At 45.9% G+C, this 140,026-nt stretch overlaps 1 protein-coding gene across 6 annotated transcripts; it reads left to right on the plus strand.

The window, feature by feature from the left end:
- The first annotated feature begins 66,366 nt into the window (after nucleotides 1-66,366).
- On the plus strand, nucleotides 66,367-121,615 carry FGFR3 (fibroblast growth factor receptor 3). Of its 6 annotated transcripts, none has more exons than XM_054824491.1 (18): nucleotides 66,367-66,488; nucleotides 66,687-66,909; nucleotides 88,298-88,561; nucleotides 92,916-92,969; nucleotides 99,058-99,227; nucleotides 103,906-104,029; nucleotides 104,457-104,647; nucleotides 108,334-108,484; nucleotides 112,354-112,547; nucleotides 113,436-113,581; nucleotides 113,672-113,793; nucleotides 115,036-115,146; nucleotides 115,326-115,516; nucleotides 116,704-116,826; nucleotides 118,416-118,486; nucleotides 119,930-120,067; nucleotides 120,535-120,640; nucleotides 120,727-121,615. In XM_054824491.1, exons 2-18 carry the CDS (start codon nucleotides 66,735-66,737, stop codon nucleotides 120,889-120,891), a joined length of 2,496 nt encoding a protein of 831 aa, XP_054680466.1. In that variant the 5' UTR covers nucleotides 66,367-66,488; nucleotides 66,687-66,734; the 3' UTR covers nucleotides 120,892-121,615. The 6 variants fall into 6 exon arrangements, with proteins under 6 accessions (XP_054680466.1, XP_054680467.1, XP_054680468.1 ...); XM_054824492.1 differs by having other exon boundaries at nucleotides 112,354-112,541; nucleotides 113,433-113,581; XM_054824493.1 differs by having other exon boundaries at nucleotides 112,354-112,541.
- Nucleotides 121,616-140,026: the final 18,411 nt, after the last annotated feature.

The following is a 140,026-nucleotide window of genomic DNA, read 5'->3' on the forward strand; positions in this document are numbered from 1 at the left end:
TCTGCAAAGCAAGCAGCTATCTCAGCACCCAAGCTGCTGGTTGTGAGTCTTAAGGAAGGGGTGTCGAGGTCTGTCTCGGCTCCACTTCAGTGCTTTTGCTGGCCTTCCTTAGCCCCTTGGTGTTGCTTTAATGTTTTTTTGTATGCCCAGAGCTCTGCCCATTGCCTAAGCTTCCTCCTTTTCATTACAGGGCTCTCAGGTTTTCAGCCTTCCATGGGGAAAGGACTATTCGTCTTACACCAAGTGAGACTTTGGGGAAAGTGAATGAACAGAAGAGAGCACTTAGAGCCCAGACGTTGAAAGGCTCCTTACACAAAACACAAAAGAGCTTTTCTTCTCATCAGTGTTTTTAGGAGACAAAAGAAAACACATTTTCTGAAGTGTTCCTTGGAGATATTTTGTTTTGAAGTGGTTAAAGAATTTCAAATGTGAGATAAGGGGGAGACACTGGCATGGAGTGAGGATAACAGCTTGTTCCTCTGAGGGCTCGGATTAAATTGCAGGGAATGCTGGCACTCAGCCCAAGCTCAGCTTCCCCGGCCCCAACACTTGCTTAAAAAGGTAGAACTTGAAACATGTGCTTCGCACTCTCTTCTTATCATCGCCCTCCCAGTTTCAACCATTGTTCATGTGCTCTGGCATTCACAAAGCCTGCATCTAGCTTTTGCTCAAGACAGCGTTGATAAGCCAGATGATGAATGTGGAAAACTCCTCCCTGAGAGGGTTTGATCGGGGCTGCATTTGAAATCGCTGGCAAAGGACTCCTCTGTTGTTTTTTGTTCGTCTTTGCCCAGCATAGGGGCAGTCCCATCTTGCAGAAGGCTGCACGGTGAGAAGCAGAGATGCTCCGCTTGCAGGTGACTCATTAGCAGGTTGACAGTGCTTATTGCTGGATTATGTCACCTCTTGTTTTGATGTGACACAACCCAAGATCTGTTCCATGTGCAGTTCCCACTCCCTCTCCTTACCTGCTGTTGCTCTTTTTTACAGCAGCAAAGACTTGATTGCAGACGTTTGCAGCTTAACATTATTTGAGGCAGAAACTGTGCAAATCACTGACAAAGTCCTCCCCTCTCACTTTGCAGGCGCTGCTGACAGATAAGAGATATTTCACCTGTCTAACCCTCAACACACATGTTCTCACAGCAGATGGGTGAGTGGGGATTTACGTGTACTCTAAGTCAGCGTGGAGCTGCAGATTAGCCAGGTCTGTGAGTCAGAAAACACTGTGAGGCTCTTTTTGTGCGCTGACAGAGAGTGTCAAGACCTGTGTTTTCCTACATCCATTTATCATGGCTTGGTATGTTCAAAAATGTTGTTGTTCTTCATTAACTCTTTCATCTGTAAAAGGCCAGGATCTTCATGCTGTCTTTGCTGACACATTCCTGGGTCTCCCAGGTTAATTGATTAATGAAGTGGTGCTGCTGGTATCTGTGGAAGAGAGGGCATCTTGATTTAATGTAGATACCGCAATGATGGTCACCGGAGGCCTGAGGTAAACACAGGAGCCTGGTATGCAAAAAGAAAGACACAATGCTCTGAAAACTTTTTGTGCTAAATAGCAAGGCAGAGTAGCGTTTTACCTTTTAAAGTAAGGGAGGAGGTGGTGGAAATGAGGGCAGGAAATACACAGTGACTTGTCTAAGATCATGCAAGGCGGCGGTGGAACATCTAAGAACCCAAGTATCAGCCATGTGTCTGAGACACAAAGAAATCAACTTGCAACTTTAAGTGGACTTGTCTTGTTAGCTACGTGAGCTATGTGTAGACTGCTGGCTTACTTGTTCTCTCCTGGTAAGAAATGATGAGCAGTCCCGTCTCTAATCAGGCAGAACGCAGGGATGCACACTGAGCCATAAAGTTTCCTGGCTGGCTGCTAAACCCAGCTGCTGTAAGCGGGTAAACGTTGTGCTGATCCCTATCTCATTCTCCTAGAGCAATTTTGGCATGCCCTGGCCTGCCTGGGTTACAGGTGATTCTACATCCATAACTCTGCTTTGTCCCGTCAAAAGGACAGGTCCCAAATCCAGCACATGTAAGCGCAATCAGTAATACTGCATGGCTTAGATTTTCCCTGGGGATGAAAAGGAGTTGTAAAGCCCGCTTTCCAGTTACGGTGCCAGAATGTACTGGGACTGAACTGGGGAAAGAGAAGCCCTATAAAAACCAGAAGGGTCAGTTTGAACCTTGATCTTCCTATGGTTTGGAAAGAGGCTGCTGTGTGTTTTGGGTTGGGTCAGTTTTGTTTGGATTAGGATTTTTGGATAAAAAATATGGATTCTAGCCTAAGTATTTTAAATAGTTGTGTCATAGAGTTCGGCCTGTGTTGTCTCTGACATATTGTATACATGCAGCTTTATTTAAGTAACAGCTGGGATATATGCACATATGTCATGCATCCAAGATTGGAGAGGGAAACACGTGAGCTGCTACATTTTTGTATACTTGCTGTCATCACATTTATGTAAAAAGAATTAAGGCTCATAAAAAAAATCCTTGTTGTTCCATCTGACCCTATGGAAATCTTCTTCCTTTAACCTTATGCCCTGCATGGTTGAGCAACTATACGGAAAAGTTTAAGTGGATAGTAGAGAGATCAAAAGAACTCCATCCATTATAAATTATTTGAGTCTCTTGCACTTCAAAAAAAACCCCCAGGGTCAGGTTCTGTTTGTGTTCTTGTGGGTTGTTGTTGTTTTAACCTGCTAGTATTTGTTTCTTTAATGTCTTAGTTTGATGCTGATTGTGCCCCTCATCCAAAGCCTAAGAAAATCATTAAAACAGGGACTGTAAGCTCTATGGGGCTAGGACCTATCGTTTGTCTCTCTTGGACTGGTGGGTAGCTGCTCAAGGATATAAATAAAAGTTAGTGATTTGGGCCCCTTTCATGGATGGACAAACTTTAAGGGACCAAAGTCCCAAGGGAAAACAGTGTGTCTCTGTTAGGGCTTTGTAGAAGGTATCAGAATCCCACTTCCCCAGGTAACACGGGTGATATGGGTGTGCTACGGATAATGGGAGGGCCTGGGGAGGTCGGAGCACACCTTTGTGGGATGGATGAAATTCCACTTGAAGCGAGACAGTGTCTGGCTTTGAAATGCGTCGTTTTGGTAAATCCCCTCTCAACAGAAGCACAAGGTCCAAATACTGGTTATGGCTTTTTTTAGCCCCTCTCAGACAGCAGAGGCAGCTGGACTTTGAAACACTGAATTTAGGTTTAGATACCCTTTGTTCTTCATGCCACATTAGAGAAGTCAGTGAGGCATAAGGGAAAGACATGAAAATTGTATTTATCTTCTGTATATCTCATCTATAGATCTACAGATTGTCTTTCCCCATCCTCAGAATACAGAAGCTGACATTTTAGAAAAGACCCAAAGCTGATCTAATCCAGTACCTTGATTCTGACAGTAGCCAGTGGCAAATACTTGAGATAACTGCATTAAATCATGACTGCAGGCAAATTTGAAACAATCTCTCTCAGAATACCCATCCTGCACTGAAATAGTTAAGGAATTACTTCAGCTCTGAACCAGGAAGTGTACTATCCCTTCAAATGTGCATGCGGTTAACGATGTATAACTTACACCTGGGTACCCTTGTTATTGCTAGGAGTATACCTTTTGGAATATGGCTAAGCAACTCCCTGCAGCAGTGAGTGCCGCGTGCCTTCATGTGTGGTACTAGGAGATGGTGTTTCTGTTTAGTCTTATGCCAGTTCCTCTGAAAGCCAGAGTTGTGTTGTGAATTTGGAGAAACACCTTAGGATGTCTCCCAGCAACTTATTTCTATCACATTTTCTGCTATTTACCTCCTTTCTCATTTGATACAATGACCACTTACGTGGGCCTCTCCAGCTTGAGGAGCTTTGCCCTTAGGAACGTTCCTCCCAGCAGCAAAGGCTCATGTGCATCTCAGCTAACTTAAGCAGCTCAGCAAACTGACCAAAGGAGATACCACCCAGAGGCCAATTGAGATGTCATGGGCATGACCCTGGAAGTGCCACGCTTTCTTTGTGGCTGGAGGGAAAGTTGATGTTCCCAGTGCCAAATGCCTTGAGTCAGGGTGATCAAGGCAAGTCCTTCATGAGTTTGCTTACAACTGCCCCTACCTGCAGTCCATCTGCATGTCCTCTTCTGTCTTGACTTAGTGGAAACACCATGTCTAACCACAGTCTGAGAGCAGGGACCTTTCAAAAGGGCTTACAAACAGTAAACCAGCTACAGATTGCATTCAGAATTGGTTTTAAAATGTTACAAAGCTCAGCAAGTAATAGCAGCTGAGTTTTGCATTCACAACCTTCTCATGTCCTGAAATACAGCAAGTGCCAGATCATGTCTGTCCCTTTCTGAGCTGCTGGGTGGAAGGAGAGCTCTCATGCTGTTCCCCATTAACACCACCACCAGGCTGCTCCTCACACACAGACTTTCTCATAGAAATCCAATGCCTTGCATGAGCTGTAGGTGGATTTCTAAGACCTGGAAGCATTTTCTTTACTCATAAACAACATTTTCCAAAGGCCTGTCTGTAACTCACTCTCTGAAAAGACTTGACATGGATGCCACGTATCTCCACAGGCTTGCTCCTGTCCCAAGCTTGTTTCCGGTAATCTGCTACAAATAACATCATTTCACTTGCATGCAAGATGCTTTAGCCAAAACCTTCATCTGAACTCTGTGTACTGGTTCTGAAGAGTTCTCCCCTCCCTTTCAGCATGTTGATTTTAATCTCCTGCATGGAAATTGCTGTTAAACCCATATGGATTGATTTTGCCATCACCAGCACTGTTTCAGCCTTTATCCTGCTGTGAAATGCTGCCAGGTCAGGAGAGTGGTGTTTTACTGTCACCTTACCTGCAGCAACTGACAACACTGGACAGGCAACAGTCCCGTGGTTCATGTTTAATTTAATCTCTGGCTGTCAGGATTACTGGATACTATCAAAAGACAGGAAGAAAAGAAAGGAAAACCTTACTTCCACAGAGCTGTGGTCAACTGAGTGTTGAAACTGGAGTAGTTGAAATGAGAAAGAGTCAGGGTGAGGCAGCATATAAGTAGGACTTAAGAAAAGAGAGGATGAGCTGTGAGGATAACTCAGGTCTGCTGTGTGTCCCGCAGTCCAGGCTGCAAGGCAAAGCTCCTCACATTAGGAGAACGTCAGATGACCCCAGGCCTGGGGCTCAGGGAACTGGCGCAGGCTGAGCTCTGCTCTGCTCTCCTCTCCCAATGGAAATGATGCTATAGGCAGGGATGTGATCTATATTTCTGGCTCTGCCTCTCTTTGTGGCTAACGTGAGACTTACGGTAGATGAACGCATTTTGAGGAATGCATTGAGGAACTCTGATTTCTAGCTGAGGTCACCTCTTGCATGTCTTAACTTTGCTGGAGAAAGCGAGGTCCATAGGGTGAAACGCTTTGAGACAAGGGCCATATAAAGCCATATATGTATGGCTATATATCATCTTCCACACCACACTCAGATCTCAGCAAGTTGTGAGCAGTTTCATACCTGTACCCGCCCTTCAAAAGGTGCTTCCTCATGGCTTTTTATGTTTAGCAAAACGTCTGGGCAAATAGTGAGCAATGATTTCCTTCAATTGTTGCCGCCATCCTCCACCACCCCTCAAAATTATTCATTCTAAAGGAAATTTAAAAAAGCTTTTGTTTGAGAATTCCCTCCCTCTAATTGAGTGCATTGTACAGAGATCAAAGCACTGTTTTTAGTGGGTCTTGGTAGGCAGGAGTTTTTCTGAACAGACTCCAAGCTTTTGGTGTAGAATGGGTCAAAATGACCTTTGCTTCCCCCTCCTCCCACATTCATACACCAGTGACTGCTAATTCCCATTAGCTGGCATGGACTAGACTTAGTTTCTAGATCAATTATTCTCACAGCCTTATAGTTTTCACACAGAGTGGAAGAGTAAACAGTGCTCTTAAATTGCACGCATTTGAATCTTAGAGTGTTGCTCTACAAGGGAGAATATGCCTCTCAAAGGCTTTTTTGATGGATACATTTCACCTCTACCAGCTTACCAGAGTGGAGGGAAGTGGAGGGAAGACTGAATCCACAGCAAGCTGCCATCAAAGAGGTCCAGATTTCATGTGTGGGTGATTTTCCTGATGCAGTACTCTCATAGGTGGGCAAAGCAAATAAAAGCTCATTTTACACCCCTGAACGCAGAACTCAAATGTCGACCTTCGGCAGAAACATTCGTCACAATGAGGAACGTGGACTGTTAAAGACCTAAAAAAAAAAAAAAAAAAAAACCCCCAAGTAAATTTTATGCATCATCCTGGGGAAAACCTCGTCCAACATGCAAGTGTCAGGTGCTAGTCTTGGCTTGACTGTTGCCTGAAATGCTAAATCGCTAAAAAGAAAAAAAGAGATGGCCACCTTAGCATGACTGGTTTCAAAGCTTTGTGTAGTTAATGACCTTTGGAAGGAGCCATTCCTCACCTGCAGGAAGTCCTGCATTTAGAATGGCCAATGGGTTATCAGAGGAAAGCAAAGGTGGGACGGCTCCAGAGAGAAGCACTTGATGGAAAAGGGCAAAAAAGAAGAGCAGAGGAAGATAATATGAGGATTTACTCATAAGCAGACGCATTTCACTGCTGCCAAATCGGCAACCTTACTAATGAGGATTTAGAGAGTCTCTTGCCAAATAACTAGTATTACAGTGTGTGAAAAAGCTCAGGTTTTCTAAATGCATGCCTCTAAATCTCCAGCCAAAACCAGCTGAATGCTTCCTCATTTAATACTCAGTAAAATGTTTTATTTAAATGCACCATAATGCATTCAGTGTTTCTATTACACTGAAATGCAATTTGTATCATTTAAATCCTGAAAATACCACCACTTTGCAGGTTTGTTCAAGCTATCAAATACATCATATTGCCCACTGCTGCTGTATTAGAGAGTATTTTGAAGAGAGACAGTAATCCAAAACAGTATTCATGTTACACTATTTTCCCAGTCTCAGACAATTTTTTTTTCCCTAATTTTCAAAGTCTGCAACAATCCATCTGGAATTTTACATCCATGATCTTCTAGAAGAACGGACCTTTCTTTCTGGAAAGTTTGAAGTAAAAATGGACAAAGCGCCTTTGAGACCTGGAGGTTCAACAAATGAGGTGTTTTCATTCTTGGAACAGTTGCCCAGTTTGTGTTTATTTTGGCTCATCTGATCGTATATGGCTAGAACTACGGACAACTGGGGAGGATCAATTCTTTTTCACCAGCTCTTAGTAAGGTTGTTTAGAGACAAGGACTGGAGGCCTGGCCCAACAGACGCAATTAAAAAAAAGTGGGCCAACATGCTTGAGTTTAAAGCTGAAAATCTGAACACAGAAGATCAGAGTCCAAGAAACAACTAAATTACATTTGCCTAAATGGACAATGTTCCTTATATGGTATTCTGTGGTAATTTGAAAAAGAGGAGGACGGTCAAACTCAAATTAAACGCAACACAATTTTTCCACTGGTTCACTTAGACCTTACTCCCTTGCAGACCTGTCTCCCAAGGCTGCAGGAAATGTCCTGCTGGGCTGCAGCTCCTCCTTTAGAGCCATCTCCCCTTCCCAGCAGTGCAGTTATTGCTCTGCCTCCGCTGCAGATCCCCAGCTACACCCACAACCCACCTTGGTTTTCCTTGACTTTATACCTATTTTCTTCACTTCATGACTCATTGCGATCAAATAATTTTTTACTTTTTTAGCAATTGGATGTCCATTTTTCCCCCACCCCCCATTCATTTGTGACTATTCTAGCATTACATATTTACAAAGATGCAGCTGTGCTAAGGAAGTCTCTGAACCACGAATTGTTGAATCTTGTATGTTTAACATTTCTTAGGCATCTGCTACTGGCCAAGGCTCGGAAACAGGACAGTGGGCTACCAGAGTCTTTATACAATCATCTTACATTCTTGTGTTCTTACAATGCATCATTTCTATTATGCTATAATAACTGTAAATCTGTGTGAGTGACGAGGCTGTAGTATTTTCAGGAAAAAGGATGTTCCTTCTTTTGGGTGGAGCACTGATCCATGTGTGTGTATAAGCTATTCTTTCTGCCTTATCCACAAAGGAAGAGAATTTGGGGCTGTCTATTCAGCAAAAGGTGTGACTGCAGTCATGATAGTTCAATCTAGGCTGTTAATGACAGCACTGACACTGGCCTTAGCAATGGCACTGTGAGTAAATAGCACGGCCCCAGGAGAGCTCATATGCTGTCACCAAAGCTCTTGCTGTGGGGTCTTTGCTGCTACTGCAATTTACTCAAAACATGTACCATCTGATTCCATTTTCTGCTAGAAAGCTAAGCCTGGCTTTAAAAATTCCTGCTTTCCAAAGCATGATACCCAGCGTGAGCCCGAACTAAGGGCATCCCAATGGCCAAAGCTGTTCTACACTTCTATATACAGCTTGGTTCCTGGAGTGTAACCTTAACTCAACCTACAGACATTGGAAAGACAAAAGCCCTGCTGAAACCACATGGCTTCACTTCCACAGGAGTGTAAGAGTCAGCCCTGAATTTTGAAAAGCCCTCTGTCCTTTGTGATGCCGAGATGTTTTGGAGAAGTCACAGGAGACCGAACCAACCCTTCACCCTTCCTTGCCCCGATCTGCCAGTAGAGGGTTAGACAAAAGTTCGCTGTGCCATATTGGCCAAAGTATTAAAGACTAGCAAGAAGTGACACATGGCAAATGCCCCCTCCAGCTAAAGGATTACCAACATGTAATCATGCGAGATTTATATAATGATAGGAAAAGAAAGCAGATATTTTTCTTTTCTAATGAAAAATATGCATATGCAGCTACACTAATAATGTTTGCCTGACCTTGGCTAATCTGCTTCAGTAAATACCATTCAAGTGCCCCCTAGGAAGAGTTCAGGACACTGAAGAGTTTGGAAATTGCCTAGGATAAATCATAAATAAAACAACCTGGCCTCCAAATTAAAAGCCAAGCTGATGGAGGAGTACAGTTCCTGAACACGATACTCCACAATCACAAGGTTGCCTGTGTTCAGTTGTACGCACATGAGTACCGGTGAAACAGCAAACCATTTACCAGGAGGAAAAAAATAATTTCAGGCCCTGGATAGGAGGGTAGATGGGAGAGCAGCTGCATAGTCAAGGCTTGTGTCACTTGATCTGCAGCCTTCTAGGCAATGTAACTATTCTTTTCAATTTACCGTGTAGGCTGCCTGTATAAAGAAGCTGTTTCTCTGCAGTGCGAGGGTACTCTCTGCCTCTGGAAAGTCTCAGTCACTTGGAAACAGAAGTGGCAAATGCTGGCAGTGTTAGCATAGTCATTTTTCCATCACCCATGCTGAAAGTTGTTTTCTGTCTCCAATCTCTTTGACATGAATGGTCTGATTTTGAAAAAAAAAATGTGTGTATGCAAAGGAAACCACTGAATGCAATAGCAAGAAAACTTATTTAAAGTGCTCATTTGGGTGCTGTCATAACCTGAGTATTTTCAGGGTTCACAAGTTGCCCACTTCATAGTTGAAAAATCATAGATAAAGCTTTTCAAAATTCTGAGATCATCTTAAAAAATCATGAGATGGTTGAAAAATTAGCAACAGATTTTTACTAATTTGAATTCTAAGGATTAAAGCATCACGGCTCATATTCTCAGCCTCTTTTTTGCAACAGCTGCTTGTATTTTTGTTTTCAATAAAAGGTGAATTCTTGTGTAGTTGCCCATAGGAAAATAGTCATAAAAAATTCATAGAGGCTAGTGATATTGGTTTAGTCAGACGCTTACCCAGATATGTGCAGACAAAAATGTCATGATCTTACTACAGGTTTCAGAGTTTTCTGTGTTTTTGCTACAGGTCCACTAGCTAGAATAGAGATGTGTATGAACATTCAATTTTCAGTTAAAAAAAATCATAAGGAACTTCTAGGCATTAACATTACAGAGAAATATTCATATGTGTGAAGCTGAGAATCAGATGTTGATTCAGATCTTAAAGGCATGACTCGCACAGTGAGATGTCACAATTTCCAAGCGAGTCCCTTGGATCTGAAGGCCCAGCTCAAGGGTTAGACCATGGGGTTGGGATGTTAGCAGTATTCCAAAACACTCAGATGATCTGGGGAAAATCTGGTCTGGAATTAGGTACACAGGCAAGACACCGGTTTATACATGTGCCTCGGTTACAGGAGAGTGTATAAACACAGATCTGTCTGTGTATATTAAACAAAAAACAAAAAACCCAAAAAACACACACAAAAAAACCCCAGACCCCACCCTGTGTGTTAATTCAATGCAAATTCTGGGAGCATTAAGAAGTCAATCCATACCCAATTGCTTACATCACTGTAATGGTGTCATGCAATGGTGCTCCTGGCTTGCAAACCTGGGACACAATGGCTGCAACCAAGAAATGCACAACCTGGATTCTTCTCAAGCAGTGGTGAAGTCCGAATCCTAAAGCTGCGATGTAAACTGCAGGACTGGGGCTACAGCAAACTCCAGTTCCTACAAAGGGAAGGGTCCTCAAGCTCCAGCAGATGAGAGTCAATCCCGAATAAAGCATTCCATAGAATTCAAATTAGTAAAAATCTGTTGCTAATTTTTCAGCCATCTCATGATTTTTTAAGATCATCTCAGAATTCTGAAAAGCTTTATCTATGATTTTGCAACTATGGAGTGGGCAACTCGTGAACCCTGAAAATACCCAGGTTATGACAGCACCCAAATGAGCAGTCAAACTGGTCCTCCCAAGTAAAAAGTTTGGCTGTTCATTGTGTTGCCCTCAGAGCCATCCTGCTCTTGGAGAAGGATCAATGTTTTATACCTTTGAGCCCTGCTGTTTGGAAGGTGACTGTAGGAAGCCAACTTCTGGTGCTTTCAGAGCATCCAGAAGCACCCAGACAAAATCACCTCTCACACATGCCCTGCAGCTGAGTCCCAAGTCCAGGTCTTAAAGGAAGAGCTTACACTAAAGTGGCAATGACAAACCAAGGCTAGCACAACATCTTTGCACGTGAAAGATGAGGTTTTGTGATGTATATAGAACACCCAAGATTTCATGATCACAGAAATCTGCTTCCTTTTACCACTCGTATGAGTCACTAACCAGGTTTAAACCTGCAGCCTTTCACTTTCTCCACCATAAGTACCTGCTCCTTGAGTTATGGTGCAGGTAGCATCTGTCCCCAGTGCCCACACCAGCACAGGACGACACAGGCATATACGCTTATACAGGTACTTGCAGGATGCAATATGGTACCAAGCACTGTGATTCAGGGTATGCTTCCCTGTATCAGTGAGCAACCTGCGGACAGCTGGAGTCATTCCTTTGCTTGGCACCTCTGCACAGAGGAAACAGGCATCAACCCATCTACAAACACAAGCTGAAGAATTAGGTCTTCTGCAGCAATCACAGAGAGAGATTCATCAGTCTGTATGATGCAAGGACCTCAGCAAACTATCATTAACTTCAGTGTGAAATGGGTGAACGATGGGCAGCTCCTCCACAGGGCAGAGGCATGAGGCCACGGCTCTTAATCCAGCTATGAACAACACGTCGATATTCACTCCAGGCTGCAGAAGTGCTGGGACTCGTACTGTCTTTGAGCTGGTACATGAGCACATTCCTCCCACCTATAGCATGGCTGCGAAGCCTCTTCAAACGCAGACTGGAGCTCCCTGCATGGCCACAGGCCCGTCAGCAGCAAGGCCAGATCCTGCTGCTGAGGAGGAATGCAATCAACAGCCCTGGGATGGAGCAGACTGAATCCATTTTCCCAGATTTTTATTCGGGGGATGTTTTTGTTTATCCAGCTCACCCATTTGCATTTGCTGCTTTGCTATTTCACCTCATAAGAGCTTGCTAAGCAATTCTTCATGGCTGTGAGCATTGGCAGGGTGCAGCCTTCCACCAGACGGTTACTGGGACTTTTCTCCAGCTCTGCAGAGTGAGTCACTCCAGCACTCTCTCCTCCCCTCCTTTCGTTCTCCCTGTGCACAGAGACATTTGTGAGACACAAAAGGACAAAAGTCCTCCTGTGAACTGCTGGGTGAGTGCTGACACTTCTTGCCATGCAACTGATAGGACTGAGTTTATAAAAATAAAACTTCACAATAAATTTCTCAGGAGATTGCTAAACTAGAGAAGAGCCATTTGCTCAGCTGGGGAAGTCTTCTGGAAATCACCCCCCAAGAGATTTCACCCTGATTTCCTTCTGCTGAGCCAAATCACTTTTATTTTGATCAAAGCATGACTTTCAGTAAGGCGTTTAGTATTGATTTGAAAATGTCTTGCTTCCCCTCCATAATCTGTGCTAAGGGTTAATAAGCCTTGCTGTTTTAATTATTTTTTACATGCTTTATTTCCCCTGTGAATTTGACTGCCCTTAACTTCCAGGCTGAGCTTCTTCTTACTGGTTCTTGTTGTGCTGCTTTCTGGCTGAATTTGAAAAGCCCTTGTAGTACCCGGTATCTCTGGAATGTACTTGGACACTTCATCAAGTCAACTCATCATTCAATCTTCCTTTTATTGTCCTATTTATCTGGGGAACAGGAGGGAAATCAGGCATACGGTGACCACCCCAAGGAAATCACAGGTAGCTGGGCCTGTGTCCAGCTCTGGAGGGATTATCTCAGTACATCACAACCATTCTCTCATGGTTTTCTCTCTGGAAGTCAGGATAAACTGGGGACCATCCTAATGAGGGCTCCTTTCTTCAGTGACTCCCTCAGGAACCCATCCCTGCCCCGGAGAGCATGTAGGTGGTGTTATGGGGAAATGAAGTGACATGATGGCATAGTCACTCAGTGATAGAAGGAGGACGGTGAGCCCAGTCCGGTGACCAGAGCACTCTACGAGGATGATGTTTGTCTGTTTTCATGACACCATTCCCCTTTACACAGCCCATCACTCATCTTCCTTTGCACTGGCACCTTTAGCCTCAAGGTCTGTTGCCTTCAGTTTCTTGACCTTTCTCTCTGATTCATAGACTACAGACTCCTGGGAGAAGGATCACAGTCTCACTATGTCTAGACAGCACCAGAGGAATGTGATGTGCAACGTGGTGAAGTTGCGTTCGCAGCATGAGATGTGATACTTGTCGGTGGACGTGGGCCTCGAGCCCTTCTCCAGTGCATAGTTCTTCATGTGAGTTTGCTTCCTGGCTTGTCCAGCAATTTTCTGTGTGAGCTGAAGCAAGGGTCCCTGCCTCAGTTTCCCCAACCAGTGAGAGCATTTCAGTGCGGTTATCAGTGTTATTCATGGGGGCACATGCTCTCCTGATGGGAGTGGGACCAGAGGTCTGGTGAAGATGTGCTCAAGGTGGTAGTGCTGAGATATGAAATTGCTGTGGTTGCCAGCAATCCCTCTGTTTATTTTCTTGCCCATGAACCAGCTGGTTCCTTAGATTTCACAGGGAAAAGAACAGCCCTGACAGTGGGGAGAAAAGGCACTTTTAGCAGCAAATGCAGAAAGCTCCCATTTTGCAGCCTATCAGCAACTGAACTTCACACCCTTTCACTCTGAAATGGACCTACAATTCCTCCCCTCAATTTTTTTCTGCCTCAAAATCCAGGTTGGTTTGTTGAAATAAGAAGTAAACATAGTGACTTTAATGGGATGAGCTTGCGGGGCTGTTGGCTGACTGAGGCCACCCAGCTAGAGTTCAGCATGAGACGGTCTGCACCTTATAAGGCCAAGAGATGAAGGCATTTAAAACAAAAAAATAAAGGATCTGAACATGTTATTTAAATCATGGTGCAGGCAATTTTTTTAAAAATTTTTTTTCCCCTTCTGGTTCATGACAAAACCTGAAATATGCAAGTGAATATAACATCTAACATTTGTTAAACCCAGACTGAAGGCCAGCCAGATAGCACTGAAAACAAACTGTGAATATTTTAAATGGAGTGAGATATACATGACGGAGTAAATAAAGGGCACATGCCACATAAGAAAAATTGGACAAAGTTCAAATGCTATTCATCTTGGAGAATGGCTTTTGAGCAGAGCAGTCCAGCTTGGAAACACTTGTATGTACATTAGGGTGCATTATGGTTAGCCAGCTTTTGGGGGCAAGGGGAGTCAAATCATTAAAAAGAAAAAGGGGGGAAAAAAATTGACATCCCAGGTATTGCATGCTATTAGGTAATCGTGACTCTGAAGAGCTAGGAAAAGAGAATAGGGGTTGTATTAGGCAATAGATGGAAGTGATCCAACATGTCAAGAGTTCAATGCTACTTCTAGGTCTTAAGTGCTAATAAAATAAGCTCCTAAACTGCTGAAGGCACATGTCCAGCCCCGAATGCTTTCCAGTTCCTTAGTAGCTATTATTTTTTCTGTCTGATATAGCATTTCTAACTCTACTTCCCCAAGCCCACAGATAGTCCCAAATTTTGCTTGTTTTGTCAGTCTTTGCGTGCTTTTTTAGTGGATACAACTTTGGAAACTATTGAACTGATATTCCTGCTGTGCATAATGCCACTTTTCCAATATTTAAAAACATCTCTCACTCTGCTTGTGGATTTAGTGGGAATCCCGGCTATGAAAAAAGGCAACATACACAGCACATACAAGATGGAAAAAATTGGATTTAATTTACCCATAAATCAGAAGTTTGCTCTGTGCAAGCAATAGGCCCAACTCTATGACTGGAGAGAAGTTGCTTACAAGTTAAAAAACGATCCTTCACACATGTGGAGAGGGATCTGAGAAAAAAATTAGTATTTTTGGAAACGTTAGGACTGGGATTTGGAGCTGTTAAATAGAAGTGGTAGCTCAACACCCCGGTACCACTGACAGAAATTTTGAAGCTCTCAGTAGAGTTGAAACAAGCTGTCTCAGGAAGTTTGCAAAGAAGTTTATTCCTGCGAGAGCTGGAGACATACTCGCAGGTCATCAGGAGAGTTAACAAAACTCTACCCATGAACTCCTGCTCCTCAGCCATCCTGACAGCCCCTTCCCCAAAATGTGGTGCTTCAGCCTTCTCCCTCAGCCAAAAACTGACAGCTCTTGGCAGCCTGGCTCAGTGTGGCTGTTAGTTTTAATCACATTGCTTAATTTCTGTTTTCACTTCATGCCCATGTGTCTGTTGCCCGTGAACTCCGCATTTTAATAGCAGCATGTCAAAAGAGCTGTTTAGATGCACTTTGGTGTATGAGCAGGGAACGCTCATTTGTCATCTTCCACAATATCGGGCATCTCTGGCCTGTTTGGCTATCTCCACGGGACCTGTTTGCAAGGGTGGAAGGCGACAATATTTTTCCAAAGACTCTTCTCTCAATCAAATGACAGGGGTCTTTGTGCTACCTCATGGGAGTCCCTCTCACCCCACACTGCCCTTGGAATAAAAAAGCAGAGAAGCACACTGTTTAAATATGCATATAAAGCTCTGCTGCACAATAGATTAACTGCCATCAGCTTTCTATTTAGTGCGAGGAAAAAACAGTGGAGATTTTTAATTGATAATTCAGAAAGACACCCCATTGAATGGTGTTAATAATTACATCTGCCTATTCTGAGCTCTTCATCTACGCAGGGGTAATAGAGCCTTGTCCCTCAGGGACTGGAGCCCAGCTGAGAAGGCGGGACACCAAGCAAAGGAGTTGTAATTTGTATTTTGTCAACAAAAGCTGCTTAATCCTCCAGAAAGGCATCCTTCAGAGAGGCAAGCCTTTGTCCCAGGGTTTTCAGAGTGGAGGGGGAGGATGGGGAGGGAGGGAGAGAGGGAGAAAAGGGAATTACTGGCCACATGTAATTTATGGTTGAAAAGGTTCATTTATAGCTATCCCACTGTTGTATGCTTAGCCTGAGACCCTACTAGCTTCTCATTCTCTCATCAAGTTTGCCTTTTGTGGCTATACGAATGGTAATGATTTGAGGAGAGGTTGGTCATGGTTGTTAAGAGTCATCTAGCATGATCAGAACTGAAGTCTCAAATTTATATTCATGTTTAAAGACATTTCACCAGCATGAAATTTGGGGTCCCTGCAATAATCATCTAGGAGCAGGCAGTCATGATGCAGTACTATGCATATATGTATTTATTAGCCACGTTTCAGTTTGTTTTCAGTAAGTTTCAGATGACACAAAGGGTCTTTAACATCTGGTAGAAATGATTAAGCGTATATGAGGAATAAATAAATAATAAAAAGATCAAAACTGGAGTCTCAGCTGAAGCTCTCTGAGCTCTGGTGATCTGAACACACCGTCTGGTTTTGCTTTCAGGTCAGATCCAAATCAGAAACCTATTTCTCACACTGCGGTTTAGGTACATGAAGCGTTAAGCACTGTAACTGCAGCAGCTATGTGACATTTATGCTGTGTAAGGCTGGCACCTCATGGGAATGGACCCCAAAGCACCAACACCCTGTCCCCCCATCTGACTTCCAACTTGGACAGCCTACACAGGTTCCCAGCCCAGAAATAAGACACAGCGGTCATATACCTTCATGGTAGGTATATCAGCGGGCTGGCCATAGGCTAACACAGAGCTGGATGTAGCCATAGCCCTGTTTGATGTGCTCACCCTGAACCTTTGCAAGGTGTGATTCTCCATGTGCAGAGCCAGGCTCATGTCCAGACCAATGCAGTGAGGACCCTCTGCCCCAGGAGGCTTGCTCTGAAAGGTGGAAAAATAGCCTGCAACTAATTACCAGGGAGTGATCTGCAAAGAGGCTGGGCTGAACCCAACAAAACCTCTGCCATCCTCAACTTAAAGTCAAGAGCCTGACTTCTTTCTTGCAGCATCACTTCAAAAGAGCTATGTAGATGCACTTTGGTGTGTGTGTATCATCATCTGATGGGTGCTTAGCCAGGCTGGTGTTAGCAACATGTCCTTTTTTGTGATGGGCTTCTCCTGGCTTCAAGCACAAGTCAGAGAAATGGCTATGGGATAAAGGCTGAAAGAGGAAGATCCTCCTTCAGTACAGGACAAAAAAGGTGTTGGTAGAAAGGGAGATCCATATAGGCATGGGGCAGTAGTGAAAATAACATTGAACAGGATTTGATTTCAAAGCACAGCCTGGCCAGCAAAGTGTTTGCTTTCCTGCATTCACAGGAGGCAAGCAACTTGTTCTCCAGGAGTTCAGAACAGGGTGTGTGGAAATGTGGCTTAATGATTGTTCAGGCATGTATCATTATTGGAAGCATGATGCCAAACTGCACATCTAAATAGACCCAGATCTGAGAACACTTGAAATCCAAACTTGCAGCTTGATCTGCATTTTGTCACTGGGCTCTGGCTCTATGACTGACCCAAAAGCCACATCTCAATGTAGATCCACTTCATGCAAATCAGTCATTCTGAACTGGGCTGGCACTTTGGTCAGCCAGGCTCCAGAACTGGATCAGAACTTGACGCTTATGATCCATCCTTACATGTTTTCCTTCCCTCCAGCCTTCTCCTTTCTTCCTTCTTCTTCCCTCCCATCCTGCCCGTCTTCTCTCCATCTTTCTAAATGAAATTGCACACCCTGTCACATTTCTAGACAATGGCCTTTTTTATTAACATCAGAAGCTAATTGTTACAGAAACTCTAAGTAATATGAAGTCACCAGCCTAAGTTCAAGAGTTTGAGGGTTTCCATTCTCTAAAAGAATTCCATTTTAAAGGATGAACAAAAGCAGCAAGGGCATATCTGGGACAAAAAGAAAAGGCACTTTACAAACCAAATCAGTAAGTGTTCCTGCAACAGACTAAACGTTAATTGATTCATATGGCATTTTATCAGTGCACTCGTTCAACGGGAAACTCACTAATCAGGCAGTTATTCTCCTCTGTATAGTACATTCCATGGATGATTTTTTCACTCAAAGGCATTGTTCAGGAGATCTATGGGACTAGGCAACTGTCATGCCACTCCTATTGCACCACCTTCATTGAACCTCTCACTCTCAAAACCTCAGTGAGGTTTGACCTACCTTGCAGATCAGTACCACCAGTGCTTCTTTACATCCTGGTAGCTACCAAGTCTGTAAGCATGTTAGAGTGCTTTTTCTTCTCACTTTTTAGCAAATAGAGAGTTTAAGGCCATTACCACATTTCTATATTCTGTCTAGCTTTTTCTCAAGTTTCACTGCGGATCTGAGTTTCATAAATGCAAAGAGGGACAAATAATAGTATGTGCATATGGACAGGGCACAAATCATTTCTGGAGTGAATCCACTGAAGGCAAAAACTAATGTAAAATCATTACCCAGGTAATGAATTTGTCCCTTCTGCATTATCCCTGCTAATATGTGCAGTAAATGTCTCTGAGTAAATGTCTCTTAGCCATGGGTTGTTGCGCACCTGCAACTGTGTTTTAATACAGCAGCTTCCTTGCCCATGCCTTTCTAACCGCCTTTGATCTTGCACTTGAACCATTAGGGCTAGGCAATCACCTGGTTACTAACCTTGGGCCTGAGTAATTTCTCCATGGCATTACCTGAGTTAACAACTGAATCGTAGCAGGGGAGAAAGAGAGCGTGGTGCGTCATGTAACCGAGGTGGATGCCTGGGACGCTTTGGGGTGATTGAAGTGCATACGATATTGGTTATGGTACAGTATTGACTGATATTGATGTATGTTTGCGTTGATATGCTGCAGTCACAGTACCAGGGGTTACTTGTCTATTTAGAGGCATCACGCTTTGTTTAGTCCCTTTGGTTGTTTGGTAACTATTTGCATTATCTTTCTTTGCCTTTATTATTACTGAAGGGGGACCAGTATGTTCTTAATTGTAAAAAAGAGTTGGACAGGTACCTGAGAAACCAGAAAAACAGGATAGGAACAATGGGAAACCTTCTGCTCTTACAGAGCCAACAGTGACTGGGTAGCGGAGCTGCTGAGAACAGGACCAAGACCTCCTCCCAGTTATTTCCCTCTGCATTGCCATGTCTCCATGAAGTATGAGAGGTTTTCCTGGTCTATAAGTAAAACCAGAACCAGAGACCTTTTTTTTTCCCCTCTCATCATTCACAAGATGACGACTGAACATCAGATCACTTAAAAACTCATTAACCAAAAGCCTTTTGGTCAGGTGGGAACAGAATCAGCTTGAACAAAACATCCTGCTCTGTGCCTGCGTTTGTGAGAGGATGACTCCAAATAACAACTTGGGGTTTACTCACAAAACAAAACCAGCTAGTGTTTCTGTTGAGCCAAAGCCTGTTTAAGGATTTCACATGCAGCAGACCAGCTTCAGCCAAAAAGACTGTGCCAGGCTGATGAATTCACTTAAACTTTTCAGTTTGTCTAAATCAAAAGGGAGGGAAAAAAAAAAAAAAAAAAGGCACTTCCACCAAGGGAATTAAATAGCTGTGCTAATTTACCCCTACCCTCTGTTCCTTGGGCAGTGTGTTGAAGGGAAGTCTTTGCCCATGTTTACAATTTTGGTCAGGGGGAAGGTAGGAGGAAGAGAAAGCTAAATTCAGTTTATCCTTTCATAACTTACCAAACACTGCTTATTGCTAACAACTGAGGTCGTCCCTTTCCAGACTTCCAGGGTCTTGTCTTATATAGCTTTTCTGGTTTTTGCTACATTTCAGGGAAGAAAATTCATATTGTCATCAAGAAATAAGGTTAGGGCCATTCCCAGTTCTGCTATCTGCTTCTTATATTAACCAGAAAAATAATTTCACTGCTACCAGACATTTCATTATCTGTTCTTATCTTGCTGGCTGAAATTTTCTCACTGGTTATTTCTGTTCCCCAAGAAATTATTTTCCTCAGAAGCAGCATTTTCCCAACAAACTACCAGCATTGTTACAATTTTCCATCTTTTTTCCTTCCACCCTCACTTGTTACAAAATATTTGCCTTGACAGATGAAGGTGGAACTAGCAGGGATCTCCCGGGGCTCTGAATTGGGTCCCCTGCTCTCGGGACATGCCATCCCTGCCAGAAACTGCCCAAACACCGTCCGAGCAAAGTCCAGCCCTCGCTGCCTCCGCTGCTGCTGTTTCAGAGCTGCGCTGCTCAGGTGGCTGGAAAACATCTTCTAATTTCCTGACTATGTTTATTAGTGACCAGTTTATATCCATTTGTTCTTGTGCCAACCCTGCCTTTTGCTTAATAGCTCTTTTCCCTCCTTCGTATTTACTTCCCTGATGTATTTATAGACAGCAATCATGTTCCCTTCATTTCGCTAGGCTTAACAAGCCAATCTCTTTTAGTCCTCTCTCATAAAACAGGCTTTACAGGGCCTTATTAGGCTCCATCCTAGTTGCTTTTCTCTGCACCTGTTCCTGTTTGAATTCATCTTTTCTGATAAAGTCAGAACCTTTTAAAATCACTGAAATATCCTACTGACTGAAGGACTGGGTTTGATTATTTTTTCTAGCCAGAAGCATTATAATAGACCTCAATATTATTTTGTAAGAGCTATGAACAAAGGCTACCCATTTTTTAAGATTCAGGTATAATCTAATTAGTACTTGAAGGACCACAATAGTTAATAAAGCGGCTGTTCTGACTACCCAGGAGACATGTGGCCATGATTGGCATGAAGCAGATGCTTGTGCTGCCTGCGACATCGCTCCGTTCAGTGCTGGGGGAGAATCTATTTATTTAACTCTACCAGTTAACCTTTATTTTTTAAGGTTTGCCATATCATCCATCAAATTGGGAGGATTGCCTTTCACAGGTGCAAATGAGTCATCACATGTTTGCCAGCTTGGAAAACATTTAGAAAATTAGGGGCTAGAATTTTAAAAAAAAAAAAAAAAAAAAAGAGGGAGAAGAAATTACAGTCACACAGCCCTTGCTGGGATGTGGCTGTCCTGCAAGAAGTAGAGGTGGGTTTTCCTCCACCACAGGTTTTGTGCTGGTTTCTGAGACCCTTGTCAGCAAACGTCAGTGGCTCTAAAGCTGAGCCTGTCCCGCAATGAAACAGTTATCCCAGCCTTAAAGGCAGGATTAGCTACCCGAAGTGGAGCAGAGAGCCCCTCTGCACTTTTTAACACCTCATGAAGAGATCTGGCTGCCAACAAAAGGAAAATCCTAATGTGTAAAAAATGCATAATAATAAGGACTTTGGCTGAGTGGAATTCCATCACGGATCAGATGAAATTGCCTTGTGCAACTTGCTGAGGGCTTCATGCTATGCTAAATGACCTTTGTACCATGTAAAATGGGCACTGCTGCAGGATGCGGGGAGAACCAGGGGCTGGGCTGCTCTTTTCTTTCCCCCCCCCCATGGAGTTCAAGCTTGTCAAGAATACAACAAAAAGGAGAGGGAGAAAGAGGGGGAAGAAATGTCCCATTGAATTTTTCATGAATGATTTTTGTCAGAGGAGAAGGAACATCTGTGTTTATGAAGGGTCCAGAGAGGGAACACAGCAAAAGCAGGATGCCACCGTCTGGTCCTGGGTACCCAAGGACACATGCAATGCCCCACACAAGTGATAAAATCCCACCTGTGATGCAATTTTTAAGGCTACAGCTGAAAACACCCTGCCTTTGCCCTGTGTGTTGCCTGCCTGAGGCTACCCGCTTTGCACTTGTGAAGGGGCAGTGATTCCTGGGGGGGAGGGGGGGGGGAGGTTTACGTGAGTGCTGCCCCAAAATGATTAAAAATCCGTGGGTGCCCCATTTGTTGGTGTGTCCAGGAAGGGCTGTTGGTGACCAGGTAGGGTCGTGTTCCTGTCCACATGGGACTGATCATCACCCAAGACTGTTCATGAGTGCCTGCAAAACCTGGGAAGAGTTTTTCTCTCTCATTTTTCTTTGGGGTTTCCTCACCTTCCTCAGATGCACCTGAGACTGACAAGAGCTGGAAAGGGGAAGCAGGGAAGCACGTAGGGGCTGGTCCTCCTGAAAGTGTTAAACACTCCCAGGATGACGATCGTCTTTGATCACACACTCAGGGCTACACTTGGCACCAGATTTGGGACCAGGAATCAATCTCCCCCAGCTCGGACTGGCAGGAGTTATGGGACTCTTTCCAGTAAGAGCTGTGACCCTTTTTGTAGAGTCAAGGGGGAATTTTACTTAACGATTTCTCTCCTGTGTCATGACTGAAGAGATGTCCTTGAGCTGTCCTGCATCTTACAATGCAACTTTGAGTCTTTGTAAGTCTGAAGTTTGTTATAGGGAGCAGGGCAACAGTTTTTGGTTGAAGGTGAGGACGTGGAATAGCTATTCAGTGGCGGCTTTGGGGCTGAACACATGTTGCAGAGCTGCCTGTGGTGGAGGAGGACTGAGCTCAGCATCAAAATGCTTATTGTCCCTTCTGCCTCCATCCTGTTTACTTCACTAAGGACCGGGACTGATGTGCTAGGAGCTGTACAAACACAGTGCAAAAGCTTATGCCTGCCTACCCAGAAATACTGAGCAGAGAAAGCATCACTAACAAGTAAACAGCTCAGGATGCTCCCTTAATAAAAGAAAAAAATAAATTAGAAGCCAAAGATATCTCAACAGCCACGTTATATATGTCTACAGAAGTGGATACAGACATATGTTGTCATACACCCAGTGGCTTTTTATTTGATCTGGCTATGCAGAGTTTCAAACTTCCCAGGAGCTCACCACTCAAACCGTGGTCAGATTTCAAAAGAAATGTTTTTCACCAGAGCTCACCAGGTCAGCAGTCCCTGAAAGTTTACCCAGGAGGATGATGAAGGGCTCTGGAAGAAGCAAGCCAACCGTAGGTACAGAGCACCTGAAAATCAGCCCTTGAGTTGTTGTCAAGACTTGCATTTCTGATGTTGCCTTCTGTTCCCAAATAACTCCATACTGCCCCACACATACACATATCCTGAAGGGTGAACAAGCCTGAACAGGCAGAGATGAGTATCTGCTCAATGGCTTTAGATACCTAAATTGCTTCAGTCTCCTGTCGGCTCTCCATGTTGCTTTGCAGCTCTTTGAATAAAGATGCCCCAAGTTGAGATACAAAACTCGCAGTACAGCTGGTGTTCCTGAAGGTCAAATGGCACAGGGAAAACACAGCTGGAGAGGAGAGACAGAGCTGGGCCCCTGGGTTCTTTCTTTACCCACTCCAGTGCCATTTTGCATGACTTGAAGCTGTTTATTCACTCCATCTCCAAATCTCTTTTCACCTATCTGTGGAATTCATACTGAGCTGCCAGGAATTTTTCATGAGTTAATTCGGTCTGGGAACGTTGGAAGAGCTGCTACTGAAATGCAAAGGGGATTTTTTTTTAATATTATTATTGTTTTTATTAAAACTTGTTCCTTCCCCTACCTGTGTCTCCACCCACTGCCCATGGCCAGAAGGTAACTCTGCACCTTCTGAGAGCATTACAGAGCAAGTGCTTCCACAAATCTCCTTGAACTCTCCTCCTGAAGGGCTGGTATCAGATCCTGTCAGAGACCTGATCCATCTGGAGATGAAAGAAGTAATTTGTCCTTTGCAGCAGTGCATGTTCTTGCCCAGACATCCTCAGCACTGAAGCAGGGTGGAGTCTTTCTCTTGGAGGACAAGCAGAAGAAGTTGCTCCTAATGCCTCTTTTTCTGGTGGTAGCAGCAACATTTGACACTGGTGATGTCTGAAGCCCCTTCCCTCGCTGAGACGGCCACTGAACAGACACAGGGAGCACATGCGTTGTCCTTGCAGTTCTTCCTCCCATGCTACAATCCCCTTGGAGAGGTTTTGCTCTTGATGCAGAGTTGGATCTCTGGGCAAAGAGTAAGGGTGATGGAGGTCCCCTGTGCTCCATCAATGTTGCTTATGGTTGCACACCCACCATACTCAACGTGGTAGCACCAGGGTGGCTGAGCCAGGTCTCTCCGGCACCCCGATCCCAAACAGAGGGTCTCATAGGAAGGACCATTCCCCAGAGCCATTACTGGACATGCAGCCCCGTTATGCATTTTTTTGCCAGCACGGTGCACAGTGGGAGCTAATGGTGTTCTTCCAGACCCCTCGACTCCACGGACATGGCACGTTTACCCACACGCACTGCACAGGGCAATTCTGCACTGCTCCTTCCCCCATAACAACCAGTCCCCGCGCAGCAAACCCTTTCTTCTTCAGTTCAAAGTGCTCTGGCACTTCATCTGGAAAATCCTTTAAATCTACATTACCTCTGCCTTATTTAATCTTTTCGGGAGCGCTGACATCCAGTGCATGAAAAAGAGATTTTAGGCTGAAAGGAAAGCTGCCCCTGATCACTTCTTGGGGCTAAGTTACGAACTGAATTGGAAACTGGAAGGTGAAAAGAATATGTTACCTTTTAAGTGTCACATTTTCCTCTGCAAAAATGCCTTTTAACTGAGCTGTTGCAGAAGGAGTAGGAATAGCATCAAGCCGCTGCCTTAGATTTTGCACTGCACTTTGAATGCTCCTAAACAGGTGCCTTTGGTATCTGGCTTTGGTTTTGCAGAAATGGGGGCCACCAGACACATACTCGGAATTTGGAAATCCCTCAGACTGGGTAAGGTTTATATCTCTGCGCTGAAGCACTGAGCTGCAAGTGCCCATTGCTTGCAACACTTCATAGCACAAACCGGATTCATCCTCAGCATCAGCAGCACAGGAACAGCCCTGGGCACACTGCAAATATCAGAAAGAAAAGCAGAGGAATTTGTAGGCAGCACCAACATAGCTGAACATCATAAATCTCTATTTATTATACCTGAAAACCGCAAACCACAATGCCACTTGGAGCTTACCTGGTTTTAACTTGAGGTGTTGCAAACTTTGTGTATCTATCTGAGTTGAAGGATGTGCAGCAACTCATGGTACAAACATTCCCTCCATGCTGCAGGACCCAGGGCAGACAAAGCGCTCACATGATCCTGGCTGGATCCCCATCAGCAGAACTATTTTAGGACACAATCAGTGAGCACGCATCCTGGAGCACATCACCTCTCCGGCAGGCACAGCTGCCTCCAAAACCTACTCATGGTCACTATACCCCCAAAGGACCTTGCTGCATCAAAACATCTATTTACACAGGGTGGGAAAAGCAGGACTGTCCAGCCACTTGTCCTGGCAGATGTAAGGTTAGTAGGTGCCAGTGACAGAGAGGAGGTGGGCAAAGGTGCTGGCAACAACTGGGGAGATGCACAGACTCACTGTGCAGGTTGAAAGCAAATGGAGGGAGAAGAAAGGCTCACTGAAAGCAGCTCTCCAGGGCTGTTTCTTCCCTGCATGTCTCACAAATACCATCATCTTCAACCTCTTTGCTGCAGCCAGCTCTTCAGCCTGCACTGGGGTTGCCTGACCAGGCTCACACCCTGGGGGTCACCAGCCTGTGGGGAAGCTCCTACATGGTGGCTGTCTCCTGAGCCCCCTACACAGGCCACCCTGTCCTCACATTTCTGAATGTAGCTTCTGCCAAACTTCTGTGTCTGCCTCCTTTTCTTTTTTCCCCCCAGGACACTCACCTGGGCTGGGACCCATCAATTTTGACAGAACTTAACTTTAGTAGGAATTTTGCCCAATTATGAAAAAGAAAGCCACAGTTTCCCTATAGAAAAGATAATCACTGTTGTTTGTGAGCGAACAGACTGTAGGACACTGATAAGAGCAGTGTAAGAGAATAAAATACTATTTATATATCAGACAGGCTGACAAATGCTGATTAAAATGTCTCCTTTCACAATCAAACGGCAAATATAAAGACATATTTTCTTATCTGTTAAGGAGCTTTCATAGCAGCCTAGGCCAGAAACCCTTTGATATTGTACAGTACCCAGTAATGTGGGCACTCTTTACAGAAACAAGCACGAGTCTTTGTTGCAGGAGATCTTGGCTGGGTCTTTCCCTCTGACATGACTTGATTTAAGAGGTCATATTATGCTTCAATTCAGTTGTCTATACATGAGCATCTAGTGCTGCTGGACATGGCCTTCATGTCCCTCCAGCCTCCAGAAGGACACAGATGGCCCAAACCCTTCTGTTTGATGTGTTGGTTCCCTTCAGGTATTTGCAATACTCCCAGTCTTGTCCAGAGGCAAAAGATAACCAGACCAAGGTGGTCAGATTGAACCCCATGCATCAGATTGCAGCGTACAAAACTTAAAATACCTTTTCCTCCTTATTTTGTAAAACAGCCTGCAAGATCTAGAGATGGGATCTACAGCAGGGCTCTCTCCTGAACAGGTACCATTATGTCCTTCTGTAATACACATGCCAAAAGCAACTTCCAGGAGAGCTCTTTCCCAGTGCATTGATTAAAGGTTTATTGGTCTTCTTTGGGAGGCTGGTGAACTCCCCATGTGTATACCTCCTCCGCATGCTGTGAGCCCACTGAGTATCAAAACAAAATACAAACAATCAGGAGCAAATTGGGGTTTATTTATGCAACAAAGCTAATAGGCATGCAGGGCAGAGGCAAAGGAAGCTCCATCTCCAGCTGCTGAAGACCTCCCTGTGGGCATCAGGCAGAGCCTGCCCTGCCCTTGGCTAGGTGGGGCTTCATCCCCATCCAGCAGTTCCAGGTAAAGCGCTGGGGTCCCGTTAGTGAAGGAAAGAGAGCGAAGCACAAGTTGTGTTTGCACCAGAGTGCTTCAGCTTGCACCCTACTAGCTTGCACGTTAGAACAAGTGGCGGATGCATGAACGAAAACCCAGGAGCAAATACCCCTCCTGAACAGATGCAGGCAGCCAGGAGCTGGGAATGTGCGTCTGCTACCAAACCAGCGGGGCTTGGCTGCAGCTGGAGGCAGGGCCGCAAGGCAGGGCTGCGTGCGAGCAGCTCCATCAGAGCAGCCCCAGGACAAGCTCTGGTGCAGACAGCTCTGACTCACTGGTCCTCCCAGCTTCATCCTGGAGAAGGAGTGGAAAGCAAGTCCGTACCAGCCCCAAAACAATGGCATGTGTTCCCCCACGGCAGTTGTGCGGGGATGTGAGCAAGAAGAGCTGGAACCACTGCTCGCTGCTCACCCTCCTTTCCATCCCACCTCTTGTGCAGAAAGGACAAGCATGGGAAGTGCTGCTTGCTTCTGGACCTACAGCCCAGGATACTGAACGGGGTGCTGGGTGGCAGCAGACCAAGACCAAGAGACTGATGGCACAAAAGGATGGAGGCAAGGTGGGGAGCTGAACATAGATCCCTTGGGGCAATTTGCCCCCCTGGCAGGAGACCGTCTTTCTCTATAAGCAAAAGCGCTCCAGTTGAACACTTATTTTTCCAGTGTTCATGCACGCCTGAGTTTGCTGTCACCTCCCATCACCATCAGTGCCTACCTCTCCCAGGGCACCCCAAATGTGCAATTCATACCTGGAGCTGCCCGAGGGGGGACGGGCTTGGCTCTGATGCCAGGCAGACAGGTGAGCACTGCTGGTACCGCAGCTCCTCCAGGGGAATGACTACCTGATTTATCTCCAGCCAAATCCTCCCTGATGTAAATTGTAGAAGCTCTCTTGGCAGGGAGCCCCATCCCCTTACATAAGCTGAAATATTGCCCTTTGAGATTTTTCCACTACTGCCAGACTGCTGAGCCGTCTGTCTTCAGCAAGTGCCCCAGAAGAGGAGAGGATGCTTGTGTTTGTACCGGTTTTGTCTGTGCAAGGTAAATATTATTGTGTATTCTCCCCTGCAGCAGAGAGGCCAGCGCCGCTTGGACAGAGATGCCTCCGCTTTGTTGTGCTGATACACTGGCTCAAATACTAGGAATTTAATTTGATCCTGTAAATATCTTTCACAGTTAAATGTTTGATCTTGGGCGGGGAGGAAGGCTCTTTTGGAGGACTGAAATTTATATATACACACACAGAGAAAAAGATTTCTTAAGAAAAATTGAAAGCAGCAAATCACTGTGCATATGGGAAATGGGTTTTCAGTAAACTGTAATCACTGCTCTCCTTCTGTCCTTCCTCCCCTCCTTCTTACCCACAGAGATACACACACACACGCGCGCGCGCACACACACACACGCACACACACGCACCCCACCACCTCTGGTCCCCACTAGAGCCGAGCAGACGCCCGATCCTTGCTCTCCCCCCATAACTAGCATGTCTCCAGGCAATTGTGCCCCTGTTTGCCAGAGGGATCTGCTCCGCATCCCCACGTTCCCACAGCGATTAGATTGTGCTGTTGAACCAGTTGTGTTTGGAGAGCTACATGTTTGAACTGTCGGAGAGATGACAAGCCCGGAGGAGGAAGGCAGCTATTCCCTCTGCAGAGCTCTGATAAGGCCAAGGGTCTGGTTAATAGACCCGGAGTTTTGAAGTGCTCATTACATAGCTGCAGATTGCAGAAGAGAGCAAAACTGGTGCCCAAGCAGCGCAAACCCAGGGATGGCGACAGGTAGCCTGGAGTTACACCGGCTGAGGCATCGCTTCCCTCATTTAATTTCACTTAAGCTGCCACCTGAACTTACAGCCATTTCCTTGCACTGAAGTTTAGTAAGTGCTCTGTGGCTGTTATCACTCCCAAACCCACTGTTGGGCACCGGCACAAGGGGATCTGGTGCAGAGAGGCTCTCGTGTGGGATCTTGCAGCAGAGCTGGGTCAGGTCTTTCTGACTCAGTGACAATTCACAGCCCCGAGCAGCAGCATCCACCAAGAACTAGTGTTCTGGAGAGGACACCTCTTCCCTCGCTATCCTTGACCTCCCTATCTGTTTCAGAAAGATCCATTTCAGCTTGTCCTGTCCAACCCAATGCTTCAAGCTCGGCTCCGCTCTGCCATTCCTGCAGCGCCGAGGCAAGCCGCTGCCTCTCCGAGGGGAAGCCGGCTCGGACGCGCTTTTCTCTGGCTGCAAGGGCAGCGGGGAAGCAAATCGCTGGCTGTCACGGCACGAATCGCTGTGCCCCTTCCCGGTGTTTCCTCAATGATGCCTCTCGTTCGAGACCCCTTTGCCACTGAGCTGCAAAGGGCCTCACCTGAACCCCCAAAAAAAGCAAAACTGGGATTTCAAGCATGAGATCCTGGACTAGGTAAACCCCAGCTTTACAGTAAGTCAGCCCCCCGTCCCCTTCAGCATACTGTCTGTTTCTCAAGGGCCAAAGACCATTGTTAGAGAACAATGCAGCATTTTTATAAAAGAGGAGAGCACAGTTAATAAGTTCACTAACTGAGAAAAACACAGCCTTTTAATATCTCTCTTTGTGACTCATAGTGTGAGAGCCAGCTGTTACTACTGGAGTGAAATTCCTTGCTGATTAGTCTTTTAAAGGGCTTCCCAGATAATTAAATAATGATTTCTCTCCCCATTCATTCTAAGTGACAGGAGAGCCTGGCAAACCCACTAAGCATGGAGGGGCAGCATGTTTTCCCAAGCCTTATAGGAGCTTAGCTATTCTGTGGCTAATCCGGTGCTTAAACCCAGCCGCAGATCCCCGCACCAAGGGACAGGCTGTCCCACCTTCCTGGTGCTCCAGGGGTGACTTGGGTTTTGATGTCCGAAATGCTGAAACAAGGCTTTAGGCCAGGGCCATGTTATCAAATATGAAAATATGATTCAGGATGTCTTCACCTGGGCAGACAACTGAATTTTTTTTTTCCTGAGCTTCCAAAGAAACCAAGTTTGTCCTGGGGTTTGCATGAGTTTGACAACACTGAAGATTGATTAATCCCTCTCTGTCCTCCCCAAGGTGTGTTCAGGGCCACAACTAGAATGAACCAGCAACCGATATGGAGGCCATTTGGGGGTATTTCTGGAATAATCTGGTCTTCAACACATTTGATGTTTCCACCACAGGTCCAAGTTTTGGCACAATTCACAGTGATTTGCTCAGGCAAACATTTCAACTGTACAATCATGTGGCCTCTCTGGGTACAGCTCCTTTGGTCTGGTGGAGTTATTCTGGGTTTCCACCAAAGCAAAAAAGGTGAAGGACAACCTGTGTATTCCCCAGGTGTAACACTGTGGTGTAGCCCATCAACACAGCCGATTCAGAAGCAGGCGAGCCTACGCCTGAGTAACTGCATCCTCACTTAGTTTCACTTGTTTGGCTTTTAGAGAGGCTTCTTATCTCATACCTTGCTAAATCAGCAGGAAATTTTCAGGTCTCAATACTGCTGGAAAAATTAAGGTCAGAAATTTGTTATTTTCACCAGCAACAGAAAATAGACTTTTCCTTAATGTATATTTCACCAAAGAACAAGACCGGTTTGTAGCTTCAGTTATGCTAAAACATTTTTCCAGTGAGCAGATGCTTTTATTTAATTGAAAACCAATCAGAAATATCAGCTGAGACTGAAAAACATTGACCAACCATATAAATATGTGAAAATGAGCTTGTGAGATTTGCCCATTCCTAATTGAGAATCTGTTCCCATGGTTAATTGAGAATCTGTTTAGGGGCAAGACAGGGGTGGGATAGTTAGAAGGGAGAAAATATTTAAGAAGCAAGTGCTCTATCAGCAACATACTGTAATGAGAGTCTAGAAAAAAAATAAAAGTATGAATTTTATTTTTTTAACTAAGAGCCATCTGGCCATCTTGGCAGGAAGAAAACATGCACCATTAGCAAAAGAGTCTTTCTGAAGAAGTTGTTCCACCCTAAATGTAATCCAGGAGGTGTGTTCAGGCGCTTGGAAATGTTATGGATTTGTAATGTCCCCACAATACCAGCACTGTTTAACCATTGAGTTGACAGGTAAACTGAGGTAGAAGGTGGTTGAGTGGCACTACTGTAGGACAAAATCAGTCAGTGGAAGAGGCAGAAGTGCTTCTCTCTTTGCTTCGAAACTGAAGGACACATCACCCGACTATATTGCAACCTGGAGATGGAGTGAACTCTGATGGCAGGAGATTTCGGATGAACTGTCCCCAAACCTGCAGCCATGAAAGCAATGGGCACTGCAAAACTCTCCATGAAAGCCTGGCTGGGGGGGGGGGGGAATTCTCCTATAGAAAACTTGCATCTAAATAGCATTGAGCACTTAGCCTGACAAAAGGCAGGAAATTCAAAGCAAAGGGTGACACTCTGTCTTTAACTTACATTTTTATGCCTTTTATTCCTTTCTTCCCCACAGTGCAAATCAAGGACAGGGGGTCAAATTGATCCCTTCGGGAACTCCCTGCATTCAGTGGTGTTCCACCAGAAATGTTTGGTGGCCCAAATCATCAGATTAAACAACTTTTCCTGGGAACAGGAAGCTTAGGCATGATTTTCTGATTCACAGTGCAGCAGATCTCTGTAGCCACCCTTGTCCCGGGGAACGCAGTGCTGCCTGGCAGCGTGGGTCCCGATCCCTTGCCCTGCAAAAAAGGTTAGTGAGACAGAGGTGCTGGGAGACAGGCAGAAATGAGGGATGCTTTGTCAACCGATAATATTCCCTTTGATCTGAGTGAAGGAAGGCAGAACCTTTTTCAGATAACCCATGGAAAGAGAGCAGTCCAGAGCATGAAGGCTGAGCTTCGGCAGAGGCTGGAAGAAAGAGACCTCTTGCTAAAAGTTAAATGCTTCAAAACCCCAAAGCTGAGCTTCCTGGGCAGGAAACAAGTTCTCTACTGTCATCTTTAATTCAACAAGATATGTTTCTTACATCTGTTGAAACCATTAAAAAAAAAATGCTAAAAAACCTTAGCAAAACTAGCCTGAACTCAGGGAATTATAGAGCTCTGCCTGGAGTCCCAAGCATTGGGAAGAAGTTCAAACTTAAGGTCAAAATGCTACCACCCCTAATTCCTTTTTATTAGCTGTGTCCTTAGAAAAAAATTACCTTTTAAGCATCCCAGCAGTGGATGCAGTAACCAACATCTGGGAATTAACGCTGGCTTTTAAGCTCTCTGCTGTTTGCAGATGTTCCCCAGACTTAAAAACCAGTTTGAGCTGAGCCGTTTCTTTACTCACGTAGGACTGAAATGGGACAACTGGTTCCCCCCCATGGCCTTAAACATATGCAAGAGCCTCCTTCTTCAGGGAGCTGTGCCAGGAATCACAGGGCAGGTGTTGTGGTGTGAAAGTGGGGCAAAAGCAGGTGTCATAAGTATAAATACGTCCAGGACATTAGGGGCAAATTTAGGGACTTTGAGAGAGAGGCTGGGGTTGCAACACCTTTTCATTCCCCACACTCATGAGCAAAACTGAGATAACTGCAGCCCAGCCTGTGATCAGCCAGCACGCTGGACAACACATCAGAAACCCCCCCCTATGCTGTGAAATGTGCACTGTGATGAAGTCTGGCCAGCCTCAGCCACTGGACCAAATTCTTGCTGCAGGTACCTGGGACAACCCCATGGCTCTGAGCACACAGTGCCATCAGGTGATGCTGCAAGGTCTCCCAATTGTGCTGTTCTTGTGCCCTGAAAAGTAGATTTTACCAGCAGAAATCAGCTCACTGGACAAGAATGGTTTTAGCAACAGTAGTTGTGCTGCCGTAAGTGCAACGCACACCGATGGTGTAGCACAGCCTTCCCAGCACAGGCTTGGCTCCTGCACTGAAAGAACAACCATCAGTTAACCAAAGGGGCTTTCACACCAGCAGGAGAAACCCTCAAAAGGAATTGCATTGCTTTTTTGAAGAGAGCATCTGAGTGACTAGTTATCCCAGGTTGAATCTTGGCCTTCCCAATCTTGACGGTCCCTTTTTAACTGCACCGGGAAGGGAGCAGCAGTGCTACAATGAAGCTGTTCAAGTTTTCAGGGGGAGCTGCACGTCCAGACAACTCCCCTTCTAGTCACCCACCAAGCACAGCCCTGGCATTGTGGCTGGCACTAAAAGACTGATTTTTGGTGCCTTTGCTCGTAGCAAGTCCCCTGCAATCTCAGCTGGTAATGTATTGATAAAGTAATTGAAACCGCAGATGCGAGGAATGGTATTTTCTTCAGCTTGGGGATCTGGGGTGGGTTAGGGTTTGATTTTGTCTTTTTTTAACTAATAGGAAAAAAAAAAGATAATCAAATCTCTCTGCCACTCTTAATTAGCAAAGGGAAAAAGCGGTACAAGAAATAATTAGCAGAGGCAACTTTCTTTTAATATGAGACCGCAGTCGGCCACCCCAGGCGATCCAAATACATCTGATCGTGCGGGGGCATTCAAAGTCAGCTAGAAAAGCAGAGGAACTCCTCCAAATCCAAATGTTACTGCCCTCCTTATATTGCACTATAAAACCGGGGTGTCAAAAAGCCTAGAGATTTTACACTTAGTGTCAGTGTTTTATAGTCATTAGACTAATTATGTTGGTGTTTTTACCACCTTTATTCTACTAATTGGCCTAAAAGCCAAACAGGGACATCATTACTTTACACAAACAAGCAATTATTGGGCTATAAACACACCCTGGTTTGTGTTCCCTGGGTGAGGAGGGAGCCCCTAATGCTCTCTCTGTGGTGTCTGCCACAATAACAGGCATTACAGATGCACTTGACTTTCGCTCTGCTTACAAAGAGGCCTCAAAGCTGCTGATACACGAGAGAAACTGGATATTTGTTACCTCCCTACAAACAGATTACGGAAAATGGCATAACTCCAGGTTCAGCCCATGCATCACTCTTTCAGTGCCAGGGTAGCTTGGCTTCATTTTTGGTTGGGATTTGTCGTGTATTTGCTTTCCTAGAAAGGGACAGCTCAGTGAATGTGGCCAGAATAATTTGTTTATGAGACATCCATGAGAAATGTTTTATTTCCAAGAAATTTGGTCTGCTTGCAGGCTACTGGGTGAAACATTAGCTACGACTTTCCAAGACTTGTCATTGCCTAGAGCCCTGCAAAATACATCTGCTTTGTCCGAAAGGGCAGCGTCTTCCCAGGTTACACTCCCTGGCAGTTCCTCACCAGCTATTGCTCTCCCAGCTGGGCTGTTTCAGTAAATGATTCCAAAAAACAGCCACTGCACGTCATTCCTCCTCACATTCCTGGGAAGGCCGTATCTGCTGGCTACAGTATTTTGCTCTAAGGCTTGATGCACTTCATGCATGGAAGCGCTGCCTGAGTTTGAAATTAGACTTACTGGAGAGCAAACACTTGCATGGGGTTAGAACAGCTGGATTATGTGTCACCTGGCAGCAGGACTGTCAGATCCATCAGAGACCTCGGCACTTCGTCACTCACAGAAAAGCTTTTTGGTACTCACAGAAACCCTATAACACCTATTTCCAGTGACCGTGTGTGCAAGGGGTGCTTCAGAGAGGTATGAAAAAAAAAAAAAAAGTTGAAACCCTCCTCATTATTACCACACTGGCAATATCAATGGTCTAATATCAATATGATGGTCTAATGCATTATTTTACCACCATGGAGATAGCTCCTCTTCAGCTGAGGTTATAAACTTGAATTTATCTTCAAATAGACCACATGTTTACCGTTCATTGTCTTAAGGAGGCCATAGTGACTTTCTGTAAGCACTGGCATATCAGGGAAAGATCAGGACAGTTTGGAAGGGGGACATTTATCTCAGGCAAAGCAGGGAATGACCTTGTACCTCCCAAAATTCCCTCCCCAGTTTCCCCGGGGTGTGATAGTCTTCAACACTGATCGTAAATTGCAATGCAGCCTTGTGATGAAACATTAAATAATAGATGTGCCTCCTACGAGGGAGATTTACTTTCAAATGTTGGTTGAAACAATCTGTGCAATTAGTCTGAGTTCTGATGCTGAAAATGTCTGTGTTTTGCCTAAATAAAGTGCTCGGGACTGAGGCCTTTTTAGGTTGCTGAAGGGCTTTGAAATCCTTGTGTCCTTATCGTGTCATTGCTTTTTAAGCCTTTTCCCTGAAGACTTCATCAAGGACTCTGCTTCAAAACTGACGACACAATATGGTCCATTAAAGTTAAGTTACACGTGAAGTAAGTCAAATGCTCAGTATTTCACAAATGTTTTCTGCAGCACGACTCTGGCTGCTGTATTTACTGAACACATCAGATCTTTGACTACAGTTTCTTGAACAAGCCAAGTTTTTGTTTTGTTTATGTTCCATAAATCCATTTAAACTGAGCTATAATGGTTATTTTTAAGCTATCTCTCAAATGTTACTAAGGGACTTCTGTAATATCCAACAGAGCTGGCTCCTCTCCTTTGGAAATAAGAAACTGCAGCTTCAGTGACAAACACTATCTGAACAATGTCTTCTTTAAACAGCCCCCAGAAGCGCTGCATTTCCAACTCTAAAGGGAATTTGCATGTGTTTCAGCATCAAAGGTTGATACGACCCAATCACCTAGGGACTGTCATGTTATCTAAGTGCCCGCATATCAGGAGCAGGATAACATTGTGTGGTTCACAGCTGCTGCAGAAACTACATGTTTTCTGAATTAACCTAGGCTCAGATTTATATAAACTATCCCTGATAACATCTGCCCAGGACCCTCCTTTGAAAATATGCAGAGATCCTACCCAGGCGGGCTTGCTTCTGCAGCTGGGAGCCTGCAGAATAAAAACCAAATCAAAACACCTCCTCTCTCCCTGGAAAAACCACGCTTGGTTTTGCGATGCCCATCCCAAGAAACGGTGCAAAAAATGTTTAGCGGCGAAGGTAGAACAATGAAGATGTCAAGCGGCTTCTTGGGAGCGAGCCGCTGTGTCTTGTCATGCTTGGACATGAACGGAGAAAAAAATGTCTTTATTACCCAGAATAGTAACCTTGAAGTGCACTGGCTGCTTGATCCTATAACTTTCCCATTAGAAGAGGGCGCCCGCAATCCTAATGAGGCACAATAAGTAGATTATGAGACTCCTTTTGTTTTGCTAAACAGCAGCTTTTTCTGCAGGGAGTATCACAAAGGTGTGCGGGGCCCTGGTGCATGGGGCCGCTGTGACTGATACGCCGATTTGTTCGGTAAGGCCGAGGAGAAGAATTGAAGAAGACAGCACTAATGTGCAGTAGAGCCATGGGGGGCGGGTGCCAGAGCTGCCTAAATTAGACTCATCAGTATAGAGGCTCTGCCCATTGTATCTGGGCTATAAAGCTGTCAGAGAGGAGCCCGTTTGAATGTTCCCTCATTCCTACCCTGGCGCTTCCTCCGCTCTCAGCAGAGAGCTAAGCCCCGGGATCTTTTGTTTGCATGAGAAACCACTGGCATCTTACATTTATAAGGACTTTTAAGGCTCTGCTATGAAAAATAACTTTGTCTCGAAAATACAGGGGATTTTGTTGTTGTTGTTGGGTTTCTTTTAATTGCATGCAAACCAGCCAGTTGAATTTGTGTGCTCCTCTGAGAAGTTATTTGTAAAAAGAGATCAGTGGTCATTTAAGTTGCAAAAGCGAGCACAGCTTTTTACCAGGCTGCAATCTTTCCACCTTGCATATTCATTTTGATGCCTAGAGGAGAAGACTGCTCCAGGGAAAAAAAAGCAGGGATGGATTCCTGTTTCTGTGAAGGGGCTGGATCTGGTGAAAAGATAAGAGGGAATGGCATGTGGGCTCACCACCACCAAAACAGGCTTCTCAGCAATGTTCCTGTAACCATTCCTGTGCTGGATGGATGTGGAGAAGGTATTAGGAGTGGTCAAACCAACTTGCAGGCTGAGATGCAGAGTGCAAAATTCCATTCTTGTTTTCTGTTGGTTTTAATTAGGCCGCCCAACCTTTGAGGATTGAGGGTGTGGAGTTGCAGGTCAAATGAGGACCCTGTAGCATGGTTGTTGATGTGAGAGGAGAAAGGCTGCACAGCCAAGCAGGAAGTTTCATCACAGCCCGCTCACATATTAGTTGGCTGCTTGTCATCGCTCGGGCTGAACTGGAGATATATGGAGAAGAGCCTCTCCTATTCTACTTTGGCCTCTCCATGTGAATCTGGCAACAGACAGAGAGAAAATATAAATCTTGGGAAAACAAGTAGAAGTAGCTGGGGTTTTGGATCTCTGGGAAACTCCGCTCTGTGTTACAAAGGCACTCCTGGTGCACTTTCAAGGGGGCAAGGTTGCCCTGGTCTCTGGACCTGCCTGCCCACAAGGACAGGCTGTGCACATCTGTGCAAATCCTCATTTCTCCAGCAAAGTCCCTGAGTGTCTGGACACAAGGCATATGCAAGGATTTTCTCAAACTAGAAGGATATTTTGATGCATTCAGTTCTTTTGATGGATCTGGAATTATTTGCTGGGGAGTTTGCCCGCCAGTCCTTGGTCTGGAATTGCATCTGAAATACTATTTTCCTGCCCATTTAATAGGTTCTGAGTTTTGTAATACTCTAGAGCTAGTGCAAGTGTTTCTATTGAACCAAGGCAGCGAGAGGGGGAGGAGGCTATGCAGTTCGTCACTGAGCGCTCCTTCTTGAGTATGATTGCTACTTACTATTTTAATGCTGGTATTAACCCATCATGGATTGAGATCCCACTATGTGAATCACTGTGATTCACGTATCAGAGCAGATGGACATTGGAAAGTTAGCTCCTTTCCCAGAAAGGCTGACCCAAGCCACCAATAGCCAAACATGAAGCCAAGTAACCAACTGTGCCACCCTCCAAGAGCAAACATTTTCCTATCTAGCCATTTCTCACAACTCAGGAAAGAAGACTCAGTTACCTGGTCACATCAGTCAACACTTGAATAAATGGCTGGGATCATCTCAGTCAGCTGAAATAAAGTACAGCATAAATGTGACAGAACTGATTAAAGTTATACCAAAAATTATGCACACAGAGAAGGATTTTAGATGTCAGGTATTATGAATCTTCTCTGTATTTGCAAAAAACACAAAGCAATCCTTTCATACCCGATCCAAGCAGCTAGTAGTGTTTTTTACCAACACTGAGACATGTTACAGGTGTGGTGTTGGCACCTAACAGTCCTACATTCATTTGCTGCACTCTTAGTTTGGACCCAAGCTGTAACAATTGACTGAAAAAGCCCTTCTGGATGCATCTTTTTCCTTAGACTGTATCAATGAAACTTGGAGGATTTTTCCAAAAGATTTTCTCTTTGATCTCCCAAATCCCCGTCTGGTTTTACATTTTTCCTCCCCAAGGCTGCATCCTCCTTGCTCCATGCTGCCAAAGGGCTCCAGGAGCTGCCTCCTTCCAGTGCTTGGATGAGGACTCTGCTCACAGTCAAGTTGCATCTTGGCAAACACACTGCAGAGCATCACAGTACAGGCAACAGTATTTTTAAAACTTCTCTTTCCATGGGATCCAAAAAAAACCAAAAACCATTGCAGACTGATTTCTGAGAAACCAGGGAAGATCTCTGCAATGCTGGGCTGCAGGACAGTTCGGAGACGGATGCTTGTACCATCGGCATGAGCAAAGGCACCTGCGCTACCCCGCTCTCAGGGCTGTACGTCCTTCGTGAACCACTCCTGAGAGCCCAGCCTGGACCTCTCAGAGACCGCAACAGTTGTCGGGAAGCATCTGGGGATGTTGCAGCACTAGCACCTTCCAACATACAAAATGCAGCCTCAGGCTGCCAAGTTGCACCCTGGATTTCTCCACAGAGCATCTAGGGAAGTGTTTAGATAAAAGATATTGCTGAAAATAAATCTTACTTTACAACCATTTTTATTCTTGGCAACAGGTGGGCCATTGGAAAAGAGACTGTTAGAAAACAAATCTGAATGTGTATTGTTGGCCAAGGCATAAAACGATTGTCCAAAATAAAGCATAAAACTTGTTAACAAGTAAAGCACACTATCAGATTCAATGGCAACAGACCAGGCAAAAAAATATGAAAACCTGCTCCAGGCACTCTGAATGCAGCCCTTGTGAACTGGACCCTTTTCAGAGATGTCATTTTATTTTTTCCCCCCCTTTTTTTTTTTAAGGGCTTTGTTTTATTTTTAGCAGCAATCCTGTTTTTTTTTCCTTTTTCTGATATTTTTCTGTAAATAATAATTGGTTCCTTTGTGGCAGCATTTCCACATTGGCAATGGTGTGTAGTGCTTTCTTGGAGGTGGCAAGAAAAAAGGGAGTGATTTGTTTCAATGGGTTATTGTTGAGTGAATGCAAATATCTGCAGCCGCTGGAGCAAATAGGAGCAGGGGATTAGGCGCAGGAAGCTGGCTGAGTGGCATAGGCCATCTGTCCCGGTCCTGAGAAAAGAGGAATCTCGTTTGCAGTGTATGTTAATTAGTTAGCTGATTGGCTCAGCTGTCACCTTTGCAGAGTGAAAGCGCACGGGCACAATTAAATGCATGTCCATATATGTTTATCAAAGCACATGGTTTTAGTCTGCATTGGTTTTTTGGTGTAATTTTGTCTTCTCAGGGACCGAGAGGATTCTTTGCTATTGTGCCCACAAATGGAGGGGAGGAAAAAAGGAAGAAAGAAAAAAGAAAGAAGAAGAAAGAAAATACCTTAATTAAGACATGATCTGGATTGTTTGCTGAAGCGTCTTTGGCCGCATTCTTTAATGCACTTGAAATTACCCATTTGCATCAATAGGCGTTAGCTGAATTTATTTCCATTCAAATGTATTCCCTTGATGTTTCTACAGAAGGTGGTAGGTTTGGAAATACATGTATGGCAAGTTTGGGCTCCTGCGGTGCCCCCATTCAAACACAATGTCAATATCCTACACTTAAAAGGGACCCGTTAGTTAAAGTAAAACACTCCCTGGTTTGGGGTGGGTTTTGTTTTTGTTTTCATTACATTGACATCTCCAAGGCAGCATCCCCAGTAACTTTCCTTGGGAAGAAGTTGTCGGCTTGCAAGCCCCAGGGAGTTATTTCCCATGGTGTCATTTCAATTATTTTTGATTTATTTGTTTACTGTCTTCCAGTCCTTGTCAATGCACAATGGGCCGCGTCTCCCCCTCCACGGGCACACAGGACCCCGCAGGGTTTCGGGATGCTGCAGAGCACCATAGGAGCCACGAACATCTGCCTGGATGCTCACGCACTTTAGGGGCTTACGCAGAGAGGGCAGGCGAGGCGAGAGGGCAGGTCAGGGGCGAGGGATCCTCCCCGGTCGGGGACACGGGCATTGACCTTCACACAGAGGCATGAAAGAGCTGCAGAGGCTGCTGGTCCCGGGCTGGAGGAGCAGCTGGGGAGCTGCTCTCCTCAGGCTGCTTTGCAGCAATGGAAGATTTTTTTCCTTCCTGGCCTCTGAGGAGAAACCTGTTGCCCAGCCTGCCTGGCCAGGCAAGTCCTGGGGAGAGGAGCTGCCTCAAAACGCTCCAGCCCAGCGCCATCAGGCTGCCTTCACAGCCCCAGCTCCACAGGGAAAAACCCGTCCTGTCCTTCCCATCCTCTGGCGGGGTCTGGCCACGGCTCCCCAGGCCATAAAACCAGCCAAGGGCCACGACTTCACACCCTGGGGAGATGACGCCCTGTGTCTGCCTGCAGGGACTCCCCAGAAGCCAGCAAGCTGATTCACATGGTGGGGAGGGAATAAAATGCCAGGAACTCCCTTTATTGCAAAAAACCAAGAGCAAATGCATTCAAAGCTCCAACGGCCAGAAGCAGAAGATGAGATGTTTATATCCAAAAATTGCAGCTCCTAGTTGTGAGGCATGTAACAGGAATACACAATTCTGTGCTAAGGGCTCCCATCCTGCCCAGGGATAATGCACTCTGCTGGGAGCCTGGGCTTCGGAGAAGCAGGGTACGGGCATATCTGCATGGTTACAGGGCTGTTGGTAGCATGTCCGAATGCTCATGTCTGCAGAGATGAGACATCTCCCATGTGTGCATAGATTGATAAAACATAGCAACCTCCAGGAAAACATATGTAATAGCTTATTGCCCTGTTTCATGGGGCTCACACCCTTTACCTGCTGGGGGTTTCCTTCCTTCCTTCCTTCCTTCCTTCCTTCCTTCCTTCCTTCCTTCCTTCCTTCCTTCCTTCCTTCCTTCCCTCCCTCCCTCCCTCCCTCTCTTCCTTGCTTTTCCTCCTTTCTTCTTTTTTTTTTTTTGACCTGAGGCACAGACCTCCAACCACACGGAGCCTCTCTGTCCCACTGGAAAGGTAAAAGCTGGGTTGGGTGAAACCACTCTCAAAGATGCTGAATCCCACCAGGAGAGACACCTAAGCAATGTCACCACTATGGTCTTTGATGGGTGAGATGGGCTGTCTTGGAAGTATGTTCAGCCCCTGGCAGAGTAAATTAAACACACACACATATATCTAGCCATATTACTCTTCTATATGATTCATGGGTCCTGGCCATCTATAATATTGCCTAATACCTTACATTGGCATCACCCCCTTATGGGTTGTGTGTGTAAGTGTGTGTCTTATTCCTTTTTAAGACAAAGCACTAAATCAGCTATATTTATAGAGGTTCAGCAGATGGCCAGCAAGCTGTGAAAAAAAATTATATTTGTCAGGCTTATAAATCTGAAAGGGGAGTTTAAGCAAAACTCCACAGCACTTGATGTGATTAATTTCTGGAATGGTATTTTATCTCTGCAAAGTTATCCCGGGCCTTCAGTGCACAGAGGGTGCAAGGAGTTACCTGGGTGCCATAACAGCAGCATCGAAGTGCTCCTCGGGCATCCTTGCCACCCCCAAGGGAGGCACAGCACTGCTGTCCTCATGAAACAGAGGGAGAAGGACTGGGCTGCCCAAGGCTGTGCTGAGGAACCTGCAGCAAAGAGGGGAACCAAAGATGGGCCAAAATTTGTGTTCGGCGTGAGATGGGAGACATGGGATGGGCACAGCACTTTCCATGCACCCTATACCAGGTGCTCATGGCTGGAGCAGTGCATCCATGCTGACTCTACAGAATTTCACTCACTGGCTCTTCTGGAGATTCATGAATGTCCAGGCCCTTGCAGGAGCTTCAGGGAAGCCTGGAAGAAGCCCCAACATGAGCATAAAGAGAAAAGCTGGTGAGGGTCAGGAGGGCAGAGACAACCTAGGACCACGATCCATCAGTGGGAGCCCTGGAGGAGTGAGCAGATGCGCTGCCAGCACGGTCCCAGAATGGCACAACTAATGCAAGATTGGAGTTACCCCTTTTTTCTTTAACCACTTTGCACAATGTATCCTCACAAAGAGAATCATGTCACAGCACTGCGGTGTTTTCTCTCATGTCCTAGCTGACCTATAACCAGTTTTACTCCCTTCCACTACTGGAGACACAGGGTCTGACTAAACAAAGCTTAAAATTGCATATAATGTATTAGCAAAGATTGCCAAAAGTCCTAATTAAGACAGGTAAAGGCTGTGTATTAACATCAGCTGATCAGAGCAGCCCCTGGGAATTTCCTCTCAGTAACACAGCAGGTGTGAAAATATAACTTGTCCCCTCTACGGGAGGCTTTAGGATGCATTAGCTGAAATGTTTTTAAAATACACTTTTCCTTCTAATTTAAACCAGCTTGCTGCATCAAGTTCCTTTGGAGTCATAGTTTTTACAGGCAGAGAGTCCAAGAGACTGTTTTACAAAGGGATGTAATTCACAGCAGAGCATGGGATGACGAATCTGTTTGGCTGTCGGAGGTGGGAGAGCACCGCTGTGCCGGCGAGATGCGCAGTGCTGGCAAGCGCTGAGCACCTTCCTCGCAATAACTCCCTTTCCAATGAGGAGGAAGAGTATGTGCAAGTACAAAAAAAAAAAAAAGCTAGTCCTCCATGGTCATTATTCTTAATTACATTATTACTTGATTCAGGAGTACCACAAAATTATCCAGATTTGCCACTGCCTTACGTAGATGTTTATACCAGCACAAATTGAGTGCTAAGTGGGTGTAAATCAATACCAACCCCTGAGCAGAGACTCCTGGCGTGGCAGCATTTTACATTCATTTTCTGTAGCAGTAAAGAATACCATAAACCAGTGGAAAATCACCTCCTCCCTCTCTCATTTTACCTGCAAGACCTCTAAGATGGGGAGCAGCCCTCGCTTGCCAGACCATTCCCAGCAGTGAACCTTATATACCCACACACGATTTTCCTTGCAAATCCTTGCTACTTTGCTTTTTAAATCCTCAGCCCTCACGTTTTCAAACAGTAAGTGATAGCTCTGCTTCTCCCAGGTTGTTTGTCTCCACCAAGGACCAGCACAGTGCTCTGTGTTTCATTTAATAGCCCTCTCGCAACAGCCAGAATTTTCCTCTGAAAAAATAAATAAAGCTCCTCTCCCCACCCCTCGGAGAAAAACCCTCCCCAAAACCCAGCAAGAATCAGAGCTGAACCACCCGGGAAAGCTCATTTCTTAAAAAGGACCAACAAAGTTATTTTGGAAGACAACTGCCAGAGGTACTGCGAGAACATTGATATCCAAAGCTGTCATAATATTTGACCCTCAGAAAATAGGAATGTCCATCCCTTGGGTAAACTGGGATAATATTGAACGGGAGAGGGAAAGAAAACACTTGTTGTCTTTCGGAAGAGGGACACGGGGCTGCAGCAGCGCTCCTCGGCCGAGCGTGCAGGCAACGCAGAGATCAAAAGCTGAGCTTCAAGTGCTTCCAGTCAGGAGCCTTTCATCTGCAGCTCTGCAAGCGTTTAGAGATGAAAGTCCTAGAATTTCACTGGGAGTGACGAAAAACATTCCTTAGGACCCCGCTTGAAAGTGTGGCTGTCTGCAGAATGGATTTATATTTGGGTTTTGTGCTCTTTTTCTTTTTTTTCCCCATCTCTAGGACTTACATTATACACGTTGGGCCAAATGCAGAGGTAGACCAGCTGCAGGCAAAGGATGGTTAACACTCCTCTCTGCAGCGGTGGGATGTGGAGTCTGCTCCATCAGCTGTGGGTTACCATCCCAGCACCTTCAACCAGATGTGTGCAGGTTGTCTTATTCCCCCCAAGAAGAGGGTCTTGGATTTAATCTCCTCCCTCCATTGCAGGTCTACAGAAACGCGTGGCTGTCTCCAGGTGAGCAGCCGGGAAGGAGGTGACCAGATTGCTGCTGCCACGGAAAGCATCAGGTATGCAACTATTCAGTGAATTCTCGCAAATGATGGTTCTGTTCTCAGAAATCAGGATCACTCAGCATATGCTTCACAAATGGGGGGGGGGGGGGGGGTGGGGCGGGAAGGCAGGGGAGGATAAATTCATGGGATAATTTATTCACGATGAATAATTCAACCAGCAGAAGTGACTACTCCAAAGATCGGGTCAAAAGTTGAGTGCTTGAATAAATGAATTGCCCTTTCACAAATATAAAAAGCAGAAATCTCAATATTTATCATTTGCAGACACACAAATATTCCAGAACAACATTTTCTAATGAAGTGGGGAGGGGTGTTAATAATAAATTCTATTGATAACTGGAGTTAGAAAAGCAAATAATAACTGACTGGAACATGTTTATATATGAAAAGTGACTTTTCAAACAAACTGTCAACAGTGGGCTGCATTATAAGACTATTAGGAAATAGGAACTCTGTAAATAACTTGCCTACCCACAACTACTGAACCTACTGCCAGTAAATAAGCATTACCTTAGAGCACGAACCACGCTGTCGCAAGCTCACAGAGATATGGCGAAAGCACAAGCAGAGAGGTTCAAAATCCACAGCTGAGACCAGAGGCACAGCCAACCAAGGCGAAAAATGGGAACCATCAGAGAACTCTCCTGGTGTTGCACCCTTAGAGGAGCCGCATCCCCTCCCTGGCCAGGTGTGACCTGGGTTTTACAGCCACTGCTGCCCAAGGACTGTAGTGTGCAACTCAGGCAGTGTCCCTGAAAAACCATGCAGGACAACCAGAGACATCTACCTCCAACCCAACCAGCACGGCCACCACATCCTTTTCACTGTGATCAGCCACATCTAGGCTGCTCATGGCTGGGGTAAACACGTATGAAGCACCCAGCTGTAACGTGTCTGCCCCATCCACTGCTTCTCTGCAGTAAGATGCCCGTGGAGGCTTGCTGTGCTTTCTTGGAAAGAAGTTGTCAACAGTTCCTCCAGGATTTAACCCCACAGGGGTCCAGACTGGCATCCCCAGATGCTGTCATAACATGAGCAGATGCTGAATTTCTTCTGCATGTTCTGAGAGAGTCTGTCCTCATGGTTTTTACTGTTAGCCCAATCTGCTATGCCATCATGGCAAACCTGCTCGTTTCCAGTAATTATAGGGGCAGATCAATGTAGAAGTAGGAGCTGATCTGGGCTCATCAACTCATTTCACACAAGTTACTGTTGGCCATGCTTGCTCATGGCTGATCTAAGCCATGGGACAAATTCATCAGTCCTGGAGAGTCCTCTGCCACCTTGCTGGCAGCAGTAACTGAACTTCAGCCAAACCAAGGGGAGTTTGGTTCAGTGCAGTTTGGACTGATCAAAATTAGGGTGCAGGTCCTGTGGCTTGGCTTAACCCAGTCTTGAAGTCATGCCTTGAGATCACATTTGGATGAAGACACTGGGAGGAGAGTGAAAATCAATTTTTCCTTATACTGTGCATAGCTGTAGTGAGCAGAGCTCTCGGCAAAGATCGGTCTTTGGCACATGGGGCTTAGGAAAAATGATTTGAGGCAGCCCAAAAAGGGGGAAGGAGGTTGATGGAGCTGAGGTGCTGCTTTCCTTCTGCAATGGGGGTCCAGATGAAAAACCTCCCAATACTGCCTTCCTACAGCATCCTTCACCTGCCCTGAAGAGAAGACATCTCCTCAAACTGACCCTGAAAAGCAGCTTGGTGTTACTGAACTACAAAGAACTGCGAAACACCACCCAGATGGTGTGACAATGCAGCCAGGGTTTATGGCTTTGAGCAGGACAGAGAGGCAGATCTGCTGGGAAGGCCAGTGTGCCGAGCACCACTTCGCTCTGCCACAAAGCCCTGCCTGCTGTGACAAGCTATGGGCCATGCAGCAACTTGGTGGCCAAGGCAGGACTCTCACCCTGCTGCTTCACAGTCCCTATCCTCTTGCTGCAACCGGAGCGCAGCCTCTCCATCCAACTGCAGACAGAGATTGCAAGAAAGTTGGCTTGATTGGATTTATTTATAAATAAATAAAAAATAAAAAAAATTATATTTCTGGAGAAAAAAAAAGAAAAGGCCATTTTCAACGTGGCAACAGGAATAACAAACACACGAGTACGAGAGCTGACAGCCTTAATTTGCGGTTACATTTCTACAGCTTTATCTCAACAAGGATTCTGGACGCAGGGGAGGCAAATACTGCTCCTACCTTATAAAAGAGGTACAGAGGGGGAAGAATGTGGTCCAGTAATTACAGAAATGGTCTGGAGTCAGAAGGACTCCACTACAAGCAATTAAAAGGAGAATTAACCATAAGAAAAGTTTTCTTTCAGTTTTATAGCTAAACCCACAAATAGAAGAAATACTGTACCGTTGAACTCCAACAAACAAGCATGCATGACTTTAATAAGCAAAATGAAGGGCTTGTTTTATGGGACATGTAATATAATAGTCCCATGGTAAGGGAGCCTATTTCTCCACTGCTCTGCACTGCATGCAGTTATTCCAAGTGGTGCGAAGTGGGTGTAAAATGCTACTGAAACCAAATTTCTTCCTTGTATCCTCCGGTGGTCAGATTCTACACCCCTTGCATGCATTCGTGCACCACTGTTCTGCGTGAGAATCAGCAGATTAAAGAAAAAGGACCAGTACTGTGATTAGGAAAGGAGGGGAGGGAAGAAGAAAGGTTCTGGGCTCACCCCCTTGCCACAAACTTCCTGCATGATCCTAGTTGAGTCATTTAATTTTGGCAGAAGGTGTGATGGTGGGGCTCTGGCAGCGGTCCAGAGGTCCAAATTGCTGATGAAGGTGGGGTGCACGAGGCTGGCAGACCGTGAATCGCCCGTGCTGTGGCTGAGCCGTGCACCTTCCCATTTGCTGCCCCTTACCTGTCTCTGTGGAGCTGTAACTCTGCTCTCAGGGATGAAATACCATTCCCTGTCCCCCGGTCACGTTGTGCGCCCACAGCCATCACGGCAGTAGAATACCCCCATGACAGGGGTGCACCAGAGTTTGTAGCTGAGTTTGTTGCTGTTATTGTGGCAAAAGATACTGATGTTTATGAATACAGAGATGAAAAGTGAAAGTCTGGCAGCAACAAGGACGCAGCCTGGGGGAGCTCCAGATGGTTGGGATCTCCCTGCACACCAGTGAGGACCACGGACATCTCGATTTTCCACACGTGTGAGGGGCACACAGCACCATCGCACACAACACAACCTCATCCCTCCCCATCACATCCACCCCTGCCTTCACTGAGCTCTCTCTCACACCAGAATACAAAAAAAACCAAACCTAACTACGCCTATACCCCATCACCACTGCCACCACCCTTTGCCCCACAGACTAATCTGTTCTTACTTGCCCAGACTTACTGAAATAAAAAGGCAACTTGGTGTTTATAAATGTGAAAGAAAATATATGGCTTATTTGCCAGGGAAAAGGTCTTTAGGCTATGTAGCAAAAATTATTTCCAGTTGACTTCTTCCACCCCATCAGTTTCAAAAAACCAATTTGTTGGCTACTTTGTTGCTTTATTCGAAGAAAAAAAAATTTTTTTTTTTTTTAAATTATTCTTGCTCTCATATTTCGTGTCATTCTTCTTGTGGGTAAGAACAAAGCAGGGGCAATACCAGCACAGAGGAGAAGAGAGAAAGGTCTGACCAGCAGCTGGGTATGAGTGAAAGCAGTAATCTTCAAAGCTGGCTTTCGTCTCTCATAGCCCTTATGATATGAGACAACGACCTCACCAAGGGTCATGCTCCTTCTTCTTCTTTTCTCTCCATTTTGGTGTTGCCAGGAGAGGCTGCCCTGTTTAGAGACATATAACCCAGGGTTGTACCCCTCAGGGCATAACACATGGTGAAGCTTGCTGTGATACTCATGAGCATTCTGGACTGCACTTTCCAAGGTGGTGACATCCCAGGGCCTTTTACCCAAAAGATGCATTTGGCCACACAGTGAGGCCAAATGGCCAGGATCAGCTCCAAGCAGATTGTACCGCAGGGTCTGATGGCCACAAGGCCTGTGGAAATGGGTTAAACATAATTATCACAACCTCACTTGTCCTACATCTGCCACCAGCAGCATGCTTCTTGCAATTTATATCGAACCATAAATACCTCCCACCTGTGCCTGGGGCCATGACTGGTGCTGATGAAGCGCATGTTGTGCCGGGTTGCAAACCACGTGGCACCTTCTGCTGGAATGACCCTGTCTTCATCAAATAGCCAACAAAACTCAACGTGTAAATGCATCATGCCAACAAACCTGCTGGAGTTGCTGCTCCTGAAGAACTTCTCAGTGATACCAAGCAACGATCTCACCAACTGCATCACCCTTCCTACATCCCTGGGGAGCTCCTTGCTTTGAGCTGGCAAATGAATCGCCTTCCCTGCCAGGTTTGCTGGAGGCTGGGACTGCTGAAGAGGAGGACAGGAAGGCAACACCAATTTAGCAGTCACCTCCCTGAGTGGGGGAAAAACTATCTTGATGTAATGGTTGCAACAGAGGTTTGAAAGATAGGGCTATGTGCTGCCCATGTCCTGAGCCAACAGAAAATCCATCTCAGAGGTACCCAGCTGCTCTTCCCTCCCTCATGTGTATCACAGCAGCATCCAGAACTGGTTCTCACAGATAACACAGGGCATTTTTAATTTGTTTTTATTTGGGGTTTTTTTGACTAACAGCAAGTACACCAGAAATCAAAGATTTTGGAAGATGAAATTCCTTGCAAGTTCAGGGTGATCTGAGCTAATAGTTTCAGCCAGAGGGAGAAACAAAAAGGAAAGAAAAAGAGTGGGAGGGGAATTCTGAAAAAATTTCAAAACACATTGTTTCAACATCTAAACAAAATGGGTTCAGTTTTTTTCTGAAATACCAAAATGCTTCATTTCAACATTTTCACATTGGTGTCTCAAAACAGCCTTTTTGTTTTACAAACGAATATAAATTATAAGAAAACAAGGTTAAATGCAAAGGTTAATAAATACAATAAATCATTTGGGGTTTGGACTGAAGAAACTATTCGGGGTTGACCCTACAGGAATCTTGTCCTTTTTTTTTTTTTCCCAGTTTGCCAAGAAAACGCAAATAATTTGTTTTGGTTTGACCTGAAGCAATTTATTTATCATTCTTGGAAGCTGAAATGCCATTGTTTACCTAGAGCAACTCATCAGCTCCCTAGCACCCTTTTCTTGGGGGAATTAGGAAGATCAAGGGGATGAAGAGAGACCACATTGAGTTGGCTGCGAGAAGGGTTGCTGTGGGGTCTGGGCTTTTTGATCCCAGTCAGGGTGGTTAGGTGCTGCGGTACCCACAGCGCCCTCAGGACACAAACCAGACATGGGGAGAAGTGAGATCTTTTATTAGACCAAAATAAAAGATCTAAAAAAAGATATTATCTGCACCCCCAAGACTTATCTTGCCTAGAGGATGAGGCACAGTCACTGCTAAAGTCCTTCTGTCCCGAAGGACATCCTGATCTGATTTTAAATTTTTTGGAAAGAAAATCAAGAAAGCCAGGTTTCATGGCATGCCCTCTGTTTGGGAGAACAGGGAGGAAAAAATGCCCCTGTTGAACCACACAGGAGATATCAGGCATCATCTCCACGGGGATAAGGTGGAGGCCCCAAAAATGGAACTGGCCCCAGGTTGTACTCCTTGCTGTGCCATGCCAGGGGCTCCTGCATACATGCTATTAATTTCAGTTGCATAATGCTGAGCTGTAAGACCTCATCAGCTGCTACTCATTACACACACACAACCCTTCTTGAATAGAAACCATAGCAGAAAATAGATCTCGGGATGTAAAAACTGACATCTTGAATTCATAAACCAAGCGACAGCATTCTTGTTTAGAGTCTGAGGGTGGCCTGTTCTGAACTTGCCTTTTTTTATACCAGATGAGTCTAACCTCAGAGCCAGGATGACTCCAGCAAGTATCATTACCCTAAAGCAAAGAAAAGAACATGACTCAAGTCTATCAGTGCTAGAGTCACTACAAAGTACCCAAACAGAGGACACCGAGTCTGATCCTGCCATCTGTCCGGACCCATCGACCCTCTGATGATCTCCTCAGTCCCAACAATGGCAATGACAAAGGGTGCGATTCTGGGCTGCAGTCAGACTGTTTTCTCACACGTGATTTCCTAACTGGGGAAGTGCCTTGGAAAACCCCAGCCACTAGAGAGAGACAGAAAATAAACCAAGAAACCATCCTCTTCCACCTACCTCACTACCAAGCCAGTTCCAATGCTGAAAGCAGGAAGGACTTGTCCCATGGCATGTCTCCCTCTCTGTTAACACCAGGCTAAAGGAAGGCATGGTCTGAAGTGGTCTTCATCCAAAAAACAGACCTAGAGACACAAGACCTTGTGAAGCTCCAGCATCTCTTGGTGAGGCTGTGACAAAACACCAGCCCCAGCACAGAAGATGCATCTCCCTTGCCGCTCTGTTTTAACTCAGCTAAAGGAGAGAAATAATTTCTCTGCAGGTAGGTAGGTGCCCAGCCACAGTTTTCAGAGCATACTTGGCAGGCAGAAAAAAAGGCTTCAGGAATCAACACCCATTGCCTCCCTCATCCAGATCTGTGTGAAGGAGAGGGGCAAGAAAGATTACTTTTGTTAAGCAGTGGAGGGACTAGGGGAAGGACTCAATGACCTCTCAAGGTCTTTTACAACTCTAATTTTTTACAGTTTTATGTACCTGTTCCATTAAACCATGGGTTTGAGGAGATAGGGGGTTTATGCCAGATCTCCTGTATGAGCCCAGGCAGGACATTTAACCTCTCCTCACCTTTGCAGCACCAGGAAAATGTGTATTGACAGATCCATTCAGGGTCATGAGATACTTAGATAATGGTGCTGGGGACACTGAACTATCTGGCTGGCCAGCAGGTATGGACAATTTGCAGGAGTAACCTGAGATGGCATTAATGTGTCTCAAACACACCTCACCACTGTTCCTAACCTGCCCATACCCAATCTTCACCAGTGCATCCACTGAAAAGTCTCCTCCTGCAGCTCCTCGTGCTCTCCCGGCACAGTGCTGGCATCACCCTTTCACAGCCTCCTTCCAGGGCAGCTGGCAGCGCAAGTCCCTTTCTCACCGACTCAGTGGGAGGGAAGAAATCAAATATACAAGATAAAAACACACCCTATGCAGCAGCCTGGCTTAAGCATGCTGTCACCAGGTTCTGTCTATTCGTCGTCAGCTCTTTCTAGTTGCTCCACCTTTCCTCACATATTTCAAATCTGCATCTAATTCAAGTATTACATCCATTTATTTTCTTAATACTTTTATTCCCCTGAACCATGTTTTTATGGTGGGTAGCCGGCATTGCAAGCATAGTGCTGAAATAAGGCACTTATTGGCTGCAGCTCCAGGGATTTTAACCGGATATCTGCCTTTGTTTAAATTAAGTAAATCAGGATGTTTCCTAAACACCATAAGGACAGAAGTTTAGACTTCTACTGAATCAACTTTTTGACCTAAAGCCAGCAATGTTTCAGTCAAGGACATTCCCTGGATGTATCCAAGGATTCTGAAAATCCCCTTCATCAGGTCCTAGGAGCTCTGCGACTCACCCTGTTGGGGACACCAGACCTGCTCCCTTTGGAGGGGATGCCTACCCCTGTAGAGTGACTGTTTGAAGACAAACTTGTAGTCACTCAAAACTGAGTGAGATACACTCCACCCTTCAAATCAATTTTTGCACACAAAACTGTAGTTTATATACTTGGAGACATAATCACCCGTACCTCCTGATGAAAACAAACCTGCAGCCATGACAGAGTACAGCTGTAGACATTGCTACAGACAGAGCTTTGTATGGGGTCTGACAGAGCCATGGGCTGATGGATGTTGTGTTCCTGAGTACCTTTTCCTACAGAAATGGTTTTCCTTCAGTTTTGATTAGGTGAGGGTTTTCTAAAATGCTCAAAGCTGGGCATAATAGTGAACTTGAAGTAAAACAGAGACTTCAGCACCGCTTCTTATGCTGATAGCTGTCTGGGAGCCCAGAGGTTAAGCACACAACTTCCATAAGCAAGAGCAAATGGCAGATGGACAAATCTTCCCAGCAGACCCATGGCCTTTGGATACTGGAGAATCCCCAAAGCCTTTAAAGGATTTGTGCATCCTGGGACTTGCATTTTTATTGTCTTCTGAAGAAGCAAACTGCAGTGGCCCAGCCATAGTCCATGGGCACCCAAATGAACTGGAAAGTTCCAGCTCACCCAAAGGAAAGAGAGGCTGCTGCTTGCTGGGAAAAAAGGGAGGATGAGTAATTCCTATCAGAAATTGGTCCAATTATTGGAAATGATGAGAAAAGCTAAGTGCACAATAAACTACGGTGGTTCCCAGCACGGAGATGCTTTGAGCCAGCAGGAGCTCTGCTGTGCTTCAGCCACAGGCCACTGACAAAGAAAATAGAAACTGCTGATGAAAGTAATCATTAATTGTCTTAAACAACTGAGGAAAAAGCCTTGTCATCAAATATTCACCTTCCTCTTGTCAAGAAAAGCTAATGCATTTGCAGCACAGGATTTGGAGAAGAGCAATCTCCCAAGGTCAGATTTAGATTGCTTGAACTGATTCCCATTTGAGGCTTTGTGGTGCTCAACTCGGTTGTTTCCATGGGATGGAGCTTCACCCTCAAACCGTTACATGGGCTTTACTCTTCCAGCCTCTTTTCCTAAAGTCAGCTGATTTATTTAAGAAAAGAGATGCTTCTGTGTATGAATGATGCCAGTAAAACATGATCAGCAGTCCTGACTGTGGCATATCTACAGAAGTCACTGGCTTTGAAGGCCTTCTTAAATATACTTTATTTGTCTCAGCTAATGTCAACGTGGTGATTCATCCTGTTTCTCTAGGCCAGCAAAATGAATGAGCATCATTAATGTTTTATACTGAGGTGCAGAGCACATAGTTAAATGCCTTCACACAGGCACTGACATCACACGAGGATGTTTTCCTTCACCTCTCCTCCTTGGCATTGCCCAGGACTTCAGTGGGAGAAAAAGCGTACATAGATGCAACACAGGCCTTACGTGGCTCCGCAGCAGCACCCTACATCACTTAGATTTTACTAGCAGTGCAGTTACTTAGATGAAAGCTGTACTGACATATAAGCAGAGCTCAAAATGTTGTTGAGATCAGCAAAAAAGGAGGTTAAATAATTAGCTATAAAAAAAGCAAACCTAACAAGAAGCCAGGTAATACCTAACTCAATGGGATATTAGAAAGCAAAGGAATTTAACTGAGGTAATTTACATATCTTGGCACCAATGTGCAGCTCAATAGGAATGTCTGGAAGGAAATCACATCTGCAGTCAGCACATCAGTGTTAACCAAGATTTGATCCTCAAAATCTATAGCTTAAAGTCCCATCACTCAGGCTCCAGTTCCTATATTATTCCCATGTTAATAAATGGGTAGAAAAACCCTCTGAAGGTCCAGAGACCCAGCCAAATTACTTAGGATGCAAACCCCTTGGGAAGAATGATGTCTCTGATTAAATGAATTTATTACAGAAAGTGCAGAACTTGATCAAAGGATCCTCTATAGTGGAGATAACCTGTAGACATACCTTGAAGCAGCTTTAAATATTGCATCAATAGCAGTCCAACCCAGCAGCACAGTGCAGCACCTACCCACGTACTTACCCTGTTCTTTGGGTGGGTTTTGCCACTATTTTGAACCTGCACCTGCTCCTAAAGATATATGGTTTGGATCAATCTGCTCTGAGTTACAGCCACAACAGTGATGGCAGAGTGGACTCGGAGAGTTCATCAGATCAGAGTCTTCAGGATCACCCAGTAAGGGAGAGGCACACAGCAGATATACGCCAAAAATGAAAGCGGAGCACCCGCAGAGGCTGTCCTGCCATCAGACAACTTGAAGAAAACACAGAAGGGGATGGCTACAAGCCACTCAAAGAAAGCTGGGAGAGAATGTATATGAGGTTTAAGCAACTCAGAGGACATGCAAAGAGCAGCTCAAGCTAGACAGGGATGACCGAGAAGTTGCATTAAGCGTCTGATGGAGAGGGAAGCATCCAAATTCAGATTCTTCAAAGTCTTGTTAGTGGGTAAGCATAAGCACAGAAGACAAAAGGAAATAATTCATTTTTCAGCTTGTTTCCACTACTGTTCTTCAGTGCCTTCAGAGCTAAAACTGACTGAAGCTCAACTGGGTAAACACAAACCAAAACCCAGCCTGCTTTTTGAAATTACTGCCACTAGCTGCTCATTTGCAACTAGTTTGACACCAGAGCCTATGCTGTGAGAGTTTAAAATCTGCTGAACCCCCAAGGATATGGCTGCATGGATGGAGCCACGCTCCCTGCAACCTGCCTGCTCCTGCTCACCGTACCCCTTGAGGTGGACAGGGCTGCCCAGGCGCAGAGCTGGGAGCAAAGGGCTTTCCCAGCACGACTAAGCGTGATGACCCTTGAGCAAATGCTCTTTCAAGGGCAAACACCGTATCTTTTCTTTCACCTCTTTAATCTTATCAGTACTGTCTAAACCTGGTCTAACAGGCCATCCAAGGGACAGCGATTGCCTCAGGGGTGGACATGCAACTGGAGAGAGACTGCCAAGTATGCAGATGGTTGTTGTCTGCAACAGCATTGCTGTGCAACAGGCTGAGCAGGGATTCTCCAGCCATTTCCTAAGGAAGAGCAGAGCATGTCCCTTGAATTTGGCCTCTGCAGAGGCTGCCTTTGATCAGAGCATCACCAAAGCCTCACCAGATTACACTCCACTGGACAGATCCTCAGCTGTGGCAAATCAGCGCTGCTCCCCCAGGGTGGATGGAATTACGGCATAACCCCCCTGCGGAGGATCCAGCTCTGTCTTTCATCCAGCTCGAGCATCAGTGATAAACGCAGCTAGTTTCAAATGCCTTTGTCAGTCTTGCTGGAAGAATGCTGATTGTGAAATGGGAATTTGCAATGCTAACAAAATCCTGAAGAAGGGCTGCAGAGAAAAATAACTGCAAACAAACAAGACCAAACCTTCTCCTCGCTTAGAAAATTCACAGCATCCCACGGAAGTCATAGCAGGGAGGCAGAGACGGACACTGAACACTCCACTTCATGAGGAAGATCTGTGGGCAAAGGACACCTGATGCTGCAGAGGTGATTGCTGGCTACTTTGCAAGACACCGAAGCATCAAACACCCATGCTGGCTCCAGCCCAGGATGGAGGTGTTGCACTGTAGCGTTTTGGTGCCTGCGCTGTTTTCTCCTCACATTTGCACTGACTCTGGACACAATCCTCGCCTTTCTGCTAAGCTCTGCTACTCCCTCGGCACGTTGCACCACCACGGTATAGCATTGCGTTGGTGGGTGGAAATGATCCCCTGTAAGGCATGTGTAAGCAGAGACCCTCACTCCCTCAGCCCACTCAGCTTCTTCTTGTTTTCTTGCACCTTCTCTCATTTCTGAGAAACTCACCCTGGGCTTAGTTACTCCGCCTGCACCATCTTTCATCTGGAATTAAAAATAGAGTTGGTGCAGGCAATTTCTTAACTGATTGTGAATATGAAGAGGTGAGAAGTGAAAATTAACTTTCCACCCATTCTGGCCCAAACTGCGTGGAGCCCACATCTTGTATTTTCTGCCCGAGTGAAAGGGCCATACACACAGCTTTGGGGAAGAGAAGGGTTAGATTTCACCACTTAATTACAGAGCTGAAGTCCTCAGGCTTTGCCCTTTAAGGTTCTAGCTTCCTGAGGAAGTAAAAATTATAATACAGACCAAAGAGGGAAACACAGAAAACAGCAAGTACCAAAGCAAGTACCCCAAAAGTAACATCAGGTGATTATGGCAAGGCAAGATCTCTCCTTTTGAGAGACCACCTGCTTCTTCTGCAGACCTCAGCGGGGATCTCCCACACCTCTTACCCCAGACCCTCTCATAATACTCCTCAAGATGCCCCTGCGCTCCCCATTGCCATGGGGCAGGTAATGCCCACCAGCATTTTTTTTCCCCATCCAACATTATGTCTTCTAACTTGGATTTGCCTGTGGTGATCCATGGTGGAAGAGCACAGCCAGCTCCCAAAACACAGAGGCTTTATTTAAATAAAGATAAGTCTGCAGATGTGACAATGGCACAACCTTTTTATTCCTTTTCAACCGGGTCATTGCAAATGCCAGGTGAGATTGAGGTATTTCAAATACAGGCTGGGATAAAAACTGAGTGCAACAGAATAAAAAGAGCCAGAAAAAGGACAAGTGATTATTGCACACAATAACCAAAGGAAAAATAACATTTTTCAGTCTTCCTCCATCAAGTACCTTTGATAGGGAAACCGTTAAAGTCCAAATATGTCTTCCACGCCGCCCCCCCAAATAAGTCTCATGGTCTCTTGGCAGAATGAATTTTGCCCTGAAAATTTCACTGACCCCATTCAGTTAAATTCACAGATCTTTTAAAGTTTTCTAACATCATCACGCAAAAAAATAAACACTCACGACGTTAAAAGCACTGCAAAAGACTTTGATTTGGGGAATTTTCCTTACTCACTCTCAGGTTCGAGCATATGGTTAGCATTTTGGCATCTGCTGGCAGCCGGGGACCGGGCAGAGGTGGGATAGCCCTGGCTCTGCTCAGTGGGCACTGGCCACCGCCGAGCCCCCCCCGGACACAAACAACGGGGCAGTAGTTTCTCAAAAAAACATGAAAACCCTTCAACCGCCTGCAAAACACGAGCAGAAGATCACTAAATGAAACAGCCTCCTTAATTTGACGTTGATCCGAAAGGCAAGCCACAAAACTGGAAGAAAAGGGAGGGAAAGAGCAAGGAATCCGGATGGCAGATTATTATTTGTTGCCTTTTAGACCACCGTTGGCCTGAAGTCACGGCCCTAAGCTGCGGTTTCCAACCAGATGAGCCATTGGTGACGTGGCCATGCTGTTTGCTTAGCGTAATTTATGTATTCGCAGCAGTTGCCTGCACAGGTTCCCAGAGCAGGGTGGGCTCACGACAGCATCCAGCTCTGGGCACGGCAGAGCGGGTACCCCCAGCTGCAGGAACAGCCCTCCATGGATGGAAATGATGCTCCAGTGTTTAAGTGTCCCCTAGCGAAACACCGTTTCCTTCAGGTATATCCTGTGTTTTCTCTTCCAAGCAGGCTTTTCTTTTGCTTTCAGTTGGGTGGTTCATTGTGATAAGCCACATCATCTTATTTTAAGTTGTGTTTATTACCAGTTTGACACATTACACTAATATTTATTTTTCAAATAATTCCATGAAACGCTTTACTGATACAATTGAAATGGATATTAACTTAATGTTTGCCCTTATCAGGACCAATATGCACCAGATTTCTTAAGTCTGTCCAAGCCTGTTTACAAAAGGAAAACATATTTTTCAAAGCTGCAGGGAGGTAGGAGCAAATGTAATATATTTCACACATTGTAAGAAACCAAGAGAACTTGAATTTAAAGTTAGCATGAGTCCATTTCCTAACACAAAGCTCACAAATGCTCTTCTCATTTCTCTGAACACAATACTCTTCCTGCAAAATGATCCATAATGAGCCATTTGTCGGACTTCAGACCTTCCAGTAATGCTTACAATTTCCTGAGAAGTCAACATTTATTTTCAAGCGGCTGAGTCAGGCCACAGGTAATTTACTGGCTGAAATCAAAATATGAAGTGTGGCATTTTGAAAGCTAATGTATAACTCTGGATGAAATCCATAGTGCCTCGATGTGTTTTAGATAGCAGTAATATTTATGACGAACAATTGTCATCATTTGTTGTGTTTATGCCTCAATTACCATGTTAAGTCATACACTCCTGCGTTGTCAAAATCGGCATTTTAATTTTAGAATCATCTCACGGCATACCACGAAAAAAATGCGTGAAATATAAGTAGCATACTTTAGTCATCTAGTATGTCTCTCCATCAACCTTATCTTTCTTATCTTTAAAGAAAACTATAATTGGATAATCTTTACTTAATGTAAACTTCTAAAAGCTGGAAGCCATTTCAAGATTACACAGATTAACTGTGGCTACCTGTGAGAACATGCTTCAACATTTCTATGAATTCGGGGTGGATAAAATCAAGTGTCTCCAGTATTTATGAAACTATTTTGGCAAAGAAAAGGCTGGAAATTTGTCACACAGCCCTCAAGAAAAAATGATAATTTTTCTGTAGTGTCCTTGTCTGTCTTATAACCCTATGAGCCAGTCAGTTAGCTGGAAGCAAATACTGGTTTTAATTTTCTGTTGGTTTGCAGACAGAGTGCTGTCTGGCTCCCAGGTTAACTTTATCACTGTCAGCTGCAGAAAGGAATACATTTTCAAAGTTCAGATCGTTTGATTTTTATATACTTTTTACATGTACAGATATTCCTTGCTGTCTAGCTGCACAGCTGCCTGCAGAGAAATCAGCCTGACAGTGGATTATCCCACTTCCACTGTGCAGTAAGATACAAACTATTACAAATATTTTCATATTTCTATGGTTTGAGGCATCAACAGCCACAGAGAAAATATGCCCTTTTCAACCAAGTTCCTACTTGTGTTCTCAATTGAAAGACGAGCTAATATATTCCTGGCAACACGCAACCCTTTTGTCTTACCATGGCCTAGGATTAATACTACGCCTGAATTTTGGAGGAGGACAGAAATTTGCTGTTGCAATCAAGTGACTTGTATGAACCAGAGTGGATACTGCAGCCGCCTGCTTGTTGTTGTTTCTGAAGTGCCCAGCTTTGTACGCTTTTCCTCCCAGAAAACAAGGTTCGCGCTCCAGTGCTAGGCTAGAGAGATTCGTAAGATCTGCACCGCTTGCATGCTGTCTCCTCTGAGCCCACCATGAGCAATTAAGAAGCAATTAAGAAGCAATTTCTGGGTAAACTACATTAAGCCTTTTGGCAATTATTGCTATTTTCCTGATTCATTTAAACTCCTTTCTCCACTCATTGCATCAAGTTTGGAAACTCATGACTTGATTTTGTCCATTAATGTTAGTTCCCAGTTACTGCTGTAGTTACAGTCCACATAGGGATATCACTAAATAATTGAAAATACCTGAATAATATTTAGATTCAGCTCAGAGCAAACCTCTGTACCCCCTAACTAGCAGGTCCACAGATTCCAGACACTATAGAGACTGAAGTAGACAGTCAGTATAAATATATGGCAGAAAAGAAAATCATATTTGGTTACAGAAGAATAAATATATAGTAATTTTCAATTGGTTTTACTGTAGTCTGCGGGTCTCCGGGGTACACTGACTTCTTCTGAATGGTCTACAAAACGTAACAAGAAAAATAAGCCTGTTGTCAGTAGGCTTCAATTTAACTATACAAGGGGCTGAAGCTCTGCTGGAAAAAATGTGGATGTCTGCAAATGAAAAAAGATTGAAAACCACTGACTGAAAACCACTGGCTATTCTGGCTGCATTTCTGTAAGGAGGACTGGAGTTACAGTGTAAAAAATACCTTCAGAAGTGTCTATTTACCTTTCACGAGTACTGAAGATATATTTGCAATTTGCAAAGAAATTGCGATCTTGGGAGTTGGACTCGATGATCCTTAAGGGTCCCTTCCAACCTGAGATGTTCTATGATTCCGTGATCTTTCAGATTTAAAGGTGATGCGCAAATGCGAAATAGTGCTGTGTGTGAAATGGAGGGTGCAGACCCTGACCTCAGGCAAGGTGGTGGTTTGGTGAAACAAAGCCTTCAAGCGACCGCGGATCTCCCACCTTGGACCACCTCTGGCACTTCCAGCCAGCGCCCGTGGGCCAAGGGGCATCCTGTTTCTCTTTACACCCCTGCAGTGAAGCCTTGAAGCCCCTCTCCACCGACAGAGAGCAACACCACAGGCTGCTAAAATGAGGTGAAAACTCCCCCTCTTCATGCATTTTCAGAATAGAGAGATGGGCACCATCATAGAATCATAGAATCATAGAACCATAGAATCATAGAATGGTTTGGGTTGGAAGGGACCTTAAAGATCATCTAGTTCCAACCCCCCTGCCATGGGCAGGGACACCCTCCACTAGACCACATTGCCCAAAGCCTCATCTAATCTGGTCTTAAACACTTCCAGGGATGGGGCATCCCCGAAGCAATTTAAGTTCAGAAAGTCATAGTTTGGAGGCATCTAGCTCTCTCCATTGACCATAAAGACAGCCCATGTCCATCAGGTCCCTAACTTAGGTGCTTTGCTAACTTCACTTGAAGTTATGTGGGTTTTTCAACCTGAGTAGACATGGACAACAAAGTGTTGCAGAGGCAGGAGATGCTCAAAGAGGGTGGGGAGTTTCCAGAGTCACACAGTTAATGGCAAATCTGGGGCTAAACCTTGGGTTTTCTCCATAAATAAAAACCTTTGACCAGCCGGTGAATCTTTTACAAGGTGCTCGAGATCAGCGGTACCTGGCATCCAGTGTTTCCAAATGCTTATTAATGATTCATCTGATCTATTGACCTAAAGTAAAATTAGCTGTGAAAAGCATGGCAAAGCCATGCAGGCCTTGCAGGGCTGATTCTCGACAATACATCTGTCCCCCAGCACTTTTCCTGTCACATTTTAAATGACTCAGGGTTTTCTTTCAGAACAGATAGAGCTGACCTGTGTTAAAAGTATACGCCAAAAAAATGGAGCAAAATGCAACAGGTGAGGGAGAAGGACACCAAGTTCTGGAAAAATGCATTGTGAGCAATTTCTTCATACGAAAGGATAATAAAGAAGAGAATTTCTATCCCAGGAAGAGCTCCCAGCATCAAGTTTCTAAGAAGCCTGCCCAGTTTAGGAAGAAAGCTCTCTCATTTATTCAAAACATCCATTTGCCCATCTCCCCGGTGCCAGCAGGACCACCGCCCGCCCCTGCCCGCTGCAGCATCCCAGCTCATCAGGCACTGGCAAGGCTGTTTATGCGTTGCAAACTGTGCTATAACTTGAGCAATCAATTCCCTCCCTAGGAAAGAGGCTGCTAGAGCATCGCAGTGTTCCTGGAATGTTTGGAAATACTTGTCAAAACACGACTCTGGTTTCATTGTTAGTTCTATTAACATTCAAACATTTCCCTTGTTGATTAAAGGCATTGGCTCCATGCAACGTCTTAAAGTCAATACCTACCTGCCTCCTATCCAATTTCTTATGTAACTGCTGCTTTCCACACCACAAATGTTTTTCTCCTAATGATGAATGAAATGATTTATGCCACAATTACTACGCAGGGGCCTTTCAGGGCTGACGGAGGCCAAACCTCCCTGATCACAGGTTGCATTCTTCATGATGTTTGATCTGGACATCCAGCGCACTGTGTGAGGGGAATCACATTTCTGCAAAAGCACAAGATCCCCGAGATAGTTATCGCTTTATTATGACAGGCTGGATGCAGTCCCACACGACAAGCTGCAGACCAGGAGTTGGTATTTGGGAAGGCACCTTCCCGGGCTTTGGAGTCACCGTGTGTACCATGGGGATAATAACACTTAGCTATCCCCTATGGAGTTATCTCTGTTTATAAAGTATCCTGAGACCCTCAATTGCTTTTCCACTGCAAAGCTGCTGGATGTGCACGTCGAATCTGGAATACATATGTATGTTGCTTCTTATTTCAAAGGCCAGTAAAAGCTATAGAGCCACCCAATTCTGTAATACATCCTGTATATTTAATACACCAACACGTGTCTCATGCACCCACCCTATCTCTGCAGTGGAATATACCCAGAGCAGAGCTTGTGCCGTGTTCTTTGGAAAAATACAGCTACCACAGGAATTGCAAAGAGATAGCCATACAAATCAGCCTCTAGATGTGGCTGGGCTGGAGTCAGACGCAGCACTGTGTCAGCACTGGCTTGCGGGAGCACACAGGCTGTACGAAAGCAGCACTAAGAATGGCTGATTTGTCCCTGTATTCAAGCCTTCCCCTGAAGTAAGACAGCATGCCACTGAGAAAGAGCTCGCCTAAAAGTCATAGTAATAATGCTCTAACATCGACTAAAATTCTGCCGACCCTAATAGATGAAAGCCCTCAGCTCGTATTTATTTTAGGATGTGGCTGTTTATGCTGAAAGGTCCCATGCTGCTCGCTATGCATCCCTTTCCCTAGCTCGGAGTGGGGCAGAGCAGAGGAAAAGCCCTGGAGAAAGGAGGGTAGGATGTGGCCACCCAGCCACACAGCAGGGCCAGGACTTGGGGGAGAGTCCGACACGTGGTATCTCTGAAGGATTGGAGACGAGGGGTGTTTCTGTACCCCCCTGCTGCGGGTGGGCAGCTGGGGTGGATGGGCAGCAGCAGGCAGCTGATGTCCTTTGGTGGCATCTGGTTGCACCCAGGAGAGAGGACTTCAGCTACGGCCACTGGGCTCCCAGAAGCTCATCTTGGCAGCGTGTGGTTTCTCCTCACCGGCATCAGCCTGCACAGGCTGGTGGGGAATTAAACAGGTTGTGGCTTCATCTCAAACACCCCCAAAGTAAGGCGTCCTGCTATACCCGTTACTGCAATGCTCCAGCCCGTGTTTGCTTGAAATGTCCTATGTGGTGACAGTACAAATAGATCGGGCAGGCAGAAGTGATTGTTGTCTCCTTTCCAGGCTCCAGACCACTGTCTTGGTTTACTCCAAGGACAGGGAACACCCAGCCTGCACTGGCGGTCAATGGCACCTCCAAGAGCCGCTCGTGACCTCGGCATAGTCCCTTGGCTGTGCACGCAGAGGCGGTGCTAAGTCAGCATTATTTCGAGGTCTGATTTTAAATCTTTGCTTCTCACACCCTCCACAGGCTCGCTCTAGTGTTTTTTTCTCTCAACTTTCTCCAATCGTCTGCTTTGCTCTCCAGGCTGCCAAATTATTTTACCTCTGCCAGCACCTCCCCGTACGCAGCTCTTGCAGGAGAGACTTGGTGTGTCTCTCCAGCTCACTCATTCCTTCTTATGTCACTTCAAATCAAACAACTCACCCTGTGCAGAGCCCTCTATTCCTCATCTGTCCCCGCTGTTCAGTGGGAAACAAATTCCACAGGACGAGGTTGTGTTGCAACCAGCTCGCAGAGGGTGCAGGCACAGAGAGAGCCTTCACAGGGTGGCTTAACCTCTCACAGTGTTTACCCTGACAATCCTTTGGATCCTTAATCTTAGCAACAATGACTTTCGGCTTGAAATTCAATAAACCTGCCTGGTATCGCAGTCCTTTGGGCTGGCTAGCTAATAAAAAACGGTTTAGCCATTCCAATGCACCTTATTGATATAAATGGATAGTGACATGAGCTCTGGAGAACGTACCCCGGCGTCTGCATCGACTAATGCTATTTAACCCTTGGATGCGAAGGGGTGGGCAGCTTGGGCTTCTACGCACACACACAGACACTGATCTCTGAAACAATATCTCAGTTCACTCTCATGTGAGCTCGTAATGGTCCGTGGAGCTAAAGGAGCAGCTCATTACAGCACTCAGGCTGGCTCACAAGTCAGCTAACAAGTCCCAGTTTTGATAAGAAATATTTGGCGATATTTATTGTGTGTACCTAACCCGATACGATTCAGAGGCTCATGTGACCGCATCTCTGATCGAACTTGCCCAGTGTATTAAAACTTGCATTAAAGTTTCTCCTACTTCATCGCTTTGCTCCAACTCTGTATTGATTCAGGAATTGCTCTCTGCCTGCTAAGGAAACAAGTTCTGCGAGGATCCACTGATGGGGTTGTACGGAGGTACCAGTCCCCAGTATCATTTTTTCAAGTTCCTTATGGAGCCCAGCACTGCGTTAGCTCAGGGCAGTCCCTGTCTGCTTTGCTAAATACAACAGCTCCGATGCGCAGGCAAACGGCTTGCAGTGTTGCAGGGGAGAAGGGAAGAGAAGCAGCTCGTGCCACCGCACCCCGTCTCATCAAACGCTCTCCTCCAGCAGTGTCACCAAAGGTGACGCAAGGAGCCTCAGCCCCAAGGGGTTTCGGACAGGCATCTCACAGCCTGTCTCGTCCACATCTCCTGGACAGAGAGGCAGAAGGATCTGCTCAAAGCATTCACGCCTGGAGCCGATTTTGCTGACAGCAGTCTGCATTTAACTTATTTTGAGACTATCAACAGGTTGCACTTTTAGAGAGATTAGCAGCCTCCCTCCCAGGCAGGGTTTTGGAGAGGCATGAAGGGAAAGAGGGGTTTTAGCCATGCCAAAGCCCCCAAGGCCTGCAAGGCCCCCCAAATTTCTTCCTAGGACAGCTGCTCTCGGTGGCTGAGCCTCCAGCGAGGTGCCTTGGGAGCGTGACAGTGACAGGCTCGGACACCGAGAGCACCACTGACCACCTTGTATTTCAGCCGCTCGCTTGGAAAAGGGCAGCCACTCACCATCCCTCAGCTGCCAAAAGGGGTTTGATTTTCATCACTGACAGCTCTGGATATTAAGAGGATAGACAAATATAAAGTTCTGGGAAGGGAATGTTTATAAGGGATAAAAGGGGAACAAACACATTGGCAGCGAGAGTATCCCTGCATGAAGGCGAGTGCACGCTCCTAGCTTGAGGGGGAAGGAAAACTTTGGGGCTAATACACGGCTTATGGCATAGTAGTCCTAAAATAAATGCAATTGTGTTGTGCAGAGTTTACTAGACTAGGTACATGATTTTTTTTTTAATAGTAAGAAAGTGGCTGAGACACAGTTCAGAGCCACAGTTTTTGCTGCACAGCACTACGACCCAGGCTCTGCTACAGTGGCCACTGCAGTGACGAAGCAGCATCAGAAAATCTGCGCTTAATTGGGTCTGTGCTCCCCAGCCCCACATGAGTGTGCTGCACCAGAGGTTAATAAATGGGAAACCTAAAAATATCCCACTCTAGGGAAAACTGTGAACCTTGAAGTCCTTCATACAGGACTATCTCAATACCCCTTTGATTTCCTGTTGTAAAGGGCTTCCAAATGTTACAAGCTTTTCGCTTTCCTCCAAATGAAAACCAGTTCAAAACCATTAAAAGGCTGAGCTGACTTGATCCAAGATGCAGACTTTACATCTCCCAAGTAACCTTAAAACTCCCCGGGTTCAGATCGACCATTTCCATCTTGTTACCCTACTCCAGAGGCATCACAAAAGTGTTTGCCTTCACCTGACACGGAGGCACAGTCACTGTGGCGCTTCTGAAACGCAGTCTACGGTGTGAGAAACCACCCTGAACTCTCACTTAAGTTTCTATTTTAGCTGCAGGCTTAGGAGAGGTCCTCATCCTCCTTTGCTGCTCTCCCCTTGGAAAATGGGGATCATAATGGTAACAATAACGGGTGTTACTCTTACCCTGCTGACTTTACATGAGATCAGAATTTGGCCCCACTTTTGCAAAAAGTCATCTTCAAAATAACCATGGCAAACACTCCCCATATAATTATGCTGCTGTTGTTTTTATTTTTATCGATTTTCTGGCACCTCCAGCACAGCAGTTGTGAGAGCAAACATCGTGCAGCTTGACATGCTGCCAAGCCATCTCTGTGACGGTGAAATAACCACATTTTATTTATGTATCTGCTTTTCCCCTCATCGTTTTCATTTAAACCGATGGTGTCACTGGCGAGGGTCTCCGCTGACATGTAGGATTTCCTCGCCGCAGCCCCGTCTCAATGCTTCCCCACACAATGCGACAGTATTGAGATGTCAGAGTCTCTGTGCCTGATAAAGGTGTCAAGACAGATCCCGGTCGCAGCGACAACAGCTCAAACTCCAAGCTCTCCGTGGTGGCCGCAAGCGATCCCGGCCGTACACCCTCGCTGAAAGCCAACCCTCCACACTGCCCTGGCTTTTTCTCTGCCCCAAACCACCTCAGCTTGATTCTTACGCAGGTTGGGGTTTTTGGGCCCCCTATGCAGAGTATTTTCAGCTCTGATAATATTTGCATCTATTTTCAGTGAATGAGCTGCTACGTCAAGGGGATTAAAGCAGAGCTGTGACTTCCCCGTACGAAGAAGCTCGGATCACTTCTCGGCAATAACTGATGCATGTCACTTAAGCAACTCGGCTGTGTCGGGGTTCTCTGAGATGACCACAATATCCCAAACCATAACTACGATAGTGACTAGATCATCGTAATCGTACCTAGATACATGTGACATTTAATCGTATTTTATTAAAGTACTTTGTCCGGTTAGCGGCAGCAAACATGTAGAGTCGGTGGAGGCTGTGATCACTCCCTCCCATCAATAAAACACAGCGATTCTGGGTGTTTGGTGGGTGAAGTCAGGGTGCTCAAAGCGGGTTGCACGCTGCTGGCTTCACCTCGGGGTACAGTGTGGCAACCCTGCCAGGGAGTGGGTGCCTTGCCCTTTTGCTTTGGGAGTTCTCAGGCTGACCTAAAGCTTTGCATGGAGCTTACGGGCTGCCCCCGACCCCCGAATCCCCCTTCCCTGCCTCTTTTCAGAAAACGCAGTTATAGGGCCAGAAAAAGAAAACACACGGGTGTGTTTCGCGGCACACGATGCCACTCTGGAGCCACAATGGGAGCACTGCCGTGGGGTTCTGAGCCAACTTTAATCTCATATATATGGGAAAAGGGTGCCTGCTTCAACCCCGGGACTTGGCGGGAGAGGGCAGCCCCTGAGCCGCCGCCTGCCCCGAGCGGCACCCGGCCGTCCCCTTCCCCCTCCCGGCGGAGACCTACCCCCCCCACCCCCCCCGCGCAGCCCCGGGGGCCGGGCGCGGAGCGGAGCGGGCGGCGGGAGCGGCCCCCCGCGGCGGCGGCGGCGGGGCGGGGCGGGGCGGTGGGGCGGGCGGCCCGGCCCGGCGGGCGGGGACATCGCGGCCGCCCCGCTCCGCGCCCGCGCCGCGCCGAGCAGACGCAGGAGCGCCGCGGCGGCGGCGGGCGGGAGGGCGGGCGGCGGCTCCTGCGGGCGCGCTCGCTTCCCCCATGCGCGGTGCGCGGCCAGCCGCGGGGCTTGCGCAGGTAGGCGCCCCGCCGCCGCTCAGCACCCGGGCTGCGCGCGTCCCCTTGCGCTTTTTTACTCCCCCCACCACTTTTTTCCCCCCTTTTCCTATTATTTTTCCTTTTTATTATTATTATTTTTCCTTTTTCTCCTCCGTGTCGGCACCAGGGGTGAGGGGTTCCTCCTCCCCCTGAGCGCCTCTCTCCCTCTCCCGGCAGCGCGGCGGCGGAGCGGAGCGGTGAGCGGCGGCAGCATGCGGCCGGGGGATGTCTGAGGCGGGCGGTGCGGCGGCGGCCGCGCTGCCCCGGCGCCGCGCCGGAGGCATGCGGGCGGCCTGGGGCTCCGTCTGGTGCCTGTGCCTGGCGGCGGCCGTCGGCGGGATGCCGGCGGCGCGGCGGGGCGGCGGGGCGGCGGCGGAGAGGAGCGGCGGGCAGCCGGCAGGTAAGGCTGCGCGGCCGCGCACACGTGTTCCGCGCTGCGGCTCGGGCCGGGGTGGGGGGAATCGGCGGCGGCGGGGGCCGGGTTTAGCGCTGCGAGCCCCCTTCTCTCGGAGAGTGGAAGGGGGGCGGATGGAGACCGCCGGGAGCCGTCTTCGGAGCGGGAGTTAAAAACCGCGCGGGGCCGGGGAGGTGGCAGCCGGGCCGGGGTGATCCTCCTCTCAGCGCGGCTCGGCCAAGCTGCAGAGGCGCCCTGGAGTGAAAAACTGCCTTTCGCACGATCCCTGTCCCCCAAGAACCCTCTCCCAGCGCTGGCGGAACGGGCAGCCCCCGGGGTTTGACCCGTGTCTGCGCTGGGGAAGGAAAGATGCCTCCGTGCCTGTGTAGCGCGCATCTTCAGCGCACATCAGAAATGCTCTGGCTCTGTGTGTGTGTGTGTGTGTGTTCGGGTGGGAAAAGTAAGGGAGGGTCATTTACATCCACATTTTGGGAGCAAAACTGGAGTTGCGGCAACTTCGGGTGCGCACACGCTGGATCGCAGCTTAGTAAGTGCGGCTTTGCTGAGAAGGGACCAGCATTTCGGGGAAGCCAGGAGGGATCTCCCTTGGAGTGGCAGCACTGGAGTTGCAAGTGAAGAGAAGTTAACACGTCGGACAAAAGCTGTTTGGTTTTGGGGTTTTTTTTCTTTTAAATATATACGGCGGGTCTGATACGCCTCAGCTGCTACCTGAGTCCCTGTTTATTTTTCAAAGCTCTTTAATGGAAGGGAGCCCCCTCGCAGCCCCCCGTCTTCGAGATTGCATGTACCCGGCAGAAAGTTTCCATTGTTCAGGAAAGGGTTTGAAGCCTGTTTGCCAAAAAAGTGACAGGGGAATAAATGGGCTTCGTGGAGGCTGGGGGGTGGGGGCATTACTTTCATACCCCTTTTGGTTAAAGCTATAAATCACGCCGGGGGTTGGTTTTGTTTTCAAGAAAGTCCTAATAAAACACCAGATTCTTAGTGTAACTCGTTTGGCTCATTTTTCACAGCCAAAAGAATTGATTTATGGGGCAACATTCAGCGACTTGGTCAAAGCAGGTGAGGTCGGTGTGCAGGAGGAAGCGAGCAGCCTGTGCTGGTCACGGGTGGGAAGCGGCAGAAACTAAGTGTCCCCAGTTCTCCCTATTTTAGCCTGAAGTACATATTGGCGCTGTCACTTCGGGCACAGTTGAACCCATGGGGGTGGGCAGCAACCCACGGGGGGGGTGAGTGGTTGCCTCAGCAGTCCCCTGGGTTTCCACCTGCATCTTCAGCCCATAGGTTGGGGTTGATGATGTAGTCAAGTGGTGCTAAACCCTTCCCGTGCTCCGAGACACCTTTGCATGTTATGGCTTTAGGATGCTGTTTGAATTGTTGCAAGTGGCGTACCCGGAGGTCGCACTGAGGGAAGCGTCCCCCTGCTGATGTCTGTGAGCTGAGTGATGCGTTGGGATTTCCAGGGGCTCTGGTGGAAATCCTCAGGACAGGCTCTCTTACCACTCTGTCAGCTTTCTCCAAAGTAAAAGTGTCGCTGTCAAAGCCCCCCTGTGCTCCCTGGGAGCGGGATTCGGCCCTGAGCAGAGGGCTCCTGTTAGTCCCAACACCCAGCAATGTGGGTTACCCCATCACTATGAGCTGCTGGAGGCTCCTGCAGGCGGGGGGCTGTGAGGGCAGGGGGAGCTTTGCGATGCCGGCAGCTCTCCCACTGCTGACCACGTGTGTGGGGAAGCGTGAAGCCGGCGCTGCTCACCCAGCTCCACGCCAAAGCCAGCAGCCCCGCCAGCACGGGGGCACCCGCTGCCCGTCCGACCTGGGGGGGAAAAGGTTGTGCAAAAGAAACTGTAAAGAATATAAACCTTCAGAGCCAAGTAAAAACACATTTTACTTTTTTCAGTCTTTTTGAATTGAATGGTAAAAAGCAAATTCTTTCTCCTAGTCAAATGGGCCATGGGGTATTGGCTCATTACTGAGGGTTGTTGTTCGCTGGGCTTTGCATTTACAGTCTAAGGCCTTATTTTCCATAAAGGGGCTTGGAAGGATTTTTCCCCAGTGATCTAATTCTCCACACGGGGCTGAGAAGGCTCTAACAGCTACTGCTTTGTGCCTATACTCAGCTACATAAAACACACATTGAAGGGAGGCATTCTCGAGGTATGTGTATGTTTGCTAATATGAATACTCGCTATTAGCGGAGGTGGAGGGGGTGCAGGTTTTAACATCTCCGCAGGGAGGTGTTCGGCTGTTGGCAGGAAGGAGGCAGATGGCGGGGCTGTTGCTGAATAGAAGCTAAACTAAAAACACCAGGGGCCTCATCTGGGCTGAGTTTCTCTTCTCTCCCTTTCTCGGGGCTGCTGCAGGAAGAACAATGTCAAATTTCCCCCCCCCCTTCTTCTTCTTCTTTTTTTTTTTTATGAATGAAAGTAGACAGGCGAGGCAGGATTGAATGTGTATGTCATTCAGGGGCTATGACAGAGATGATTAGGGAGGTCAGTGAACTCCTTTGCAGCCTCGAGCATGCGGTCACTCTATTCAGCAGCCACAGAATAGACATCAATATAAAAAAGCCCGTCCAATTTGCATTAGTATTCAGATAAAGATATTACTTCGTACGATTTGTGAATGTCAAGTAACGCTGGCTGTTTTCTTAGAGAGCAGACCAACTGAAATGGCAGTATTTTGCTTTTAAAAACTTCTGATAACCGGCCTGTCTCCTGTAGCTGGTTTGTGTGTGTCTGTCTGCATATGGTATACGCAAAAAAGGGAATTTCTGGGCTACTTAGGATTTGTGTTGCACTAGTTAGCTGCTAAAGCTGTCTATGGGCATTGAAAGAGTTTTATAGAGAGCTGCTAGTGTTTGAGCGGGTTTGTGCGGGAAGGGGAGAGCTCTCCCAATCTGTCAGGAGTAATAACCGAAGTTTCCTTGTGCGGCACTGGAATCAAATTGTCACCCAGAGTTACTGCACAGGCAGTTTTCAAGCCAAAAGAATGGAAAAGGTGCTGGTTTGGGATTTTAAATTGAATGGTGGGGCACGTACTAACTCCTGTGACTGTTCTGCTTGGAAAGAACGGGTGATGCACTGGTTGCGGTGTTTTTCTCCATGCAACCGGGCTCTTGTAGCCTTCCAACGGGCGCCCAGCGGAGGGTCCAAGGTGTAGGGTACAGCAGTCCGCGTTGCTTGGCTTTGTGTAACTGAGCGTTTCAAAGTTCACCCTGAAATTATAAGGGAATTGAAGTGAGTGCCAAATGGCACCAGCCATTCCTGGAGCTGGCCTCAGGGTTTACGCATTAAAACACTCTAAGAAGTGTCTCTTATTATATTATTATTTATTATTATTATATTGATGGTTCTTCATACTTTTCTGCCTGAGATCAGAAACCCTTTAGATTCAGTGGGCAGCTCTGAGTGATACAGTTTTGAAATTAAAAGTTGATCCATTTGTTCTCATTAACAGCAGCAGCCAAAAAAGCTAATTGAGTCTTTAATGTTGAGACTAGCGTATTTTACTGGGCAATAAAATAAGAGGATGATGAAATATGGCTTTTTTTTTTTTTTAAATCTATTTCTTACCTAACAAATAGCAAACCAGAAAGAAAGTCTGTTCCAGTGCAGAGACAGACTTATTAATGAATTCGATACTAGCTCTATAACTTCACATCTTCTATGCATATTGACAAGGGTCACTCCAATTAAATCTAAGGATTTTTTTCTTTTAATTTATTAACAACCATTGAGTAGGGGATGTGATGAAAGTAGATCTGAAAATTGTCTAGCAAAGTGTTGATCTGCTAATTAAATCATGCAATTAAAGTAAGCCTCTCTGACCAGCATGTTAACTTTTACGACTCCATCCAACAAATCTTCAGAGCTGTTTGGGAAAGCATACATGTCCCAAAGCCTGCCTGAGCATGGTTTTTCAAGTTAGAACACTAAAAAAGTCTTGATTGCTGCATCTCTGCTACATCAGGACCATTTCCATGCAGTGGGACCTGGTCTGCTGCCTGGACAAAGCTGAAATTTCACATGAAACTAGGGGAGGGCTATTTTCCCCTCTATAAGGCTGGATTTTTTTTTTTTTTCCTCTTAAAGTATGGTGAATAAAAGTGAACTTTGATATCCAACTATATGCTCAGAAAGCTGTCCTCCCTGAAAACTTCCTGCATATGTCTGCCGATTCAGTTACAGACCCTAAAATATAGAGAATCACCCCAGTTTCTGAGCAGTTAAAATTCCCAGTTTACAAAAGGGTTTGACCAAGACGTTTCTGACAGTGATCTGTCAGCTGGCAAACAGAGCTGACTGAAAGCATTAGCTGAACCTTAATTTCGGCTCAGGTTAGGGCACGGCCTGCTGCTAGGTTTTTCTGGCTGGTCACTGAGGTGTGTAGGACCAGTGCAGGCACCAGGACGTGAGCTCTGAGGCTTCAGAATACATGGAGAAGGGGCTGTGTTGTCCTCACAGTTTACCTTTTGGCAGCTTTTAGTGTATGCGGAGTAGAACGAGCAGGAATGTTACAAATTCAGGTATTTCTACTAAAAATTCCCTCCCCAGTTGGACAGCTTTTTCCCAGCAAGGCTGGGATACACAGACGATGAATTAAACCAACCTAATTTGTATTCTATTTCCCCGTTTGAATAGACTTTTCTCTTTTTCCTAGTGTGCTATGTGCTTATAACTTTTCCTGTGTCCTGGGGGTTCGTCTGGATCTGCATACCTGTTTCTTCTTTTTTTTGACCCTTAAAAAAAAAACAAGTAGCTTGAAATCGCCTGCTGACTCAGCACCATCCAAGCCATTATGGTTTGATGGAGCTGTTTCAGTGTTTGCCGTTTCATCTCTTTTAATACTGGTTAGTTAATGAACTTTATTCTCCTCAACGTACCAGGCTGGATGCCAGAAAGGATGGTGGCTTGGTAAAAATTTGCCATACCTCCTTTTTTTATTTTTCAGCAAATGGGACTGCAGTTCAGCAAAGCCATTCATGGTATGTGAAAGCGGGCAGTCCCGGCTCTTAGGAGGACTAAATCCGATAGCACCCCCTATGCAAACATGGGGCTAAAACCATGTCTGAAGACACGTACGATGCTGAAAGCACCTTAAAATACCTTGTTACACCCTGAATTTTTTTTCCTTGGCCTCTTACATAGCTTATCAGTTTACTGTTTGCCCCCCTTTCGGCTGTTTACCTGGTGATCTTGTAAAAAAATTTACTTTTTCTCTGAAGTAGAGCTGACTGTCCCGGTGCCCCCTTTCCGATATGCTCACAGCTCAGGTTGCCAAGTGCCGTAGATATGATTTAAAGCCCTGGATGTGTGAAGAAGGGCTTTTATTCCTGTGGTGAATGCGGTATTCCTGGTGTGCTTACCCCTAAAGTATCTGCTCCTTGGCTTGAATGACCAGGAAGTTTCTGTAATATCAAAAGCAAACAAGAACTGTGAGATATGAGCTGAGTAAAACCTTTGGTAAACTTAGTAGTTAAAATGTGAAAGGTAATCAGACGTAAACCTGCCCTATTATTCTGATAGGCTATCTGGGGGGTTGTCGTGTTCAGGTGGATAGGGACTAGCCAGGTAGTTAAATTCATTATTTTTTTTTTTTTTTTGCTGTGACACTCAAGTTACACAGTGTAACAAAGTTTCAGTTTGTTTTGTTTGGGTTTTTTTTTTTTTTTGAAGAATAGCAGCACAGTCAAATAAGAAAACATTTCTCCAGTAACTGCTTCAGTTTCAGATATATTCATCTAAAAAGGTGTGGTATTTATTGCAGAGGGGGATGTAGGTCTTGTGTGCTGGCCTTGCTTTCTCAAATCCAGAAAGCAGGGGAAGATAAAGAGTTGGTTAAATAAAAAGGTTATATTAAAACTTGGAAAGAGATTTCTTTATTATGCAGAACTGTACGCAAAACAATTACCATGTGCTTACACGTTTAGCATCTGTGAGATTTTGGGGCTGTGCCATTTCTGCAGGTTGCGAGGGGTTAAAAGTATTAATGACTCAGAAGTGAGAAGGGTTCCAAGTTTTCGGGTGAGGAAAGGACGCAGTCTAGGATTGCTCTCTGCGAGCAAGTGAAGCCTCGCAGGCTGCGGTGTGTGCTGAGGGCACCCTTCCCCAGGAATGCCACGGCACGGGGACCCCAGCGTCGATGTTTGCACCCAGCCGTTGTACCATGAGCCATTGAACTACCTGCAGATGTCAAGCTGACACACGGCAGCGCGTTGGTCTGGGGGTTTTTTCCCCCTCTTTTCCTTTTCACCCAAGGAGCCAAGCCATGGCTACGTCCCTTAGTTTGAGGATAAGGGTTTTTAGGGAGAAGAAGTTAACAGGCGATCACGGTGCACCATGACGTGCCAGAGACCCGCAAGGAGGGCTTCCCAGCTCCTGCTGTTCGATAACTGATTAAAGTATTTGTTGGCTTATCTTCATTTAATGCTTTTGCCCTAGAAATTGGAGCGTTTTGTAGTTGTGCCTTTATTGCACTGAATTACCTTGTGCTGTTCACAAGGAATCTCACTAAAATACTTCAGATGATGCAGTTAAATCAGTAAAGCTTTGGAGACCAGATCACTGCTAGGTTATAAGGATCACCCAGAAGTAATGGAGTTGAAGTGTTTTGGAGTTGACCTGGGACGAGTTGGGTGTAAGGGAGTCAGCGAAATAGCTGGGTATTGCTTAGGGGCCAAACCTTGCGGTGGTTATATGTAGTGCATAGGTGAGTTCTCACTGATGCCAAGAGAGAGGAGCAATGCAAGGCAACAGGCAAGAAGTGGAGAACTTGACTGTTGTAGAGCTCTGAGGAGGGCGCTACGGACGAGAGCATCTCTGAGGCTTCTCTCACAAAATGCTGGCGGCACCCGGCCTCTGTGGAGATGGGGTGCAGATGTGGTCCCCGTAGCAGGACCAGTGTCTCAGGAGCCACCTGGTCCCGTGTGTTGGTGGTGGTGGCTCTGCAGAGGAACGTACTGGGGGGGTTCATCCTGGGGTGGGGGAGAGGAGATCATGTGAAGCTCTGAAGGTGTTTCTGCTCTGGGCTCCACAGGGTGCCGCAGGGTAGCCAATGTGCATCACCCTGGACTGACAACTCATCCCCTCTTACTCACTCTCCCTGGGTAAGGCAAAATACGCATCTATGAAGGCTTTTCTTTTGAGGAAAAGTGAGCTACGGGAGATGTTCCTGGATCCAAATGATGAGCCCAGCCTTTATCAGCCTTACGCTTTTCCTGTCAAAAAACCGAAAAGCTCCCAAGAATTGGATTTTTAATTTTACTTTGCTTGGCAGAGCTTGTAAAGATTCTTCATGGTGAGTTTGGCTCCTGGTTTGGAGGGTTGTTGCTTTGTTTGGGGGTTTTACCATTCTCTGCTGCTTGTAGTCCTGTAAAAATAATAATGAGGTCCTGATCTTGCGCCTATTGAATCCTAAGCAAAAAAGCCCCCATTGATTTCCAAGGGAGCAGGCTGAAGCCCTTCACAGTGGTGGGAGCAGCTATTTAGCATAAGCAGGGATTATTTGGAAAGTTTTCTAATGACCCAAACATTTTAACAAGCAGAGGAAATTCGGCAAGTAAAAGGGCTCCCCGGTTTGGGGGTGGGGAGATGCCGGGTGCCACTTCATGGGGGTGATCCCTAGAGCCGGCTCTCCGTCACCTCCCGTTCCTCTCGACCTGCTGTAACGCAGACCTTTGCTTCCCATCTTGGTTTTTCTAACTCCAGCTTCGATGCAAGCTGGCGGCAGTGTCGCAGCCCAAATGTGAGCACCGGAGACCACGGTGACGGCCACCGCCCGGGCCCCCGGTGACTCTGGCGTGAGTCCCGCACAGAGCCGAGCCGCGGCGCCGGCCGCCATCCCTTCATGCCGCATCCTCGGTTCCATCGTATCAGTGTCGGCCGGCATTAGCCCCCAACGCCGTGATCTGGGAGCCGCACAATGCGCCGGGGAAAGTGTTAATAATCCCCCGCGGGGGTCGGCAGGCAGCTGGGGCCGAGCTGGGGCTGATCCGGCCGTGGGCAGGCTGGGGCTGCCGAGCTCCGGGGCTGCTTGCACGGGGACAGGAGCTGGCAGAGGAGCTTTCCCGGTGCTTTGCAGGCAGGCAGAGCAGAACTGGGGAAAAAAGGAGTTTTCTCAGATGGGTGGGTTTTTTTTTTTCCATATATCTCCCTTTCATGTGCAAGACTCAAGCACAAGAAATTCCCTCCCAGCAAAATATTTCAGCAGCGTGTTTGGAGATGGTAGGTCTCGATCTAACCAATGATTTGATTTTTATTTAAAATTTTTTAACTTCTCTATATAGATTCCCCCAGGCAAGCATTTTGTTCCTAGCCGGTAGCAGGATCTGTGCAAGATGAGCATGCTGATTCCCCGAGATGTGCTTTGGGAGACAGCGATATTGAAGCCAAAAGTGAAGGGGAAAAAACAGTTGCAATGGGAAGATTAGGGAGTTAAAAGTGTGCCCTGACAACTAGCATGTGCAACCAAAGATAAATCCTCCATGAGCCTGTCTTTAATTAAAAGAATGATTGGAATTAGGCATAGCACCATCTCTCCTGATCTGTATCATGTGTATCTGTAGGAATAAAGCATTTTTGGGGAGGGAGAAGAGAAAAACATCAGATTTTAATCTTCCTTTGGTAGCCGATGTCTGCCTTTTGAAAGGGCATATTTCTCCCTGTCTTAGAGTACCCGGGCTTGTTGACAGTAAACAACTGTCACTTGGCAGTTTATGAAAGAAGAAGAATGTTTAAGAAAACATGTCCAGTTTAAATAGTTATGTTAATAGGCTGGGGATTCATGCAGCAGTGGGGGGGCTGGTAAATGGAGGTGCATAAATTGGCTGGTGTTTACTGCCTAAGAGATGAACTGTGAGGGAATGCAGTTGGAAAAAAAATAAAATAAAAAATACATTCATTTTTACAGCCAGTGTGTTATGCATGATCTCGCAGCTTTCCGTGAAAGCATTATTTTTTTTTTAAGTTTTTTTTTTCCCCAGGGAAAACTCAGAAAGCCTCTTTCTTGCAGCGTGCGGTGGGTTGTGCCCCAGGAGGCCCCTGGGTGGGACGAGCAGCAGGGCTGGGAGCCCAGCGCTCCCACCGACCGGCCCTAATGCTGCTCCACGGGCAGCACTTCGACCTTGCAGCCGCCCTGACGTGTCCTTCTTAGCCTTCGCTTCGCAGGGGTGATCGGAAGAGGAGACTGCAAGAAAACTCTTGCCTCCCAATTTGCGAATTGATTAATTACAGAAAGGAAGGAAAAAAAAGAAGTAAGAAACGGCAGATGGTGTTCTCTCTGCATCTCTGCCCAAAGTTGCTACAAATCCATCACCCACCTTCCTCTGAGTTAAATGCTTGTGAACGTAGTGAGTGATGAGTGAGTGTAAAGCATTTATTCCAGCTTGGCCCAGAGGCATCAGGGTCCAAAGCGTAATAAGTGAGGGCCTGGAGTGAGGCACTTGAAATCTGTAATTAAGCATAAAGATAAGTTTCAGGCTCTCCAGGCTCCTGATTTCCCTGGCTTGGGAACAAGAGTATAAGCTGCTGTCGGGGAGAGTTCATGTTAGCCTTGAAGATACTTGGTAAAGCCACCCTCCTGCACCCCCTGCTCCCATCCTAGCTGGGGTACAATGTAAATACAGTAAATGCTCTGGAGTTTAAATAAATATGGTGTAGATACTGCGTTACAGATACTCAACCTTTCTTTCAGCCTTGGGTATCTCGGAGGGGGGCACCTTGACAGCGGCACCTTCTCTTGCCTTGTTTCAGGTAGAGCAGAGGAGAGCTGCAGGAGCAAATGGGAACCCCCAGAGTATGCATGAAAGGGTCACATTTAATTTTCTTTTGGCCAGTGATTCAATTAGTATTGCCATTATTTGGACAAGGAGACAATGGAAACCCAAGCCTGAAACCTCCTGCCGCAGAAAGGCTTTGAGATCTGCCCAGACAAAAAGGAAAATAACTCCTACAAAATGTTTATTGAGTTGTGCTGGGGCTCCAACCTGTGTATTATTTAGTGAAGGAATGAGATTTCTGCCTCATTTTTATGTGTAGGCGTGCTGGCACCTTGAGATTTGAGAAGACAGTGGGCTTCTCCATCAGGAAAGGCTTTGTGGAGGAATGAGGACCACAGAGGTGGCTGGAGGAGGACAGCAGGGCTTCCCCTTTACCCCGTCTCCCTCAGTGCAGGGGCAAAAAGGGGCAGGTTTGTACCCACTGCTCTGGTTTCGGCAGTGGGTCGCTGCCCGCCCAATGCTGGATCCGGTGACCCCACGCAATGTAAATCCTTCCTGCGAGGAGCCGTCTGCGCTCTTAATAAGGTCATCTTGTGGGTGGAATGTGTTAGTCCTGGCAAAAAAGGGCCTGAAGCCTCCTCAGGTGCTTTCAAAATATGTGTAAAAGTCTGAAGTGGAGGTTTTCTCCCTCTCCACCCCCTCCTCCCAGTGCATAGCAAATGAGGTGCGGACAAGCGCTGCAGTCTTTGCAGGAATCGTTTCACCCGGTGCTTGAGCCTGGCTGTTTGGGGAATGAGAAGGAGCAGCCGGAGAAGCAACACGTGGTGTCTTGGGGCAGGGAGGAAGAGGAGATGACCCTGAATTAGCCACCCGCCCTTGGAAAGGCAGTGGAGGGGCCAGACCCCAGGTTTTAGTTCATTCAAAACCTCATCTCACTGCTGTGGGCAGCTCTTGCTCCATTTACAGGTGTGTACTTCGGTGTGGATAAATGGGTGTAAATATGTGGGGAGGTCGTCCAACTTCATGTCTTCACTAGTGGTACGAGGTGGTGGTTCATCTACCCATCCCACCCAAGGGACCGTGGCTGAAGCTTAACTTCGATGCCTGACTTTCAGACAAATCCAGGCTGTGGGGGGCTGCGGGGCTCAGTTTTTATCACCCACATTTTCCATCTGCCGGAGGGAAATGGCTATTTTCTTCCTCCCTTGGCTTGCCCGTTGCGATGGCCATCCCTGCTGTCACAACAGCGTCCATCTCACTCGGACGCTTGGATGCTCGTTTGCAGAGAGAAAGAGGTTTTGAAAGTATTTCTGATGGGGGAAGGAAGGGAAAAGCTGGGAAAATCGGACTGTGGAGGACGGGGCAGGTGTCCAAAGGTGCCTGTGGAAGGTCCGTGGCTTGTGCAGGCAGGACCAGCCATGTCCTGCTGCAGGACACTGGAAACGACCCTCTGCAGAGAGTCGATTTCTGTACAGCAGCATTAAAATAGCTGTGTATAGAGGCGTCTGACTTGCTAACTGATATTACTGGAGCCCAGCGCAGTACAGGTCGTAGAAGATGATTATTTGGGGACATTAAAACTGCTTGAAGGGAGTGGGAACCGAGACACGCATGACTTCCTTGAACTCTCTCTTAATTTATTACGTGCATTCCGAAACCCACCGTAATAGATACGGTTGCAGGAGACCATTAAAAGGTCTGTTCTGGTGAACCTGATGCCCTGCTGTTGCTGCTGGAAATGATAAACCGCCGCGTTTGGGTCGGATGGTATGCGATGCCCTGTGTGTGTGCGCGTATGCATGGAAGCCGCTAAGTCCTGCTAATTTAGGGATTGTTTTCCAAGTCTGTTTTCTATAACTCCGTAGACTTAATACAAATAAAGAACGGACCAAGTTTCCTGTGAGAAGCACAGAACAAACGCTAAGCGTGGGATTTGAATGCAGAAAGGTGAAAACACAAATGTATACAGAAACAGCAAGTCAAACAAGCTGAAAAAATATTGTAAGGTTGATTTAACAGAGCAGTGAACTCAAAGCTGTCTAATCCCTTTAGCAGCCTTCTTTAAAGAGGAGAAATAAAAGAATTTTTGACATCCACTTTTCTTTTGCTATCTCTCCCAACTCTTCCTAATAATGCTGAAGGATAAGAGTTGAGTTTAACACAAGGACAAAGTGTCGCAGCTTTAGTTAGATGTGCTTTTTAAATAACAAAATCTTCGTTTGTCATTCGCAACTTCAGATTAAAGTGGATCAGACTTCACAAAAGGAGATTACTGTTAAACTTCTCCAACTTGGGTACCTGGCACCTAAATCTTGCTTGAGGCACTGAAATAGCAGGACTTGGTTTTGAAAGATGCTGAGCCAGGTCAGGCTCTGTATTTAAGTCGCTTAAGCACTCTTAAAATCTGGCTATTCGTTTTGATGCCTAGATATGGATTTCTGGGCTTAATCACCGACCTTTGCATTTCAAATGTTTGGCCTTTGTTTTCTTTAGTAAGTATGCAGACAGAGCGGCCCCCAAATTATTATTTTTTTTTCCTTTTACACAGCTGAAAACAGCTAGCAGAGAAGATTTGAACTACTGCGTCTTATTACGGAGACATAGAGAACTTTGAAAAATAACCATTTTATGTAACTCAAGGGAAACTTGCTAAAAGGGGAATATTTACTTATTTTCATTCACGTGAACATGACCCGTCATATATCTAAAACCCACAATCAGTTGGAAAAAAACCCACCCAAACTACCCTAAACCTTTGCCCTCTCTTAATCCGTGTACAAGAAGGGGTTTTTTTCAGATGTGCTTCCCCCCCCCCGAAATAGAGGCAATTGATAGGCTCATAAACAAATACCAAACATTAAGTCCTAATCTCCATATAGAGGAGCCTGACCCTTTTTATGGAGGGAGAGGGCCAGGAGTTTGAGGTTTAATGCTTATTAAAGTTTTAGTGGGTGGGAAAATGCAATCAATAAATTTTGTTTAATGCCTCGAAACTGGTGTTAGTTTTCACTAGCTACACTGGAGAGTAGTTTTCATTTTGAAACTAGGACACTCGTAGTTGGAATGACAATTAATGTGGAGTGAATATGGTCCCAGTTGGAAGCCGATTTTTTGAATAGCATGAAAACCCTCCCCACCTCCCCGCCTTGGCTCCGGAGTGGAGTAGCTTCCGTTTTTAATTAGCAAACCAGGCAAAATTTAGCTCATTGTGTCTTTCTGCTCCTTTGGCCCAGTGGATAGCTTGGATTTCTCCATCTTGCTGTCATGAGGCTGTTCTTTTTATTTTTTTCTCCCCCCTCAATTTCGATGCGAGGAGGAAGGGGGGGGCTTCAGGATACTTGGGATTAAAGTCATTGTTCGGGGGTATTTGCCGCCAGCTGCCTGCATTAAATGAAGATTAGAGGAGCACACATTAAAAGTGCGAGGGAAATGCAGAGAAGCTGGGATTTGGGAGCTGCATAGCTGTGAACCGAAGGGGAAAGGTTGGGGCTTTATGGCAAATTTTTTCTAATGCCATGTGATCTCAAAGCCCACTTCAGAAAAGCATCACAAGTAACTGCCAGGGCCAGGCCTGCCCGGGAATTGTAAAGGGATCCTGAGTCTTTGCATCCCAAAAAAGTTCCTCTGAGGTAAACCTAAACTTTTGGGCCTGGTGAACTTACTTGCTGCTTAAAAATTCATCTGCAAGAGCACTTAAGAGGTGGTGAACATTTTGCTAGAATTCACTAAGTAGCTGAAAACCCACCCTGGAGGTCAAAAATTCAAAAGTAATGGAGTTGTGAAGGATTTTAGGAAGGAAATGAGGATGTAGAGGAGGACCCAGAAAAAAGTAAAATAATTATTCAGCAATGCATTCTTATTCTTTTAAGGATTTATTAAGACAGTTTAAAAACATTTTCAAAGATTGAGTTTCTCTCCTTTCGTTATGCTTTGTGGAGCACTCATTTGCGTAATCTGTAGTTCTTGTTGCAAACTTTGCTAATTGCTTGGTGTGCATCACCTACAAAACCCCACCAGGTAGCCTGGTCCGGTGAAGCAGGAGGGATGGCATGGAGCACTGATGCTGAAGAGCACAGGTTTGCTCAGGGCCTCCACGCTTTGACAGGACCCAGTCCTGCTGTGATGGGGACAAGCTTTGCTCAGTCTGTTGGGATGCTGGGAAGCCTCACTCTGTGCCTCAGTTTCCATAGCTGCCTCCACCAGCTTTAGAAAGGGGTTGTGGCAATGTAAAAGCATCAGCCATTTTGTGGTGGCATCTGTTGAGATCTCAAGCCGGGATGCCCCTGCTACGTTGTGCTAAGGCTGGCCACCATTCTTCAGAGGCAACAAGAGGCAGGCACCAAAAGGACGATGACTTGTCGGCACAGTCTCTTGTGCTCCACCTAGCATCAGCCCAACGGGTGTCCTGTCACTCTGCCTTGAGCAGGGAGCAGTCTGGGTTGACCACATTTGGCCTCCGCAGTTGGGTGAGGTGGGCTGTGTGACATGTGGGCAAACCAGCTACAAGGATGCGCTCACTTGCCCACGTGCTGGGCTGGGACTGGTGTGGGCTGCTGAGATCTGATACAGCTCATTGCTGCCCTCCTCTTGAGGAAAGCACAAAGGCTTTGGCACCTGGGAGAGCAGGAACCATCTGCATGGGCATCCTTGAGGTGCTTCAGCACGAGCTGGGAGCTCTCATAGGACACACAGACCAGCACAGCCTGGGGACCTCGGCATCCCCACGCTGCTGTGTCTCTGCTCCACCGTTCCCTGACTTGTGGGACAATTCTTTTATCTCTGTTAAAAAAACCCCAAACCCCAGGGAGTACAGAACTGTGAGATAGGTACGGGTAGTGATTGCACAGTCTGGCCAAATTTTAAGGAAAACTCCCATCGCTGCCTGTTCCTTTAAGCCAGCAAAGCCCCAGCTGAAGGCTGTCCTTGGGACAGGCTCTGGGCTCCCAGCAGCAACCAAAGCTTTGTGTCTCTTGGGTTTTGCATTCCCATTTTTGTTAGGTGTAGCCAGGAGACCCCTTTGATTTGTTCTCTTGTTTTTTTTTCCTTCGTCGGGGCTTTCCAAGTGCTACAGGGAAATCCTCCTGGCCAAAGTGTTTTTGTAACTATTTTAGCTTTGTGACGATTTATTTCTTCTTCTAGCTCTCAGCATCTGAATTGGGTGATTTGAGAAAACAGTCCATTAAAAGGAGGATACTGTAGAGTCCTGATGAATCCTGTTTTCTACTTGGCCGGTGGAACAGAAAGCTAATTGCCAGTAGTAAATCCATTCAAAGGAGGGCTGGAGGGAGGGAGAAAAGCTAATATTCCTCCTTGAATGCCATCTAATCTCTGAAACCTTTCATGCAGATGTAAATTAGGATTTGCACAACAGAGTCAACAGTTGCTCCATAGATAAGGCAGATTTGCAACATCTGCTTTTCCATTCGGGAAGCTCTTCCAAAGTCGCTGTCGGGGATAGCCAAGCTAAACACGAGAGATTTTTTTTTTCTTTCCATGATCTCTTGTCTATGAAGAAAGCTGCATATGACAGAGTTAAACCTGGTTATCGTTCTGCTAATTCTGTAGGAAAAAAGTTTGCTTTCGTCCTAACACAGACCTAAAAAAAAACCCCCACTGGATGTTAATACAGTGCAGCACACTTGTTAACATCTTTGGAAGACATGTTGTCGGGTAACAATTGCATAGGCCACTGTGGTGGTAATACAGTATAAACAGTTTACCTTGCATTATTATTAGGAAAGCTATTTTAAGCTTTTCCAGGAGAACTACCCCCCCCCACCAAGCAAACACATGCAGGAGGTGGAAGATAAAGCGGCACCTTCAGATGATGGAGCCAAACCCTTTTCAGACCTGGTTTCCTAAAGGCACATTTCTTGATCACAGTTTAGGCTTTTACAGAAGCAACCAGATTTTTTAATTTTTGCTGAGGCGTGAGCCCCGCTGAGCAGGGGAGATAACTTGGCTGACCACCACTTCAGGAAATAATGTTGCTTTGGCAAGGCATCCCGTGCTGCTGTGACTGCTGGAGCCCCTTCTTCCCAGGATGGCTGCAGCCTGATGCTGGGAAACGTGCTCCGAGAGGGGTCTTGACCTTAGAGGGGGAGAAAAGAGGGGGAAGAGACAAGTCAGGAGAGATATATATATTATATAATACTTTTAAAATTATATATAAAATGTTATATATAATATATAAATAAAACACTATATATATTATGCATGTATATATGTATGTATAGGTATATATAAATATAGAAAAATATTTTGTATTATATATGTAAACCACATAAAACTTCTGGGTTTATATATTCTATTTTGCTATGTCAGGCTGGTGATGTGCCCTTTGGGGTGGCATGGCTGTGGCCAGGCAGGGATGCTCTGCCACCGGCACCATTGTGGCTGCTGCAGAAAGGAGCGGAAGCTTTGCCTTGCATAAAGCACCGCCAAAAATACACGTGTAAAAAGTACCCCATCAGCTCCCCGCGGTACTGCAAGGGTACATGGTGACTTTAGGTGAGCTCGCCTTGCTGCGGGGGCCGCACAAAGCCATCGCAGGATGCTCATGGGGAGGTGGCACTGGGGCTGCTTGTCATCCCTCCTGGCTGCTTTTTAAAGTAAGGCAAGTCCCAAGTGAACAGTGTTCGGCAAGAAAAGTGTTTTATTTCCTTTCTGGGCAACGCGGTTTGCTCTTCCTCGTGCAGAAGTCCCGAGGTGAGGTGAGGAAGCGGCCCCATGCCATGAGCAGTGACACAGATATTGGGAAAAACACTGTCGTGGGGGTGAATAATACTGCGGGCCCCTGTTAACACAGGTGGGACACTTGTTTAGAGGCCACGGCTCCAGGTCTGAGCCTGGAGATAGTCTGTGCTCTTTGCCATCATGGCCTTATTCATCCCAGCGATGCTGGGGCCGGGGGGGGTTCCATATCCCTACAGCAGTTAGCCACCGACTTGGTGGCTGTGACCACCGTCCCCCTGGGAACGAGGTACCAAACTGAACAGGAGAAAGCTCTGGCACAGTTGCTGTTCTGTGATCCTGTAATATATCCTATCATGGTGGATTTGGTACAATAAAATACACAGAACAAGAAACATTTTCAAATTAACCCGAAGAGAGGAGTGCGTGGAGTGCTGCTACCTTTCTGTATGTTAACGTGCCAAATGCAGCTTGTCCAGCTTGAAAGAGGGAAAATGTGATCCACTTAGAAATGAGCCTCTCAGTCCATTCCACCACTGGGCTGTGAAGCAATCCCCAAAAGCCTCTCCTGGATTGCCAGGATTCAGGGTGGAGTGAGGCATATTTTGCTGGTGGTACTGAAGGTCCTGTGTCTTGAGCCATCTGTGGTGGGAGTCCCGGTGGGGTTTTGGTTGTGTGGTGATGTGTCCTGGTTGCGGGATGCTCGCTGGAGCGGGATGATGATGATGGGGGAGGCATGTACCTGCCTGAGCAGTCCCTCTGGAGGCTTCCAAACACTTTGATGTTTGGAAGAGCAGAATTGTGGGAAGCTATTCCAGGAGGAAAAACACAGGTGAAGAGAAATAACCGGATGGACTGTCCTGGAGCCAGGACCCAGCACCCTGCGAGGCGCTGTGGGGCCCCAGGGCTCCCACACCCCATCAAGCCTCACACAGGCACCGTGCTTTCTGCCACCGCACCTGGAAATAGTCCCTGACACCGAGAAGGGCACCAGCCAGCCTCTAGGTTGGCTTGAAGTTTTTGGGAGGCCATAAGCAGCCCAGAAATACTCTGCCACCCTTCACCTTCTTATCCTTTCGTGCCTAAAAAATAAAAAACCTGCATATTCTCCTGCAGTTCTTGAGAGCTGCCTATGTTAAAACCAAAATAAAACATTTCCAGGCTCAGCCAGAAACAAGTATTGAAGTCTAAGAGGAACAGACATCTGATGGAAATACTGACACACTTAAGTGCTTGGAGCTGTGAACCACACAGAAAGTGAATTATTGCTGGGATGAGCCAAACAGCTACGGAGATGAAGTATCTTATCCTTATAAGTGAATACATACAAAAGCATTTTAGCATTGCTGGGCCAGCTGCTCCTTGTGGAAGGTGCTTCCTGGCTAGTTGCTGCCTTCTTGCTCCTCCAAACAGCTCAAAAATTGCCTCTTTCTCTGTGGCATGTTTGCTACGAGCAGCAGTGATGCTGCTGCTGCAAGTGCTGATCTCCATCAGAAGCGTCTCTTGGTGATTCTCAACTCATTACTGCTTTGGCTAAACTAATAAATGGTTGAATTTTAGTCATATCTTGGGAGCCCACAACCTAGATTGCCTCCTTCTCTCTAAGAACCCATTAAAGCTGCAAACTCATTAATCCCTGCTCTGCTGGCAAGTGGCGGAGCGGGTTTCCGTAACCCCTACATGAGTTAACTCCCCAGTAATTTATACCTGTCTACTGGTATTTGGATTTTGAAAAGATGCTGTTCATGTCAATTAGATCCCACATGGGAGTTTCCTTTGGGAGAGCTGGGGGGGGACCTTTGCAACCTGACTTGCAATAGAAACGCTTCAGGAAAGTTTTAAATGACACATGGGGATAGCTGTTTGCCAGCAGCGAGGATGGTTTTCTTAGGATGCAGGACTGAGATCTGGGAGATGTGTGTTCGTAGGGCCAGTAAATGTGAAAACCTGCCTCCCCGCAGCTGAAGAAGTCAATCTGATGGCTGGATGCTTGGCCTCAGGAAGGACAGCTTCACGTCTCCTTCATGTCTTGGTGGTGGAGGAGCTGTCCTTGTTGAGAAGGTGTTGGAAACACGAGGCACTTGCAGCTGAAAGGTGGGAAGGATGTTCTGGGCTCTGGGCATCCGGTGGGAGACGTGAGCTCTGGTTCCCTGCTTTGAACTTCAGCTGTTCTCAGCAAGGAAATGAGACTGTCGCATTTATCATCATATTTGAAAGCTGTATGAGGAATAATAATAGTAAAATTTCATTCTCCAAGATTGCAGTTGAGCAAAGGGCTTAAGCAATTAAGTGCACATTCAAGTACTTTGTGGAGGTCTCCAATTTGGGTCCTGTTTATTTTTTTAAGCCACAGGCATATAAACTGAAATTTGAAAAACTGGTTAAAGAAGTGAGATTAAAACCATTAGTGACATTTTCCTTTTAATTCGCCACTCCATCTTTCCATACATTATTCTGGGTCAGTAGGAATAAAGTCAGTGGGACTGAAGTTAGCATTTAACAGTCATCAGGATATCTGCTGGAGACCAGCTGGGGAGATTGAGGGCAGAGATGCCAAAATAAAGTTGTCAGAAACAAGAGATGATGCTTCTTTCCACAGAAGAAGCTTCAGACCCCAATCATTCTGCTCTGAGTCTAAAGTGAATTTCCTCTTCATTTCAGCATTCATTAATTATGTTTTATAAAAATAGTTTGTCACTTTGTCATTAATCCAGGTTTGATATGGCTTTCAGAAAAGAGTGATTCCCTTTTAAATGGCTAAAAAGTACAGTTTGGCTTCTGCTTAGTCTGGGCCTGTTCCTGTTTGGTAGGTTTATGATATAAAAGCCAAAATATACAAGTCTTGATCATTTGGTAAACAGCTTGGGTAAAACTGTGTATTTTGTATGGCGGAACTGTGCAGCTGCATAGGGTTTGTTTTCCAGTAGATTAAATTAGCAAGAGCTTCCATCAGAGTCAACAAATAAAAATCAGCACCCAATCCTGCAAGTGCAAAGCTGTATAGAGGGCTTTTTAATTGGAAGCCAAAGTTGGTACCATTGAAAAAATCCTTACAGTCTACAAGAAGGAAGAAAAAAACCTGAAAGGAACACTTAAACTAGAATATTTCTCAACAGTATTTTCCCCAAGGATATATCCCAGTTGGGAAGAGACCATGGGCGAACACTCAAATGTCGCAACAGGTGCTGGTCTGATAGGAAGGAGATGCTGGAGCTTTGCCTTCTTTTTACTAAAAGTATGCGCTTTCAGGGAAAATCTTTTTATTAAAAGAAAAAAAAAAACAACCAACCACCCTAAACCTTTGACTGTACCAATACCACAAAATTCTGGCCAAAACTAAAATATTTGAGTTGGAATTGCTGCCAGGGTATCACAGGAAAGGTTCTTTGTAACCTCAGTGAGTGTGGGCTTTGCCTCCTGTGAGACGATACCTCCCATGAAATACCACATTTTCAGGCCTCCAGGATTCTTCATTTCTACCCTGCAAGGCTATTGACTGAAACATTTTTATATTTTTATATTTCCACAAGAATAAAAACGTGCATGTCAAGAAGAAAAAAACAATATGTTTTTCTCTTATAACCTGCTCCAACCCTTTCACTTAATGGCAAAAGAGCAGCTTCAAGCCAATGCCATATCCTCGGGTATTCAGAGCTGCTGAAATTGCATTGGTTTCACAGTCAGGTTGTGATCTATGAATACACTTAAGCTGCAAAATTAGGATCTCTATCCATATCTGATTACTATCGGTGATCAACTCAGGCCATCTGGGTTTGGATCATGGGATTAAGTTCAGACTGATCTGTTTTGAATTACTTTTTACTTGTTAATTATATAATCGTAGCACCAAAATGTCTTCATTGTGGAATAGGATCCCCCCTGATACACATTGTACAAAACCAAGAAGACTCTTACTCCTGGCAGAGTGTACAGTCTCAGAGCAGGTGTAAGCCAGAAGATACAGGGCAATGCCAAGTGAAAACGTTGGTTAGCATAGGAGAATGGCAGTCTTGCTGCTGATCCACTGGGTTGAGGGCAGCTGTAGAGGGCTAATTCTTCTTCATTAAACTGGTATAAAGGATGAATAAACCATTCAGTGTCAAGAGTGAGTTTATATGTCACTAAAATGAGCCTGAGGACCATCAGATGCAAGAACCACGCTTTCAACATGCCCCACGTTCCTCCGTGGGGAGACTTCTGAGCTTAAACCTTTCCTTGTGTCATTATCCTACGGTAAAACAAAATTCTTCAGCCAGCGGCAAGGTTCACTGTCCTCACTAGTGAAACAAACTGCCGCAGCTGGTAGATAGACTGAAGAAATAGGGATTTTGGTCTTTGGTTCTGCATTTCTTTGTTGCACAGAGTAACTCCGGCGAGCTAGTGATGGGTTCATTTATTTTAGTTATTCCACCCTGTGTCTTCTGTCCCTTCTCTCTTGTTTCCTTCAGCCCACAGAGGTTGCCTTTGGGCCACCCAGAGTCACTTAAGAAATTGGGTTTATCCCTATTTCTGCTCCTTTTATCCCCTCCTTGCTGGGTCTCACAGGGGTTGTGGACAGACTAGCAGGAATAAAGAAATCGAGATCCAGAGACTGAACTGTGAACTTTGCGGCACATGTACTTATTTCTGCCAGATCACCCTGCCAACACGACGCTGGGTGTTGCAGTGACCCTGCATAGAGGTCTGTGCTGTTTGTTGTGGTGCACCTGGTGGGGTGGCCGTGTGTTGGTCCCTACGGGTAGAAGCCATCCTTGTAGATCAGCCAGAGACCTGACTGTAGGGTGCCCGGCTGTCTTTGTGCATTACCACCTGCCTGGGGCAGGCGGGGCTCAACTCTGGCAAGGAGGAGCTCTGGGCACGTGGAAGCATCAGTAGGGCAAATATAAGATAAGTTTCTTTTTGAAGTGCTCTTTCATTCTCTGACACCTGCTCTTACTTATTCATTTCCATTTCTTTCTCCCTTTGCAGAATACTTGAGGAGCGAGACCGCCTTTCTGGAAGAGTTGGTGTTTGGAAGTGGAGATACCATTGAACTTTCCTGTAACACCCAAGGCTCTTCTGTGTCTGTTTTCTGGTTTAAAGATGGTATCGGGATTGCACCTACCAACAGAACTCACATTGGACAAAAACTTTTGAAGATAATCAATGTGTCCTATGATGACTCAGGGCTGTACAGTTGCAAGCCACGGCATTCCAACGAGGTCCTGGGGAACTTTACGGTCAGAGTTACAGGTAGGTGCAGAAATATAGCTGCCTCGGTGATTTTTTAAAAAAAATTTTTTTTTTTTGCCCCTTCACATATTCAGCACGGCTGTTGCTTTGTGGTGTTCTTCCGTATTTGGTAGGTCTCTGCCTCCCTGGTAACTCCTCACAGTGATTAGACTGACAAAACAAACCAGTCGAAGAATGCTTGCATGTCCATACCAAATGTTAAAGCTTGATGTTAATACCGAGAGAGACTTAGAAATGGTGCTAGTCAGATTAAACCCCAAATCCCCCTTAACACTCAAATAGATGCAATGCTACATGTGCCTTTGAAGTCTTTTGTGAGTGAGTGAACTGTGGCTCAGGGAGGTTAAGTGACTTTTCCCACTTCATGTGACAGATCAGTGGCAAAATTGCATGTAAAAGCTGGAAGTTCCTGAAAACTGTTTCCCTATTGTAGCTGATAAATCTCTTCCCTCCATCCCAGTTATCACAAATTGCTGGTTTGTTTCGGAAGTAGCTTATCTGTAAACTGTGTGTATCTCAAATACATGCTTCATCAAAGGTACTTGCTGGGTTTCATATATTGCAAACAAGTGCTGTGTTAGCAAAGTACATGCTGTCATTGGCCATATTTTCTGTGATTAGGACAGTGGGACAGAACAGCTACAAGCTGTCCAAGCCTGGTTCACTAAACAGAGAGTGCCAGAAAAATCTGTTGTTCCCAGATAGCTAACCGCTAACACTAAGATCATCTCCGTGATTGCAGGGTGCTGCATTGGTAAATGGATAGTCATCACAGTAAGCAGATAGAAAACCTCCAGATCACATAGATTAAAAGCCTGAATTTTCAGAATTAACCCCGTGTAGATCTAAGGTTTTGAAAACTTTCCTTTGCCCTTGGAGTTTTATCAAGCATCCCCAAACAGTAGGTCCTTGCTTCCAAAAGTTGAGTTCCCTCAAAAAGCAGGGGGCTTGGTCTGAAAACCAAACACAGAGATGTTTGTGATTGTAAATCACATCCACTCCATAAAGGGCTTTCTCGTGCCAGAAATAGGATTTTGTGTAAGTGAGAGAATCAAACCATCGTGAGAATAAAAGCTCGTTTCAGCAAGCCTTCACCAACATCTGCTTTTCATTGAACGTTACTGGAGATTGCTGTGAATGCTTCAAGGTCATATCAATTAAATGGTTAAAGAAGTATTTGGCCCTTGAAAGGCTTTCTTTAACTAGGTACGATTATTGGAACTATCCAAGGAACTGCAGGTTGTTAGAAATGTTACTCTCTTGGTTTTTTTAGGTGACATTAAAATGCTTTTGAGTTCAAGGGGCAGCAGGGAGGCAGAAGAGGGCAGCTGGTTACACGCTTAAATAAAACAGCTGCCAGCCCCAAAAGTTCGTAAATTGAGAAATTGTTTTTAATAGTGGAAGGGCTGATAATCCTCTGCTTTTAAAAAGTTTAAGCCCCTGTGTTTTTCCTCTTTGCTAATAATAGCTAATAACAGCTTAAGAACAAGCGAGTAACCTGAACCTGCTTTCTGACAGCATTATGAGTCTTTGATTCTATTAGCCCACTGTCATTACCACCAAAGTGCTGGTAATGTGGGAGTCTCCGTTTTAGCTGTCAGCAGCACTTGTTTTAAACTTTGAAGCCCAGCTTCATGTGGCAATAGTGGCGCCTCTCGTATGCTCAGATATTTCTTCGTAATTAGTATTGATTGCTCAGCGTGGTACTGCGGAGATGAGATTGTTATCGGAGATTTGTCGTTTGTGTTCCCACTTCTTAAATGTAATGCCAGTGATTAGCTCTGTTACCTGGTCGGGTATTTATGTGGATATCTGATGTTCAGGGCTGGAGTTGTTCTCTGCATTAAACTGGTTTAAATCTGTACTGACGAACTGGAATTGCTCCGATCTGTATTCTTAAGTGAGCAAAACTAGGCTGGGTATATTCAGAATAGCCGGATGTATGTGTAGGTCCCATTTTGAGAGATTATTCTAGGAGCATATCAGGATTTTCCTACGTGGGGCCATGAGTTTTGAGTTGGCAACAAATTGGCTCTTCAGCAGCGACTCTCGGTGTGCACAGTGAGATGCTCGATGCCGAAGGTAGAGCAAGGAGAAGCTGGATCTGGCATTTCAGGGTTGAAAACCAGGTTGATTAATAGCAGGGTTTGATCTCTTTAAAATGCCTCCCTTGACAGACACAGGCTTGAGTGTTTTGCTAGTTTACAAAAAGAAACGTACTGTCCTCTTAAAACCTGAGCACTTGAAGAGGATCGTAAATAGAGGCTGCATACCCAAACCGCTCTCCAGCCCTGTTGGCAGAAGCTCCATTTCTGCAACCATTTCATGCACAGAACAGCCTTTGCATTTAGTGGCCGAGCAGCACCCCTGTGACGAGCACGGACTGCAGGCTGGTCCAGCGAAAAGAGCTTTCAAAAGACTAAGCTCTTCAAAACAGGAGACTAAAAAACTTATCCCCTTTTGATTCATAATTAAAGCCCTTTTGGGAATAGCATCTAGCAGTTCTTGCTGATGCCAACACTCGTCAACTTCTGAAAAGGTTTACTATTTTGGTAAATGATTAACAACTAGCTTACAAATTTTTAGTCATCTTTTGAAAAAACCTGGATAGGACAGTAGCTCTGAACATGAGATATTTGGTCTTAAAACCTAAGCTGCATCTCTCATCAGAAACGCAAGCAAAGTCAAAGACTCTTCCCTCAATCTTGTGGAAATGTTTTTGAATTGATTTAAAAATGGATTCTACTCTTCTGGTCACAATTGGTTCATTGGAAACCAGAAGTTAAGTATGATCACGTTAATAAATGGGTAACCAAATCTGAGAGTGCAGGGCTGAGAATGTGCTGATTTCTCTGTCGATGCTGGTGGGGATTTGGCTCGGTTTCTGCCTTCACCAGGACTTGAGTAAACCTGCTGGTTCAGCCAAAACACCTCAACATCCACTTCACTTTCAGCAAGCCCCGTGGCATTTCCCTAGTTCTGCTGCCAGCAGGACCTCAACTGTGGATTTGCAGTTAGGTACGTGCTTGAAGTCTTCCTTGAGACTTTGCCAAGGAGAAGGTGCAAAGCACGATGCGCCACTGTAGTCCAAAGCAGAAGGATGATTTCTGTGTTACTTGCTCCTGTAGATGGTGAATATGTCTGGAAAGTCCCTCCAGCTTCTGGAGAGAAGTAGTATTTGGTGTTACCTTTCCCGTACTTTTTTTTATCTTTTTTTTTTTTCCTACTCCCCCTTTTTTACCTCCACTGAGCTGGTCAGAGAATGGCAGAAAACTCAAGTGCATCTTGAAATGAAGGAGGTTCTGTCTGGCTTGGTCTAAAGTAGTGCTTTACATTTCTGGCCACATGTTGAACACTCATAAAGTTTCCTATTTTCTGGAGTTTAAGGCCAAGTTCTTTTACTGCTGTCTCAGAATATAAAGGCTGCTGGGTTGTTAGTATTCTGCCTTTATTTAAAAAAGAAATTACAATTCCTGGAGAGTGTATAAAGTCAGTGATGCTAAATCTTCCAGACCCTGAATTATACTAAATCAAACACTAAGCTGCTATTTTATCATAGGATTTACTTTTACAGTAGTCATTTAGTAGGGGGAAGAGGGACTCAGACTTCATTGTGGACAGCTTGGAGAAGGTGAGATGTTAAACCACATTAAGAGAAACAATTCAGGATGTTTTGGAGAGATACAGATGGAAAATTCCCACCTGTTAACCTGTATTCAGTTACAGCCTCGAGGTGCCTCTGTAGGAGGAATATAACTGAAGGGAACTGTTTCACAGCGTAGCCATCAAAATGTCTATCAAGAGAGAGGTTTGATTGCAAGGGGAGGTTTTAAAAGCTTTGGTCTGAGTGGTTTAGCAAGGAGTTAACAAGGGGAGACGTGGCAGGGGTGTATTGAGTTAAAAGAAAAATGCAGGGAAAGTGAATTAGAAATGCTGACCTGTCATTTTGAGATGTGGTGAAATAAAAAGTCTTCAGAGTGAATGCTAGAGGGAAGAAAAAGCGGGGGAGTGTTTGTTCTGCAACAAGAAACTTCCCCTTTTGGAATTGCCTTTGTATTTATAAGGAGAAGAGCACTTTGCACAGGGAGAAGTATTTTGCATTGGACCCCAGTCTCTGGTGGCAGAGCACTGGCAAACTCATGACACCTGTCTCCCAGTTCAGAAGGCTCCTGGCTGGTTGCCTCCGGCCCAGCAGCATGGGAAGGACGGGCTGGTGGAGCCACAGGGAAGGGTGACCCACCACTTGGATGTCCTCCCCCCCCGGACCCCATCGTGGCACCAACAGCCTTGTCTGACGTGGTGTCCCCACGTGCCGTCCTTTTTCTGCTTCATTTCTTTCTCCTTCTCCTCCTAGACTCCCCTTCGTCGGGTGATGATGAAGATGACGATGATGAGTCAGAAGATACAGGTAATTTGTTTTTCTGGGATACAGAGGCCTTTTGTTTCAAAGAGATGTGGCTCCCAAGCGGAGCGGCTCACCTGGATGTTGGGGCAGCAACTCTTCATGCGTGTTGAAATCGCTGACCTTAGGATGGGGAGGGCAAACTCCCTGGACCTGGTACCGTGATGGTGTTTATCTAGAAATTCAGAAACAGCTGCAGGAGTGGTATCACTGCTATAATATCCTACAGCAGCAGTGGCATGGTTTTTTTTTTTTTTGAGACTTGATTCTACAAATCTGACTTGGTGAACTAGAGTTATAAATTCTCCTTGCATGTAAATCCAGCCAAACCCACTCATCTTTTTTTTTTTTTTTTTTTTTTTTTTTTTTTACTGCGCTGACGTTACACTCGTTTTACACCATTGCAAACCTCAGCCTGCTTTATTTTTAGCTGTTTTGATTCTGGTCCTTACCAGCATCGTAGCTGGAGGCAGAGCATAAAATTTACACTAGCCAGGGGCCAAATTTACTGATGCCATAAGCGGGAGCAACCCCTTTGGCTTTACTGGCTTTTTCTTTCGCTCACGTGGGGAAGGGAGCCCCAGGACGGAACCTCTCGGTGCTTTTACACTGAATCCCTTTCAATCCCAGTGCTTGTTTCTTTAAGTGCAATAGCATTAATCAGGATCATTACATGCTTCAGAGGCGTTGGTGTTGTGTTTTATTATGCTCTTTATATTTCTGCAAAGCGAGCTGCCTGTGTGTATGTGTTTTTAATAAATAAACGTCTTGCATTTGAACTCCCAATCAGCTATGTACATTGGCAGAAGTTCAACATGACTGGAAAATTTCTCCTGCTCGTAGCGTTGGACATGCAGGACTCTTTAAAACAGGTCTCCCACTGTAATGAATTCATACCGCTGCATCGTGCAGTATGTGGACAGTAATGGTGAGTTACGGTGCCAGGCGACCCATCGGCAGCAGTTAGTGGTTTTCTGATAGCTTCTAATTAAGGGCCGGATCCTGCGAGGTGACAAGCACCTTTGTGGAGGTGCTCAAGGGCTCCTGCAGCCTGGTAGAGGGAGGGTCAGGTTTGGTCAGGATTTGTTCCTGCTGCAGAGCGGCTTCTGATGAGCACAGTTAATCGTTCTGTACCTTTTTTTTATGTGGTTTGTAGTAAACTCCATCTCTTAGCAACAGGTATCACAAAACATCAGCTGGTTTATGGTACAGAAAGACACGTTTTTCTTCACTGAAAGGAAAACGCATGTTTCACCGCATGTATTTATAGCCTGTATTCTGGGTCTTCTTGACCTCAAGGCTGTGTCTTTTTTTAGACCCAAAGGTAACCACTGACTTTGCTTAAAGGCCTCGTTATAAAAAGTTGGATTCTCTTCTGCTTCAAAAACGGTTGATTAACTTAGCGTGCCAGCGCGCGGTGAAACCCCATGGCGTGTTGTGGCATGGATGTGCTTTATGTTGCTTCGCTTGATGTCAGACACTACGCTTAACCTTCACAGATCTTCTCTTGAGTCTGGGGAGCCATGTTGTTAACCCTGGCACCGCCGCCACCGCTGGGACATCCCACCGAGGGACAGGGGCTGTAGGACCATCCCGGGCAGGCAGACGTGGGTGTAGCCAGTGCCATGTCCTATGGACAGCCCAAAGGCCTGTGTCCTCCATCTCTTGTGGCAAAAAGATACCCCACTAATGAGGTGTACGAGCTTGGCCATCAGACATAGCCACGTCAGTAGTTAGAGGAGTGAAGGCAATAAACTCTTTGATGCCAAAGAAAAATACAACCGATAGTTACTCATGTTTAGGAGGAGGTAATCCATCCAGGGCTGGCTAATTGCATGTTGCCATATTGCACGTCACTGAATAAAAACCTTGTCTCCTGGCCCTTGGTGACGATAAGTTAGTTTTCTGGCTTACTTGTGTTGTTCAAGAGAGTTTCTTACCCTCATATTTATAGAGAAGAGCTTGGAGAGCTGATTGTAATAGCTTCATGAGTTTGAAGCCAGTATTGTTAATTTGGGGGTTTTGACCCAAAAATTGTTGGGTGACTAGAGCTGGAAATACCAAAGCAAGAGAACGAGAGGAAATCTGTCCTAGAAGAAATGAATATTTGGTGCAAAAACCCTTGGAGAACACGGAGACAGGCCCTCTACGTGGAGTGCCCGCATCCTCTCCCAAGGGCAGTACAGAAACAGGGCATCCCTTAGGGATGGGCAGCAGAGAAGAAGAAAGAGGAACTTCAGCAGCTTCAAATCGTCGGCCCGTTTGTTGCAGCCTTGTCACAAACTGTGATCTGCCTTTGCGAAAAGAGGCTTTCCAATACCTCTGTTCTCTACAGCTGTTTTTCCTGGCCCTGAAACAAAAACAAAACTCCCTTTTCACACACTGCTCTTCTGCCCCAGTGCTCCCTACCCCTCTGTATCTGTTTGTTTGGAGCCCCCGCTGCGTAGCCCCAGCACCTTCAAAGAGCCCCTATAATCTCCAATTAAATCTGGCTGTGTACTCGGAGGCGTCAGCTGGGGAAATTACACAATTAGGGTTGATTCTGTCTGCCGCAGAATTTTGTGGCAGCTCCTAATTGGTAAATGAGCGCTCGGCTGTATTAATTATTCCAAGTATCGCTCTCTTTTTTTTTTTAATTGGTCATTCCAGTTGGATGGGTGGCCGGTGTCTTTGACAAACAAAACGGACCGTCGGGTTTAGTGTTTGATGATGGGAAAGAGCCGGTGATAATGTTAGCGGGTCCCTTTTTTTTCACACCTGCGCATGCAAAATCGTTGCTTGTAATTAATTTAGAGAGAGCGGGTCTAGAAATTTTTCCTGTCTTTCATCCTTCCTCCTTCCTTGCTCCTGAACCTCTCTGGAGCTTTGCAAAGTTTGCTTGAAAAGAAGAGTTAGCAACATTTTCACCCCCTTAAAAAGCGGTGATAAAAGGACTCTGAGGGCACAGCAAACCAAAAGCAGTGATGTTTTGTTCGCTGCTCCTGCAAGTGAGAACAAAGGCACCATTTTCAATGCGTAGACACTTTCTTCCAGTTCCAGTTCAACTTGAGAGCGATGCCCTGCTTGTTTGAAGCTTGGCACGTTAATCCAGGGGTGCCTGGCCCTGGTGAGCTCCGTATTGCGTGGAAGAGCACACGAAGGGAGGGAAGGCATTTGGGGAAGAAGCCGTGTCTGATTGCAGGAGGGGGGAGTGGATCCTGCCTTTGCTCCATATGGAGAATATCCCCAGCTGGAAACTTTCCTGGGCCCCATCTTGATCCTCTCTGATGTCCGATGGCAAAATCTCCCTTGGCTTCAGTGGCAAAATTTGCAGCCAGTGGGTTGATGGGTCTCCTGTGAGATGCAAACTCATCTTTTGAGTGAGAAAACGTGGCGAAACGTCACTCTGCAGCACACGCAGGCAGCGTGGCAAGCGGAAGACCCCCCCAAAGGCCCAGCGCGAGGAGGAGCCTGGTCATGGCGGGGCAGCCGTGCAATCTAGTTACACCCCCGTGCCCGGGTGAGCGTCACTGATGCCATGAAGTGGGATTTCTTGTAGGCAGATACATTCATCAGACAACAAACAGCAGGTTATTCGGCCGCCCCTCTTAGCGGCGGCACAGGGGGACTTCTCCATCGTGCCTGGCCTTTCCCTGAACTCTCCCCTGTAGCCCCGTTAACCTCCTGTAAAGTCCCCGGGAAATCAGAGTGCATTGCCAAAAGGAAGTGTTCGGCCAGAAAATAGCCCGTGCTTCGGAAACCAAGGACCAGATGTCTCCCAACATGGTTTCTGCAGCTCCTTCCTCTTCAGCCTTCCCAACACCACCCCAACCATCCCTCCTCCAAATTCCTCCCTGCTGCTGCCTGGGCTTTTGCCCAGCCTTTGCTTGGTCTCTGTCCTTTCCGATGCATACGGCAGCAGCATCTTCCTTTGCCATCAAGACCTGCTCTTCCTTTAGGGGTTGCACCCACTCTTCTAACATTTTTTTTTAATATTCCCCCCTTTTTTGTGCAGTTCTGTGTCATTTTTCTAAGCTTAGATATTGGAAGGTAGATGGTTACATGGCATCCTGCTTTAGCCCGTGTTACTGTGCAGCATTTGAGGCCTCTCCTGGATGTGCCGTGTGTTCACAGTGAAGTGCTGTAGCCAGGATTTTGCAGGAGCACGTGAATTGCAGGGATTCCTCTTTCTGCTTTTGTTTGTGCCAGCCGTACTCCTGCTCCGGTGCCATCCCGGCAAGAAAAGGGCCTTAAGCAGTTTCGTAGTTTAAAAAAGGAGGCACCGTGTACGCAGCATGGGTGAGCACCAGATCCCTGTGATACGTGGAGCTCACTCTGATAGGCATCACGGCACGTTGTGCAAGGCAGTCTGAGGGCAGATGCAAGCCCTCAGTACTGGATTTCCCTCCCTGGGACTGCGTTATTGAGGCACCTACATTCAGCCGTCCGGCTGCAGAGTGTGAAAGCTGATGAGACGTGAGAGCGATGCGCCCAGTGTGGCCATCTCCGGCAGATGGAGGGCCTCCTGGATGTAGTTCCTGACATCCAGTTCCTCATGGCCAGGTGGGCTTTGCAAGGAGCCATGGGGAGAGGTGACCATGTGGAGAGCGTTAGCAGGTGCTAAAAATCGATGGGTGCATGGATTGTCTTGGCTGAGCTATATGACCTTGCCTGCAAAATCCTTGGAGCTGAAATGCAGCAGGGATCCTTCATGGGGGACACTGGGCACTTAGAGCAAGGTGGGGTCATCACTGATTTACCAGCAATTGCAACAGGATGGGTCGTGTGGAGCCGAATACATCGGGGCTAAGTACATCAGGGAGCGCTGGAGAAAGAGAAGCTTGGGTGCATCTCAGAGGGATGTAACGGGGGAAAACTTTGTACACCTTTGTCGTTAAAGGGAGGGGGATTGCAGAGACTTCAGAGTAACACCGAGGTGGGGCTGTGGTGCTGCGTGGTGTTCATGATCATCGTCACCACTGCAGGAGAGGCCAACAGCCATGCATTCCCGACAGCTTTGGTGGCCATCATGTTCTCCAAGGCAGTTCTTGAAGGACCAGCACCCTCAGTTTGTCTTGGCCAGAAGCACACAGGTCTCTGTGTACCGGTGGGTTTGGGTACTCTGTGGGTGCTTCCTTCCCATCTAGAGGAGATGCCAGTTACACTCCTTGGCCTCCTCTTGGCTATTTTTCAGCCCAAACGTTGTCTGCCCCCATCTGCCTGTGGCCTTGGCATGGAGCACGGAGCTGGGGGGGCTGGATGTGGCCCCCAGCATGGCAGGGGAACACCCCGCATGCAGCTCTGCAGTGTTTCTTTAAGCAGAAATGAAAGCTTGGGAGGCTTTTTTTAAAAACTTTCTCTTTCTTTCTTCCCAGTATAATGAGTTTGCTGCTGCCTTAATTTGGAGTTCATATGTAATGTTTGTAACACAGCCAAGAAACATCGCTGTACTTGAGGCAGATTATAAAAAGTATCTCATGCTAACACTGGTGTTTTAAAACTTATCCCTGTTCAAAGGTAACATGAATCTTTAAAACTAAAATCACTTGTACTTAAAGAACATAAACATGATAAACCAGTTTGGCACTGGCTTTTTTTTTTCTTTCCTTCCCTTAAGGAGGCTACGCTACATTTGTGCTTGCTGAGAAGCAATATTTTCCAGTGCACTCAGCTAACACTTTTTCTCTGCTCCCTTGCTGGCCCATCAACATTTTTTTACAGTTCCAACATCTTTCTGCTGTTCATGCTTCTTCGCTATTATTGTCCCAAAGGTACATCTGTATCTTTTTATGCACTGAGACCAGATCCTCATCCTGATCTGGGATAACTCTCCCAGTTGAATTAAAAGCAGCTACTCTAGATTTATACTGGCATTACCGAGACAAAAAACCTGGTCATGAACCTTTCATCACAAACCTAAAACGCAAACACCCTGTCTACGTCTATGAGAGTCATTTAGCTGGGGAGCATTTCTGTGTCATTTATCTTAACTGCAGCAGGTAGCAATTTAACTGTCACTCCACACATGCCAAAGCCTCCTCAAATGCATCTGCTCACCAGCTGATATCCTCCGCGGCAGAAATGGGCCTGTTCAACTTGGTCTTTCCTTTCTCAGGTGTCCCCTTCTGGACCCGGCCAGATAAGATGGAGAAGAAGCTGCTGGCAGTTCCCGCTGCCAACACCGTTCGCTTCCGATGTCCGGCGGGTGGAAACCCAACGCCTTCCATCTACTGGCTGAAAAACGGCAAGGAGTTCAAGGGAGAGCATAGGATTGGGGGCATCAAGGTACGGCCTTGGTTTGGATCTCTGTTTTTATCAGGAGTTAGTTTTCTACCGACTGTATAAAATTGTATTTCAGAGTGGTTGGTGTTGGTACATGTAAAAGCATGGTCTCATCTGCGTGGGAATGGGGGTGTCTCTGGCAGCCTTAGCAACTGCTTGACACTGAAGCGTTAAAAAGGGCTGCTGTCCCTTGGGATTGAGGGCTAATTCCCTCAGAGTTCGTCTGTAGTGGTCATTCAGGGACTAGGTAAAAATGAGGCTGGGTTTATGGTTACATTGTGGACAGCGATGAGAAAGCAGGAGCAGAAACTTCTGTCCTAATTTCTGGAGATCATCCCAGGGCTTTGAGACATGTCAGACCAAACCGTAGCTACTCCCAGCTTTCAAGGAAAACCAACTGGGCATCCTTTGAAGGTGTAGGAAGGACCTCACCAAAGAGCTGGACCATCATGCTGGTGATCATTAACATTCTTGTGGTATAAATCACTGACCTTCGGTCAAGCGTTGGATTCCCTTGTAGCCAGAGTAATAGCATCTGCTCCTTGGCTGCTTTCTTCTCCCTCCTTTCCTTGTACCACGAGGTGTTCTGGAAAATGCTCTGGCTCTTGTTTATAGATGGAGCTAAGGGAAACAGAAACGCACTGCACTCAAATGATTTAATTAGCCAGAAGTTTCTGTGCTACTGTATACGACGAACTTTGGCAGGATTTTAACAGGAAAATCAGCTCTTCCCTGATTTTGTTGTTGTTGTTATTACTTTGTCCCCTTGAGGTCACAGTCAGACTCCTTTCTGGTTTTATTTGGGGAGAATAAAACTAGCAGCAGCTGATTATAACAAAACCAGTGGAGCAGGAAGGATTCCTGAGCTCTGCCAGCCCTGGCGTATCCCTGGGCTGCTGCTACGGAGAGAAGGCGATTTTTAGGAAGGTGCCTTCATCAGTACTCTGAATGGCTCTGTGCTGATGCCTACCACATCTGTAGCATGTTGGAAGGGGGCTAGGCATGCAAAGCGTGACGGGCTCCAGAAACCAGAAAAGGCTTCAAAAAAGTCTTCCCGCAGTTTTGGGCTGTTTCTTTCCTGTTAGCTCAGACCCGTTCCTGAAAGAGCCTTTTGTGATTGCTTCAGTGAAGCCTTTGAAGCTCCCTCCTCAGCCTTGTCCCTGCTCCAGCCTGGATGAGGCTGAGGTCGCTCAGGTTTAGATCTTCTGAAAAGTTATGGAGGGAAAAGAAGTGGGGAAGCAGCTCCTGTGGGTAAACAGCCTTTTGGCAGATAACGCTCACAAAGCACAAGCATCTTTTACTAATTGTAGGCTGTAAGGATCATCATGAAGTGTTTTCAGGCTTGCGTGCGCCGTTTGAGCGGCTTTGTACAAAACTATGTGACATGAGCTGCACTAAATTATGCTTGCAGAATAAAATCTAAAGCTGAAAGCAATTCCCCTACCCACTTCCCAGTGGTTTTAATCTATCCTTGAGTTTAAATTGACACGTTTCATCCTCTGCAACACGGTAGTGAGTCTTTGGCATCGCTGTGCTTTGTTTCTCTAGGGGAACCTTCCAGCAAGAAGCCGATGCTTAAAGAGCTATTGAAGGCAATGTCAGGCCAATTACAGCAAGATTGGTTTAAGCTCTCTATCTGTCTAGGTGTAATTCTTTGTCCTTTTCTTGATATAAAGACATCTTTCTCTCTCTGTAATTTTCCTTCCCTTATTTGCTTGCTTTTGCTCTTGAGCTGCGGTTAGATGTAAGTAGTCTAATGTAAATCTCATCCACTATAAATATACTGATAGATATCAGCTGAGATTTGAACCAGAAAAAGAGATTGAAAACCTGCTCAGTATCTCATGTATTTAAGATTTAAATTCCCTGTTACAACTTAGCTTCATAACAGGATTAGGCAGCTTTAAAAGAATGGGCAAGATCCAGATCTGGCAGAGTTTGGCTGGTTTACTTCATCTCAAGTTCTGGTCTTAACCCAGAAATCCTTGAGCTGGGAATGTTCTCATTTGTTTTGAGTGTGTGGAAGAGTTTAAACATTGATTGTGAAAGGTCTGTGGTCAGCAGATAAAAGCTGACCACTCTTCCACTTCTGCCTCTGGCAAATGGCATTTCTATCCCGTGTGATTGCCCGGCATAAAGTCTGCAAGAGAGAAGGGCGAGTATGGAAAACATGAAGTCTAGGCTAACCTAGTTTTGTTACAGTTCATCCTTAACTGGTAAAGAAAAGAAATTCATATGACTTATCATATGAAATTTCCCAAAGAGCATTAATGGTTAAATCCTTGTAGGAATCTCTAATATCGTAAGCCTGTGTGTGTTAAATGACCCTAGAAGGGAAGATTGAGGGGGAGGGGAGATAGAGGATTATCCCTTCCCCAGACCATTGCACTAACTTGCATACCAGTCTGGCAAACACGGACTGAGGTTCCAAGTGTGTCTGCAAATGTTTGTTTCACAAGGAGCCAAGAATGACAACACCAAATAAACCAGAGGGATTTCCAGTATCTCACCCACTTGATTAATGCCCGCACTAAGTCACTCCATGTTTCTAGTGTTTTGTCGAGTACGGCAACTATCTTAACTTGGCAACATCCCTTTTTATTATCCTTTAAATCTAAACGCCAGTCTCAACCTAAAAAAAAAAATAAATTATCTTGTTACTTCTACAAGAGTTTCCAAACAAGTTCTGCCCCATGAGTTTGTGCTCCCCAGGTTCTTCTCTCTGTTCGGAGTCCAACGTCCCCATCACAAACCTGACAAAGAGAAGCTCTTTGAAAGTGTCATAAAAGTGTCTTTGAAAGTACATCCTAAGTAAAACACCTAATTTGGACCTGATTTTGTAACACAGGTCAGACTAGGCAGTTGTTCATGTATCTGGAGCCCCATTTCCTTGGAGTAGTAGCTCCTAGGAGTTCCAGAGGCAAATGCTTTGCAATGCTGAAAAGTGGATTAAAAGAAGTATTTAGACACAACTATGAGAGAAGCCACTATGGAAATGAGCCACTGAGCAGCCACAAATTTGCATTGAAACTTCCTTGACAGTCTGGTATGTTCAGCTGTGAACTCAGGATCCAGGCTCTCTGTTCTCAGAGCTCCTCCTACCCCAGAATTGCCGCGCTGTTACAGAGATGCACCAGGTGGGATGTTGCTGTACAAAAGGTGTAATGTTGGTTCAGCATTGAGCAACGTCTGTGCTGTCCTGGGTGGGCAGAGTGTGCAGTCGGACCTGACCAGACATCAGCAACGACGACATTTCTGTGCTTACTGTTTAGCCACAGCCTCCTATTACCTGTAACCTGAAATGAAAGGAAATGCTAAATTCAGCAGTCTGTGAAAAGTGGGGTGCTCAGCAGTGCTGTTTCCGGGGACGCAGAGATCTACAGACCAAGGGACTTTGTTAAAATGGCTTTTGCTTGCTTGTCTTACAGCTAAGCAGTCTAGTCCTATGACTTTAAACCTTCTCTTTGCAAAATTCTGGCTTTAATTGTGACTTGGCCCTTTAAAGGAAAAAGCATGTGGATGCAATTTATGTGTTGCAGAAGAGGTTAAATTACTTCATATTTGAGTTCACCTGCTGCAGCAAGAAACCTCCAGGAGCAATTACACCCTTGTTTTTTTCTATCAGCCCTTGACATTCTGTACTGCAGCATTATTGTAATCTCCTGCTTCTGTGTCCTTGGAGTCACCTTCAAAATGTTAATAAAGTTAAATGTTCTGCTCTGGGCAGCAGAAGGCATCAAATTAATATCCAGAGATTTGGAGAGCTTTGATACGCTATGCATCCCGAAGTCATCTTCGTTAGCGTTGGTTGCTTTCTCTATTAATTCAAGATTTGCTTTCCATATCCGTTATTTCCTTTATACTCATTAGAAACAAATGCTGTAGCGGGAAGCACAGGGCAGCGGGTCAGGCTGGAGACATGGGTTGTGCTTTCCCTTCTGCTACTGAACAACCAACAGCTCTGGATATGAGCCACATCCAGAAAACCAACGAGTATAAAACTTGGTGCCAAAAGAGAAGGGCTGACCAGGCATCCTAGGAACCAGACTTGAGGCTGGGCATGTTTTCTCCTGTTTTTTACAGGGAATTTAGGGGACTAACACAGATGTAGACACCCATTTCTGTTCAGACAGATGCTATGCCCTATTGCTTCCATAGCACAGATCTTTTAAAATATGTTATAGATGGGGTAAGAAGTATGATTTTTATTGTTTCTAGTCATCTTATGGGTTATATGTAGCAGTTGGTAAAGGTCTGCAGACGAGAGTACGATATTTTGAGCAGACAGAGTCTCTGGACCAGAGTGGTCTGGCAGAGGGGACCAGCGGATCGGAGTTATCTTAGCTGATGCCTTCTGAAGTCGTTATTGTAATGAGAGGAGCCACATCCAGCTGTCAGCTGGTTTCATTATTGTTGTTATTGTGGAAGCATCTACAAGTCCTCATTGCAATCTCAGCATGTTACATTGTGTAGCACACTGTTCCTGCATTGGTCTTAATTCCTTTTCATATCAAGCCTTTAATGACCCTTGAAATGGGTCCTTGTGATGTTCAGGCCTACTCTGGGGTCCATTCATGCTGGCCAAGTGTATGGAAGCTCAGTGATTGTTCACTGATTTGAATGGTTTGGGGATGATGGTGGTACTTGACCACGAGCTTCATGGTTTGATTTTTTCTTCTAGTTGCGACACCAGCAGTGGAGCTTGGTGATGGAGAGTGTTGTGCCATCAGATCGAGGAAATTACACCTGTGTTGTGGAGAACAAATACGGCAACATTAGGCACACGTACCAGCTTGATGTATTAGGTGAGATTTCACTGTTTTCCCTCAACAGCTGATCTGTGGTGATGTTGAACAGGCATGTGGTTGGATATGGAAAGCAGCAGGAGCTTGGTTTCTTTCCCAAAGGGCTGGATCATGCATCTTCTAAAACCAACAAGAAGCTTCCTTTTGGCCAACAATTCAGCCTCAGATCTGCAATCAGTAAATTACGTAGCTGGTCTGCAGAGGGCCAGAAGGAATTGCAGGACCGAGATGCTTCCTCCGTTCCCAGGTGGTTCTTTCCTGTTTGGCTTGAGAAGCACTGGGTAGAGTAGTGGCCAGGACACCCAGGGGGGCAATCCCAGTTTGCACCCTTTCTGCTGACAAGCCAGGAGATGAAGGGTTCAGAGGAGAATCCTTGCTGGAGGAAGGACAGGTAAATTAGGATTTCGCTCTGTTTTCTGTTTTTCAGAAAGGTCGCCCCACCGACCAATCCTACAAGCAGGGCTCCCTGCCAACCAGACTGTGGTGGTAGGGAGCAATGTGGAGTTTCACTGCAAGGTCTACAGCGATGCCCAGCCTCACATCCAGTGGCTGAAACACGTGGAAGTCAACGGCAGCAAATACGGACCCGATGGGACGCCCTATGTCACGGTGCTGAAGGTCGGTACATGCTCCTTCTTCTCACCCTCAGGGCAGTCCTTCCTCTGTCTCCGTCTCGGTGTTACAGAGACAGCAGCTGTGTTGTGGGGATGCTCCTCAAGGAAACCCACTGCCATACTCACGGCAAGAGAGATCAGCACTGAGTAAAGGTGTTCGCCATCAGTGGAAGCTATAAACTTTATTTATATGTTTATAAATAAGCCCTAGAGTAGCAGTGCAATGCGAACCCGAAACTCCCAACAGATTATGTTCAATGCCACAGTTCCTAGAATGGTAATCATTATTTAAATGAGATTTTGGGGAGCTCAGTGTCTCATTTACTGTAATTGTTTGATGTCTATAAGAAAAAAGTCATGAGAACAAGCCAAGGACGGCTGTTGGGATTGTTCTTTCCTTTAAGCCTGTGCAGTGGAATACTCTGCTTTTTGGAGGGGGTACAGCAAAAATGTCCTAAAGTTGATGTTCCAGACTCCTGTGTTTGCCAGAGATAACACAACTACTGTAGTGGCACAGATAAGCAAAGTAGTTGTAAGAGCTGAGGCAACTGTGAGAAATGCAGCATAATAAAAGAGAAGCTGTCAGATTGCATTTGACCTAAAATTGTAAAAATAACCTTTTTGTACAGCTTCAGTAGAGGTATTTTCAGGACTTACTAAAATAAAAGGCTCCCGACTAAAACACATTCTTTTCTTTTTCCAAGTAAACGCACTGCAGCGTGCACGTACTAAATAATGCTGAACTACCAGCACCTGAGAGCCAAGACAGTCTTGTTCCAGCCACTAACATCTGAGAGCATTGCTATTATGCTCAGGATAGCCTTTTTTTTTATTGAGCAAAAACTCAGTAAGACTTGACTTTGCTAAAATGCTTTCTTAAAAGGGAACTTCCAGATTACAGCCAGAACAAAGCCAGTGGATCTGGTTTCCCCTCAATCCATGCAAATATAAAAAGTAGAGAATAGAGAGTTAAAAGCACATTGGACTTTTAAGATCCCTCCCCTTTTTTTTTCTTTTAATAATTAAAGGCATCCTGCGTTGGTGTTTAGTAAAATAAATAGGGCCAAACAGAGTTTTTCTGGCCCTGCAGTTACAGCTGAAAGCAGATTTTGTCCCTGCAGCTTCAAGCTGAGGTCGTCCTGTGCATGGACATTCCCTGTGCACATCCTGCTGCACACACCCTTCTTCTCTTTGTGTGAAGTTTACAAAAAAACCACCCCACTTATCAGACAGCATCTACAAAACTGTAACTCAGCCAGATAATAAAAGCCAGAGACCCTGGAAATAATTACACAGATTGAAATAACAGATTGGTTGGAAGAAATGGCTGGAGACAGTTCTTCAGGATTGGCAACGTGCGCTTCCCGCGAGTTGATAAAACTTTTTATTTTCTCTCTGTCTCTCCAAATGTGTTTGAATTATGCATATTTGAATTTCCCCCTGGTTTCACAGCCCAGTACCAAGCTCTGAATAGCTGGCTGTGTCACATGCCATCTAGCATAGTCTCCGAGCTCCGTGTGTGGTCCCCGTGGGATAAAGTGCTACCTTTTGGAAGTTTGCAGAGCCACTCCGAACAGTGCCTTGTGTCACAAGCACAAGCTCCCATTTTGCTGTGGCAAAGAACATATAAATAGTCCGTATAAATAGTGTTTTAAAATTAAGTTGGAGCGGCACCGGGGTGGCTAGGTAATTAGAATTGCCAAATACCTTCTCTTCTGTGGACGGCAAAGGCTCCGCATTCCTCGAAGGGGAGCACAGGCAGGCGTTTGAAAGCACAAGTTTTGTTTGGTTTTATTTTTTTGCTGAATAGGACCAGCACACGTCTATTTACTACTTCTGGTTAATCGGGAACGCTTTGAATTGTATTAATGCCGGCATCAGCGCTGGGGCACGGAGCATTTCCATTTTGGGATGCATCTTTTGTGTGCCAGTACTGGGCCTCCATGGAGCTGTATCAGGCCCAGCTTTGCAGGGATTTTTTTTTTTTTTTAATTTTTTTTTTAATGTGTCATGTGCTTGTTTTTTAAAAATAAAGATCTGATAAATGATCTCACTGTCATCTTGGGGCCAGTCCGTTGTCTTTACGGACTCTTTCCCCTCGTGCCACGCAGTGCTGTTGCTTTGAGCCAGCATCCTGGCCGTGCTGCTGGAGCAGGGTGCTGTTAACAGCCCTTCCCTTTAGAAAGGGCTCTGTCCTGCCCAGTGCTGTGCTGCCTGCAGGGAGATAAGGCTTTTTTATCAGCCTACCCTTCCCTCCTGCCTTCAGGAGATTTTGTGGAGCGTAGGAGCTGCTATGGGGCAGTTTGTATAAGGGGAGTATTCTGGTCTCCATCAGAGCAAGAGGGAAGGAGAGGTGCCCAGCACATGGAATTCCCCCCTCACATCTAAATGGGGTCAAAACCCACCCCAGTCCAGATGGATAAATTGAATGCCATACTTTCAACCCATTTTTTAAACAGCCTAACAAAACCAAGCCATCACCTGCATCAGTTCCTGAAAGCCTGGGCTAATTTGTGATCAAAGGAAACCCCTTTTTCTTTGCAGAAGTGCACTAAATGCATTCCAGTTACGGAGGGGGGACTGGCAACAGGGTGCCCAAGCTTTGTCAAAGACTAAATGGTGTGTTCTGCATTGAAACATGCCCGGTTTAATTATAAACAAGGCAGTAAGGCAGGCATGTTTCCAACACTAGTCAGGACAGACAAACCTGCCGGCACGTAAGCCTTAGAGATGAGATCAGGTCAAAACCGGTGGTGTTTGTCATCAGACATGGACAGGGGGGCTCCTCTCTGATGCCTCCTCCGGGTTCAGTTCCCAATGACCTACCAGATCTGGCAGCCCTGTTGGTTTTAATGGGCTGAAAGTCATATTGGCAGGATCAAGCATTGAGATCGAAGGCACCGAGACTGGGCTGGAGAGGCTAAGACCAAAAATGAGAAGACCAATTGTTATATTTTCATTTCCCAAACTGAAGCTGGTATTTTTTTCTAGACTTTCCCTAGGCTACTTCTGAGGCCACCCAAAACAGTTGTGCATTTTCAACCAAAATAAAAACAACCGTTTAGGGAAAAAACTGATGTGCTCTTGTGGCAGCGTGGAAGAAGAAAAAGAAAATCCTCGCTTAAGAATCTGAAGTTTGTTTGATTTATATGCACCACTTTATTTAGTAAAGAAGAGCCTCCTATAAGCAGTGGAAAAAATTACAGCTAATTTCTGAAAGGCAAAGTCAGCAGCAAGTTTCAGACCGCCACTGCTTATATTTTGTTTCCAAATTCTATTTTGGAATCTGATAATTGAAACAGTATTTGCTGAGCCGGGTTGCAAACACACATCTCTGCTTAAGCCCTTTCTCTGGTGCTCCTGTCTGCAGAGTTATTACGAAACCGTAGGGCCTTTGACTGCTGTCAGATGGAGAAGTGGGAAATGGGTCCGTTTTTAAAAAAAAAAAACAAAAACTCGCATGTGTGCCGCTAGCAAAGGGAAGGGAGTTCACTGGAGCGTGGTTTGGGGGCCAAATGCCACTTCTGTGCTTCGCCCAGGTCCTGGGTTAGGTCTCTCACCGCAGGGTGAGCCGGGGATGTTGCCACAGCCGAAAAGAAAGTAGCCGTGACCAGTCGATCCTAGCTAATGTAGGTGTGATGGAGGTATTGCTTGGTTTACTGAAGTTCAGGTTTCTGTCTGTTCCTGCAGTCTTGGATCAGTAAAAACGCTGAAGCCGATGCTAACCTAAATCTGTTCAATGTGACAGAACAAGATGAAGGAGAATATCTGTGTAGAGCCAACAATTTCGTAGGCATAGCCGAAAAACCATTTTGGCTCCACATTCGCAAACCAAAACCAGGTAAACCACAGACTCTGTCCCAAGGCCCTGGCAACTGCAAGAATGAGCTATAACATTTTTAAGAAGCTAGTGATTAAAATTACTATTCATTTTGTATTATACCCTGTCAACTGACGCTGAATGGCTTTATCTTATTTTCTTGCTAATTTTTTTTTACAAGAATGTAACGCCTATACAGCAATTGCCATGGAAAAATTCCCACAATAAAATGACTGTCAAATTTTGCTATCAACTCTTCACGCTTTTATTCTTTTCCCTTCCTTACAATTGAGTGCTGATAACAGAATTGCATGTTAATGACCTGTGACGTTCAAAGCTCTGGAAAACCAAGCTGTTTCAAGATTTTCACCGATACAATCAGTACACAGGTACTTGGAGAAGTAATGGAGAAATAAATATCAACATTGGTTCATGCAAGCAGACCCGTTAAATCTCGTGGGCCCCGGGGTTTGACTCCAGCCTGGAGGGTTTGGCTGCTGCGTTGCTCAGTGCCACTGCAGGGGAGTTCTTTACGGGCACTTTCTTACAATTGACCGGAGTTATATTACAGCATCGAGGGCTGTATAATGAATATATGGCTTTGAGATGCCCGCTCTGAAAAAACTCTAAAAAATTGTGAAGTTCTCTGTTTTTCAGTGAACTAATGAATCAAAATGTTTGTATGTTCCTCTGATCAGCACTTGAGTCTTTCCCCACTACATCTCCCCTCCCTTCTCCTTTCTTTCTGTCCTTCCTCTCCTCCTTTACCATCTTTCTTTCCCCCTCCCTGTACTCACCCTACTAACCCAAAGCCAGTCATATTGTGGGGGCAATTTTTCATTTGGATGCTTTTGCTTGCATGCTTCTTTAGTGGGACAGAGTAAGAACCTGGTGAAGGGAACTTTTTTTTGCTTTTGACTACAGGTTGCAGAGGGGAATGAATAAATGAATGTGGAAGATGGGTCATTGTACCAAAAAAAACCCCACCTTAATCTGCTTTTGAAATTTGCCTGTGGTGTCCTCACATTTGCTGGGAATGTGGCTTATTCTCTGTTTTCCCTCTTTCTATATGTGTGTGTTTTTTTTCCCCATAGACGGCAGGTGTTAACACAACGGATAAGGAGCTAGAGATTCTGTACTTGCGAAATGTTACTTTTGAGGATGCTGGGGAATATACTTGTCTCGCAGGGAATTCTATTGGGTTCTCACATCACTCTGCTTGGCTGACGGTGCTACCAGGTATTTCCTTCTGTGCTGGCCTCTCTTTCCCTCTCCAGGGTGCCTCAATGTTTTGCTTTAGAAATGCCAAGTTCCTGCAGACCGCCCCTTGCTTGGAAGAGGGCACGTTATCCAGGGAGGGCTCTCCTCTGGGATTTGCTGTGCCGGTGGTGAGTCCGCACAGCAGAAGACAGACCTCTGTTGCATATTCACAGCTGACACTTTTTGCATTGCATCTCAAGATTTTAATTATTTTTGTAGTAATGATACAAAATGCCCAGGATCTTTTTTGATCTAGATAACAAGGAGGTGTTCACAGCCTCTTTGTTAAGAGACTGCTAAGTGCCGACATCAGGAGCTTTGTCTTCTTACACTGCCAGTGGGAGAAGGAAACCTCCCTGTCAGATGATCCACGTAAATTGGACAGAGACTGTGGATCATCTTATGAAGGAACCTTTCTGTCTAACCTCATATCTTAACCTAAAATTAGATGCCTAAGTGGTTGGTGTGAATAAACCCTTCCCTGCCTGTAGCATTATTTCCGCTTCACGGATGAACAGGCCAAGATAGCGATCTCAAACAGAAGGTCGAGGAGAGTCATCTGCAGAGAGAGCCCAGGAGCCCTGGCTCCCAGGGGCATTGCATGCTGCCTGCTCCAGCTGGGATCGATGAAAGCTGTAGTGGGCTTGAAACCCGAGGCCAGAATGACCTCAATTTTGTGGTCCTTTCATGTGCAAAGCTCTCGTTGACAATGAAGCCAGCGCAGAATACGCAACAGAGGGGTCTGCTCTCCCAAAGAGGAGGATGATGCTGTCCTACCCCTTCACCTGCAGAATGTGCCTCCGTCTGTGGGAGAGGCATGGGCATGGTCCAGGAAAGCACCAGTGATATTAATATTGAATCTCATAGGTGCTGTGCCATGCAGGTGCTGCAAGAGCAGACCTGGATATGTTCAGTAGACCCTTACTGAAAGGGCACCCAAAATCCTGTATGCCCCACTTCGGCTCACCCAGTCAGAGAATTGGGTCCATCTCGCAACACATCCATCTCAGGATGTGTTTAGGAACTGGAAACTTTGGCATTTCTAATCCTGACTTTATCTGTGCGGGTGATTTGAATGTAATCACTTTTACTGGGGCTCAAGAGGGTTTCCTCCACGCCCAGCCCTGCTGCCGATGGGATCTGCTGGTCTTTTCTCTGTTTATTTGCCAGCTGTAAAGTAGCTGATCTGATCCTGTTTCTGCTTCTGCCATCCGCTGGATGAGAAATCGTTTCCTGTGGTTAGAAGACTAATGCCTCTGTTATTTTGAGAATCTCCTGATACTGTCTCATCCAACTGTTACGTTGTTTTTACAATGTATGAACTCACGCCTCTTATTTAAGCAAAGAATAAGCAGGAGAAAACCCACCAAAAAACCTGAAATGGAACTTTATATTGAAGTCAGACGCAGTGAAGGGCAGCCATCCGTACAGCAGCAGGCCCCGAAGCACTGCCCACAGAGAAGGTGCAGGATCCAGCCCGCCTGAGGAACCTCTGCTTGCAAACCCCCGTCCACGCTAAGGGAGGAGAGTTGTGGAGCAGAGGGCAAGACGGTGTGAGCCAAGGCAGCAAGAGCTGTGGCACCCGTGGTGGTGCGCGATGCCAGGAGATCTGGTGACCCTTGCCCACAGGAGGAGATGGCAGGATCAGGCACAGGCTGACGCAGGCTGGTGCAGCCCCCAGTGTCAATGACAGCCCTTTCTTCATGTCCCCAGCCACCGAAAACCTGATTCGGAGCCTGCTGCTGCCAGGAGCAAAGCTCCCGCTGCTTTGGGGCAGCAGTGATGTACACAAGCTGTTAGCGAGCTAACCCCACCGGCATGACTTCATTATAAAGTTTCCTATGGCTGACTGTTCCTCTGATGCCAGAACGGCTTTGGGGGACAGAAAACCAGTCCCACCATGTCTCCTTCCTCTGGTCTGTGTGCCTGTCCTGAAAGGAACAAGAGGAGAAACACAGCTGAGCTTTGCTAATCCAAAAAACGTCTTGCTAGCAGGTTGCCACTGCTGATGGGCTCATGCCATCACCCTCCCGGCTCAGCCATCTCTCTGGGCCAGACCTTCCAGCCTCTTCCCAGCAGACCTAAGTTTTCATGAAATTATTATGCAGCTTGCTGTCATGTGGCTTTTTCCCTGTGTGATGCCTTACATCTGGGTGTCTTTCCAGCCCCTTGGTCCCTCAGGGCAGGCACTGGTCCAGTGGAAATCTTTGCTGGAGAAGCCAAATCAGCAAAGTGCAGCAAACCCCAGTCCTGCAGCCTTTGCGCATCCCAGGCATCTAGCTATGTGGTGTGAATGTGCGAGGAAAGCGAGATCTGCATCAGAGGGACAGCACAGACATGAAGATGCCTTCAGTCTAGAGCAGTGGTTTTCAACCTGTGGGCTGAAGGCTCTTAGAAACCCCAGGGCTGCATCAAAGGGCAGTAAAATTACCCCAAAAAAGGCAAACTGAATGTTTTAGCTACAGCCACAGGTGGAAAACCACTGGCCTGGGAGAGTCCTCTCACTGAAGTCGCTCAGAAAATTGGCGTAGATGAGCAAGTCCTCCCCAGATTCCTTGTGCTGCATGTGTGTAGTTGCGTGCAGGCAGCTGCCTGCCCCATCCTGACTGCCGTCTCTTGTCACCCTGCAGCGGAGGAGCTCATGGAAATGGATGATTCAGGCTCAGTGTACGCTGGCATTCTCAGTTACGGCACTGGCTTTGTTCTCTTCATCCTCGTGCTGGTCATTGTGATTATCTGCAGGATGAAAATGCCAAACAAAAAAGCCATGAACACCCCCACTGTACAGAAAGTCTCCAAATTTCCACTCAAGAGACAGGTAACAGAAAGTAGATACAAGATTCCTATTCCCCCCTATGGTTATCCCTCCCCCCCCCCTCCTTGAAATTTTTTCTCTAGATGAGAAGCTTGACCAGAAAAACATTGCCCAAGAGGGAGATAAGTTGACTGCAGTCTAGGAGTTTAACCCCCTTTCATTCATTTCTGTTCCAGTAGAGCAGCAGCTGGTGGCAGCTGACTCTGGTTCATGAGCAGCTCCCAAGCAGCCATGTTTCTGTCGCCCTTGTCCAAGAGGGGCTGGCAAGGCAGCCGTGGGTGCCACAGAAAGCACATCTTGCAGGGGAACAGTTTAGTCCAGGCTCCCTGGTGGAGCAGGGATTTGGGGAGCAAGAGCATGTTGAATTGTGCTCGGTCCTGCTTTCACAGAGATCACTGGTGGCTTGAACCAATTCTCGTGGAGGGTCCTCTTTCTCCATGCAGTTAGAGATGCTCTGCCGCATGTAATTGCAGAGAGGTGGGAGCAAAAGGCACCTTGTAAGACCATATAGTGAAGGATATGGATTTCACAGCTTTGGCTGCAAGCTCGTGGTGGGCATTTACAGGGCCAGAACAGGAGAAGTCACTCCATAGCCTGTACGTGCTATGGAGATGCATACAGAGCAACCGAATGGATTATACCTCCTGCCTGCTGGAGGGCACTGGCTGACCTGTCCCTCCTTTCCACCAGCTAAAAACCTGACCAAAGGTGCCTAGATCAGCACATTTCTGCAAGGATGTGGGGAGAGGTGGGTGGGGGAACGATTTCCCATTTAGAAATTACTGGAAAGGTGTCAGTGGGCAAAGATAGCTCAGACCTCCTCAGTGATCCATCTCAAGCACTGCTCGCCCTGGGAATACAGTTGGCAATAACACTTCATTTGCTCTACCCAAGCAGGTGTCGTTGGAGTCCAACTCTTCCATGAATTCCAACACGCCCCTGGTCCGGATCACGCGTCTCTCCTCCAGCGATGGGCCGATGCTGGCCAATGTCTCTGAGCTGGAACTGCCTCCAGATCCCAAGTGGGAATTGGCACGCTCTCGGTCAGTCAACCCACGGGTCAGGGTCCCCTCGCCTCCCAGGAGTGTCACATCCCGGTACCCACTAACGTGTCTGCTTGTTCCCTCCTCCAGCCTGACCTTGGGGAAGCCGCTCGGTGAGGGGTGTTTTGGCCAAGTGGTGATGGCAGAAGCGATTGGGATTGATAAGGACAAGCCAAACAAGGCCATCACGGTTGCTGTCAAGATGTTAAAAGGTATGGGGAGTCCACAGAGGGCAGAACACCATATTCCACTGGGATTTCCTCTCGTTCCCTTTCTTTTAAGTCTTTTATACAAACAGATACAATAGAAGAAAGGAAGAACAGCCTTTTTTGCCCTTCACCCGCATAGCCTGGGGGTGAGGGCTGTCTCCTTGGAGAGCAAATCCCATCAGGAAGAGGGAACGAAAATTAACCCAGTTCTCTGCCAAGGGGTAATAGCACCCCTGAGAAAAAGGGGAACCCCCTTCACTTCTAGCCAGCTCTGTGAATCGACCTGCTCCTTACTCCTCCTGTAACCAGCGCTGCCTGTTCTAGCAAAAGCTTATGCAACAAGCTCAGGTGGAGTTTGCACAAATTCAGTTGCCAAAGTCCTTCTTGAGGAGTCTCTTCATTGAAGAAATTCGATCCAAAACTCCTGAGAGGTTAAAGGGAGGCCAGAAATGGGGGAGCCACTGAGCACCTTCAGATGAGTCTCTGTTTCCCATCCATCCATCCATCCATCCATCCATCCCTCCATCCCACACACACAGTTACCACAGACAACGCAGAGACAAAATTGCCCAGAGGAGTTCAGCTGGAGCAAGCAGGGCAGATGCTCCAACAGTGAGCAGCCCAGGTTTGAGGTTACATGGGGTCACATCTTTAAAAAAATAATATTTCTTGTCAGAAAAGGATTCTTTTAATTTACATTTTCTTCAGTCCGTTCTGAAGTTGTTTTTGGAAGCTGGAACATTCCCATCTTTCCAAACCAAAGCATTCATTTGGGGAGGTTTTCCCCAATTTTTCTACTTTTGCAGAAAAATTGCAGCTTTCCATGCAAAAAGTACATTCCTTCCTTTAGCCCCTCTCCCAGCTCTGACCTTCCACCATCCTTAACTCTTTGCCCCTGGAGCAGAGGGAAGGAAACAATAAGAAAAGGAAAGTGATCCCAGGTACCAAAGCTGGCTTTTTTTCATGAATACTTAACCAGGATGAAACAGAAGATGAAAGGCTTTATTGATTTCCATATGAACATTTATCTGCATTTATTTGGTTTTTTGTCTTTTTTGTGGTAGTAGGTTTTGGGTTTATTTTGATTCTTCTTCCCAAAGTAGAATAAAAACAAATGCCACCATATTTTGAGCACTGTTTGCCCATCAAAGCCCCACATGGCTACACAGCAGCTGTATTAACTGTTTCACAAAATGCTTTTTTTCTTCCTGACATTTTTTCGCTTTCCTCTCTTGCTTTCTCCAGATGATGCCACAGATAAGGACCTTTCCGATCTGGTCTCTGAGATGGAAATGATGAAAATGATTGGGAAGCACAAAAACATTATTAATCTCCTCGGTGCCTGCACGCAGGATGGTAGGTAGCAAAGCAGCCCAGTGCTCGTGGGGCGGTGAGAGGCCCAGGTTTGACTGTCCCTTCTAGGTAATTACTCACTGGCTGCCCAAAATGTCCCAGATGAGATTTTGGTGGTCAGCCTAGCCCCAAGCAGCATGTGCTGTTCCTCCGGTGGATGCTGATGGTGCTCTTGCTTGCAGGACCGCTCTACGTGTTGGTGGAATACGCGTCGAAGGGGAACTTGCGGGAATACCTCAGGGCACGTCGCCCACCTGGCATGGACTATTCCTTCGACACCTGCAAGCTGCCCGAGGAGCAGTTGACATTTAAAGACCTGGTTTCCTGCGCCTACCAGGTGGCCCGTGGCATGGAGTACTTGGCATCTCAGAAAGTGAGTTGAGAAACTTCATTGGTAGAAGCGTCAGTCAGACCCGTGTGTTCAAAGGCGTGCACTGCCGGGTGGGGGGGGAGGTGGTGCGTGTTTTGGCTTTGAGATGTGCAATGTGGTCTAGTGGAGGGTGTCCCTGCCCGCAGCAGGGGGGTTGGAACTAGATGATCTTTAAGGTCCCTTCCAACCCAAACCATTCTATGATTCTATGAATCCTGAGGCTCGGGCAGCACTGGTCAGGGTGAGCATCACACCAAGTTGTGAGCTTCCATCATGGGAGATGTTACTTCAGACAACAGTCAGGGGCTACGTGCCTCCATCTCCCTTCTGAGATGGCTAAAGATGCAGAGCACCCACGAGGAAGCTGAGATCCTGGGTGTAGCTCATGTGTTTGTGGCTGTCACCAGCATGTGTAGGCTCGGTGTGAGCAGAGCTGGCGGTGGATTTGGCTCGATGCATGGCCGTGCCCATGATGCTCCCTGAGGAGCACTTCGCTGGCGTTGAGCCAGCTGCTGTATTTGCTTACATCATACCCTGGGATTAGTCTTAATTTACCCTGACATCAGCAAGTGGAGAATCAGGCTTTGGGTTCACGAAGCTGTGCACCAGCTGGCATGTCCTCTTTTTGCAGGCAGGGAGCATTACAGCAAGAGCAAGTTCAGCTTCAGATGTCAGGTGTGTTGGTCCTGTGACTGCAGTTCAGGGTGGATGGTCCGTGGTGACTTTAAACTCCCTCTCTGCACAGTGCAAGCTAATTTAGCTTCTTTCTCAGCTAAAAACTATGATGGATTTTGGATATGTTGGGGATGTCTTAATTTGAGGATTTTTTTCCTTCAAACATCAGCCTGCACTCCTCTTCCTGGAAGAAGCAGGGCAGAAAGACAGTTTCACGTCCCAGTAGGCGCCCACAGAAGAGGAGGGTTGTCTTTCTTGTCTGTGCATCCCCTTTGGAGAGAAAAGACGCGTGGCTGTGTCAGCGCTGAGGCTGCCGATTAGGTGTTGCTAAGATGTGGCTCCCATCGAGCATGCATGATGGGGCAGTGACACAGAAAGCGAGGAGTTAAGCAGTGCCCACAACTTTATGAGCTTGGGAGTCAATGAAACGGCAGCTCATAAACCACACGGTGCTGTTGGGTCCAGGCGCAAGCAGCTAACAAGCCCTTATTTATTGACTTGCTCACCTTTCACAGTGCATTCATCGCGACTTGGCAGCCAGGAACGTGTTAGTCACTGAAGACAATGTGATGAAAATAGCTGATTTTGGCCTTGCTAGAGACGTTCACAACATCGACTATTACAAGAAAACCACCAACGTAAGTACAGAGCTGCCAAGCACGTGCAGTTCTCCTTCTGGCAGGGAATTCGGCCATCCCTGCAGCAGTGGCCTTTGTCCCAGAGCTCCCTTTCTGGAGGGGCTTAGGAGGAAGAAATCTGCTGGTGGCCTCACCTAGTGAGGGACTGTAGATAGGCTGGTCCAAGGAGTCCAGCCACCATCCATTTTCTTCCTGACAGATACTGCTGCTGCTGGCAGCAGGTTGTCAGGTCTCAGCTCTGGCCAGGAGGGTTTAGACTAAGAGAAACCAAGGTTTTTACCAAAGGGGAATAGAGCCCTTTGCAATCTGCTCCACTACTGTTCTTAAAGGTCCCAAGGAGCCAAATTCTGGCCCACCAGAGAGCCCTTGACAGAGGAACGTCACTTTTTGTATACCTGGAGCTACCTGGCTTTCATGCCTTTCTCTCTTTTTTACAACTGAGCTCCTTGACTCCACTGCCAAGGGTGAGAAGATAGTCCCAGACAAGGGCTGAGTCCTGTAGTCGTGGAGGTGAATTTACGAATGAAGGGCTGGAGAGAAGACCTGTGTCTTGGTTCAGAGCCCTGCAGCAGATGTGGAGCTCTGAGCAAAAGCCACAGCTACAACAGAGTGCGGAGGTGGCAGTGGAAGAGGTTGAGGGCATTGCAGAACCTGAGGGCCTTGTGACTGCAAGAGGTCTGAATGTCCAGGCAGTCCTACAAAGCCCACCGTGCCCATACTGATCCTTTCCAATGTCATATCAGAAATCTTTCTTAACTGCCGTGATTTCCTAATCATAAATGAATACAATTTCTTGGGAATTTAATTCCAAATGAGATTAATTTCCCCTGTCTGCACTGTGTTGGACAGCTGAGAGCATAATCTCATTTGTGCATCCCACCTATGCCCCATCTCTAGTTGTCTCCCTCAGTGAGACAACGGGTCAGAAGAGGACAAAGCCCTCCCATAGCCAAATTATGCCTCAAACACGAAACGGTCCTTTCTGACTCCCTCCAGAGGCCAAGCAAAGCCCCAAAGAATTATGGTTGATCTAGTCTTTCTCATCTCATATTTCTCATATGATTCTCATTTATGACCCTGATGTAGGATGTTCCGCTGGAAACCTGGGATAAGGCCTCCTCCTTAGCCTCCAGCGGGATCAGGATTTAATTCTTAGAGGAGCTGGCCCTTGCCTTCACTCTTGGAAGTTTCCCTTCAAGTTCAGCCTAAGCAAGATTTGGACTTTGAGTCAAACCAAAAAGATGGAAAGTGTTGTCCCATGCTCTGCTGCAGAGCTCGCTGCGTTTATGAGCAGTGGACGCTGTTCCAGTGCGAAGATTTAAACGGTCTGATAGGTTAAACCTGCCTTGGCAGTGAAATACAGTCCTCTGCAGAGAGCGTTTACTGCAAAGATTGTCAGCGAAGATCCAGGGATCAAATGCTCTAATCTGTTTATATGTGGCCACTACTGCTTTGCCCACTGACCGGGAAGGCAGATGTGGTGGTTAATGAAAATGTTTCAAACTGGATTAGAAAAGGAGATTCAGATGGTGCCGTTGTGGCTGGAGGGATATGCTGATGGGATGTTCCCATTGTCTTCCTAATTACAGGGTCGGCTGCCTGTGAAATGGATGGCTCCAGAAGCCTTGTTTGACCGGGTCTATACTCACCAGAGCGATGTGTAAGCATACCCGTACTTTTTTAAAAAAAATAAAATGACAGGGAAACCAACATCTATAGTTTGTTAAAGACAAATGTGCTGCTACGCACAAGCAGGGCTCGTTCACTGCTTGGGGTCCCCGGGGATGCAAAAGCAAATGAATCTATTCCAAGCTGCAGCTTTGCACACATGGTTTTATTTTACCGTTATCTAGTTGCTTTCATCTGAGGATCTCTAGTGAGCTGATGCAAAATTATTGGAAGGCAGGCAGGTATTTCTTGTCCGGTTTATAGATGAGGAGATTCATTCTGCAGTCAAAAAAATTTGTGCAAAAAAGAAATTCCATGCAAAACACATTACCCTCGGCTTCCTCCACACTTTGCCCCAGACAGTTGCTCTTCACTTGAGTACGTGGGATGAGCTTGAAATATTCTATCTGCTGTTAGTAGTGTTGAGCAGAGAATATTCAACAAATATATTCTGGGATTAATTTTGCCATTTCATTTATTTGCCTTTGTTTTGCCTAATCCTGTCTTGTCCGTTTTGGTGCCTCGGCACGGTAAGCAAACAGCAGAGCCTGTGCTAGATGTAAATCTGTATCACATCTGAACTTTGCAAGGGCTGAAGTAGCTCGGCATGCACGCCGGCTTTTTTATTTCAATATTTGGTCGATAATGGCATTTTTACAGTAATTCAGCAGCCAGCCTGCCTGCTCCCCAGTGCTCGCCACTAGCAGTTGGACAAATGAATCTTTTCTATTTCTGTATTTTTCACATCCTTTGGCTTTTATTGATCTTAAATCATAGTTTCCATGCTTAGGTAATGCTGCAGTGGGCATGACAGATAAATCAAAGCTAGAGAACGGGAGAGCAAGCGTGCGTGAAAGCGAAACAGAGACAAATAATCCCTGTTTTTAAAAAGAAAACGAAGAAGGCAAAAGATACTTTTGAAAAAGAGGACTTTTAGCCAGAGCACAGCTGCAGGAGTGGAGTGTGTAACATTAGTGCTCTGCTGATTTTTGTTGGGGTATTTTTCTCCCAGCTTGGCCAGTGAAATGAGTGTTGTAACAAGCAAGTTTTGGTATCAGCTTGCACAATTAGTGGCCTGTGGTTCCAAGCCTGCAATTCAGTGAAGCTGTGCATGAATAATTTGATTTGTTCCATTCAGTGGAGCTGGTGGAAGACCTAACAAAGAGCTGGGGGTAATAGATGGGCTGTCACCTATCTGATTAAATGCTCATTTCAATTTCAGACTTGGTGCCTGGGATTTCTTTGCTATTGAGTTGGATCAGCAGAGATCTCCAAGTAACTAGTAAAAATGGCCTAGGCAATTAGTCATGCTATTGATGACTTTGTTAGCTATGCATGGCTGCACAGAAATAAAGCCAAGCAGGGGGAAGGGGATACAGGGGGGGCTCGGAAAAAAAACCTCATTGAATTTTAAAGATCTTTCTTTGGTTTCCAGCTGGTCTTTTGGAGTGCTACTATGGGAGATCTTCACTTTGGGAGGGTCTCCGTACCCGGGAATTCCCGTTGAGGAACTCTTCAAACTCTTGAAGGAAGGCCACCGGATGGACAAACCTGCGAACTGCACCCACGACCTGTGAGTGCATGGTGGGGGGTGACCTCCCCACTCCCCCTTCCCTCTGTGGCCAAACACCACTCCAGGCCATGGTTCCGGCTGGTGGGACATCCCCGCCGTGCAATTGTGACGCCAACACCGGGTAGGTTCACCCACCCTGATGTCTTTTGGCTCAGCCCACGACTGACAGGTGACATAACACGCCTGCCCTCGTTTGGTGGGTGGGAGGGGGTGGGCCTCTGCTGTGTCATTTTTAGGACGGTTCCTCCTCCTACTTCAGGAACATGGGCATGAGTGAGGTGATCAGTAACAAGGAGCATGGCTCCACAAAACCCTCCTTTTCCTCCTCCCTGCAGCTGGCCATGCACCAAGGCCACCATGGCTGAAGTTTCATTGGCCATAGCTGTTCTCTCACGCAGTTTGGGTGGGCGGGCAGGCGGGTGGGCACTGCTTAGCCCCATCGTGGGTGACAGTCCCCTCTCACGCAGGTACATGATCATGCGGGAGTGCTGGCACGCCGTCCCCTCGCAGCGGCCCACCTTCAAGCAGCTGGTGGAAGACCTGGACAGGGTCCTCACCGTGACGTCCACCGATGTGAGTGTGGTAGGGTGGCCACGGGGAGGGGTGGCTCGGTCCCCGGCGGGGGGCATCCAGCGTTGATGGGTCTGTCACCCTGGCAGGAGTACCTGGACCTCTCAGTGCCCTTCGAGCAGTACTCACCGGCCGGCCAGGACACCCACAGCACCTGCTCCTCGGGGGACGACTCAGTCTTTGCACATGACCTGCTGCCGGATGAGCCCTGCCTGCCCAAGCACTCCCCCTGCAACGGCGTCATCCGGACGTGAGGACAACCCGGACAGACGGATAGACGGATGGACAGGCGGGCAGCGTGCCCACAGAGGCGCGAGGGTGGGGCGCCAAGGATGAAACCGTAGTGAAGGATCTTCCAGTGGAACTGCATGGTGGTGCCCAGAGATTTGTGTTGTTGTCAAGCTGTTCAGGGTAAAAAAAAAAAAAAATTAACTTTTTTTTGTTGTTTTTTTTTTCCCGTTTGCTGTATAAAAAGTCAAGAAGCACTGTTTGGCCTGAAGGAACTAATCTCTTGCCAAGATGATCTATCATACATGATTTTTTTTTGTTTATTTTTGGTTTTTGTTTTGGTTTTTTTTTACTAAGCGGAATGTTGAACCTGGGGGGCACTGACCTTCCAGCCTCTGTGCTTGCATTTTGAGTGCCAGAGTAGCCGTTCTGTGCCTGCAATACGAAGAAAAGGAAAAAAAAAAATCTTCCTTTTTTTAAAAAAAGAAAACACAAACAAAAAAAGGTGTAAAGAATGTAGAAATTCTTTGCTTATGCAATCTGTACATGAACCTTTTTGGTGGAGCTGAAAAGCCACGTTGCCTGCAGGGATTCATATATTTATAAAAATATCTATATTTTTGTTGTCGTCGTTTTTATAGCTTCATGATCGTGTTACCCAGCTACATAGAAGGAATCCTTTTTGGAAGAAGAAAAAGAAAATAAGTAAAATGCAAATAATCATGGAGAAAGAAAAAAAAAAGATAAAAAGAGACAGTCAAGTCATCTGAAATGGTGGTGCCGGCCCTTGCACCGGGCTGGGAGCGATGGGGCCGTGCCGAGGTGGGAGCAGACCCCAGGGATGGGCAGAGACCCAGCGGTGGCCGTGGGGTCCCCAGGGAGGAGAGCATCACCATCCGAGAGCAACGTGGGACCTGACTCCTGGGTGCCCACACGGCATCTCGAGCCACATCCCAACCTTTGGGAACAGCTGTTTTGGAGGAAAAAAATAAAAACCCCTTGCTTTTTGGGGTTTGCATATTTTTGCTTGCCAAGGGTGAGTGGGAGGGGAGCAGCTCCTCCATCCAGCCCTCGACGCCAGCGGTTTGGCTCCATCTACGTGCAGTGACTCGGAGAAAGAAGTTACGGGTACCTGTAGGCAAGAGCCTTTAACTTATATCAAAAAGGTTTATTCCAGAGAGTCTGTGTATATATCTATAAATATATCCTGTATATATATAAATAAATATATTAAAAAAAAAAGAATGTATAATACTAATGCAACATAAAGCAGTACTGAGAGAGAGTCTCAAAATACGAGCAATTGCAATCTAGGATATACTGATCTGGGCGAAAGAAAAGGTTGTTTGTTTGTTTGATATCTTCACAGTTTTGTTTTAAAAATTGTACTTTAACATGTATATTTGTAAAGTTATTTATAGACATTAACATATCTGTTCATCGGTTTAAATAGCGTAGCATTACTGTAAACTTTAAATTTCACCAAGTTTAAGGGTGGGGTTTCTTTTAACTTATTAAAAATGGAGAAAAAATATAATAATCAAGTTTTTCTTTTGTGTTTATGGGAAATATTGAAAGAATGTATAGGTGTACAGTCCTTTAACAAATTACATTTAATGTTATAAATATATATATATGTATTCATTAAAAAAATATTAGTTTATCCTGGATTGCAGTGAGCAAAGGTAAGTTTATTTTTCAATACATCACCAGTGGTTAAACCAAACAAATAGCAGCAGAGAGATGATTTTTACATATTTCAGAAAAAACAGGGCCAAGAATTCTTCCATCAGTTTAACCACTGTGCATTAAGGGGGTGTGGGTGTTTATTTTTCTATTTTCAAATGAAGGTATTCTTTGTGGTCGATTTAATAACAAGTATGCAGCAAAGCGAAATGTTGACTTTGGATGATGCGGGGTAATTTTTTTTTTTCCCCCCTTTGCCAGTACCGTTGTATTTTGGGCTTCAGAAATGCCATGTGAGCAAAATAGGAAGAAGTGTGACACTGTTTGCAGGAGAGGTGCAACGACTGCGTATTTCTTTTGCATCTAACACGTTGGAAAGTGCCAGTGATGCCTGATTTTCTGTGTTTAAAATGCTGTGTGGTCTGTTCCTCGATGTCAGATAGCTGCTTAAAAGCACACGAGTGAACTAGGGAATTTTAGCGTGGATCAAGGCGACAAGGGGGGAGATTTGGGCTGGGGTTTTTTGTGGGGTTGGGTGGTTTGTTTGTTTTTTTTTTTTTTTTTGTCCAGACTTTTATCTACTATCACGAAGAGGCAAAGCAAATTGCATCCTGAATTCTTTCTTTCCATTTTTTCTCTGGTGCATATTACATATCAATGTTTCAGAATAACAGGATGACAGCATCTCATTTTAAGATATTTTTTTTTTCTTCTTAGAGCCACAAAATCCTTATCCTAAAATAAATAATTTATAGTTTGAGGTTACTTCAATGGAAGTTTGAGAAGGTAGATTTCTATAGATTTTTGTTTTGTTGGAATAAAAAAGAATTTTTTGGTATTTTCTTACAAATGTCTGCTAATTGTGTACATTCCAAGTACTCGAAGCATTGAGTTTTCCTGTACTGAAAAAATAAAATGTACAAAACTGTGCATGATTTCAAATGTTACTAGATATTATAAATATATATATAATTTATTGAGTTTTTACAAGATGTATCTGTTGTAGACTTGTTGACTTTAACATTTCTTATTCAATGCTTATATAGTTTTATAGCCTGGACTATTATCTTTAAAAGCTTAAAAAAATTAAAAATTCCAATTTTGTTACATTTTATACTGTTGATGTTACAATCCACAGGTTTGCATAGCGTGATTTTTTCAATGAGCAACTCTGTTCAGTTTATTTTAATACTGTATTTCTGTGCCTGACAGCTGCAGCTGTTGAAGGTGTGAGATGAACACTAAATAAAACTATTCTGCTTTTGTTAACATGGCAAACTTACTTTTACAAAAAAAAAAAATAAACACATTGTTAAATTTTGGGGTTTATTCCCAGTTGTGAGGGTCCTTTGCAAAACCAAGTCTTCTAGGCTCTGGGATTTGTAGCGCCAGGAGATTTATGTTTTACAGTGCTGCTTTGCGAGTCCTGGCCAGCACGGGTTTTATATTCATAATAAATTTATAACAACTTTGGTTTAAGGGCAGTATTATTTATTTGTTAGTGGGTATATTTATATCCGCATCAGCCATTGTATGCGTACAGGTACGGAGGTATTGAACCCCCACTCTCGTACAGGATTAAGCACATAGCAGTAGTACAAGGGCAGGAATTGCTTATTAAACTTGTTACGGGTTTCTCCCAGCGTGGTCATGCTGCTCACGTTGCATTCGGCCCTGCGGATGCTGGTGGAGGTGCAAGGTCCACAGGAGGAGCCCGCTGCTAGGAGAGGGGGGAAGGCGAGTGCTTCAGAGCGGGCACCGAGTGCCTGGTGGGATGGGCACGAGGAACTGCATCCTGCCCGGCTCCCAGGGAGCAAGGGGAGCCCAAGTTTGGCTTTGTGGGGGTTGAGCAAGGTTGCTCAGTAAACCCTTGTTTCGCTGGTAGCAGATGACACGGGGTGATGTTGCAGCTTGGGAAACATGGGGCCGATCCTACCAGCACTTGCATGTAGTATTAATGGGTTCCTACAAATGATCCTGTGGAACTGCATCCCAGACACCTCGATTTTTGCATGCAAGTTTATCTGCCTATGTATAGCCTCCATACAGTAGCAGGCATTTTTAGTTTTAAGGAGCTGGGAATGGGAGTGCATGTGTCTGAGCAGGTTACATCTGTGGCACTGGGACTGGCACCACCACTGCACATCCTAGCAGAATTAAAAAAAAAAAATTACATGCATTTTAGGTCATTTCCTTGCCATTGTTAAGAAAAAAACATTCTTTGAGCACTACTAAGATGCTCTGTGTTGTGGAAGGAGAAGTCTTGCTACCTGGAATGAGTAGTTTCCATGCTTTAAGGACACACTTTGATGGCCAGCCCTGAGCCCTGCCCCAGCAGGAGCAGTGTGGGCCAGGGGACAATCCCCGGTCACCCAGGGCTGCAGTCGGAGCGCAGCTGAACGGCCTTTTGCTGGCTCACGTGGAAATGGCTCCATCAGCGGGGTGGTGAGGATGCTGTGCGCCGTTTGCCACCAGGACTCAAAAACCATGAGGGACAGATCATTCTGGAGTTAGCTGTGGTGTGTAGCATACCCATGCTTTATGGCTGCTCCAAAAAAAAGTCCTCCGAGCACACAGAGAGCACAGAAATCAAAGTTAAAAGCGGTGAGTCTCTGTACCGGCACAGTGGCTGACCCGTGCATGGAGCTGGCATGATGTTTGCTTTCCCTCTTGGGTTTCATGATGTCATTCTTCTGCTGGCCTTCACCCGCAGCAGTGTTTGCTTGTGGGTTAGGGAGGAGGGGGTAATATTTTACTGTAATTGCCTTACAATGCAGCCAATTCTTAGCCGAGGGTGGATATTTGGCTGCAGTGTGTGATGCGCATTGACCAATGTGCAAAACAATCTCAAGGAACGTTTGCGAAGCTGCTCAGTTGGGCTTCGTCACTGATGAACATCCCACCGCAGGTCATCCTCCCCTTTCGTGGCTGCAGCTTTCCACCCAAACCGTATGCCCTTTCCACATGAAAGAAGTATTTCTCAAAGCAGAACAAATGTCTTTTTTCCTCTGTGGGTGACTACACAAATAGGGCTTGCACTGGCTGCCATGACCTGTTTCATAGCAACATTCAAACAAATTACTAAAATTGTGATTTATTCTCATTGGTCATGGCTCCCTGGTGAGACAGGGAGGATTTGGCAAAAGGAAGAAAAGTCTGAAGTCCTGCAGGTGTCAGTAAAAGATGGCAAAAATAGCAAAGTTTCCTGGTGGCCGATGCCATTTAAAACTCTTGAAGGAGGTGTCTCTTGCCGGTGGACTCCTCTGAGCAAGTTCATCCCTCCCAGAGGCTACATAACCTGCAGAAAGGGAATATGGAGACATGGGTTGTGTTGACATGAAAAAGGAGTGTAAAAGGTGAATGATGGATCTGCTCAACACCACAGAGCTACTAACTGGGAGGACACGAGGGAATGGCCAGAGGACATGCCAGGAGATGAAGTGCTTTCTAGGGCTTCATGGTCCAGGACCATGGGCTCACCAAGAGACAGGGAAAAGATTTGTCACTCTTGCTTGTACCTTCTTCTTCCTCCACTTTCTCAACCATGTTAGCTCTGATTTAGTTTCTCTGTTTCATCAACATCGTGTTGCTTTTCACAAGCAACATCCTGGGTGTAGGCAACATATCAAGCAGGAGAAGCATCGTACCCTGCCCCAACAAGATTATTATCTAAAACCAGGAAAGGCATCAGTGTCCCAAGGCACGGTGATACAATCATCTCTGAGCCCTGCAGGGACATTTTGTGCCTAGATGCACCACTCTGTGATCAGCTCTCCTGGCTGGTGCCCATTGAAGACCAGCCCATAACCATTGCACCTGTCCCAGGCCCTTTTGGAGGGTCTGGCAGCGTGCAGGAGCAGGGGATGAGAAAGGAAAGTATGCAAGCAGGAGAAAGATATCTTACCAAATGTGCAAGTGGGACTGGCCCAGGAATGATTTTGCTAAAGGCCAAATTCTGTACGCATCACCCACCAGCCATGGCTTGTTCCAGGTTCCTCACCAGTGCAGACGAAAGTGGCTTTCCCATCAAGGAGGAAGGACCCCAGCTGGGAGGGGAGAGCAGGGAGAAGAGACAGAGTCAGGTGCATCTTCCAAACAAGTGCTGCATTCTAATAGGCACTGAGCACCAAACTCAAGCAGTGAAAGCAAGGGGAAGTTTGGCACCAGTAGAGCATTAGATATCTCGACACCTCCATGGCACTGGGCTGCACTCCCTACGCATTCAGCCAGAAAATCAGGCAGCACAAACTAAAACCAACGCTGGGCAGAACAAGATAATGCCATGGATAATCAACACACTGCCCCTCTGGTGATAACGCACCCTGTCTAGCCATTGTTACTGGCATTTAGCTAAATACAACGCACACTGGTGCTGCCTCACCATCCTCTGCATGCTCTTGAGGCATGCTAAGCTGTGACAGGGGTGGAAGGTGGTACCACTGCCTTACATCAAATGTAGGTGCCTCACATCTCAGGTAGGCACTGCGTTTGGGTTCAGTCCACCCTGAGCCAAAGTCAACATGGATGTTAGAGTCATCAGAGACTTCCAGATGTTAGAGACAGTATTAAAGAGCAGGCTGCAAGGAGGGGTGGTGAAACTTGTTACCTTTTGACTCGTACTGACAAGACCTCTTAATAGGAGAGGAGCAGAACCTGAAGTACTGATGGCAGAAAATCACAGCTGAGAAAGGCAATATAAAACACAGCACATCCCCTGAAGACTGCCAGACTGGTACAGCTGGGAAAAAAAACCCAAACAAATTCCTACAAGCTGCCTCAAGGAACTATCTGCTTTGGAGAGTAACTTTACAAACACAAAGTGATCACAGCTTGCACAAGCATAGCATGAAGCTCTGTGCAGAAGTGCTGTCATGCTCTCCTGACATGCTCACGCACACCCGAAACAGCTGCCTGCACAACCAGGATCCAGCCGGCAGCTTGCACTTTCCCAGGACCCACCACGTTTGCTCTAAGAGATAGCTCTGGTCCTACCAAAAAAGCATGAACCCAACCCAAGAGAAGTCATTCCATGTCTTTCCTGGGTAGCACCACAGGTATCTTTTTTCCCAATATAGCCAGTAACTTGGTCAGGAAATGATTCTTTGTGCTGACTTTCCGTCAGATGTTTATCTAGTCTGCTCAGCAAGGCAGAAAATCCATTTATTGGTTCCAGCCAGTCAATGTCGATTTTTCCACCTCCACACCAGTAATATGGAGGAGGCAGACAAATACAATTTTCTCCCAAGGTGAAAATTAGCTCATCTTTGCAGAAGTTGTTTTCAGGCAGACCCTGGAATTAAGCCTGCTTTAATAATACTGGTAGGTAGTCTCTTGTTATTGAAGGAGGGAGAGATCTGCTTTCATCCTCTTGTGCCTCCTTGTAGCATCTAGCTCCCTCAGCCATTTCTGTCCTGAGGAAGATGGCAGACTCCCAGGTCATAGTGCTAGAGGCCATTCTGCAGGAACAAACTCAATGAGCACTGATAGGGGCTCATTGCACACCTCTACTACAGGGCTCCAAAACAATCATCTTCCCCTGGAGAGACACATACACATCTTTCACATGGGAAGAACATGTGCTCAAGTGCTCACATTACATGGTTGATACCCACCACACCGTCACTGTGTACCACCACGAGGGCTGAGCAGCTGGACAAGATCAGTTCTTGGATGTGTCTAATTGATTCAGTTTGGCCAGTGGCTTCAGAGGACTCCTAGTTCTCTGCCAATATTAAGGTTTTGCCTAATGCAGTCTCCTAAAGATGTCTTCTCTCATTTGAGGTCAGTGAAGAGTTTGTCTTGTCTTAGCAGACGGCAATCTGGCCTCCATTGCACACCGCCTGGTCCAGCCACGGGAACTACAGCAGAACGTTAACTACGTGACCATGGGCCTTGAGCCCTTCGGAAACTGCTGAGTAGGCACTGCTGAACACGTCAGCAGAAAGGCACTGAGAGGTTTGGCTGGTGCAGGCAGGATGCAAACCAAAAGAGAAGAGTACAGACAGACACATGGATGGTGAAAGCTGAGTCATCTTTATATGAGGAGGGAAAGGACCAAGCTGCCAGATGGTTTCCCAAGAAAGATGCAATAACTTTCTGGGTACTTATGAGTTCACATGCTGGGAATGTGCTGCTATCAGAAAGGGGCACTCATTTACAGCCTGCATGTGAGACTTTAAAAGTCATGGAGACCTGAATGTCATCTCAGAGCTCTTGTTATACAAATAATTCAGATTTCTGGTGATTATTCTTCCTTGGACAGAAACCACGCAGCCAAATCTAACCTATGCAAGAGATGGAGGAGGTAAATTTTAGGGCTGATTGATCGGAGCATTGTAAAATGCATTTGTGGAAACACCCTCATCAGTATATACATTCCTGCCTAGTGCTTCTGTTGGAGATTTAATGCTTGCACATGAAAAATTTCTGCAAATACTTCCTAAAGGCATTTATAGTCAAACTCTTGGAGAACACCAAGAAAATCCAGAATTGGACCACCTTAATGAGATCCTGCAGAGCCTCCCTCTTTAAAAAAACCCATTCCACTCAGAATAACCCTCATCGCCTCAGCCTGGGGTGTATAAACACCCAACTAATAAAAATCATCTGCCAAGCAGCCCTTCACAAACTACCCAACGAAACATTCATATCCCAACAGGAGAAATGACAGAAATGCCTGAAAATTAGGTAATGCCTTTCCAAGTTTTATCACCTTCCAAATAGCCCAGGAGAGAGAAGGAGCGGCTGTGCAACATACCCCTGATGACCAGGGACTTTGATTTGGCAAGGCAACCACCGAGGTCTGGAACCATCACACTTGGCTCCTGAGTGGCACAGTGACTACTAGGTAAAAAAATGCAGATAAATACAACACACATCGTGAGGCTGATGCTCAACAAACACCAAAATCCAGAGGGGGGGTGCAGGTCCCAGGCTGGGCATCACTCCCCTTTGCTCTGCAAGAGTGTTTTTTGTTGCTAGTTAATAAATGCATAATTATTAATATACAGTTATATCTATATACTTTCTAGTTACAACTTCAGCATATGAAGAGTTCTGCTGTTAGATAAACATGCCAGGAAAATGGATGCTTTTAATATTGCTTACCAGCTTTACTGACATTTACTACTAAGATCGTAATTCTGCCTTAAACTGGAGGAAGTCTCAGAGGGGCTGGAACATTTTGGATACAGCTATTCCACCTTCACCTATGCCCCCTCTAATTAGCTCGTGCTGAGATTTTTCATCAAACGGGTCTCAGAGCATAGGATGTACGTGCACACTCACACCACATTTTAGTTTTATTCAGAATTATTTTTTATTTGTGAGAATCCCATTTTTTTTCTCTTTTTAAAAAATAAACAGGAGTTAAGAAACCTGAGCCAGTGGGAGCCTTTGGATACCAAGTCCACTTCACGCAAAGCCCCACTATCAGCTTTCACTCTTTGAGAGTGACTTTAATGACATTTTCAGGAATTAAGTTTGCAAAAGCAAGGCTGTTATTGGATATTCAGAAAACAGAAAGGTAAGTGCCGTATTCATTACAACATAACAACGCTATGTTGGCACAGAAATAGCCATGACTTTTCCATCACCCTTGTACTTAAATATAGAATTTAAGAAATTTTTACAAGGGCAAGAAATTATTGGCAAAAAGGGTGGTTCTGAGGTTACGGAATCCAAAATCATTTTAGTTGGCTGACAAAAAGCTAGTTAATTTTTCTGAATGCACCACAATCCTCATGTAGGTGGTACTAAATCATACTTGCCTTGCCCAGATGGGTGTCACATAGATTTTATGAACAGGGAAGAACGTAAGTGCAGTATGAGCCCAAGAAGAGTGGGCAGCTCTCCAAAAGGGAGACACTCATCCTCATCATTAAAGTCACTCTTAAGAAACCATGTAAAAGGCCATCATTTTAGTTGTTAGGCAAAATCTGCAGTAAAGCCAAGGGAGGTTTGCTTGTGTGGGAGGGACTGGAGAAGTAAGGGCTCCGTGCATGTGTGAGCATGTAGAACAGGGCAGAAAAACAGTTGTTTATGCAACATTAAAGTTGAGAAATGAAGCAGTCGAGAAACACAGCGTTAGGGTTGAATGCTCAGCTGTAATGTTGCCTCCCAGTATTTAAGTGTCAGCAATGGTGGTTTTGCACATCGCTGTAACTCCATGCGACAGGCAAGATCTGTGAAACCTGCCATGGCTGGGGTTGTTCGGTGACGAGTCAACCTGTGATTATCCTGCAAGGGGAAAAAAAAAAAAAAAAGAAAAAAAAGAACATTTTAATTTGAGACCTCACCATCCTTATGGCCCCACACTTCGCCCTTGAGCTCCAGGTCTGCGTGAGCTGTGCCTTGGTGCAGAGGTCACTTCGCACTCTCAGCAGCAGAGAATTATGCCTAAAATAAGATTGCAACCTGGCTGACCGCAAAGTGTTTCACTCTCGATGCCAGCATCCAAATAAGAGTCTAAAACTGTCACCACTGATTTTAGCTGCTGCCTGCTCTGCAGATGGGCACTGTGGAGCTGAGTGCCCCTCACTGCCTGCACAGCCCCGCACACAGCACGTCGCAGGACCAGCCTTTCCTACTCAGCATCTCCTAGGGAAGATGTGTCCTGCACTGCAGTACCTGATTTTTCATTATTCACTCAGTAACTATCTGTTTTCTGGCTCTTGGCCTGGGATGCTCCTCATAGCTGACACATATCAAGCCAACTGCCCCTTTTGGCAAGCGCAGGAGCACCTGAAAATGGTGCTGCAGGTAGTCCCTTACAAAGTTCACATCACCTCTCAGGATTCAGCTATGCAAGACAAGGGCAAGCACAGTCCCATCGCTTAGGATGAGAGCTTTTTTCTCCCTTTGAGAAATGAGAATCTGTGGCTACAAAAGGGACAGGTCTTCCACATCCCTGTGCCTTTTAAACTTTCCAGCTTATTTTGCATATAATTCCACGTGATCAAATCTAATGCTGATCTGACCTTTGTTTATTTTTCTTTCTTCAATGACTGAGTGGTTCATTTGGCTTAGAAAATGGATTTAACTATCATTTCAAACATCTGCTAATTACAGTGACTGAAACCTAATACTTAATTCCAGCCTCAAAAGAACTAATGGTTCACATTAAATATCAGATAAGGCGAAACATCTCAATTTAGTCTGGCTATACATTTGTCACATTTCTGTGCAAAATGCACGCATGAGCAAGATACAACCAAGACGGAGGAAATCAGATATCACCAAGCTCTCGGTAACGCTCAAGGAGCATAACCCACACCATTCGTCTTAGGTACCTTGAAGTTCAAGCACTGATGAAGCAGATTTTGGGTGGGATATCTAGTGTGCAGAGAGTGGGAATTTCAGCAGTGAAATAAATTACTAATCATCAATATCTCTATTTTTACATCTTAAAGTCACAAGGTGCTGAAGCGAGAAAGATTTTTTGCAAATTTAGTAGAGCAAGAGCAATGCAAGCTCAAGGAACAGGGTGAGCTTGCAGTGCGTCTCCCAGGTACACAGAGGTAGACAGGGTCCTGTTACAAGTGGGGGCACAAAAGGAAGCCCCTTTCAGATCTCTGCCTAGTCTTTTAGGATGGTGCCAAAGCTGCCAAACTTGACATCTGAGTTTCTACAGCTGATTACTTTAGTTCACAGACACTGAATCTAAGGTGTGTGTTTTCAGAAGGGCTGAGAGCCCCAGCTCCCCATATGGTGCAAATTAAAGCAATAGGTTCGTTAACTATCTGGTTGTTCATGCAACACATTGCAGCAGTAGCCCCAGAAGCTGAGGCATGAAGACTACTGGCATGCAGAGATTACCTTCTGGGCTTCTCCGTCTTGCCTGGGTCAGATGGCAGAGGTATTTCATAATTTTTGACCACTGCCTTAAAAAATATAAGATTTACAAGCCAAAAAAATGGCATTTTACTATTGCCAACTAACGTGGATTTAGCTGGCTCATCTTCAAATGCTCAGGTTTGAAACTTCTCACCTTTTCTTTTTACAGGCATTTTTCTGCCTGACATTAAACCTGACATTATTCAGTGTTTGCTTCAGAAAGCCAAACACCATCATTTGAGGGAGGCTACAAACTGGACACAGATTATCCCAGTAATCTCATGTACAACCATCCCTATAAGTTCCCACAGTGAGACACCCCCATATGCAGCATTTCAAGGGTTCGGGCACATCCCAGCAGTTATTTTTCCCGCAATCCTACTGCATCTGTGACTCTTATGCTGGAGTACGCCTAACGCATCCAGCTGCCCTGGAGCCAGGGCTTTACCTCTACTCATTCACCATAAAACCCTGTTGTTCTGTGGGAACATCTGCTCATTTGTGCTCCACCCAAACACCCCACACATTCTTCAGAAATTTCTCTTTCTACAGGTCTGGTTGCTTTTTGCCAGCAGCAATGTACACACTTGACATGCTAAGAAAAGGTATTTAACACGAGGGAAAGTGCGTTCCTCATGAATTATTCTCACTGCAGGATGAAGAGGACCAAACTAACACTGCTGTACTTTAGGAAACCCGTTTGCAAAAGGAAAGGAGCTTAACTGAGTCAGTTAAAGTGAAATACCTGCCATTGCCTCTCCATAATATGCTTCAAAAAGTGTTTGTGATAATTTACCCAGGTCACTACTGGACTAAGTGACTGGGTGGCTGTACAGCACCCTGGGAACCGCACTCCCCCCGTGTGAATCCATGCTCAGTGAGAGACTGGGGAATGGATTTCTACCTGTGCTTCCACCTTGGCTTCTGTGAAATGGACTGTGAATTTGGGGCTGGTTTCTGGCCATTAGGACAACGCTCTTTCCTTAGCTCCCTGGTGGTGATCCATACCTGACACCAAAGACTGAATTTGCATGGAAGAGCAAGAGTCCTGCTCTGGTGGGCATGGAAGAAGACACTGTGCTGTGCTGGACAAATGCAGAGTATGGGGTTTGTAGCAGTTTTCTATACGAATAGACCTCCACATTTGCAATTCCAGCCTGAAGAAGCAGGACTTTTAATTCTTATTACTTTTCAGTCTAAGTCACCAGTTGGAGCTCTTTTTATTTGACTTCTCATTGCTGAATTTGGAGGGTACTTTCCAAGGACCTTTTACAGCTTTTCCACGCAACTATAAAATCTAAACATCATTTAGTATCTTGATCCCAGCATCTGAGGTTTGAAAGAAAGAAAGCAAATATAAGAGTTAGCAATCTGCTTTTCACTTGCATTTAAGATAATGTAATTTTTTTTTTAAAAAAAAAAGATAATTTTCAGACATGAAAATATATACAAGTTTTGCAAAACTAGCTAATAGTTCCATTCTGACTGCCCTTCCCCACCTTTCCATCCATTCGATCTTCAGCCATATGAAAGCAAGTGAGCAATACTTCAATATTTTATGGCTAGTTGTGCTGGATTTGTTGCTACAACTTCTCTTGGATGACCCAGCACTCTGCTTCGGAGCTTCATTTTGAGTTTGCAGTTTCTGAGTGTTTTTCTCATCAGGATGCAAACAACAGTGTCTGTCTGAGCAGACATGGGCAGAAAGCCTTTCCTGGGTTTCTTGGGTTTAGACTCACTATTTTATTTAAGTATCACAAAACTAAGATCTCATGGCATTGAGCAGTGCACAAATGCATGGCACCCAACCCCTGCCCTCCAAACGGCTGCTTCTGGCAGGGGCTAAGGTGGAAAACCAGGCTGCAGACAGCACTAAAAAACAGACCTTCCAGCACCCAAAAAGCCCAGCTCTGACCTTGAGACCCTTCTAAAGAGTTATATCTCTGCAAACCCCTTTACTTGGTCCTTTGCAGAGTTTCCCAACTGGTCTGAGTGTTAAGCAAAAAGGGCTGTTTGTAGGAGCTACCTTCAAGCCAGCTGGTTACTCAAGAGCTGCCTCTGGTTGGATGCTCAGTCAGGGAGGTTTGGTGGACAAAGTTTCTGTAAAACCTGTTCAAGCTGCAGCAGTGCACTTCTTCCCTTTGCTCCTGCAGTTTCAATTAATCTGACTTGATGTAATCTCTCATAATTGTGCAGTGCGTTTTTATTTAAATTTGCCTCCAGTCTCCTACCAATTAGTACATCCATGCATAAGTGATGTCGGTATCTCAGATCTCACTGGACTGCCTCGCTCACTGTTTCATCATCTTCAGCTCCTAAAATGCTCCGGGTAGCTGCCAGAATCCGAGCGAGGGCATTTCTCCCTCAAATTCCAGACTGTCTCGTGAAAAGCCTTTTGCGTTCAGGAGGACTGCCGTGAAACAGCTCCGCATGCAGGGAAGCTCTATTAAATCATCCTCAGAGCCATACGTCTTATCAGCCATGCTTTTCCCCTGTGATTCTCAGAAGTGGTTCCCATAGCAAGTGATGTGCTGATTTTGGCTTGAAGGAGAAAGTTAAGACTGAACAATTGTTACTGAGTTGTTTGAATCCAGTTCCAGCTCCACTATGTTTAATAATCTCCATACAGTGCTTAATTCCTCTGTAAGATTAAATGGCTGGTTATGCATGGCTTGCTCTGACTTCCCTGGTACCAGAGTGGTAATGCTGGAATTTCAGCCGATAACTGTCATCCAGGTACAGGCTGCAGATGCACGTAGGGCCCTTGTGCCCATGTTGACCTTGGTTAGAGAAAGAGTTTGGCGAAACAACCTTCAAAATCCACTCTCCTGAGTCAAGCTAGAAGATTTACCAAGTCCCTTAGAAGTATATGCATGGCAGAAGGTTAGGCCAGCAAAAGCAAGGAATGAGAGGCCGTTCACACACTTCTCAGCTCCTCACTTTATGCCCACAATGGCCTTCACCTGCCATTGAGGAAGCAGCAAGATTTTCTCTATATATTCTCCTACTGTTCCCACTAAAAATGTTGTTGAGAAAAATGGATGAATGCTCTCTGCTTTAACAGAAGTCTCTGTAAAAGCGGCCGGTAATTACAACTACAAAGAGCACAGACACGGACTAGAGATGAATCAGTTACGGACTTTTCAGTTGTCTAGAACTACACATTATGTCTACAGTGGAAAAGTTCATCTTAGAAAATATATTCGTTAGCATGATTAGATCAACACCACCACAATATTCAATATTACTTTGCCTTTGGCAGCAGCAAGGACAGCTGGGCAAAGAAGCATTTAACATGATGCTAGTTAACATGATGCTAGTTAAGGCATGTCAGATAGTATACTTTCCAACACGAGGCAGTCTCCCACAACAGACAAGCCATAGCAAAGGAACCAGTTTCGGTGGTCACTGAATAAATTAAAATCTTTCTGAGGTTATATATGGGATGGGTCAACACCCACCCCAGTGGAGCCTCTCAGGGCAGGGGCAGTCCTGCACAGTGGCAGCTTACAGAACAAGCCCTAGAGCACTGTGCCACTGGCATCAACAGGAGCTCTGCACGCCCCCAGCAAAGGTTGAGATATGGAATTGGGCAATGCTGGGAGCTCTAGCCTGTCTGAGGGAGCCCTTAGAAGTTGGTTTCCAGCTAACTAGCAAGGCATTCCTGCTACAAAAGTCTTCTTGGACGCCAGATCAGTCTGTGTCCATGCGCTTGCCACAGCCATGCTCACAAGCACAACACTCTTCTCTGTGCACTTCCTGAGGCCTGGAGGCACCCCGTTTCCAATCACACTGTGCTGCTTCCACTCTGGTCATGCTTTCTCAAAGCTGATGTTGTGAAGGTTTCAGTTGCAAATGCCATCTCATATTATTCACATGAAAATCATTCTTACTTTCAAACACTCCCTCTCTGATGGTTACAGGCATTCTGTACATGCAGGTAGTTGATGAGGTGCAAATGCTCTAGCCGAATATCCAACTTACTCAGAAATAGTTTCGTGGTCTGAAGGAGCTAACAAACCTTCTGTGCCTGTAAGATGTTTCCTCAAGTTGCTCCTTATGCCTTGGACACACAAGGACAAGTGAAAAGTGTCTGTTACGTCAAAAATACACACACACACGCCACCCATAACCCATACAGTACATGTAGCGAGACATAAAAACTACCAACAGTGCATTATTGCAGCAAAGAAACTATTCTTCAGCCATGGCAGAGAACAGCATAGATCAGTCAACACAGCAACATTAGAGCAGCACTGAAGACCCAGCCGGTGAGCATCACAACCATTTGGGCTTCAGTCAATAAGCTACAGACTATGCAAAACCAACTTTGCCAGCATCAGAGGTCTCTGAAGGCTGCTGTCATCATCTGAGCTACATCTATATAAGCTCACTTATCATGCATCAGGATACAGGCACCACTGACACTTTTGCCAGCTGTAATCCAGTCCAGGTGCTGGCAGTGGGCATTGCCCTGCACTGACTCTGCCCCACCAGAGGATTCCCCAGTCTATGGGAACTCTTTCCCTTAGTAGCTTAGCCAGTTTTTCTGGTTTGCTTTGCCTTGCCATAGTGGAACAGATCAGCTGGTATGGCTACTCTGGCTGACTGACTCCTACCCAGCTGCCTAGGAAAACTCTACCGTGGGAGCAGACATGAAAGTCAATGTTTTAGAAAGATTTGCCCTGGCTTGAGAAAAGCCAGAGAGCTGGTGTTGCAAAGAACCTGGGCCAACAGCCTGAAAAGTCCATGCAGCAGAAGATACCTTTCCCTCATGGTCAAGAGAGATTTCTAATCAGCATTTCGACCTTTGCCTTATCTGCCAGCCTAGGTGCTTTTATGGATCCTCTCAGGAGGTAGTCTGCACACCGCATACATATGCCTGGGTTATTGCTTTCTCTTGCCTTCATTTTAAAGATGGCAAATTGAAAGACATGTTAGACTAAATGAAGGACCAAAGACTCTAAAAGACCCTGTAGCAGAGCAGAGATGGGAGCTTAGCTGAGCACCACCTCAGGACCCCCATGTGAAATTCATCTTTCCTCCACAGTGGAGTGCCTGAGCACACTGCCTAAATATCTGCACACACAGGATATGCTGCTATGGACCAGCATCCCATCTGTAGACCCAAAAGGAAAAAAAGTCCTCTGCAAATCTTTGTGAACTCTTTCTGCCTATAAAAATTAGTAAACCCTACATTCCTTGCTATTAAAAGACAAGACTTTGTTAAGTATCTGTGTGGATACAGCCCCTGCAGACAATCATCTACCTTTGCTCTCTAAGATTAACTCTTGTTTACACCTGTAAGTCTTTTTCCCCATGCCATGTATCAAACCTTACCAAGAGGTCTACAGAGTTCTCAAGAAACTTGAGTTCCCAGGTTGCAATGCCAAGAGACAAAGCCAATTAACTACTCTTGATCTTTGAAACCCTGCGGCATCACATCAACCCCCCACCCCATCTCCTGGCCATGCACCCTTGCTCTATTCCCTATCAGACTCTTCCATGAGCCAATTCAATGCACTTCACCAGCAGAAGATTCACATGGCACTTAGAGAAAGGGGCAGCTCACTGCTGGGCTAGGAGTGAACAGCTCAGAGAGGGGCTGGCAAGCCCCAGAGCTCAGGAGGGGCCATGAGACCACGTAGCCTGGGGCAGAGGTGGGAGGAAGGAGAGAAGTGAGTTAGGGTGCTGTCCTAGGTGAGCTCTTGGGTTATGCTTGGAGGGACCCTTGGGTTGTGCTAGGAGTGGCTGCTGGACTGTCCTAGGAGGGGCTCTCCTTGTCCTCCAGGTGTTCTCCATATGAACGGACAGGCCGTGTTTACCATCCTGTGCCATTATCCCCATGTCAGAAGCAAGGGTTTTCCCTCTGCAGCTGGGGATAGAACAGGAGGCAAGAAGCCCCACGCTCCAGGAGGAGTTTGCAGTCTGAATCTGATACACAAAACGTCCCCAATAGAGTCATGAGTTGTATCGAGACAGCTCCCCCCACAGCAATCAGAAACAGCAGTCCCACAAGAGAAATGTCTTTCCAGTCACAAGTTTTAAAATGATTTCTATTTGCATTGCAATGAATTTGCCACTGGCAGGGGTTGAAACTCAGGAGTTAATGTACTGCAGGTTTATGGTAAATGAATGCTTCTGGAGCCATAATTCATGTTAATTGACAGAAGCTGTCTACAACACTATGAAATATGCACATCATAGCTGCAAAACAGGAATCCCTGTGTGCATCGTAAAACAAACAGTGCCTTTCGCTTCCAAGCACTGTGATTACTTCTCTTTTTCACATCAAATAAAAACTGCTAGTTACGTCCACATCTGAAATGAGGTGTGAATAGTCAAAGACGCATCTGTAACAAACCAGCCAAATGCAAGAACTGGAAGAGGAACATACCTGAGAAAGAGTCGACCATTCCCATCCACGCCACACTTTGATCGTAAAACACACTGAACAACCAGCTAGCTCAGGGCAATGAAAATCATCAGGCAATTACTATTTGTGTGACCCATTTTCATCACTTCGTTAAAAAAAAAGGGGCCAACTGGGGCAAACTGGCTTAGCTCCATTGACTAGAGCACAATCAGCCCAGTAAGATTTATCTGCTTGGAAACTGCATATATTCTGCGAGTAGATCCTCTTTTAATGACTGAATTCAGCCTTACAGATACGTTTAGGAGAAGATGTTCAGTTTCTCAGTGAGGAAATTAGTGAAACCAGTGAGGGGAATCCCAAGGATCTTTACCAGGAGCACTGAGCCATGGATAAGTTTGTTAGAAATAGAGGTTTGTGAAGTGAGATTTCAAGTGTTGTGTACAGAAGGGACTTCAAGGCAGAAAGGGAAACGCCCTGAAAATTGCCCATTTTGTCAAAGTGTGTCATCACATCATATCATAGCTATCCTGTGAAAACCTTTGGGTTTGACAATGTATTTAGGGAAGATTTTCTGGAAGTTTGAGGAATCCCTAGCCGAGAGAGGCGTTATGGTATGGTGTGATTTTTTTTTTTTAAATGCACTTTTTGACCCCAAACCAGTAATGTTAAGAAATTCCATTTTCGGACACCATTCTAAAACAATTCTGTCCTGTTCCTATGAAAAATGAAAACTAGCTTTGAAGCTGTGAAAGCTGTCACAAACAGAATTATCTGGTTACATCAATAGCTGTAGGGGACAATGTTTGGCCTTAGAAAATCCATCCTAGACCAACAAACCCAGCTAATGCAAGTTAGCTCTCATTGCATTCCTTTCCCATTCAATATTATTGAACACTAGTAACTTCAAGGAAATGTTTTGGGAAGCAAAGTCCTCTTTCTAGTTTATACACAGCTAAAGTTTTTTTTGCCACCGCTGAACACATAGATATAGAAGCCTAGGGGTGGCTTTAAGAAAGGAACATTCACCAAGTTTCTTGTCTTTTTGGAATGACAAGCAACATGCCAGCTAACCCTGCCTGGCCCCACCATCCAAAAGATCTTTCCATCACCTTCCCTGAGACCTGTGAAAACCCCCATGGACTTCCCATTGGCTGGGATGTCCCCCCAGCACAGCCCACCATCTTCAGCAGAGCTCCTGCCAAAGCAAGGTGCTACACAGCTCCAGGCTGGCAAAGCAAGACCTGAGCACACATGAGTTGGGGCAC

Source organism: Grus americana, chromosome 4 (assembly GCF_028858705.1).
Source record: "Grus americana isolate bGruAme1 chromosome 4, bGruAme1.mat, whole genome shotgun sequence".
Taxonomy (NCBI): domain Eukaryota; kingdom Metazoa; phylum Chordata; class Aves; order Gruiformes; family Gruidae; genus Grus; species Grus americana.

Excerpts from the sequence above, each read along its gene's own strand:
- FGFR3 (XM_054824491.1), top strand. The coding sequence starts at position 66,735 with ATGTCTGAGGCGGGCGGTGCGGCGGCGGCCGCGCTGCCCCGGCGCCGC. Across the intron at positions 88,562-92,915 it reads CTTTACGGTCAGAGTTACAG|ACTCCCCTTCGTCGGGTGAT; the intron begins GTAGGTGCAGAA and ends TTCTCCTCCTAG. Across the intron at positions 116,827-118,415 it reads ATTACAAGAAAACCACCAAC|GGTCGGCTGCCTGTGAAATG; the intron begins GTAAGTACAGAG and ends TCCTAATTACAG.